This window comes from Dreissena polymorpha, unplaced genomic scaffold (genome assembly GCF_020536995.1).
Source record: "Dreissena polymorpha isolate Duluth1 unplaced genomic scaffold, UMN_Dpol_1.0 chrUn001, whole genome shotgun sequence".
NCBI classification, from domain to species: domain Eukaryota; kingdom Metazoa; phylum Mollusca; class Bivalvia; order Myida; family Dreissenidae; genus Dreissena; species Dreissena polymorpha.
This window is the reverse complement of record NW_026273315.1, coordinates 727,621-871,799: the sequence shown is the minus strand read 5'-3', so window position 1 is coordinate 871,799 and position 144,179 is coordinate 727,621. Positions and strand designations below refer to the sequence as shown.

Below are 144,179 nucleotides of genomic sequence, written 5' to 3'. Positions count from 1 at the left end.
AACAATATATACGAGCCTAGTTAAGATTCGTTAACCTAGGCCTTTTAGTAAATTAAGCATTTGGATTAAGGGCCACAGATCAACGTTTCAAGAAGAAGTATTATCTTACATTTATTTCGTTAACTATCATACTGTATACACATATTGCTGTCGAGGATTAATTTTGATAATGTTGAACATTAAGATATTAGTTTTATTGAGTATTACACAATTTTGGTATATATCGTACAATATGTTTTATTCATGTTGGTAACTTCTTAATTGAGATGATCACTTATATATTAAAAAAACTACATCTTATTTATTATATATTGTGTTTATGTTCTCTAAAGATGTGTTCTTTCGTATGCACGTTAAAAATAAATAAAATTTATCAAATAACATTATTTATCAAATGTATGTGATAATGTAATTGCGATATGACTGTTAATTGATGCACCCTGCATTGGCGCCACCTCCTATCATTAGCGCCATCTCCTAAGCATTGGCTCCATCTCTTTGGGAAAATGCAAAATTATCTACTCCGTCTTCAAGAAGCCAATATTTGTGTGCATGCAGCATCTAATGTATGTTGTACGCAATCGTTTGATGCCGTTAGCGATTTAATTGGGTGGAAATGTTCTCGTCACACAACTCATCGAAATGCTTTTTAAAACTCCAACATGCCACAACTTATAAAGGTTCTCACGTTTTTAAATTGGTTGAGAATGTATTTTTGTGTACAAATCTTCGCTGAATCGCACTACATTTGCCAATTTTAAAAATAATGTAAATATGTTGAAGAAAACATATAAAACCTAATCACCCTGTAAAATTATCAATGAAATTCCAAAACATCCGGCCCTGAGCGCCACCTCGGAAGTTGAATTGGCTCATTTATGTATGAGCTCAAAATAGACGCAGAGATGAAATGATCCGTCGTGCCGTCATACACACATATTTGAGGCGTTATTGTGCTGGATACTCGCAGGGGATGCATGTGGCTTGATTAGCAAACGATTTTAGTTGCTCACTTTCCTGTTCCGAATTGAATACCCGAACTAAGCGCGTTTGACCTTTTCCCATTACAGGTACATTAGTTGTGAAAGAAGCTGCACTGTATTCGGAGTTTGCGAGTTGATCCGATACACTCAAATCACCCTTCATATATCCTGATCTGAGGAAGTAACTTCGCACGGAATTGCTCCCCATCATAAAACCAACGACCAGACCAACGCATATGCATCCCAAGGCGATGAAAATGACCGGCATGCGTTGACGTTGCGCCATTTCATTTATCTGCAATTAAACGAATTCTGTTTTTTAGATAAAATTTATTTTTTTGCTTCCGGTATTTTCGTTGATTTGTCCCTTGTTGACTAGGTCTATGCTTTAATTTTATACCACAGGAGCCGGTTAGGACTGGTGTATGTTCAATTCTCCTACATATTGGATGCCGCTGAAATACATTTGTGTTACTACCATTACCATTTAGTTTTAAATTTATTATCGCAAGAGAAAAAAAAGCGTCGGCAACCGTAAAATGAAGTTTTGAGTCGAGTTATGCGAAATTATTTTACTGAAAAAGGGAAAACGCTTTTATAAATTTGGAAAATCATACCTAAGCCAAAAATGTTGCTCGTTGTATTTAAGGTATCATATCTGTATCATTATCAATAACATTAAAGATTAAAAATGCCTCGTTAATCCCGAGGTTACTCCAGTACTAATTCGCTCGGTCGTGGTTAAAGAGAGTACGTGGACCATACTTAATTAGCTACGAAAGTAAATAAAAAACAATGCTCGGTATTATGCAATAGGTTAGAACGCGCCCATATTAATTTCCGTTGAAATTGTTTGATAATCGTAGCCGATTTTTAATTGTTTAAGATACAACCGTGCACTGTCAGCTGCAACAGCAGAGAGAGAATCCTTCTTATTCAATGCGTTTTATTGCAAGGAAACAAGTGCATAACAATAATGCGCAAAACAAACGAAGTAGCCGAGGCACACACGAACACAACACACACACACACACACGCGCGCGAACAAAACTTGGGTCATCGTCTTGGAACGATCAATAAAAGCATTTGGTGAATACGCGGGTTTTAAGGAGCTCCAAGCTTCACGATTGGAACATAATTATTTGTAAGACAATTAAGTGTTGATAACAATTAACCTTATAGCATACTTTTTAGAGAATACATTTCTATTATCATTTAACTACTTAATGGTTATTTACAGATCAGAGCACCAAAACCGAAGCTGAGACACGATGAAATGAAACCAAAACGAATGATTATCAACAAAGTCTCGTCTAAGTAAAAAGCTTTAGTGACATAGCATTACACAGTTAAACATTCAGATCATCGTCGTGCAATTCAGGAATAAGCCACAATAAGACTTATTGACATCATGTCAATTTTGGACCTGTCCGAAAAAGGGCATTTTATGTTTTGCGAGGCTGAAGTTTAACTTTGCTCATATTTGATTTTAACAACAGTCTTATTGGCCTGTGTGGATGTAGTAATTCGTAGCCCCGTACATACATCAATATCTTCATAACTCTTTCTTAAGAGGAAGGTGACCAAAGAGTCACTTCTTTTTATGTTATGTGTACATGCTTACCATATTTCATGTACTCAGATTTCTATTCATTTTCTATATATTTGAAGTTATCATGTTTGTCCTTCAATTGTGAGATTTGCAAGATATGCTGAATATTTAGTGACTTTAAAAATAAACTGAATGTAATGTATTTTTATATAGCTACAATATTTGTTGTGTTATCTTCATTTTTAGATCGCGTCCTACACTGTTTGCAGTTGGTCTCGTGCCATAAAGGACAACGGTTTATTAAAAAAATACTAATGCAACTATAGTTTCGTAAGAGTTCTTTAGATCTCCCCCAAAGACATCAAGAACTGGCTTTAAGTCCAGGAAAGCATGAGGCATTCGATTCAATCAAGCTAAATTAAGTTTAAACATATGTAGTTTCATATTTGTTAATATTTATACTATTTTTAGCGGCGGAAAGTGCATGGTTAAGTTTTCGAACAATACAATTATTAGGTTGATTCATGTATCACTGTTTAAATTCATAAAAAGTTTACTTTTCCGGAGTTGTAGAACTTTTGGCTGCTGTATAATTCAATGGAAATCATTTACCTCACAGTTTTTGGACGTCGGCGATTTCATGATTCACCACTGTTGTTTTTGTTTTTTTCGTTTTATTTCAAGTAATATCTGACAATAATGCAATGAAATTGTCTGAGTAGCCTTTTAACCTTGAGATGGTAAGAACTGAACAAGCGCGGAACGTTTCAATACTTTTTGTCCGAGTAATGTTTTCTTCGATATATATTTTTTTAATTATGAAATGATTATGTCTGTACTTAACGCCGCTTAACGCCGAGATAACTCATAAATGAATATAATTAACATACTCGTATTAGTTACATCCCCTTGCCGCGTGTCGCAATTGCATCGAATATTGAGTTTTAAAAGAGACAATTAATTGATTCGTGCTCAATCAAAGGCACGAATTACATCACATAAAGGCATTTTTCTTTGTAACACCATATTCGATTTCTAGAAGTATAACATATATGTGCATACAACACGATCAGATCGCGAATGGCAGGATTTGCAACAAATAATATTATGTTAATGGATTGGAAACATGATAACATGTAAAGAATTACATATCTGTTACCTCGTCTTTTCTGAACGTGTGTGAAGCCTTATTTAATTGTTTCCCAATGCCGTAATGGTTGTATCACACATAAAGTTTTATATTCTAATCTTAAGTGGTTATATTGCTTCTAGTTAAAATCCTAAAACAGTCAGACATGTGCAATATCTCGACTTAAGCGGAAACACTTAAATAATGCAGAATATCAATAAGCATATTGATGTGTCCATAACGATGTTACTTGTTCTGTTGATTTCCCCGCCCTCTCGAAAAGGCGGTATGGTTGAAATTATGATATTCGTTAATAACATTATTGAGCATTTGTAAACAATTATTACATTTTAATTAGACAATCATTTAATTTATATGTACATTGAAACATAAACCCTAATATATTTGATGAAAAGTGCATTGGTGTTATTTCGTTTTTACGATAAAGCTCCGTCAAACGATACAGGTGTTAATTGTTCCGATTTTAAAAACAATATAATTAGCATAATATAGTGATTGTATTGTTCTATGTTCAAAATTAATAATACTTTTTTAAAAAATGAAGGACCCACTGGTTTCTTAGTGGATTTTTAAATCCAGTATATATTGAAGAATTGATTGTTTCAATTGCATACATAGGTCTTTGGTAAATGTTTTTAATTGATTTATTGCTGTTTTCCACGTCAATATCAGTTGAAGAATACAGTTTTCTATAGTTCGGTTTTCATCAAAAAGACCTTTTAATGCAGTTGTATGCAAAGTGCGTATTCAACTGAAAACTCAATTTTCGCTCCGGATGTTTCAAATTAATGCCGTGGTTTATTTTTCTGAAGAATCTGATGATTATAATTGATAATATTGCTGATGTTGATGCAGCTAAAGATGATGCTGATGCTGCTGATGCTGCTGATGATGATTATTAAAATGATGCTTGCAATGATGATGATGATTATAATGATGATAATGATGATGATGATTATTATTATGATGATTATGATGATGATAATGATGATGATGATGATGATGATGATGATGATGATGATGATGATGATGATGATGATGATGATGATGATGATGATGATGATGATGATGATGATGAAGATGATGATGATGATGATGATGATGATGATCGGAAAGTGTCGTCCCAGATTAGCCTGTGCAGTCCGCTAAGGATAATCAGGGACGACACTTTCCGCCTACACTTGATTTTTGCTAAAAAGAGAAATTCTCTAAACGAAAATAATCATAAAAGCGGAAAGTGTCGTCCCTTATTAGTCTGCACGGACTGCACAGGATAATGAGGGATGACACTTTACGCACATGCATTAAACCCCCTTTTCACAGAGCGCGGCCCATATGTATTTCCATTACTATTTTTTTCGCACAAACTATTTGATAGATAGTTCGCATGTGGATCAGCAAACTTCATTTACATTAATAATTGATTAACAACTGTGCTGATGTATTTCTCTAACACTCGAGTAACAAGTTTTCAAGTTACCATGAAGTAATCAACCAAGATTTAAAAACATTTGAAAATGACATAAAGGTCTAGATTGAACACGAAAAAAAGTAATGCTATTGCTCATTTCATCATTAAGTCAGATATACGATGACGTATAATGCTTGATTTATTATATATATATATAAATATACATATAATTATTATTATATATTTTTCACTTACAGTAAATACATACTCGACGCGATCGGGCTGTTTGTTTACGTGAATAAATACGAAGGCTTGTAAATTCATCAAGTCATCTAGCGATAACATGCGTAGGAGGAGACTGCCACAACAAATAATGGAGTCCATAACTTCTCACTAAAGATGACTATAATAATTCTTAAAGGCGAATGATGATGATGATGATGATGATGATGATGATGATGATGATGATGATGATGATGATGATGATGATGATGATGATGATGATGATGATGATGATGATGATGATGATGATGATGATGATGATGATGATGATTATGATGATGATGATGATGATGATGATGATGATGATGATTATGATGATGATAATGATGATGATGGTGACGACGATGATGATGATGATGATGATGATGATGATGATGATGATTTTACAACTGTAAAATACATGGACAATTTGTTATTTATACTATGGATTTAAGGTCCATGAATCAATGCAAATTATACCCTAGTTCGCTATCATTGTCCAGTTTAATGTATTATTTACATCAACACTAAGTCAATTATTTTTATTCAAATTAATATACAGTATTATATGAAGGAATATTATTTTTTTCAGAAATAAACAAGACAAAATCTTTTTATTTTATGAAAAAAGTAATTTGATGAAATTACCAACACTGTTATAATTTATTGAATAGTTTAACTAATTATAGCGATAAAAACAACGATAAAGTAAAAAAAATTGCCCAAGGGTACGAAGCCTGAACATCTAGAGACCTCCCCTAACGCAATACCACCATATTATGCAGATTTAATGTTAATTTTTAAATCAACTTAATTCTTAAAAAAAACATTCTTCGTTGAAAGGCCAGGGTTTCTTTTGCACAACATGCCAGTAAAGAAATAAAATATTTGGAATAACTCATTTTTTAATTACAATAATACTTTTTATTTATTTATTTTCCATTTTATGACTTAGGTAAATAGATAATTTTAAATTGTTGAAGATAGACTAATAACATTGTCAAAAGCACACCGGTTGAATGGAAAAATAAACTAAAGGAAAATTATTAAAATGTTCCATACAAAAAACATGCTTAACAAAATAAAAGACCATATCTCACCTCCTACGAAAATGATTTAATCCGATTGGCTTTGAGCAGTCACGTGCCCATGGTGTTTTTTTCAGACATTCTGAGTATTTCCATACAATCGGATTTATTGAGTAGTCGGTTGAGATATTATTGGTACACGGTTAGTAACTGATTGAGTGTGGGATATACACCCTCAGTACTTTCCTACCATACTCGAGCTTCGCCCTCGTATGATTTGAAATTACTGAGGGTGTATATCCCATACACCATCAGTTACTAACAGTGTAACTAATAATACACACGTTTGCAAACTTGTGTTTAAATCACTATAACACATGCCTGAATATATTATTAAAACATAATTAGAAAAACATGCTAAATAATCCAGCCACATAGTCAACTTTAAAAAATTGATTTTAAAGTTACAAATTTCCATTAAAATACCTCATCCAGATTTTACTTAACATTGCTTTCCTCCATTAATGCAAAAACGTTTCTTCAGTTTCATGCAATTGTTATAATATGCATTGAGAAAAAAATATTAATGTATTCTGGGAATGTACATACATTTACAAGTATAAGAATGACAATACAAACTTGATTTTCTATAAGTTAGAAAGGCAAAAAATGTGAACGAAATTTACAATTATATATTTCTGTAATTTCACCATTACGTATTCATATAATGAACGCGTTATCAACTCCGCAGTGCTATTGGCAAACTATTTTATCTTTAAATGTAATCAGGAAAAATCAACACCACAACTAGATGCTTTGTATTATTTTTATAACAGAATTAAACTTCAGGGAATAATCGTGATCACTTAAATAAATGTCATATATTTCAAACACGTCGGAAGCATGTTATTAATAAGAACATCCGCCTTAAGGCAGCACACATTCCATTTTTATTCTGTTTATTGGTGTATTCGAATCTTTATCAGAACCTACAGTTCTTTTCTGTCATGCTATTCCTTTGTTGTTTGCTGTTCATCTTTAAATCATTAATGGAATAGACACTGATTAAAATAGTTTTCTTATACCAATAATATTCTTCAAATAAAAATGTACAATATTTAATATCGAAACAATTCGAGGAACACACATACTCATTTTGTGTATTTTTATGTTTAATGCAAAATATATTATGTTTGAGATGAAACAAACATAAATAACAAAAAAATGTACTTTGAGGTGAAATACCCAAATGGGCGTACACGATACGCTAAAAGATCAAAATTCACACATCATCTTATCTCAGATGGTAAGGTCTCAATTGGTAAGGTTACATGTCATATTAGAACATAATATAGCTCGTCCGGACGGTAATTTCCTATTTACTTATAATGTTTTTCGTGTAATATCTTTGTCTGTCGCTTAAAGGTAACTGTCGTACATAAGGTCTCTTCTAAAATTATGCGCAATATCCACTTTAAAGAGATCTTTTCACGTTTTGGTAAATTGACAAAATTGAAAAAAGTTGTTACAGATTCGCAAATTTTCGTTTTAATTATGATATTTGTGAGGAAATGGTAATACTGAACATTTACCATGGTCTAATATAGCCATTATATGCATCTTTTGACGATTTTAAAACCTGAAAATTATAAAGCGTTGTAACGCGAAACGATTTAATAATTTGGAGAGTTCTGTTGTTGTCGTTTAATTTTGTGAAACTACGAAGATTGCTTATATAAAGTATAAAGTCGCCTGTATATAATTGGCAGAATTGCCGAGCGGTCTAATTGTTTTTTACTCCAGGATTCCGGGGGTCACTGGTTCGAGCCCTGCTGCGGGCTACTTTTTTTCCCTTTTTTTAAGTTAATTCTTGATTGTTTACTGGAGCTTTTAAGATCCAATGTTTAAATTTATCAATATAAAGCATTTAATGACAAACTTCAAAACATGCCAAAATCTGTGAAAAGGCCAATTTAAAGCGAATGTAACATCATTCAAATGACATTTTACATATAAGATGTCCTTCCTATGAGCATGTTTGATAGAAACAATGTAAACTTTTAAATTTTCTTCATCCAGACAATGTCGCCTGGCCATGACGCATTTTACGTGTAATGTAACCTAGAATCGGGATTGTCTGACCTGTGCGGCAGCATGTTATGTCTGTTCATGAACGATATTATATTGTTCGCACTTTCAACATTTTTTCTGTGAGCATTTCATTCCAGCAGGACATATCTCACATCTATTTAGTTGAAAAACTCTTCGCCACATTTCAGCGCGTTCCATTGGTATGTCTCTATATCCAGCTTCATAAAGATGGGCCGTTTGCTTGAGAACGGAATTAGGTGGTCTAACGTCACTGCTAGCGATCGATGCAGTTCGTCGACGTTTTCTTTACCTTCGTCAGGTTTCACATACGTTCCACCGACGTTGCCGACGTACTCATGCAACATTATATTAACCACTTTATCACCTACGGCGTTCCAAAGTAACCTCGTGTTTTCTGTTAAGAAACCGGTACGTAACGACCTCGACAAAAGCATGAGATTTTTCTTCAAAGGATCCACCGCTACGACCCTATGACCCACTTTTGCAGCAAGGACCGTGAATACACCGATGTTGCAACCTATGTCAAACAATTCCATGCCTTTGTTTGCACCTAAGATTCAATGCAGCATCCTCGTATGGTCGCCTTCCCATGTGCCGGAGCTCAAAATAGACGCAGAGATGAAATGATCCGTCTGGCGGTCATACACGCATATTGGAGACGTTATTGTGTTGGATATTCGCAGGGGAGTAAACGTGGCTTGATTAGCAAACGATTTTAGCTGCTCACTTTCCTGTTCCGAATTGAATACCCGAACTAAGCGCGTTTGTATTTTTACTATTACAGATACATTAGTTGTAACTGCACTGTATTCGGAGATTGCGAGTTGTTGATCCGGTACACTCAAATCACCCTTCATATATCCTGATCTGAGGAAGTAACTTTGCACGGGATTGCTCCCCATCATGAAACCACCACCAAACAAACGCATATGCATCCCACGGCGATGACAATGACGGACATTTGTTGAACTTGCGCCATATCAGTTATCTGCAATGAAACAAATTGTGTTTTTTAGATAAAACAACTTTTTTTCTTCCGGTATTTTAGTTGATTTGTCCCTTGTTGACTATGCCTATGCTTTATTTAAATACCACAGGAGCCGGTTGGGACTGGTGTATGTTCCATTCCCTTACATATTGGATCCGGCTGTAATGTCTTTGGTACTTCCATTACCATTTAGATATTTTATTATTATTGTCACAATATTTGTATTTTTAACTTTGTTCAACAACTCAAACAGATCAACGTTAAAGAGTGTTATTGATCTTTGAATTCTAAATTTAGATATACAAACTAAACACTTAAATACTTCATTGAAAGAGATGTGACTACTTTATGTTAACTAGTAACATTTATATATATATATTTTAATTATAAATACTGTGTAATTCTACATCGCCAATTGATCAAGTAACAAAAGTATTGTATTATTAACTATTTCACTTACACCATGTTATACATATCTGCATGTTGTATACTTATGGTACAACTATAAATTTAGCTTTTGATCTGAATTTCTGTTTCAAAACTCATGTCTGATAAATTATTTGCGCTAACTTTGGACCAGAGAAAAAACCCGCGTCGGCAACCGTAAAATGAAGTTTGGCCGAAAATATTGCACGTTGTATTTAAGGTATTACATCTGTAACATTATCAATATCATTAACGATCAAAAATGCCTCGTTAATCCCGACGTTACCTTAATACTAATTCGCTCGGTCGCGGTTTACGATAGTACGTGGACCATGCCGAATTAGCTACGAAATAAAAAAAAATACCGTTGCTCTGTATTAGTTTAAACTTATTTTATTTCAAGAAGAATCATATTATATACAAAGTATGCATACATCGTTACAACTGATTTACGTGTTCCGAAAATGGATAAGAACGAAAGACCAAGTATTGTATAGTTCTTCTCCGTACACTGTTTTTGCAGGATTGTAGCTTTATGATTTATTTTTTAGTAAACAAACTATAAGGCATTTAAACAAAAGACGGAAATTTGTAATATAGAAGGAAAAAATTTAAATAAAAAAAAAATCGGTAATACAATAAGAAGTAACGAAAAAAGACAGTGAGACAAGAATCGGACGAAGGAAGCTAATGAAACGTTCCGATATAGTGTGGAACACAGATGTTTGTAAGGTTGCTTTGTGTTATTTTGTATTGTTTGTTAATTTGTAGATTTTATGTTTTGATGTGACAGAAAAGTAGGTATCAAAGCGTGTACTATGCTTAATATACGCTTGGACTGCATCAAAGTTACGAGTGTTTTTCTCAAAGTCAATACTTTTATCTCCATACAATAATGTGTTTAGATATGTAGGTGCCAAAGGGTAATTGAATCGATTAGAACTTCTCGTTGATGCCTGAAACGGTCGCATTCTAGAAAATAATGATATACGTTTTCGATAGCTCCACACCTACATAAGGGTTACTGAATTATATTGCACATTTAAAGGTCTTGATTTAATGAATTACAATGGGTTCTGGTTCTAGAATGGAGCATTTGTTGTCGTCTTTCGCCATAGTAGTATAGTAAATTAGGTTTACTAGTATCGCTAGAAAGAAGCATTTTAAACGATTGAAAAGAATCAGAATTACGTGTTTCTAATAGGAGATTGTTCCATTCTTTTATTGCGGAGGGTACGAACGAGTTTGAATATGAGCTAGTGCGAGGTGTCACATGTCTAATGTTTGATCCATTACGTAATGGATACGAGCTTTTGTTTTGGACTGTGACAGGAACTTAAGATATAAGGTACGCCGGTGAAAGGTTTTTAGTAATTTTGTACATGAGAATAAGTTTATGATTTCGGCGCCTTCCATTTAGTTTCTCCCACCTAACTTCTTTGTATAGCTAGTTTATAGAGACAAGTTTGGTACAGCCCGATGCAATTCGCGCAGCTTCAGTTTTAATTTATTCTAAATCATCGCTTCTCAAATTGGCAGCAATTGTCAAATACAACATCAAACTATTCAAGTGTGGGTCTTATAATGAGCAGTATATGACTTCCAACGCTTTCCTGGCAAGAGTATGTTTAAGTCGACGCACAATATTTAGCCGTTTCTTTGCTTCGTCCTTTATATGTGCAATATGTTCGTGTCATGAGCAGTCATTAGTCAAGTGGAGTCCTAAGTGTTTATGAACACACACTTCAGGAATAGTTACGTTTTGCACTGTCAGAGGATGATGAATCGGCTTGTTTAGTTTTCGAGATATGATGAGAGATTCTGATTTATATGGATTAAATGTTACCAGCCATTGTTGAGCCAACGTATTTATACGGTCAATATCAGCTTGCATTAAGGTTGCTGTCTGATCAGGAAAATTGACAAGCATATACAGGCTTGTATCGTCTGCAAAAGGATATACACATGAGTGGATATTCTGTACAATGTCATGTATGAATATTAAAAAAACATTAGCGGTCCAATAATAGATCCCAATGGAACACCGGCAGATATCTTTGCAAAACTTGATTCAACCCCTGGAAGAACCACCTTCTGTTTTCTGTCAGACTGATAGTTAGATATCCATTTTAACAAGTGCCCACGTATGCCAGCGCAGTGAAGTTTGTATAGAAGTCCCTTACGCCAAACTTTATCGAAAGCCTTACTTATATCAAAGAAGACAATTCTTACTTCGAGGCCATGTTCCAGGGCTTTACAGAATTTGTCATACATGTAAGTTAATTGATTAACGGCAGAGTACCCTGGGATGAAATCAAACTGAGATTGGGTGAAGAAAGAGTTTCCATGTAAGTAGTTGAAAATGAGGTTATAGAGTATCCTCTCAAAAAACCTTTTCAAGGGTATTTAACAGAGATATAGGTCGATAGTTAGATAGCAAAGATGGATCGCCTTTTTTAAAAACTGCACATGCATTTGCTTTTTTCTGGCATTTCACATTTGGACAGACTAGCATTTAGAAGATTACAAATCGGGATGTTTAACTGTTCCATACATTCGAGTAAAATTCGATTGTCTATTAATTCAGGACCAGAGGCTTTCCCCAATTGCAAATTAATAGAGGCGTTTAATGCTTCATTAGGCATTATAGTAATTTAGTTTATTGTATGTAAAGACGTATTATTGCTTGATGGAAGTACGTGATTATTATCGTTAATATGAGATTGAGATACAAAGTATTCATTTGGCATATTGGCCTTATCTGTTTCATCAGTGATAAGATCGTTCGTTCTATCGTCACGGAGTGATAATATTATTTTAAGATCTTGGGGAAAAATAAAATTTCTCAGAATTCAACCAATCTTTTGTTTTGGCATCTCGGACAAGAGAAACAACTTGATTACGAACAATTCGAAAGGTTCCCAATGAGTACCAGAGTTAAAAATTTTGGCTTTGTGATACAAACGTTTTCGTTTACGTATTGCGGACTTAATCACATGAATCATCCACGGGGTATCACCTGTTCTAATACAAACATTTTTATTCGGAATAGACTTTAAAACAGCATCATATATAGCGTGCGTAACATTTTGTTTGGATATTTAAATATCCTCATCTACTAGCTGTTCCAATTGTACGCCTGCGATTATTGTTCGCAATTGGTCATAGTTACCTTGGTCATAACGTCATATATGTCTACTAAATGTTTTGCGAACAGGGTTATTGTGTATAACTATACCAAAAACTGGACGATGAAAGCGTATGTTTTACTTAAGAAACGGTTTGCCAGTACAAAGATGAAATGATTGAATCGGGATTACTAGCAAATATGAGGTCAATCACTGTTTTCGAATATTCTGTGAAATGCGTTGGGTCATTTATGATCTGTGTTAGATTGTTTTGTGCACATAATCCGTCATTTCTACGTCTTGAACGTAACGCGTCTGTGTTTAAAGCCTCTATCTATAACGCTAAAAATCAACGAAAATTTCGTAAAGTATTTCGTAAAATAAAGTTAACACCTAAACAATCAGTGCCCCTTATAGTAATACGCACAATTTCAACGCTAGATGTGGTATGATTACATAGATTTTTGTAGATACAAAATGCTCGTTTTTATTATCCCCGCCGAAATTTTTTTGGAGGGGATATAGTAATTGGTCCCGTCCGTCTGTCCGTCCGTCTGTCCGTCCGTCCGAAACTTTGTCCGGAGCATAACTCCAAATCTATTAAATCGATTTACTTTAAACTTAGAATATAAACAGATGGCAACTAGGAGAAGTGCAGTGACCAAGAACCATAACTCTATCTACCTTTGTTTTTGAATTATCTCCCCTTTTATATAACTTTAAAGTAAATTTTTGTCCGGAGCATAACTCTAAATCTACTAAAGGGATTTATTTGAAACTTGAAACATAAACAGATGGCAACTAGGAGAAGTGCAGTGACCAAGAACCATAACTCTATCTACCTTAGTTTTTGAATTATCACCACTTTTATATAATTTAAAAGTAAATTTTTGTCCGGAGCATAACTCTAAATCTACTGAATGGATTTACTTGAAACTTTAAATATAAACAGATGGCAAGTAGGAGAAGTGCATTGACTAAGAACCATAACTATATCTACCTTAGTTGTTTAATTATCTCCCCTTTTATATAATTTCAAAGTAAATTTTTGTCCGGGGCATAACTCAAAATCTACTGAAGGGATTTACTTGAAACTTGAAATATAAACAGATGACAAGTAGGAAAAGTGCAGTGACTAAGAACCATAACTTTATCTACCTTAGTGTTTGAATTATCTCCCTTTTTTAATTTCAAAGTAATTTTTTGTCCGGAACATAACTCTAAATCTACTGAAGGGATTTACTTGAAACTTTAAATATAAACAGATGGCAAGTAGGAAAAGTGCAGTGACTAAGAACCATAACACTATCTACCTTAGTTTTTGAATTATCTCCCTTTTTTTAATTACAAAGTAAATATTTGTCCGGAGCATCACTCTAAATCTACTGAAGGGATTTACTTGAAACTAGAAATATAAACAGATGGCAACTAGGAGAATTGCAGTGAACATGAACCATAACTCTTTCAGCCATAGTTTTTGAATTATCTCCCTTTATTTGTATAACAAATATTATTCTACTCTCTAAAACAAATGTTGTCATACAGGCAAACACATTTCGGCGGGGATTTGGCACTACTGTGACAAGCTCTTGTTTATTTGCGACAAAATTAATTCCATTTTAATTTCCCGCGAATATATCTATTCATACGACAAACGAACACTAAAATAGTACCATGTAAGTGTTCGTGTGTCGAATGAAAAGATATCGTTGCGGGAAATTAAAATGGAATTAAATATGCAAAACAATAAAAGAAACGAGCATTTTTTATCTACAAACATCTACTTTACCAGACCACATCTGGCGTTGAAATTTCGGCAATTGCCATAAGGAACACTGATTTTTAATTGTTTAACTTTAGTTTACGAACTATTGTACGAAATTGTAGTTGATTTTGAGTAGTAATGAGTCTTTAAATTTAAATCACCAGTAATAATATTATCGTGTATACCAGTGTCAGTCGCTAATCAAAAAGAGGTTTCTATTTATTTAAAGTAAAAGGTATCGGAGTTTGATGGACGTTAGACTACTCCAAATAATACTGAGTTTTTTATTGCATATTTTTTTTCAATCCATACACATTCTAATGCGTATGGTTCAAGATCATGTCTAGGTGTGTATGTTAGTGTTTCATGTAAATATATTGCTACCCCACCGTGCGGATCAAGCGGTCTATCCTTTCGGATTGGTGACTGATAACCATGGAAACAGATATCATTCGAAGGCGTCTCTCTACTAAGCCACGTTTCAGAAAACGCTGACATCAAATGAATTCAAACTTGAGTTAAGAAGATCAGTTTTGTTGGAAATACTTTGTACGTTTTAGTGGACAAATGATAACATGTTTTGCGCGGAATTTACTAGACTCTCTCCGAATAGCTCGAACTTGAGTAAGAATTATTGCAAGTTTAGGCAAATGAAGGGTCAGGGTTTGGATGTACGTCACCGGCTCGTGATACGATTATATGTAAACAGAGACCACAAGATATCACGCACAAATATGCGTATCAATTGAGACGACAACCTCGTATTGGTTTGCAAGTTAGTGCTTTTCACATACGTATAGGAATGATGTTCGATAAATGTAGCTTTGTCATTAATTATTGTAATATGGTACTTCACCGATATTAACGATAAGTCATTCACAAAAATACAACGGACGAAACACATGTGTTTGAGCAAAGGGAATGTAGTTCGTATTTTATGACATGACAACGTTTATTGGGTGAGAGTTATGTTTGTTCATTATGAAATTGTGCTGAAGAGGATAAGAAAGGGCTGAACAGTTGTCAATTTGCGTTTTTAGTGTACGAGTATATTTTTACATGATATCTGTGGTCACCTAGGTATTTGTCGCATGTGAAAGTTTAAGTAGGGTTAAGGATGAAACAGTAGAAAAAAGAAAGAGCTAAAAAGATACATATTATAGTGTGTATATGGAAGCTAGGCATCGCCGAGCTACGGATATGGTTTTAGAAAGCAATCGTGCAAGAATATGCAGCTAAAGGATGTAGAACTCTATATGTTAAGATAAAGATCTCAACAAAAATGCAGTATTAATTGCAAAATATAAGTAAACATACATCGTTTTTCAATGATGAGCAGCAAATATTTTCAAGAAAGGGAATATACATAGTTTTACACCCACGCCGAATTAAGATTTCAATTAACAGTATCCAGATTAAGTTTGCAAATCCAGATTATTTTCAAACTTATTTTTTTTATTTATTGAACAATTGTAATGAACGTTTGCATATGTGTAGGGGGCATTGAGTACATACATATAATTGAAAAAAAAAAGGTTTAAATGTTTTTGGAAAGTAGAGTTATTTGATGATTAAGTTGCCAATTCCCGTGGGATCCCAACGGGGTTTTTGCTCTCCGTTAAGAATTTCAATTCACCCAAGGGAGTTTTTTCCAGACGGGAGAATTTTTCCTATATTTTACAAAAAAAGGAATTTAAATATTATGCTTTGTTTACTGTTTCAATGTTTACAATTACACATGCTTAAGTCATAATTGTAAGAAACAGGTACTTAAATAAGAAAATGAAGTATTTGTAGATTTTCTTTACCCGTGGGATTTTGACGGGGGCCCCCGCCAAACTCCCATTTCCATTAAACTCCCGAGGGTGGTTTGACAGGTTCCCCGTGAGAGGTTTGACGGGGACCCCATCAAACCCCTATTTTCAATGAACTCCAGTGGGAGTTTAACGGGCCCCCCCCCCCCGCCCATTTACAAAGTAATCCCGTGGGTGTTTGATGGGGCCTCCCATATAACTTAAATACAAATAAAACACCTTTTTGAGTAATCATATATGTATGTTAAATTCAAAATACAGTAAACATCAGTGTAATCAATAAAATACAATATCAATTTTAGACATTTTCCAGCTTCCTATATTCAATATTTTGCTGTCTAGCGCTACTGTGTTTAAGTTATTTAGTTCGCCTATTATCTTTTTTCAAATAATTGATTTTCAATAATAATCTTCTATATAATATACAATATTATGTATATTGTTTCATTTCATGGCCGTAAAACCAGAAATAAAACAAAAATTTGTCCATATAGAATTACATTGTTGTTCAACAATATTTTTGAGCTAATGCTATATGGTAGCCATATGCCTTATGTAATTAACATTGACAAGTTTATGTTAAAATCTGTTTATCTAGTCAAATCATTGGCTTGCAATATATTGACTATTTTAAGGTCACGAAAATATGTGACAACCAGATTGATTTTTAACAAGATCGTTGCACCAGCCCCATGCGAGTACCAGTACTTGCTGCTCTGACAAACGTTTGTCCAAGATTCATGTTAAAATTCATCATGTCTGTGGACGAACATGTTGTCATAGTTCATAAATATCCACACATAACACTGACAATTACACTGTAAATTACAGGAAACAGTTTGGATTGAATGGCAATAATCCACTTGTATAATCGAATATTTTTTTTTGTATTTTACGTATTTACTAAAATAAACATTTTGTTGGTCAAATTAAAAAAAAATCCATTAATTGAACAATCATGAAATTATTCACAAACTTAAGTGCAATTCAGTGTCGTTACAGTATTGTAGATCTAGTCAAGATCTAGTCACAGGATCTAGTCCCCCCCCCCGGACCCTACCCCCCCCCCGAGCTTTCCCCAGGGGTTCCAGATTGTTAAATGTACACGTATTGTGTCTGGTTTGACTTTTCAACAACGAACATTGACAAAAAACACAGTTAGAAAAAATACCTCTCGTATTTGTATTATATATACACTATATAATACTTATACGAGGGGTATTTTTGTCAGTATTTGTTGTTGTAAAGTCAAACCAGACACAATACGTGTACTTTTAACAATCTGGAACCCCTGGTGTAAGTTCGGGGGGGGGCAAATTTATGATACTGCTGCCTGTGAATCTATTCTGGGGGCAATCGCACTTTACCGGTAAGTAAAAAAGAACGGAAAAGCGAACCCTAACCCGCAAAACCTAACTAATAATCCTAAAACCTAATAATCTTTTTTACCCTATATATTTCCTTAATATCGGGGGCTACCGCCCCGAAACCCCCGCTTTGTCGATAGTGGAAAATAACTGCGTACCGGTAAAGTGCAATCTAGCCCTACTCTGTGTGGTTAATCAAGTGTACTGTAGATTATTTTTAATTTCTTGAACATCAACTTTTCACACCAGGTTTACCTCTGCTGCATTTTTTATGGTTGAAAAGCCACAGGTTGTGAACAATTGTGTACATGTATTATATTTCTTAGTTTCTTCCTCACCTGAATAATTACATGACAGTGTGTGATGTTGAATATGCATTATCTAGTCCATACGAAGCTAGTCAACTCGTACCTAAGTCAACACGTACCTTCGGTCAACTCGTACCCGATTTGGTTAACTCGTACCCGATTTTTGGTCAACACGTACCCCCACTAGTCATCTCGTACCCGATTTCGTCAACACGTACCCTCCTAAATATTATTTATATATATCAAAGACGTGAAATATGTTTTTTTTTATGTTTTAATATGAATATAGGTTATAATTTTTTCTTGATTTTTTTGTGATTTTTTAAAAAAAGTAGACAAGTTCATTATTTTCACACGTGTATAATTACAAACGACGTGTTTGTCTTGCCTACAACTGATACGTGATGTAATTGTCGGCGTTTTGTTTGGTAAATTGTTGACTAATAACACCTTTATAACAACAGGACCGTCGGCGATTTGTTAAACAAATTGTTTGTCGTGCATCTAAAATGACACGCACAGTAGTTGTCGGCATTTTCTTTGATGATATGTTTGATTGAAAACACCGCTTGAAGCCATAACCAAATAAAGGTATGATCCACTTTGAAGTTAAATAGTAAAATAATTAACGGTTCTCTAATTAAACGTAACGACAATTAAGTTTTATATATGTACATGTATATAATTGTGGGGTCGTTTTGTGTATTTGTAATATATGTGTCCAATAAAATCTTATTAAAACATCTAAATACTCATTAAACCCGTTTGCTTTTACTCAATAATCTTAAGTATTCTCGAGTAATGGAACAATTTGTTTGTTGAACTGTGTGAACAAATTTATGTTATTATATAAAAATGTATAATATATGTGTCCAATAAAATCTTATTGAAACATCTAAATACTCGATAAACCCGTTTGTTTTTACTCAAAGGTGTTCTTTAATTTTTACAAAGGTGCAGATTAAATCAATTTAGATATCAGCGACCCGTATCGAGTAATGTGTTATTCAATATTTTACACAGGTGAAGATTAGGTAAATTACGATATTAACGAGCAGTGTTACGTAGGTGTGAATAAGTATTTTAGGTGTTGATTAATTGATTTAATCATTGACTACTCGAGTTTCTGAAGAACCATAATTCGATGCAAAATTTGTTAATATCTAAGTATTTTGTATGTATGTATGTTGTGTTTTATGCTTTACTTTAATTTCATAAAAAAATAATATTGTTACTGTCGTTTTTTTCCATTTTAGTAAATGTTATCTTAATCCTTAAGACAACCTGTTATGTTATTCTATGCCAAAATATAACTTTATTTTGGTCAACTTGTACCTGCAACAAACATAAAAACATCTAACGTATGCAAACACCCATCGCATTTTTTTTATAAAGAACACAAAATTAAAAAGGTACGAGTTGACCAACCGGAAAAATGACTAATGTACGAGTTAACCAAATCGGGTACGAGTTGACTAAGGTACGTGTTGACTTAGGTACGAGTTAACTGGAAACCAGTCCATATAAACGGACTCCCAGAGCCTTTGATAATTTTTGCTATGGCGGCTCTAAGCAGCCCATTGGGCTATAAAGCTTAGAGTTGAATCATTGCAACTTATGCATTATCGTGCTTATGACAATGTGTGGACCTGGAGTTCCTGCAGTTTAGACTCAAAAGGTGGGAAGAATTTTAAATATTAAGAGCTTAATTCTATGCATTAATCTCTGACTCACTGAAAAACATATTTTAAAGTTGACATGGTATTGTGTCATGTGGGTCAACCAGAGTACCTTTTAAGCCCCACCTATATTGTATTGTCACCACAAAAAACAATTAGATTTATCGTTGAAGTGCCAATCCCGAACCTCACCTTTTTTTCGAACCCTTCATTTGTTTACATTTCATACTCATGCATGCACACGCACTTCGTCACCTTTTTTTATGTACAGTCAAGTTACCATTACCGGATCATTACCCATAGCGGATCACTTTGATGTTCAAGTCTGCGTAAAGAGATAAATAGTTGACATTTTTAGATGATTTGTTGCACACAGCATCTTCAAGGCCTTCTTCAAAACGCATTGATTGAATCGTTATGTGAGCTACTCTTTGTCAAACAATTCGGTATGTTTTGCTGACATGTATATACGACTTTGTTGACTTCCGTCTCATTTCCAAATCGAGGTTGAACATTATTTGCGTCCAACATGCTATAACTCTGTTGGAAAGTAAGAAGTTTACGCATTAATTTAAAGGCCATTTAATAGTCTTTCTGCCTGCAAAAGTCCATTTCAGTTTTGATTCGTGTTTAAGATTTTGCAACACCTTAAATGAAATGAAGAATTAGGGCAATAACAGATCAAGCGTGATAATATGCGTATTGATAATATATTATATTAAAATATATGCAAATCCTGTTGATTCTTTCAATAAATGATCTCAATCTTAATGTTTTATTTATGCTCCATGTTCAATATCGATGATTAGATATTATTATGCACCCCTTATAAAATATAATTTATTAATAATTTGATGTGGGAAAACGAAATAATTTAATTAGCTAATTTAATATTGTCACAACCAATTTTACATTGTTATAAAAGTTAAAATATTATTAATAAGAAAATAATACAATTTATTTGCATATTTTACATTTATAGTAATTTAATATTGTTACTATTAATTATACATTGTTATAAAAGTTAAAATATTATTAAATATACAATAATACCATTTATTTGCATATTTTACATTATTTGGTAATTTAGGATTGTTACAACTAAAATTTGCATTGTTACATGATTATTGTTATTTCCAGACAAATAAGGTTTAGTAATTTTGCATTGTTACTCCCAAGACAAATAATTGTAATTTACAAACAAAGGCCATTATTTAAAATTGTTCATTGTACCTTAAGCATTCACCTTAGGCTAGTTGAAATCTTTGAATTGTCATTTTTATTACCACAATATGTTTTTCCACAATAGTAAATAAAAATTATGTTCTGCAAAATTTCCCTTTTGGCAAATATTTATGTTTATTTTTATGTTCTTAAAAAGGCACAAATTGTCACCTCATGTCATAGTGTCATTTTGACACCTGGGAGGAAAGTACTATTTAAGGACACGTAAAGTCACATAGCAGCAAAACAAATGTAGCTGCAAAAGAATAAAGTGTGACTTTAAACTGTTGTCCTCTTTTCTCTACAGGTAAGACATATAATTGTATATTTGTTTGTTTTAGATAAAATAACATGTTAACTTATATTCTGGGTTAAATGATTACTTTTCTATTTGGCAATTTTAGATTTATGCAAAGCAATTTCTGTGCATTGCCTTAAATATTTATGTGTAAGTTAACAAAATTAACTATGGGAAATATTACATTTTCACTGCTCATTAATGTAACTCTTTTTATGAAAACTGTTATTAAAAGTTCATTCTTAGATTTAATTTAACTATTTGTATTGAAAATAAGCTATACAGTAATTTTACTATTTGCATATCAAACATTTACTGATATAAAATATATTAATGTAATTGTTATATGTTAGCAAACAATGCAGTGTCTGTTATTATTGAAGCTGTTATGATTAATATTTAGTATAAGATATTGTTTTGACAAAGTTACTTTTCACAGCAAAGTGAGTTTTCTCCATAAAAGCTAATTTTCCCCAATTATAGATTAATTATGAGAAAATGTTTAATTATTGGAATTTTAATATGTTTTGATAATTCTGTTGTATTTGTTATATGAAAAAAAAAGAAATGTAGCTGCAAAATAATAAAGTGTGACTTTAAACTGTTGTCCTCTTTTCTCTACAGCGTACCACTCGCACCGCACGTCTCCTAATATAGAGTATGCAAATGCGAAAACAAAGCAGCATAACCTATGCTTCGCGATTATAAAGCGGCATAACAATATGATTCAAACAATTTACATGGTTTATAACATGCCCATATCTTTACGATCTATTTAGGATTTTCAACTGATAATTCACACAAGAACGTCATGTCTAAAGTGTAGATACAAGATAGCATATAGAAAACAATTAATAACAAAAACAATGAATATAATTTATAACTGGCAATGTTACTTGGTCATTGTAAAGGACACAGTTCATGTTTCAACAGTTCAAATACCGTGTTAGGTGCCCTCCTGAATGGTTTCGATCACGTGATCTGTTATGGCTACATCTGATCCGTTAATGCATGAATTCTGACGTGAAAAAAGGTATCACAAATACATTTTGCCTGCGCTTAAAAATAAGACTATGTGCTAAAACAGTAAGCAAAGGTAATATTTAATCTAACGAGTGTAAAAGAAGTCTCAAAACATGTATTGCTTTTCACCAGAACAACTGTATTACACTACTGATCCGGTAATGGTAACAAGACTGTATATGTAATTTGTTTATGCCGACTTGCACGTAGCGGCAAATCAATGAAAATGCATAAAAAATATGTCAAATAAATAGATTAATCATAAAACACGTAAAAATCGTAGTACATGTATTCCTTAATGCTTTTTACATATGTAATGATTTTCATTATAACAACTTATAAAAACATGGTCTTATTCTCGTTCTCAGCTTTCATTGACAATTTACACAAATCGGCTGCTGTAAAAAGTAACGTGACCATGGTCAAATCATGGGGTGAATTAATTTTTAATGATGTACACTGAAGGGTTCGAAAGCAGGTACTCGTTGTTTGGGCGGCATTGACAGTTTTACTTGATATGGTGGTGCTGTAAACTTGCAAAAAATCTGTTTTCAAAAGAGGATTAACATAACAATTAAAGTTGACAGCCATGTAGAAAAAAGTTCTATGTCAAAAAGAGTTCCTATTAATATGTTTCACTATTTTCAATCTTAATCGTCACTATATTTGACGTGTCGAAAATTAAGAGGTTTCCTCCCCAGACGTTTTCACCCTGGACGTTTCACCCCCAGCGATTTTTTTTGTCCAATTGGGAAAAGTACCCGTACCGGTCCAATTGGGAAAAATTGAGTCATGAAAACCTGAAAATTGGGAAAAACGAGTCGTGAAAACTCGTAAAATTGGGAAATTGGTGTATTTGATCTTATGCTCCCAAATACTTTAAAATTGATAACTAAGTGTTTTCAAGCTGTCAATATCATATTTACCTAGGTTTAAGCCATAGATCTGCATAGGGAAACAAACTAAATGTTGCATTAAAAAAAATATATATATTTTTTTTTTACCTTAAATTGGGAATTTTTTAGACAGCAATTGGGAAATTTGTATTTTTTTTCGTAATCCGGCACTTTATAAAGAAGGAAAAAAATCGCTGCCCCCATGACCATTTTCCAATTAAATAGATCTAATTATAATTGTTGTTATAAGTGCCTGAAATTTTTCTTTTATTAATTGAGATCATTGAAAAATTGAGTAAAAGCACAGCTTTGATGTTCTTTGATGGTCATTTTAAGTGCAACAGTATGTAACAAATTAAACTATTATTGTATTAATGAATTGAGTAAAAGCACACCTTTGATGTTCTTTGATGATCATTTTAAGTGGAATAATATGTTACAAAGTAAACAATTATAATTATTGAATTAATGAATTCATTTTGGTACAAACTAATTCAATTATACCTATATATACTAAAAACATTTTACACTGATTCATTCTGTTATTAGAATTTACTGCAATAATATAATATTATACATACATATCATAGTGATAGAAATTTTCGGAGTTTGTGAATTGGATATAATATTCATATTCCATTTTGATGTCTATAGGTATATATCCCTTCAAACATTATTATTTTCCATTGAATTTTTTACATATTGATTCAGTCTGTCATCAAGATTATCATACAGTATAATAAAAAACTGGACACTAATATGTTTAGTTATGCAGAATATTTACTATTGACTATTACTATTTACCATCCTATTTAAAAAAAATAAAAATTGATTTAATCTGTTGCCATAAAAATGTGACAGCATTTTAATGTTTTTGCTAATATTAAAGTAACAACACACACCTAACATTATACAATATATCAGGCACTTATGGTGCAATATACAATTGTTGATTAGATTAGCAAGTATATTATACAAGATAACAGCTATCATATAACGGGTACTTATGGTGCAATAAACAGGCCCTTTAATTAATCACTATTAGTTTAAACCCATTTATTTTAGCTCGATTGCATCGAAAGCCTAAGGCTTATATAAACGCTCTCGAGTCCGTTTCCTGGGCCTAGAACCAGTACTTGGTGTCTTTGGGGAAGATCTAAAGAACGCTCCCACGGTGGGGATCGAACCCGTGACCTCCCGGTCGCTAGGCGGACACCATATCCATTACAACACAGCGACCCCAAATCACCATTGATGAGATTAGGTGACATCTTTAAAGAGGGATAGTCATTCATAAGATGAGATTAGCACCAGACATTCACAAAAGTGTCTGACCGTCGGACCTGACCGACGTTTTAAAGACAGGTCCGATTGAAAATGCCATGTTGCCGGTCCGAATGTCCGGGAAATAATTCAAGAAGAAAAGTTGATTTATTTTATAGAATTCGTTTCAGTGTGCGATCATTTGAGAACGAATATTCCTGGGCATTCCGGAAATTTGCGCTTGGTACCAATTTCGTCCGGTCTTTTATTTATCGATTTCTAATTGGTTAGCGGCTGGCAAAGAATGAACGGTAACTGACGAAACCTCTTCGCTACTTTCCGAAAAATCTTACGATTCTGCGAAATGCTGCTAATGTCCGCCATCTTGAAATTTTAAGTGATCGATTTATAGCAATGCTAAGCACTGCAGTAGAATATTGTAAAGCAATATGTTAACCGAATTATATATTGATTACATATTTGCTAGGTTACTGGTTACTCGTTTACATTTTCTACATTCAAACGATATGTATAAAGCACATTTTATTATATGTGCAAAACATGTACATGTTTTCGGACTGTTGTATTCGGATACAGTATGATTCGTCCATTTTAATTTATTTTCGACGTTCTTTATAACATTTTTATAGAATGACGATACACATGCGGTAATACGGATGTTATGGTTTATAATATTTCGCATTGTAGTCACCAGAAATTGCAACTAGAAATACTACAAAAAAAGTACAATAAGCTAGGTCACGGGGGTGTCCCCCATAGGGACCCGTTGGGGTCCTGCGGTCCCAGACCCCTAGCTTAATTTTCCGGATTTCAAATTTGGGTCAATTGACACCCCTGGAATTAAGAAAACAAATATGTAACCATACAACTTATCGACTTAGGAAAACAACCAACCCTTAGTATTAATGGAGCATCTGAGTTGTTGCCGAACGACATAACACTTAACTTCGCAAATATATATAAATACGATATATATGTTTGTGCATTGATGTTTCGGTCCTATGAATCCCAGTCCGGTCCTGCAAGTTATCTAAGACTACCGGACCGGATGTCCTGTGGACTTAAAATACTTTTGGGAATGTCTGATTAGAACATTATCATACAAAAACATTTTTAAATAGTTTATCACTCACTGTATTAAATATTATAAATGAATTGATTTGAATTTACTTAATTAATAGTATTATATATGGTAGTCATAGATGCATCTGTTGTATTTAACAGGGGTGGTTTCAAAAGATATGTTACACTTTCGACATCTTTTTCATTTGTTAATACAAATGAATCTTTCATATATCTTCATGACAAGAATGAAAGCTGTTGTCAAGTCAAAAGTCAAAATCCTCTTTTTTCACTCTCATATCATAAAATTTATAAAAGTTTGTCATTTTGCTTCATTTTAAGTTTGGTATGTTCATTTTGAGATTAAATGTCATCTTGTGTATGCTAATTTCGAATAAAATAGTTCACAAAAATCTAGGTTTATTGATATTGTGTTCTGTAAAACTGATATATTACACATTTTTGCATTTAAAACAATTTTTGTTAATTCGTAAAGTTATTAATTTGTCCTTAAATTACACACATTCATTGAAAAATTTTTTTTACATTTTTTTTGCTTATAAATAGTATTAATATCATTCAGTTAAATTAGTAAAATATGATAAAGTTTTGATTTCATTTGCTAAATATACTATTAATAATGAAATATTGTGCAAGGAAAGTGCAATTTAAGTTTAAATTAAGTTTTAATTAGTCTAAATTAGTTATTATAACATATTAAAATATCAGTGACATCCAATAATTTGATTATATACATATGAATGCATGAACAAAATAAAATTGTTGACAGTAACATAGTTTATTTATTTATCATATTTAACTGTAACAAGAAAAACAGTTGTAAAATCAATATAAATGTTATGTTACCATTTTTCAATTCACCAATTTACGCTATTTAATTGGATTAAGAACAACAAACAAGTTCCACAACCCTGCACAGAGACCTATACAGACATGTTTGTATAGGTCCCTGCATTAGTGTACCGACATCTTATATGTCGATGTACATAAATATCGTATTTGTAGGAGTAGTACACCATGTACATGGCAAGCAAAATTATTACAAACATTTTGTTTAGTATTAATCGGGTTATAAACTAATTTAATTTGGTTTAATATGGCCTAATTTGTTGACAGTTTACACCATGATTTGCTAATCTTAAATTTGAATGATTAATTTGAGCAGATTGACATTGAATATTTATGTTACCGGACAACACCAATGTAAATATCAACAATCAGCTCCTCTATACCGTATATATACATTTATTCCTCCATATACAAGATACGAAGATCGAAACACAATATAACAATAAATAATCAAGGGTTCAGGTAAATACAAACAAACGATATGCATGAATGTTAACAACATCAGCAAAAAAAAAAAAAAAAAAAAAAAGAATGCCTGAAATTGTAATCTAATGAACTTAAATGGCATTTATCATAAAACCGTTTTCTTATTAATTACTACAACATAGGGCTAGTTGTTCTATATTGATTGGTACAATTTCAGTGGATTAAACATCAACACCCTGCCCCACTCTGTATATTAAATTATTTGTCATGTTTCGCACAAACTAGCATTTTACATTTATCTTTGTGACAAATTTAAGGTGCTCTGCCTGTTTATTAATTTTTTTCAGTATTAAGTTAAACCCTTTTGTGTATATTGATGTTGCAGATACACCAGGGTATGCTCTGATCATTTGTGGATGTAATTTGTCCAAACTCCATGAACAGGAACAAGGTGCCAACAAAATACCTTGCACAGAAGATCCTTTCTACCAAGAAAGTATAGACATGTAAATCTCTAATAAAAGTGATTAATAGCTGTTTCAGCCTTTCAACCTATTTTAAATAATTTATGCATCTCATGCTTTTCACAGTATGTGAAGATTATAAAATGCATGCATAACACATATGCATTCCAAATTAATTATAGACCACACAGTCTTTTCTAAAACTTTGCATAAGAAAATAATGCAAAACAACAACAGTTAAATGTATGTTATATGAAGACACTCAGATCATACATATGTATGCATGTATGTAGCAATATTATTCAATAACATGTCAAAACATCAAACCCTTATTTCTAGCTCATCACCTAGGCTTAATATACAGTTGGTTATTTGGACTTTAGTATGAAGTACCTTCTGTGTATTTTAACTGTATTTTTATCTGCATTTAATTAGTATATTTGTTTGTTGTTGTATTTACATGAAATGTACAGAAACATGAATTTATATATCTTACTATTACATTTTTAAAGGTGTTTGAAAGTGCTGATCAGTCCACAGAGTTAGAGTCATTCCAGGGATCAGATTCAATTTCATGGGTAATGATATCAATATTTATTGTCTCCAAAAATGTCAGGCTATTTATTCTTTAGGCCAGTTTAGGGTTTGGCATTTTTGTATCTATTAATGATAAATATAATTTTAACTTAACATGCCTTAAGTTAAAAGATTTTTAAGATTGACCATCACTTTTTTAAGTTGGAAGTATATTGTCAAAACAAAACATAACATACTTTCTGTGGAAGGACTAGGCAATTAACATTAACTTTAATTGAAAACATTCAAATAAACATTAAGATCTATGTATTGATAATAATAAACTTATTTATTTTAGCTAGATTACATCCAAAGCCTTAGGCTTATTGAGATACTCTCAAGTCTGTTTCCTGGGAAGAACCAGTACATGGTGTATTTGGAAAGATCATGAGAACGCTGCCCAAGTAGGGATCAAACCTGCGGCCTCCCAATGGCTAGGCAGGCACCATATCTACAATGCCACAGCAAGATTGTTAAAAGATACAATACATATATAATATACATACAATTTTTGTATTTCAGCTATGCCAAGTCACATGCTGATGACACCAGTGTCGGTGATGAAAGCTCTGGAAGTGTCGGTGTTCAAGCATCTCCTGACAAGCATGAAATCTCCACATATACCGAAAGACCAGAAATAACCATCAAAGACATTAATGCCTCAGACAATAAAATCATGTTTTATACTGGCTAGGCAACTTTCTTTTTTTAAATTCTTTGTTTTTGACATTAATTGAATTTGGTGCCGACAAGTAGTGTTGAAAAACTGAACACTGTTAAGATTGAGACAGGGCGTAAAAGAAAGTTAAGACCTGTTGATGAGTTTCAATGGCATAGTAAACACATTATTTGATGCAACATAATAACTGTATTGATAAATAAAACATTTTTTTTAATTTTGAATGAGTTGTATCTTTTCATTGTGTTTTTGTTACTTGAATGCACAGTCACATGTTACAGTAAGATATACTTTCAAATCATATATATCACAGACCATATAAGTATATATTGATATATGTATCACAACAGTCCATCTTCATTCCCATTTTATCAAAACTAAACAATAGCAATGTTTACAAATAATGAACCAACAAAGACTTAGAATAATATGAAAATATTTTTCATTTTTATTGTGTCCAGATGAATTTATAAGTGTTTTTTTTTTTCAAAATGAAACAGTTTTCAGGTAACTGTAAAAAACTGACCATTATAATTGTACATATGTCTTATTACATAATTTTGCAGACAATTCTAAAAATTATGGGATAAAGAGATATTGCTCATTTTGAGAATTTTCTTTTTTTACCATAATTATTCCTACCATATGTATTATAAATCTATTTCTCCTTGATATTGTTTAGTAAATAGTTTAAGAACATTATATAGACATCTTTTAACTCTGTTGTGCAGACATGATTTGAACCATATTGCTGAATGAAAAAATTAATCATATAAAGCAATTACTTCTTTTGTTACAATGTTTACAATACTCACAAAAGCTCATATAGAATTGAAATAAATAAAACTTCCCCCAGATTTGCAATGTAAATGTAAAGTGTAACAAATTCTTAGATGAAAAAGACAATATAATAGCAATTCACATGCAGAGAATATTTGTTTCAGCCTTTTTTCAGCAGTGGAGCGATACAGGGCCATCATGGCCCTATTGTTGTTGCCATAGTTTCAATTAGTCAAATACTTAAATATAGGCCCTATTTAAGCACATGTACACTTTTGTGACCCCCTGGGCTTGGGCAAATTTAACCCCAGGGGCATAATTTGAGCAAACTTTGTAGAGGCCTACTATATTTCACTACATGTACATACAAAATATTGTAGCCTTAGGTCCTAGAGTTAAGGACAAGAATATTTTTAAAGTTTTCACAAAATAAGCAAGATATAAGCGTATATAATGTTCAATTTTGTGACCCGCGGGTCAGGGTCAAATTTGACCCAAAGGGCATAATTTGAACAAACTTGGTAGAGGACTATAAGATGTTACTGCATACCAAATTTGGTAGCCATAGTCTGAATGGTTTTCGACAAGAAGATTTTTAAAGATTTCACAAAATAGGCGCTTTATAAGCGTTTATTCAATTTTGTGACCCCCCAGGGCAGGGTCAAGTTGACCCCAGAGGCATTATTTGAACACATTTGGTAGAGGTTTATTAGATGTCACTACATACCAAATTTGGTAGCCCTAGGCCCAATTGTTATGGACAAAAAGATTTGTAAAGTTTTCACAAAATAGGCCCCATATAAGCGTATGTTCAGTTTTGTGACCCCCGGGCAGGGTCAAATTTGACCCAAGGGACATAATTTGAACAAACTTGGTAGAGAACTATTAACTATTAGATGCCACTACATACCAAATTTGGTAGCCCTATGCCTTATGGTTAAGGACAAAAAGATTTTTAAAGTTTTCACAAAATAGGTACTATATAAGCATATAATCGATTTTGTGGCCCCCAGGGCAGGGTCAAATTTAACTCCTGGGGCATAATTTGAACAAACTAAGTGGAGGACTATACAATGTCACTACATACCAAATTGTGTAGCCTTAGGCCTAATGGTTATGGACAAGATTTTTTTTAAAGTTTTCACAAAATAGGCATTATATAAGCATATGTCCAATTTTGTGACCCCCGGGGCAGGTTCAAATTTAACCCCAGGGATAAAATTTGAACACATTTGGTAGAGGACTATAAGATGTCACTACATAGCAAATTTGATAGCCCTAGGCCGGATGGTTATGGACAGAAAGATTTTTGAAGTTTTCACAAAATAGGCCTTATAAGCATATGTTCATTTTTGTGATCCCCTGGGGCAGGGTCAAATTTGACCCCAGGGGCATAATTTGAACAAACTTGGTAGAGAACTATAAGATTTCACTAAATACCAAATTTGGTAGCCCTAGGCCCAATGTTTATGGACAAGAATTTTTTTTAAGTTTTCACAAAAAAGACTCCATATAAGCGTATGTTCAATTTTGTGACCCCCAGGGCAGGGTCAACTTTGACCCCAGGGGCATAATTTGAACAAACTTGAAAGAGGACTATAAGATGTCACTACATACAAAATTTGGTAGCCCTAGACCCAATGGTTATGGACAAGGAATTGTTTAAAGTTTTCACAAAATAAGCCCTTTATAAGCATATATTCAATTTTGTGACCCCCGGGGAAGTTACAAATTTGACCCCAGGGGCATAATTTGAACAAACTAAGAAGAGAACTATTACATGTCACTACATACCAAATTTGGTAGCCCTATGCCATACGGTTATGGACAAGAAGATTTTAAAGTTTTCACAAAATAGGCCTTATATAAGCATATGTTCAATTTTGTAACCCTCGGGGCCGGGTCAAACTTGACCCCAGGGGCATAATTTGAACAAACTTGGTAGAGGACTATAAGATGTCACTACATACCAAATCTGGTAGCCCTAGGCTCAATGGTTATGGACAACAAGATTTGTAAAGTTTTCACAAAATAGACCCTATATAAGCATATGTTCTATTTTGTGACCCCCGGGGCAGGGTCAAATTTGACCCCAGGGGCATAATTTGAAGACATTTGGTAGAGGACTATTAGATGTCTCTACATACCAAATTTGAAAGCCCTAGGCCCAATGGCTATGGACGAGTAGATTTTGAAAGTTTTCACAAAATAGGCCTTATATAAGCAAATTTTCATTTTTGTGTCCCCCGGGGCAGGGTCAAATTTGATCCCAGGGACATAATTTGAACAAATTTGAAAGAGGTTCACCCCAGGAACATTCCTGAGAAATTTCATCAGAATTGGACCAGTAGTTTAGGAGAGGATGTTTTAAGAAAAGGTTAACGAACGCACGCACGGATGCACGCACGCCGGACACAGGACCATGACATAAGCCCCGCTGGCCTCTGGCCAGTGGAGCTAAAAATGACTTTTTTTATTGAAAATATCTCATAAATAGTAAATGTGATGTTATTTTATCATTATTCAATAAATTACATAAAATATACAAGACACAATGAGAAATGGGCAAAAAAGGAACATGTAACTGTGTCCTAACTAATGGCTGGAAGGTCATTATGGATATAACATGATTTTAAGTGTCTTAATTACCATGACATTGAACATTCACATAATTTTGAAGTCAGCTGTAACAACAAGAACAAAATTAAATAAAGATAAGGACTTAAAAAACAAAACTCAATTTACAAAATGAATTTCTCAAAATACCTTCCCCAGAAAATATACTCCATCTAAACATTAATAATGTTATTATTTAATAAACAGTGATTTTAGATTTTTAAGTCTGTACCTTTAAACCATAGTCCCTCTAAGTTTCTTAACTGTTTAAGAAAATAAATAAAATATTGTGGAACACATCACCCGAAGTGTTTTTTTGCAAAAATATTGAGAGATATTCAGCCCCATTCCCCATCTTTTAGAGTATATATCTTTCCCCAAAGCAAGACAAACATTTCCCACTGTGGTGTTTAAATAGGTTTTTGTTGTCATTAATGTACACTCTTACTCGTTATTATATGCTATTTAACTCTTAGACATAGCTAAATCTTTCAGTTAATACAATTTATTAAAGGCAATAGTTAATTGTTCTTATCTTTGGCAAGTTGCAGTGTTTTATACTAAACATAACTAATGCTTTTATATTGCCTATTTTCAAAACAAAAAAAAACTCTTTTTATGGGTACACACTAATTTTTATAAACAGGCTATATAATTTTGTCAATTAAATCCAATAAATTATTGCAAACAAAACTGAATATACGTGTGTGTCTGGTTGCTTTTTATTCCCCAAAACAGTACAGTAGACATTTGGTTTTAACACATTTCAATTGGTAGTACGTGAGCAAGTCCCCTTTTATTTGAAAATTACTCACCACTGTGAATCGTTTTTCACAGGTATTGTACAACGATCCAATAATATATGGTACTGATCTTCATCTGATAAGAAGATTTTTTAAGTGCTGAAATATAAATACATATAATGTTTTAGTTGTAATTCATTATGATCAGGCCCATAGCCAGGGTTTTGAAGAGGGGGGTGCGAATTTTCCCATTAACGATAGTTAATTGAGCAACAAAGTGGCGAAGGGGATATGTGCGGGAGAGGCTGCCACATCTTGCAATCAAGGGGGGGGGGGAGGGGGGTGGTTTGGAGGTCCACTTCCTACACAATTTTTAAAATGATACTTAAAATCCTGCATTCTGGTGACTTTTTATCTGTCTTTAGAGACTGAAGTTATAGAGCATTTTTCTATGAACTTTCACTTTCATTGACCATACTCAGTGACTGATCAAAAATTTTTGGGTGTGAATGCACCCAATGCACCCCCCGGCTATGGGTATGATGATCAGCACACAATCAAACAATACAACATAGTTAAAATAATTAATATTAATTATAATTAAAATGCGAAAAAGTTTCCACTGTAGATTTTCACAATCGTGATACATCGGCTATCTCGGATTCCTCCGTAAGATAGGCCTCGTGGCTAACGGTCGCCATATTGCCTTGTATTTCTACTTTACTACCCAAAAGGTTGTCAGTCTATTGTTATGAGGCTGTATACGATGCGCGTTGAACTAGCGCCAAACTTTTTACCGAAACTTTGATATTAAGAGCACTATTAACGTTAATTTGTGTTGCATTTTGACCTATTATCCAAGTGATTTACTTTTCCATTATTATTTAATCACCCTATCATCCAATTTTTAAGATGAAATTACGGTGTTTACAAAACCAACCAAACCGAAAGTGAAACTAGATGCATTACGTTTCGCGATGTAAACATTAAATATTTGTTCAGTTTGAGGAAGCGAATCGATAATAGACGGTGGAATATGTATGCAATACAGACTATCATTGCCGATTGTAGTACTGGCTAAAAAATACCTTTTATGACAGGTCATGTATAGAACGTTAATCAAATTAGTGACCATAAATCACTACAAATGTCTGGGTTGATCATTACTATAATTAATGCACGTTTCTGATCTGATTGCCTGTATCTAGTTGTAATTACCATGATATTGATAAAATTCAAACGTTTTTTTCATAAATTAACATTACATGTTTTATTTTTATCATTTATGTAATATATAATTTTATCATTATCATCATTAAATATTCTGAAAATAATCTAAATTATCATGATTACTTTAAAGTAGAATTTTTAAATATTTCTCATCATTTTTAATGAATTTCCACATTTGCTTGATTCAAAATAAAATGTATTAATAAGGGTTTCAGTTTTTAATTTTTATCCAATTTTTATTTCGACTAAATTTAAAGTACTAACTACATATATGTATGTGAAATGCTCTTGAGTTCGTTTCCTGGGCCTAGAACCAGTACTTGGGTGTCTCTTGGAGATTTCTTAAGAATGCTCCCACACTGGGGATCAAATCTAAATGCATACAATTTTAATTGTGTATATTGTGTGATTATTAGTTACAAATTCACTTTTTACAGGTATACTGGATTATGAAAGACTGATAAACATAAAATTGACAACTCATCTCCCCAACGATACTTTGTGTGGCTCATTCTCAGAACAAACCCATAGTCAGTGAGAAAACTACAGTGTAAAAAAACCACTTGATTGTGACAATTATGGCTGACCAAGCAAATGTTATCATTTAAAATAAAGAAAACTTCCAGTTCAATATACATTTTATACCAATTATGACATTGACCAACACAGAAAATAATTATAAGGTTGATTTTCCCAAAATTGACTGTTACAATTGGATACTGTTTTAAGCTTCACTCTACTTTGTCTGAAAATAAAAGTCCTAAATGATGTAATAGAAACATACATATTTAATTTTTAGTTTTACAAGTATATATATATATATATATATATATATATATATATATATATATATATATATATATATATATATATATATACATATATTATTATCTTTTTATCGATGGTCAATCAATTTAAGTTTAACTAATATATATATATATATATATATAAATATATATATATATATATATATATATATATATATATATATATATATATATATATATATATATACATACACATTATATACATGTGTATGCTTTGATTTTTTTCTATTGAAGCCAAATTAATATCCCATTAGATAGATAGATAATATCACAGCAGTATTCCTAGTTTGTCTGCAAGTACTGCAGAAATCATGGATTATTATTTTACTGAGTCAGCCTTAATCTTTATGTTATAATTGTTAAAACAGATTAAGATGTGCATAATACAAATGAGGATGCATCAAGATTAAAAAATGGTACATGTATAAATTAATAAAGAATCAATAACAATCAGAAAATGTGCATTTTTTTCAGAATTGTGTGAAAGGATTTGAAGTAACTATGTGTTTTTGAAATATGATTTATGTGAATTTGAATAAATATATATAATTTAGTGATTTTCTCAGACAAAACTGTAATTACATACCAAAGTATTCAGAATGTATTATTGTTATATTCATTCGAATTTTTTAGTACAAAAAGCACTTTTCCCTGGCATTAGTATTTATAGTAATTGCATATTTTATTATTCTGACAGCATTTATAAACTGTGTTCATGCAAGCATGAACACGGTTTCATTTTTTGAGTATTTAAACAAGAGTATCGCTCCACTGCTGAAAAAAGGCTGAAACAAATTTCTCTGCATGTGCAAATACTTAAATATAGGCCCTATTTAAGCACATGTACACTTTTGTGACCTTCTGGGCTGAGTCAAATTTAACCCCAGGGGCATAATTTGAGCAAACTTTGTAGAGGACTACTATATCTCACTTCATACAAAATGTGGCAGCCCTAGGTCCTAGAGTTAAGGACAAGAATATTTTTAAAGTTTTCACAAAATAAGCAAGATATAAGCGTATATAATGTTCAATTTTGTGACCCGCGGGTCAGGATCAAATTTGACCCAAAGGGCATAATTTGAACAAACTTGGTAGAGGACTATACAATGTTATTGCATACCAAATTTGGTAGCCATAGTCCGAATGGTTTTCGACAAGAAGATTTTTTAAAGATTTCACAAAAAAGGCGCTTTATAAGCGTTTATTCAGTTTTGTGACCTCTTGGGGCAGGGTCAAAGTTGACCCCAGAGGCATTATTTGAACAAATTTGGTAGAGGTTTATTGGATGTCACTACATACCAAATTTGGTAGCCCTAGGCCCAATGGTTATAGCCAACAAGATTTTTTAAAGTTTTCACAAAATAGGCCCCATATAAGCGTATGTTCAGTTTTGTAACCCCGGGCAGGGTCAAATTTGACCCAAGGGGCAAAATTTGAACAAACTTGGTAGAGAACTATTACATGTCACTACATACCAAATTTGTTAGCCCTATGCCTTATGGTTAAGGACAAGAAGAGTTTTAAAATTTTCACAAAATAGGCACTTTAAAAGCATATAATTGATTTTGTGGCCCCCGGGGCAGGGTCAAATTTGACCCCTGGGGCATAATTTGAACAAACTAAGTAGAGGACTATACAATGTCACTACATACCAAATTGTACAGCCCTAGGCTTAATGGTTATGGACAAGAATTTTTTAAGTTTTCACAAAATAGGAATTATATAAGAATATGTTCAATTTTGTGACCCCCGGGGCAGGGTCAAATTTGACCCTAGGGATTAAATTTGAACAAATTTGGTAGAGGACTATTAGATGTCACTATATACTAAATTTGATAGCCCTAGGCCGGATGGTTATGGACAAGAAGATTTTTGAAGTTTTCACAAAATAGGCCTTATATAAGCATATGTTCAATTTTGTGACCCTCGGGGCAGGGTCAAACTTGATCCCAGGGGCATTATTTGAAAAAACTTGGTAGAGGACTATAAGATGCCACTACATACCAAATTTGGTAGCCCTAGGCCGAATGGTTATGGACGAGAAGATTTGTAAAGTTTTCATAAAATATACCCTATATAAGCATATGTTCAATTTTGTGACCCCCCGGGGCAGGGTCAAATTTGACCACAGGGGCATAATTTGAACAAATTTGGTAGAGGACTATTAGATGTCTCTACATACCAAATTTGATAGCCCTAGGCACAATGGTTATGGACGGGAGATTTTGAAAGTTTTCACAAAATAGGCCTTATATAAGCAAATTTTCAATTTTGTGACCCCCGGGGCAGAGTCAAATTTGACCCCAGGGGCATAATTTGAACAAATTTGAAAGAGGTTCACCCCAGGAACATTCCTAAGAAAGTTCATCAGAATTGGACCAGTAGTTTAGGAGAAGATGTTTAAAGGAAAAGTTAATGCACGGACGCACGATGGACACAGGACCTTTGGCCAGTGGAGCTAAAAATCAAATTAAACATTTAGTTTTGATGTAAAATCAGATTTTATATTCAAGTGTCTATTTCACTTATAAATTAAAACAGCATATTATACATTATTGAAAAGATTATTCCAAGCTTGATGTCATATTTCAACTTTACATAGTTAAGTTAATTGAACATTGTATTGAACTGTATGGGCAGCTATATTTTTTAATTTATGTATGTTGTATTATACAAAATGCATTATTTCTACCACAAGTAGGCCATATAAGGCCTACTGCTGCTAAATACGCACTGGTATGAATTTGACACGGTATTTGATGCTCATACAAAACTTTAATTATTACTTCACTTTAGTATATTAATTATTTTCAAGTTTTTGTTCAACATTGCTTGCAAAAGAGTGTCTTAATGCATTTGAAAATATACTTAAAACAAACTAAAAATGCATTTTAACATACCTTTTTCCTGGTAAAGTGTATTTGGGATGATAAAAAATACACTTGAAGAGTATTAATGCTGGAAAAATGCAGAAAAAAAATACATTTGTTTCTGTAAGAAGTGTGTCTGGTCTGCATTTTTAAGTGTATTAAATGCACATCAAATGCAGATAAATACAATGCCAATACTGTTACATGTATTGTAATGGACATAAAATGCACTTGTTCTTGTAATTAAATGCTTTAGTGAATTGAAATAACCTTTTATAACGTTTTAACAATTAATAATACCTTTTTATATAAATTTTCTTTTGAAATGTGACATTAAATTGATTTTTGCACCACTAGTAGGAGATATTATTTGTGCTCATAATGCTTTATCATTACACTATATAATATCATTTGTTGTATGAAAATTACCCGTAAAATTCATGTGAAAGCTCAAGAGATCAATAGCAGCGTGCTATACCCTGCTCCTTTTTACATGACTTGATGGTATTTAGTCCCCAATTCTACATGGCCAAGGGCAAATTAATGTGCAGATTTGACAAATAAGTCATAACTGGGATCCAATAGGCAGACTTTCATATTACTTGTATTTAATTTAAATCATGATCTGAATTGCTCTTTGGCAAATCTTCGTTGGTCACAGTATTCAACTGAATTTTGTTCACGTTGTAGTGATTATATTTTCAATATTTATCAGACAACATCTTTCTTCAAAAGTTTAACATGATTGCTTGGTTAATTTAGAAACAAGATCAATGCATCATAACTGAAACTAAAATGAAAAAATGTGTAATAGTAAAAATGGCAGCAAAAAAGCACTAGATTATCTGCCTTAAATCTGAGACGTTATGTTGATGTATTGGAATTTCTCATAAATAATGTGTTCCATAGCTGTATAATTGTATAGTCGCATGCATGAGTGTTGTCAATGTCACAATACCAATTAAAGCCTATAATTTACTAAAACAATTTGAAGTTTGATGTGTGTTTTTTTCAAGATCTGTTATATATAATTATATATATATATATATATATATATATATATATATATATATATATATATATTGTTGAAAAGTTAACATGCAATAAGTTTACTGTAATTAAGTGACAAATAGTTTTACTGATTTGGTTGGATGCATATATGCAGATATATCATGGTTTGTGCAGAGGACAGTAGCAAAAACAAGAGCTGTCTCCGTAGGATGACATACGCCCCCGATAAACGCTTTGATAGAAGTTATGAGCATTTTTCAAAACCTTAACGCCGACCCTAAGTACAAGGTCAAAGCGGTCAAAATTTGTGTGTGTATGGGAAGGCCTTGTCCATATACACATGCATACCAAATATGAATGTTACATCTGAAGCGACATAGAAGTTATGAGCATTTTTTCGAAACCTAAATGCAAAGTGTGACGGATAGACAGACGGACAGTGCGATCACTATATGCCCTCCTTTGGGAGTATAAAAATGTGTTTTACATTGTTTTGGTAAATTAGTAATGTAGTTAAAAGAACAGAATCGTCAATTATAAAGTTATTGATTATAAAGTGGTGCTGGCATATTTCATGCATTCATCTAGCTATAAGAAGGTCCCTGTTTTATCCCCACTGGCACTGAGCGAGGGTTCTCAAAATCTTTAAACAATATGAATAAGTACATATAGGGTCGAGAAAGCCTTGTTGATATGGGTGCTAAACACCTGAAATCAAAGCGACCCAGGTTAAAGGCCGAGGCCAAATAAATAAACCAGAGGCCGCATGAGCCTGCTATACTCTGAACAAGTATTGTTTCTTCTCAGAAAACTGGCTTAAGGTTCATGGGGGGGGGATAAAATTCATTAAAACTTCGCTTTGGATTTTCTTCATTAAATGTGGTACAATATGGTCGAACTATATATCATTTTAAAGCTTAAGACGGATAGAATAACATAAACACATTTTTGACATTCAATATTTGTGTGCTTTATTCATATTTTGGTTTAAAACCAATACATTTTTACACTTATTTACAAAATCTCAATCTAAAGTTAGGAAGGATATGCACTACCTTAAGTTGAATAAATACAAAGCTATATACATATACAAGGTCAAGTTAGCAACATTTCACAGAAAATTATTGTCATAAAACAACAAATGAGTTTTTATTCAACTGCCTTTTTTGGATAAATTTCCTAAACAAAGTTCTAAAAATAACTAAAACGTAACTACTTTTTAAAAATCCAGGTATGGTGGATAATAAGAGTCACAATTCTATTTCAAAGGCTTAACAATTTTGTTATTTACCTCTCAACCAAATTGCAAATTTTAAACCATCTCAAATTGAAATAGATTGCAGACGACATATAAAATTGTAAAGGAATATAAAGAAATTGGCAAACCGATTGATTTTATATTTCGATTCCTTCTACCCATTTTGAAAGCGTGGCAATCGCTGTGCTCCGTAGAAAAACGTGCAAAACAAATCGGTCGAAACCACGTGCAGTGGTGAGAAAACCGGGTATGTGTATACACATACCTGAGAAAACACATAACTTATTTTGACAGTTGGGTGGCAACTAGTAAAACAACTATTAACATTAATCAGCAAGAGATCGCACTAAATAACAGAAATGACCACGTAGAGATATCATCACTTACCCTATTTCAAATATTTTCCAGCTGAAAATCGTCCCCCACACGTCTTTTTTAGTTTATTTGTATTGTTTTTCTGGAGCCGAAGTGCATCTCACAGAATATCCATCCAACTTCCGTTGTTTTCACTTTCGTTATTAAAAACTCCGTTTAAAAGAATTATTTCTACTTTTAGATTGTTAAAGCGATGTATTATTATATATTATCATTATAATAGTATACCGTGATGAATTGAACGGAGTTACGTATCGATCTTTCTGTCAGTCTGTAAGCGTACTATTTTTTGCGCAATAATATAAGTAATGTGATTCGACAACGATTGTAAAAATTGGTGAAATGCTTCTTACATAGTTATTCTTTTTAGTGTTTATGAGGTCTGATCGTGCAGTTTGCAAACATCAACGGAAAGATTTCAATCCAATGCATTTGTCATCGTCAACCGTTTGGAATGTCAATTAGGCGATGAGTGAGTTTTTAGCATGTTTCTTTCTATTTTATTAATTTAAAAATGGCTGCCCCCATGGTGATGAAATGACATGTGTTCGAGTTTTGATATTTCTAGATATGTAAACTTTTTTTACTATTTAAGCGTAACTTGCCCTCGTCAATGTCGATATTATTCACTTGTTATATAATTTTCCGCCGAAATATGTGGAATAAACACGATTCAGATTTTTGAAAATAATGTATATTTAAGTGTTAAAATCGCTTTGTATTTTGATTGATTTTGTGGATGTTATGATACGTTGATGTACAAAATTGGTAGCAGTTTGAAGGAAAAACATCCTTTAAAGCATATATGTATACATTTTTAATGTGGCACTCTTCCTTTAGTCAAATTTGAGTTCAATGCTAGGGGTCCCACATTTTTCAAATTGAAGCCTCTACATGAACCTTAAGTGTATTACTAAGCTTTAGACTTTGAGTTTCAGTGCAATCTATCTAAAATAAATTGGTTACATTAAATAATAATTTGTAAAAAATAAACATTCTGCACAAATTCAATTACTTTATTTACTTTACCTGTGTGCATGAATCATTTCAGTCTTGATGGTTAGTGAACTATGTCAAAAGCACCATAACTATGAAACACTTGTATTTTGAATATTGCAATGTTCCACAGAAATGATGCTGATGATAATTCTACACGATCATGACATGAAAAATGATGAATTATTAGATATATTTCTAAATTCCATTTCCACCAACAATTCGGTTATTCCACTACCAGTTCACATGCATCGTACACAATTGAAAATAGCACTATTCCACTCAATAACCGTGACACATGTACTCAATTATTCAACTTTTCGCAATTAAAATTGTCTTCTACTGTTATTGTTGTTGTTGTACTTTTGAAAGTAGTTCGAAAGATGGCGACTATTAACCCAGAGATTGATTTATGAAATAAATCGTCTGCTGATCCAGAGTGAGATTTTCATTTACAAGTAATTGATCGCCTGATAATAAAGTCACACCAGCAACCAGTATTCGATTCCCATTCTGGGACGGTTTCCAGACGTTTCCCCCAAGACGTTTCCTCCCCCCCATTTAAGTTTAAGTGCAGCCGTTTCCCCCCCCCCTCCCCCCCAATAAATTTATACTTGTTTGTTTGAAGTATAGTCTTGATTTATTATCAAATGATTATTTTGTTTATGGAGTCTTTAACTAACATTATCTATGAAGCAGCCTGTTTTGTTTTTTTGGTTTTAGAATTCATATTTCATTTGTTAAACTGTGTAAGGAATGTATGTAAATCATTAGTAAGTGCATGTTAGTGTACTAGTGGCATGAATTTAATATTCTCAAAATCTTACTCAGTATCTTATACATGTTGCTCATTTGGGAGCACAAATGCAAACAAGATTAGCATAATGTGTAATGCAGACCCATTTTAAATACACAATTAACACCTTATTTCAGTTTGAGTAAACCTGTGCAGGGCAGGGACCTATACAAACAGGGATGCGCAACCTCGCGATATCCCGATACAGCACGCGAAATAAACCGGTGCGCGAGATTTGATAATCTCGATTGATTGGTCCCTTTGTAGCGATAATGCGGCTACACGATATCGATTGCGAGGGATTTCGCTTATTGAGCGGGTTACGTTTTTTCGGATTCAAATTATATTATGTTAAATAAACAAGTACCTATTCGTTCAATTATTGCGTTGTTGATCTCAAAATCAATCATTAATTAGTCTAATTATTACGCAGTATGTCGAACGAGGACCCAATTATCGGACCCTTTGATGAATATTAATTGCCGGTTGTTTCGCCAGAGTTAAATTGCCGTTGTTTATCGCACGTATGTACATGTACAAAAGACCGGTCTTTAAATAGAATTTAAATGTTACCATGTTTTTTTTAAATAGCAACATAATCAAGACATGTTAATTGCAAACAACTAAAAATGTATAACTGTTCTTTTAACCTCCGACGCAGCAAAGTTTCGCATGCCATTTTAATATTCACCAACAGAGTCGCTCAGAACCTGTGCAGCCAGACTGACCTTCATGTAGTTGAAGGAAAGCAGATCGATTCATTCGATTGCGAGCGATTTTGCTCATTTATGGTGATAGTTGTTTCACAATAATCGACTTTCGTTGTTTAATAAACAAATACATATTCGTTCAATTTTGCCTTGTTTGTCTTGTAAATAAATAAATAGTAATATTAACACGCAGTATGCGACACGGAACCCAATTACCGGATGCGTTGACGAGTAACAATACCATTTGTTTCTCAGAGTTTCTATTGCCATTGTATATCGCACTTATGTGCATGTAGCAAGGACCGGTTTTTTAATAAATTAAAAATGTTACTCTGCTGTGTGAAAAATATCAACATTATCAACGCCTGTCAATTGCTTACAATTTAAAATGGATAATTGTTCTTTATCATCCGAGGCAATGAAGGTTCGCATGCCATTAAATTATTCTGTTGGACTCCATTTGAACATGATATCCATAGTAGTACTGAAAGTCTTTTCGTGATTTCGTGTTCAAGTATTGAACAAAAATCAGCAGAATTTGAAGGCAAGGCAATTCATTAAAGTCTTTTATGTTTTATTTCTCAGTATAAATCAGTAAATCACTGAAACATACACATTAGTTCATGCATGATAGGTAATCTTGGTATTTTATAATTTTAAAAGTATGTGTAACAAGACATTCATGTAACTAAGTGTAATGAGCATTCAGTTTAAGAAAATATTTTAAAAACTCAATAGCATGTAAAAAAAATCACATGTTTGTAAAAGATTTTGCACAAGTAACCATTTGCAATGTGAAATAGAACAACATAAATTTGATAATAATACTAACAATTTTCTATTTATTATTTCAACAACAAAAGATTGAGATTCCTCCTGACATGGTGATGCAGAAGATTTATTCGAAGCCTACAGCAATACAAAAAGCTTACTAAAATTAAATACCAAATTATCTTGTTTAAACAAGTTTGAAAATTTTATATTTATAATGTGTTTTGGGAACACATTTTTGATTAACATGATAAAAGATCTAACAGTCACTTTTGAGTTAAGCAGAGATATTCACTGCTGGAATGTGTTCATTTATGAAAAAATGCAACAGTTTAATTTAATCAATTGAATATTTAAAACTAATTCATACTGAATTTTCTTTTGTCTTCGGCAAGTCTGAAGGTTTGTGAAGTTTGTTGTCGCCACTGCTTTATCTAGTAGACATGAATATAGTAACATCATCTTAGTGCTGGGATGGTCAAGGTACGTCTCAGGAAAAGAAAGGAATCCAATTTCCGTGTTGAATCAGACAGTATCAGTATCCTTGGCATAGCTCTGAACACCCATGTATGTCAGCACTTTTTAAAGTCCACAATGTTTTTCAACCATTAAAAGTTCTTAATGTGGAAATGACCTGGGTTTGTACGCCCAAGTTTCGCTGGCGTCATGACATTTTCCTTTGCGGGGTCAAACTTTCCGTCTAAAGAGCAAGAGACCCTCTTTTGCTTCTTTTCAGCGCACTGAAAATATAAAACAATATGAATTGAAACCAACATGATTTATAAAGGGCTAGTATTGACTGAGCCTTTCCAAAAATGCTGCGACATATGTTGATCAAATTAATAGTGGTTATAAAATAAAAAAATGACTAAAATTGTATTGTTTTTGAGCTTATACAAAATTATGATTTTGCAAATAATGCAAATGAAATTTGCACCACACAATAGATTGAAATGCAACGTTTGTAAAGATAATATCATGATTATTATAGGGCTAGTATTGACTGAGCCTTTCGAAAAATACTGCGACATATTTGATTAAATTGATAGTGATTAGAAAATAAAAAAATGACTAAATTTGAATAATCTTTGAGCTAATAAAAAATTATGATTTTGCAAATAATGCAAATTAAATTTGCACCACACAATGCATTGAAATGTAACGTTTGTAACGATACAAACATGATAACTATAGGGCTAGTATTGACTGAGCCTTTCGAAAAGAGCCACGACATATGTTGATCAAACTGATAGTGGTAAAAAATAAAAAAATAAACTAAAATTGTATTGTCTTTGTGCTCATTCAAAATCAGGAATTTGCTAATAATACAAATAAAAATTGCAACACACAATGCATTGAAATGTAACGTTTGTAAAGATACCTACAATATTAATATAGAGATAGTATTGACTGAGCCTTTCGAAAAAATCTGCGACATATGTTGATAACACTGATAGTGATTACAAAATAAAAAAATGACTAAAATTCTATAATCTTTGAGCTATTATAAAATAATAAATTTGCAAATAATGTAAATTAAGTTTTCACCACACAATGCATTGAAATGTAACGTTTGTAAGAATACCAACATGAATAGTATAGAGTTTTATTTGACCAAGCCTTTTGAAAAAAGCCACAACATATGTTTATCGGATTATGGAAGTGTAAACAATGATACGCATGTTTTGGTGAAACTACCCACCGTTGTTTTTATTAGTAAATACAAAGCATAGTCGAAAACAAATAAAACAATAAGATGTCTCAATTTCAACAAACCTTTGCAATGAATACTTCTTTGTTGGCAACACTTGGTTAATTTGTAATCTTAATCTGACTAGATCGCTTTGTCACGGTCTCTCTGTCAAAATGGCGGCTGTGAAAATTTGCATCGTCGCGCGAAGTCTCGTCGGGTCGCAAGTCTCGTTTCCGTTTTGCGTAACAACGCGTTAGCTTCTTCTTCGGTTCATTAAGTAGCGAATCCCTTTGTTTGTATAGGTTCCTGACTAATGATACCTACCCGGTTGGCTTCCAATCTTGCCTGCTTTTAGCTCTAATCCATGCAGTTTTCGTAGAATGATTACTTGGCAATTTTTGCAGCGTTACAGGGTTGCCATATCTGCCAACTTTTCCCTAACAATTTTGACATTCAGGCATACAACTATAGAATTTTCCCATTGTTTACAATTTGCGCCGTGTACTTCTAACAGACTGGAAGTGAGCGATACATACCCGAATGGGAGTCTACTGTAATGCTACTTAGTTTCGAAAATCCGGAATAGCTCGGGTTTTCTCCGAAAACAGCCTCGCTTAAAACAACGATAAAGAAAAAAAACTTGCCCAGGGGTACGAAGCCTGAACATCTAGAGGCCTCCCCTAACGCAATACCGCCATATTATGCAGATTGAATGTTAGATTGAATGTTAATTAATAAATCAACTTAATTCTTAAAAAAACCATTCTTCGTTGAAAGGGCAGGGTTTCTTTTGCACAACATGCCAGAAAAGAAATAAACTATTTGGAATAACTCATTTTTTAATTACAATTATACTTTTTAAATATTTATTTCTTTAATTTATGATTTAAGTAAATAGATAATTTTATATTGTTGAAGATTGACTAATTCTTATTGTAAAAACGCAGAATTAAATAAAAAAATAACATTGTCAAAAGCACACCGGTTGAATGGAAAAATAAACTAAAGGAAAATGATTAAAATTTTCAATACAAAAACATGCTTAACAAAATAAAAGAACATATCTCACCTCCTACAAAAATGATCTTATCCGATTGGCTTAGAGCGGTCACGCGCCCATGATGTTGTTTCCATACATTCCGAGTAATTTTCATAAAACCCGAGTAATCGAGTAGTCGGTTGAGATATAATCCTTACACGGTTAGTAACTGATTGAGTATGGGATATACACCTTCAGTACTTTCATACCATACTCGAGCTTCGCCCTCGTATGGTATGAAATTACTGAGGGTGTATATCCCATACACCATCAGTTACTAGTAGTGTAATATATAATACACACGTTTGCAAACATGTGTTTAAATCACTATAAAACATGCCTGAATATATTATATAAAACATAATTACAAAAAGATGCTAAATAATCCAGCCACATAGTCAACTTTAAAAAATCGATCTTAAAATTAGAAATTTCCATTAAAATACCACATCCATATTGTACTAAACATTACTTTCCTCCATGAATGCAAAAATGTTTCTTCAGCTTCATGTTATTTTTATAATATGCATTGAGAAAAGAATATTAATGTATTCTGGGAATGTACATACATTTACAAGTATAAGAATGACAATACAAACTTGATTTTCTATAAGTTAGAAAGGGAAAAAAGTGAACTAAATTTACAATTATATATTTCTGTAATTTCACCTTAACTGATGCATATAATGCATGCGTTATCAACTCCGCAGAGCTATTGGAAAAACTATTTTATCTTTAAATGTAAACAGGAAAAAGAATCGCCACAACTAGATCATTTGCATTATTTTGTATAACATAATTAAACTTGAGGGAATAATCTTGACAACACAAATAAATTTCATATATTGCAAACACGCCGGGCGCATTTTATTATCAATAAGTACATCCGCCTTAAGGCAGCACACACTCCATTTTATTATATTTTCTTGGTGTATTCGAATCTTTATCCGAGCCTACAGTTACGTATGTCATGCTATCCCATTGTTGCTGTTCATCTTTAAATTATTAATGGAATAGACACTGATTCAAAATATTTTTCTCACACCAATAACAGTCTTGAAATAATAAAATCTACCATATTTAATATCGAAACACTTCGAGGAACATATGTGTATCATTTTGTGTATTTTTATCCCCACGCTTTTAAAATATATTGCATTGATCTCCGTCGTCTGTCCGTCCTGATTACTATCTTCTCCTACACAATTAGCACTAAAACCTTGAAACTTAAATACGTGGCAGCTATGAGCATATGTGCGACAGTGCACTATTTGGAATTTTGAACTGATCCCTGGGTCAAAAGTAATGGGGGATGGGATGGGGCCGGGTCAGAGATTTTCTCTCATTATTTAGGTTATTTTACATTAAATACTTCATTTCTACACCGATTCACGTAATGACAATACGGTCAATCTCAACTATGCATTACCAACCATTGGGCGCCCCGCCCACATAGACCATGGCCACCCACAATTTTGTTTTCACATAACTTCTTCATTTATTCACCAATTAAATTCAAATTAATACTGAACATCTCTTATGACAACTTGTTCTATCTCGACCATCAATGTCCATATTACCCAACCCGGGGCCCCACAAACATAGGCCTAGCCCACCCAAAATTGCCGTTTAGTATAACATCTATGCGGCGTGGGGATACGTGTCGGCCTCTGCCATTTCTAGTTTAAAGATATGTTAAATGCAAAAAATCTTATGTTTGAGTTGGAAAAAAATGAATAACAAAAATGTACTTTGAGGTGAAATATCTAATGGGCGTACATCCACATTATTGATTATGAAGTTTAAAATTTACAACAATGTTCGCCATATGTGAAAAATGTGTCGCGAACTAGACCTGTCAATTGCTAAATGGTCACGATTCCACTAAAAGATCAAAATGCACACATCATCTAAGCTCATATGGTAAAGTCTTAATTGGGAAGGTAACATGTCATATTAGAACATAATATAGCTCGTCCGGACGGTAATTTCTTATTTACTAACGATGTTTTTCGTGTAATATCTGTGTCGCTTTACTCGCTTAAAGGTTACTGTCGAACATAAAGGTCTCTTCTAAAAATATGAGCATTATCCACTTTTAAGCGAATGTAACATCGTTCAAATGACAATTTTCATATAAGATGCCCTTTCTATGAGCATGTTTCATGGGAACAATGTAAACTTTTACATTTTCTTTATCCAGAAAATGTCGCCTGGCCATGACGCATTTTCGGTGTATTGTAACCTAGAATCGGGATTGTCTGACCTGTGTGGTAGCATGTTATGTCTGCTCATGAACGATATTATATTGTTCTGACTTTCAACATTTTTTCTGTGAGCATTCCATTCTAGCAGGACATATCTCACATCCATTTGGTTGAAAAACTCTTCGCCACTTTTCAGCGCGTTCCATTCGTATGTCTCTATATCCATCTTCATAAAAATGGGCCGTTTGCTTGAGAACGGAATGAGATGGTCTAACGTCACTGCTAGCGCTCGATGCAGTTCGTCGACGTTTGCTTTACCGTCGTCAGGTTTCACATACGTTCCACCGACGTTGCCGACGTACTCATGCAGCGTTATATTTACCACTTTATCACCTACTGCGTTCCAAAGTAACGTCGTGTTTTCTGTTAAGCCGCCGGTACGTAACGACCTCGACAAAAGCATGAGATTTTTCTTCAAAGGATCCACCGCTACGACCCTATGACCCACTTTTGCAGCAAGGACTGTGAACACGCCGATGTTGCTACCTATGTCAAACAATTCCATTCCTTTGTTTGCTCCTAAGATTCTATGCAGCATGCTCATATGTTCGCCTTCCCATGTGCCGGAGCTCAAAATAGACGCAGAGATGAAATGATCCGTCTTGCCGTCATACACACATATTTGAGGCGTTATTGTGCTGGATACTCGCAGGGGAGTGCATGTGGCTTGATTAGCAAACGATTTGAGTTGCTCACTTTCCTGTTCCGAATTGAATACCCGAACTAAGCGCGTTTGGCTGTTTACTATTACGGGTACATTAGTTATAACTGAAGCTGCACTGTATTTGGAGCTTGCGAGTTGTTGATCCGGTACACTCAAATCACCCTTTATATATCCTGATCTGAGGAAGAAACTTTGCACGGAATTGCTCCCCATCATAAAACCAACGACCAGACCTACGCATATGCATCCCAAGGCGATGAAAATGACGGACATGCGTTGACGTTGCGCCATTTCATTTATCTGCAATTAAACAAATTGTTGTATTTCAAGATGCAATTACATTTTTGCTACCGGTATTTTAATTTATTTGTCACTTGTTGACTAGGTCTATGCTTTAATCAAATACCACAGGAGCCAATTTGGACTGTATGTTCCATTCCCCTACATATTAAATCCGGCTGTAATACATCTTTGTTACTTCCATTACCATTTATTTATTTATGTATTTATCACAATATCACAGTATCTGTATTTTCAACTTTGTTCAACAGCTGAAACATAACAACGTTAAATTGTGTTGTTAATCTTTAAATTGTTTATTTTAATATTACAAATTAAACACTTAAATACTTCATTGAAAGAGATGCGACAACTTAATGTTATCTATTCTGATAGTGTGTCCGTTTGGCGAGGCTGAAGTTTAACTTTACTTATATTTGATTTTAACAACAGTCTTATTGGCCTGTGTGGATGTAGTAATTCGTAGCCCCGTAAATACATCACTATCTTCATAACTCTTTCTTAAGGGGAAGTTGAGTCATGTGGACATGCTTACGATCTTACATGTACTCAATTTCTAGTCATTTTCTATATATTCAATTGATGTTATTGTATATGTCCTTCCATTTTGAGTTTCCAAGATATGCTGAATATTGAGTGACTTAAAATAAACTGAATGTATATTTATATAACTAAAAGATTGGTTGTTTTATCTTCATGTTTTAGATAGTATCCTAGACTGTTTGCAGTTTGCAGTTGGTCTTGTGTCATAAATAAACGACAACGGTTTGTTTATAAACATTCTTTAGATCTCACCCAAAGACACCAGGTGCTGGCTGTAAGTCCAGGAAACCGATTACTTTGCGGTTAAATAAGCATGAGGCTTTCGATTCAATCGAGCTAAATTAAATAGGTTTAAACTAACTGTAGGTTCGCTATGTTTGTATTTACATTTTTTTTAACGGCGAAAGTGCTTAGATCAGTTATGTTTACGTACAATACTATTATAAAGTTATACCATTACCTTATACATTAAAAGTTTACTTTTCTGGAGTACCGGTAGATCACTTCAAAATTTTGGTTGTTGTAGAATTCAAAAGAAATTATTTTCTTCAAAGTGATTGGACGTCTCGATTTCTGAAATGAATGGTTAATAATTGGGGGTTTTCCGTTTTATTTCAAGCAATATCTGACAATAATACAATGAAATTGTCTGAGTTGCCTTTTAAACTTGAGATGGTGTGAATTGAACAAGCGCGGAACGTTTCAATACTTTTTTGTCCGAGTAATGTTTGTTTCAATATTGTTTTTATTTATCAAGTGATTATATCTGTCCGCTTAACGCCGAGTTAACTCAGTAATACAAATGATCAACACACTCGTATTAGTTACATCCCGTTGCCGCGTGTCGCAATTGCAACGAATTTTGAGTGATAAATGAGACAGTTAAACGCTTCGTGCTAATTCAAATGCATGAATTACATCACACAAGTACGGAATCCGGATAGAGTCATCTATTTTCTTGCCCTTCTTGCATCAAGGGCGACACACGGCACACGATGTATGTATGTATGTATGTATGTGTATATGTATATATGTGCTATACTTGCTTTAATTGTCATCTTTAATCTTTAAGTTTTTACAGGTCTGCTATGCTTGTTTTAAGTGTTTAAATATATATATATATAATATATGTTTTAATACTGAACCATGCAAGATAACTTTAATGTAGCTTAAAGTATCTTAGCATCTGTCTTATATGTATGTGTTTTTTACATGCAAAATATTATGCTCTTAATGAACACTTGTACTTAATTTGTGTTTTATGTGCTTTAACTATGTCTTTGTACTTTATATGCTGATATAATATGCTTAATCTTTCTTTTAGCTCATTTATACTTGTTATACTATATACATTTGTTTGTCGGGAAATAGCTCATGGGCTAATGTTTACTGTTATTCATATCCGACGTCAAATAAAGATTCTTGTATCTTGTATCTTGTAAATATCGCGTGTCGCTTCGTGTATCGCGCAAAATATCGTGTGTCGCTTCGTGTATCGCGCAAAATGTCGTCTGTCGCTTTGAGTATTGCTCAAAATCTCGTGTCTCACGTTCAAAGGGCGACTCACGAAACACGAAGCGACACACGATATTTTGCGCGAAACACGAAGCGATACACGATATGTTATTATTCAAATATCGCCCATATTATCCGAATCTCGTGTATCGCGGTCTAAATTTCTGAGGATGTTAAAGAAACATATCTGTTAACTCTTTGTTCACTTCCACCATTACCTAATGTTTATACATGTAATTATTATCATCCACGCCATTACACTTGTGTATTTTGTATTCCTAAAAAAGGAATAGCATTCTTAAGAGCTAATAAATGTTGTTGATTGTGTATATATGCTTAACATCAGTATCAATTAACAATATCCAACTATGTCACCATGCTTAAAAGCTATTCCATTCGCCGTTATTGGATATCGCTTAACAATAAATACTTCTGACACACGGTATCTTCTTCTTCTTCTTTTATAATAATGGCTATGTTCAATACTGATACATTATGGCCATGCGTGGGGGGTTAAAAAGAAAAAGATTGATAGGTTTCCCGAGTTACTCAATCCACTTAGGAAAATCCTATCAGCAGTGATAAAAAAAGGTGCAAAACCTAACACCTTAAGCCCTTAAGACTTAAATATATACATATACAACTGTGCATGTGGTGAGAATATTAGTAGAGTTAAAAACAGGATAAAAGCAGAATCATGTGATCTAAGGAAGGAAAACTGATGTAGACAGCACTGATTTAAATCCAGGGATCGTATCAGCGCTGACTACATAAGATGGAAGTGTGTTCCATTGTACAACTGTTCTTGGCGTGAGTGTCTAATGTATGGAGTGAGATAGTTAAGGGGATTGACATCAACATGATTATATACTATTTTATAGAACAAAATGAGTCTAGCTTGTTGTCTTCTTGATTGCAAGGTATTCCGATTCAAATCCTTAATTATATTTGTGACCGTACCCGGTGTCTTGCTGTAATTATTTGTAACAAATCTGGCAGCTTGACGCTGAACATTTTCAATTTTATCAATATCTTTCTGATGGTAAGGGTCCCACACACTAGAGCAATATTCCAAGGATGGTCTAACAATGCTGTTATATGCCGCTGCCTTAGTTTCCATTTTAGAGGAATGAATGTTTCGTTTTAAGAAACCTAAGCTCTGGCTTGCTTTACTACTAATTTTATTTACGTGAGGTGACCAGTTTAAAGTTGAGCTTACTTCAACGCCAAGATAGGTGGTTTGGTTTACAACAGACAGAGGTTGATTGTGAAGAGTGTAGGCTGTTTTTAATGGTTTACGGTTTCTCGTAACATGCATGATATGACATTTTTCTATGTTAAAAGACATCTTCCATTTCAGCTCCCACAATGATAGACTATCTAGATCTCTCTGAAACTGAATAGTGTTAGCCAAAGTTTTAATGGATCTGTACATGACACAGTCATCCGCAAATAGACGGACGTTTGACTTCACAGACGAAGGTAGATCATTAATGTAGAGCAGAAACAGAAGAGGCCCAAGAACTGATCCCTGGGGTACGCCAGAAATTACAGGGGCCATGGTGGAAGTTGCCCCATCTTGTTGAGTATGGTTACCAAGAAAAGCTTTAATCCAAGAGTGTGTAGTGCCCGTGATGCCATAATGGGCTAGTTTCAGCAACAATCTACCGTGGTGTACAACATCGAAGGCTTTGCTAAAAATCCATGATGGCAACATCCATCTGGTCTCTCTGCATGGTAGAAGCTAAGTCATGGATAAAGCCCACAAGTTGGGTTTCGCAAGACCGCCGGACTCGAAAGCCATGTTGGTTGTCCACCAGGATATTAAAGTTGTCAAGATGGTCTAAGATGTTACTAACAACGATATGCTCCAGCAATTTACAAGCAATACATGTTAATGAGACTGGTCTATAATTACTAGCTTGGTACTTTTCACCTTTTTTAAAAATAGGAGCTACAAAAGCCATGGACCAGTCAGTAGGGACAGAACCAGAAATAAGTGATTTGTTAAAAAGAATTGTAAAAATAGGTGCAATTTTATTTGCACATTCCCGTAAGATTCTGGGTTTGATTTGGTCTGGCCCTGCGGCCTTGTAAGGATTCAGTTTGAGTAGGAGATTCTTAACACCATTTACCGTAATATTAATTGATGACATGTTTTTATACGGGCTATTACCAAGATCTGGATATAAGCTGTTTGTGTCATTAGTAAAAACAGAAGAAAATTGTTTATTTAAGACTTCAGCTTTTTCCTTGGGGTTAGATTTTAAGACCCCATCATCCCTCAAAGGTGCTACACCACAGGTGTCATTTTTTAAGCTTTTTATGAAACCCCAAAAACGTTTAGTTGTCCCATGTAAAAGTCTGAACTAACTGGACCTGGATTTGATTCTGTATTATTTCCTAATAGGATGAGTAGTACACATAAGTAGAATAAAGTGAGACGGTTCCTGCCAAAAAGTTGCCTCTTTTTTCTAGTGAGCAGACCTGAACACAGCCCGAAATACAACTTAAGATTTGGATTTGGTTTATGATGGTTAATTAACTGGAAAAATTGGTTAAATAAAGCAACTGCCTGCTTTGTCGGTATCTGTTTAGCAAAGTTTTACCAAAGACTGTGACTGTGAGATGGGTCTGTCACTTCATGAATATTTTTCATGTAACTAGATGCAGGGTCTTCACTTGTAATATGAAGAGGGATAAGCGATAGCCCCAACACACACAGAGTATATGCAGACATAATTGTCTTCAGGTATCGTACAAGTAAGAAAATTTTGAAGGTTTGAAGGTCGCGAAAATACGTGACAAAAGAACAAAGTGTGGGCCAAGATCTGTTATGGCAGTAAGAATGGAAAATACTGGCACACTCTGTGTAAGTTGCCTCAATACCTGATCTTACAAAGAGGTTTAGGGTTTCTCTGCTGCAAAAAATAGTTTTTTAACAATAAGTGAATTTTTTGTTTCTTAAAGGGATCTTTTCACGGTTTGATATTGACAAAATTGAAAAAAGTTGTTTCAGATTCGCAAATTTTCGTTTTAGTTATGATATTTGTGAGGAAACAGTATTATTGAACATTTACCATAGTTCAATATAGCCATTATATGTATCTTTTGACGATTTGAAAACCAAAAAAGTATAAAGCGTTGCAACGCGAAACGATTGAATAATTTGGAGAGTTCTGTTGTTGTCGTTTAAATTTACGAAACTACGAAGATTGCTTATATGAGGTATAAAATACTTAACCTGCGAATACCCGGCGGAATAGCCGAGAGGGCTAATGCGTTTTTACTTCAGACTAACTCCAGGACTCTGGGGGTCACTGGTTCGAGCCCTGGTACCGGCTACTTTTTTTTTCTTTTTTAATTTTATTATTGATTTTTTACTGGAGCTTTTAAGATCCAATGTTTACATTTATCAATATAAAGCATTTAATGACAAACTTCAAAATATACCAAAATCTGTGAAAAGGCCCCTTTAAAAGAAAGGTGAACCCCACGCAGGTTACACTCCACAACGAATCTTCACGAGTATCAAACGTTGACCTACGAATCGTTAAATCATTGTATCTAATAATGCGGGATCGATTGAGCTTAAAATGGGATTGATACCATTGCTTAAAGTGTGTGCACATGCTTATCTGGCACGACACTTTTAAATTACGCACATGCATGAAGCCCAGATTTCCAAGGACGCGATTCTTATATAAGTATTGTCCATGAACTCAGGACATAAACGAACATGTTCATTAAACCGTTCAACATTTCTGAGAAGAACATGTGCTCAACCCGACAAAGAGAGGCGACATAGCAATACACTATGTGAAAGATATTTTCGTAGACCTCTGTATCAATTCATTTATGGAGTGACTTAATGTTTCACTAACCTAGTCTAAAAAGTTACTGAACACTTATTTTATTATACGCAGACATCATGTGACATGGATAAGTAAATAATAAGTGTCAAATTTAAATTTACATTCTGTATCAATAAAAAAAGCAAAATAATCCGCATTGTTTTACCCTGCCATTATAGTCAATATCAATGTTAGATGTTTTGATAGTGATTGTAATCGTATATTCCACGAATGAAAGTTAGACAATACGAATTCATAACTAAGAGTAAACAACTTGCGTAAAACTTACCTCTAGTTCCAATGCTAATACAATTTTGTGACTTCTTCGGATAGCTACCTAAGCTTAAGCGTTGATTTAATAATAAAACGAACAAAGGATATCCAGATAAAATCCACAATGTTGACCAAATCTTTAAATCAAAACGTCAAATATAATCTGCAATTTTTTTTTTACTTTTTTGTCGAAAGAATACCAATTACAATTTCATAAACTTCATCTATATGTTCGAAAGTTGAATGCGCTGAAATACATATTGAGGTGAAAGGATTGTAATACATATTGAGGTAGATCGGTTTAAGTAGATACTCGAATGTGCACAGTTTCGTCGATCGAAATTATCACTTAAGATTTCACGAAAACGCAAAAGATGCAATACAGAAATAGCTTAGTGTCCGTAGAAATAAACATCATTCCTGACATTGGTTGCTTATGAAAACCGCTTTAAGATATCCATAATTGAGGTGGAAAATTAAAACAAGTAAACATGTTATTAAACTTACACATCTAGATAAATGACGTTTTGATTAAACGTTTAAATAGATAAACATGTTTTCTCAAAATAAAAATTTAAGGACAAATATTCACAAGGCATCTTGTCTAAGAGTATATCAAAATTCATGACTAATATTTTACAAGTTCAGAGTATTTATTTCATTCTCATGAAGTTCCAGTACCTAGAGATACAGAACCACCTCGCGTTGCCTCCCCACTTTGACTTAACACGTGGAGGGCTGTTTTTAGGGGCGCCATTAACATCTCACACTTAACCCATTTATGCATAGCGTCTAGAAAAAGGCCTTGGCAAACAGCGTAGACCCAGATGAGACGCCGCATGATGCGGCGTCTCCTCATGGTCTGCGCTGTTTGCTGAAATGAATTTCTGTAAGAAATATTCTAAATATAGAAATAAATATACTAGACATCCTTAATTTTGGAAATAAATTGATACAATTTAAAAGGATGTGAGAGTCCACTAGGCATAAATGGGTTAAACGTATATTACGGAGATTGAGAAGTTCAAATATATTATCAATTCTGACGTGCGCATAACGTCAAAATCCCGAGTCATTTTTTCATTGTGTTTTGTTGCTACAAATTGTCCACATTTTCCAGCTTTAAAAAGAAGCCGTTAGCTGGTACGTAGCTGGTAAAAGAACATGTCGAAGGTGTAATTATTTTATATATTTTAAATGTATTTAAAGTGCAAAATTTGTACCAAAAGTTACAATTCCTCACTACCTTTTTAATCTTGTTAAATTATGTGCGTTAAAATGCACTTGTTTGTTGTTTATTAGCGAAATATTTCTAATGATATTACTGTGCAAAGACGTTATAAGACGTAATCAGGTCGTATCTCATTTAAAACTTAGCGATATATTTATCTCTTATATTTTTATTTGCATTTAATGTAGCATTAACATAGAATATTGTTGATGACTTTTGACTGGTCCTAATTCAAATTTAGTTGCAAGTCAAATGCAAATTAGTATTTGACCTGAATGGGTGAACACTTGTGAGGGCATTATGTTAAGTTATGTTAAGATGTATGTATAATATTTGTTTTATTGATATTGAAAAAACACACACAGAGAAACTCAAAACTCAGATTAAAACTCGGCATAGATATTATAAAAAGAAACACATTCTGACCAAGTTCTAAAAATAAAAAAAATAAATAAAATGTGGCCTATTGAGTGTTATCGAGCTTAATGTTGACAGTACACGATGCAATGTTGACAGTACACGATGCAATGTTGACAGTACACGATGCAATGTTGACAGTACATGATGCAATGTTGACAGTACACGATGCAATGTTGACAGTACACGATGCAATGTTGACAGTACACGATGCAATGTTGACAGTACACGATGCAATGTTGTGCAATGTTGACAGTACACGATGCAAGGTTGACAGTACAAGATGCAATGTTGACAGTACACGATGCACGACACCCGACGCATGGCTAATGACGACTGACGCTGGACACGGGGTTACTACAATTGCTCAGCCTAAGCACTACGTGCTTAGATTGGCTATAATTTGCGAACACAAAAAATGATTACTATAATTGCGGCAAGCATAATAAGTAGTGATGGCAAAATTATTCGAATATTCGAATATTCGATTGAATGGCCAGTATTCGAATATCAAAATTGATATTTGCATATTCACATTTTTTTTCCAAGCGTAATTGCCCCTATATTAAATGACCTACGAGCCGCTTACTAATTGTCACCCGAAATCATTTGGGATAAACGTGTTTGATGTGACGTTCTTCGTGTCAAACTGCGGCCCGTATCAGCGTTGGTGTACGGAAGAAACACCCTCAGAAAGAAACATCCTTCCCTAAAAACAGCATAGCGGAAGAAACCCCCTTTCACATTTTGCATACGCGGAAGAAACCCCCTCGATAGTTTTGTATAATGCGGAATAAACCCCCTTTTATATCGGAACAAACCGCCTTTCCATATTGTACTAACAGTTAAAATCACAGGTAATAAGCGTCTACGCTTGTATTTGTGGTTCGTTTATTCGATAGCGTTGGTTTTAATTAGTGTTTGTTTTTTAGAAAAGGTGTCACACTCAACCCCAGATATTTTATTCATTTGATCTAATGTTAATATAAAAGGCTATAAAAAAGGTTTAGCAACCATTCAGAATTTCCTGACCAATTACGTGCCACTTCGCCATGTCCTAAATCCTAACACGATTTACGCCCGGTTTATAATTCAGAAACACAATATTTCTGACTGGATATTCAAAATTATGAAATGAGCACAACTGCTTATTTTCAATCACAAAAACCATAACAAACTATGATATGAAACGATGCGTGACGTAACTGTTGTAAAACTCCATCCGTCAGCTATAAAATAGAAGTTTATGGGAATCTTACACACATCCTTTAAGCTTAATGGTGTACAACAATTTCGTAAACGTGATTTTCTGCGATACGATCTCAAAACGTTCCCAAGCAGAACTCAATACATGTGAATATGGAAAACATATTAACGCTGATCAACACTTCATATCTAGAGGCGAACTACAGCATACTGTAAAATGAACTGAATGGTTGAATGGTTTCGTTTAATGAATACATGCAGTCACCACACGCAAACACTTCTTTATGACCCAGAGGACTGACTGGCTGGCTGGCTGGATGGCTGGCTGGCTAACTGACTGACTGACTGGCTGACTGACTGACTGACTGACTGTCTGACTGACTGTCTGACTGACTGTCTGACTGACTGTCTGACTGACTGACTGCCTGCCTGCCTGCCTGCCTGCCTGCCTGCCTGCCTGACTGACTGACTGACTGACTGACTGACTGACTGACTGACTGACTGACTGACTGACTGACTGACTGACTGACTGACTGACTGACTGACTGACTGACTGACTGACTGACTGACTGACTGACTGACTGACTGACTGACTGACTGACTGACTGACTGACTATAATAATAATAATAATAATAATAAATAATAATTTCTTATTTTGTCTTGTTAAAATTATATCCCAAAATGAACATTTATTAACAAACAAATACTTTTTTTCAATTAGGTGCCAATTAAGGGCTTCAATTGACTGGCAAATTATAATTTAGTTTCTGTGATCCCATTTTTAAGACATTAAAATGTTGTTTTTTTATAAACGTACATGATATCGTTGTTTTATTATAAATTTCGTAAACGTGATTTTCTGCGATACGATCTCAAAATGTCCCCAAGCAGAACGCAATACATGTGAATATGGAAAACATATTAACGCTGATCAACACTTCATATCTAGAGGCGAAATACAACATACTGTAAAATGAACTGAATGGTTGAATGGTTTCGTTTAATGAATACATGCAGTCAACACACGCAAACACTTCTTTATGACCCAGAGGACTGACTGGCTGGCTGGCTGGCTGGCTGGCTGGCTGGCTGGCTGGCTGGCTGACTGACTGACTGACTGACTGACTGACTGGCTGGCTGACTGACTGACTGACTGACTGACTGACTGACTGACTGACTTACTGACTGTCTGACTGTCTGACTTACTGACTTACTGACTTACTGACTGACTGACAGACTGACTGACTGACTGACTGACTGACTGACTGACTGACTGACTGACTGACTGACTGACTGACTGACTGACTGACTGACTGACTGACTGACTGACTGACTGACTGACTGACTGACTGACTGACTGACTGACTGACTATAATAATAATAATAATAATAATAATAATAATAATAATAATAATAATAATAATAATAATAAATAACATTTTCTTATTTGGTTTTGTTAAAATAATATCCCAAAATGAACATTTATTAACAAACAAATACTCTTTTTTTCAATTAGGTGACAATAAAGGGCTTCAATTGACTGGCGAATAATAATTTAGTTTCTGTGATCACAGTTTGAAAAGACATTAAAATGTTTCTTTTTATAAACGTCCATGATATCGTTATTTTCAAATTTCAAATAAAAATAAAATTCTATGACATTATGTTTTTCCTTATATTTGTTCTTGAATAGTTGGTGTACTGTGCATGCCTTATTAATATGTTTCTTTAGATACACGTCCATGCTATCGTTACTTTAAATTTTAAAAATAAAATAACATTCTATGACATAATGTGTTCCTTCTATTTGTGCCCGATTACAGTATCGGTCATAGTATTAGCCGACAGCGATACACTTATTCGATAGCAACGTTAATAAACAGCCTCGTATTCAGCAAACGGATATAACTTACAAAACAATGGAAGTTAACACAGAACAAGTTTCACTCTTTTCTGATATATTTCGTCTAAATAGGCTTTTTTAAAGTTTGTTTTTACAATTAAGCTACATTTTCTTTCTATTTCTAAACACTACAATTGTATATTCAATTTTCTGTGTCAATAAATAGTTATTATCCCTACCGGATACGAAACTGAGAAATAGAAGTTAAATAAATCCAGCCGTTTTATGCGAATATTCGAATATTCGATTGAATGGATTTGCGAATATTCGAATACCGAATGATTCATAAGATATGCTAAAATTGTAAAACAATGTAACAAAATCTTTAAACGTGTCTAAACTAGAAAAATAAAATGATAAAATGATTATCATACTTACTTCTGCCTTGTATATTTAGTCCGTCATTTACTCAATACATTATTTCCAATTTGATCATATGCACTTGAATGTAGTTTAAGAAAAATATCTCCCACACCAATTGCTTCAAATATGAAATGTGATCAATGCTTCTTTCTTATTTAAAGTCTTCGATGTATACCTTCTGACTTAATGTCACAGCAAAAGAAGATCTTTTAAACCGATTGCACTTTATCAAGTTTCATGTGTAAAGGAACCTTTTCACATATTTTGGCATCTTTTGAAGATTGTCATTTTATGCTTAAAATTGATAAATGTAGACATTGGAACAAAAAAGCTCCAGTAAAAAACAACAATAAAAAACATAATGAAAGGAACAAGATATCCTCAACTGGGCTCGAACCAATGACCCTCGGAGTAAAAGACAGGCACAGAAAGCACTCGGCCATCGGTGCTCTAATGCTTAACCCATTAAAGCCTAGCGCCCATCCTTCTAAATTGGATCAATTTATTTCCAAAATAAGGGATGTCTAGTATATTTATTTCTATATTTAGAATAATTCTTATAGAAATTTCTTTAAGCAAACAGCGCAGACCCTGATGAGACGCCGCATCATGCGGCGTCTCATCAGGGTCTACGATGTTTGCCACGGCCTTTTTCTAGACGCTAGGCATAAATGGGTTAAAGAGTATATTATACTGTATATGAGCAACCCTCGTAATGTCTAATATATAAGGATCACAACAGAACTTTTCAAATTATACTATCATTTCACGTTTGTAACGATGTATAATATTAAGCTTTTTTTAATCGTCAAAAGATACATATAATGGATATTTTATATTTCAGTATTTCTTTTTCCTCGCAAAGATCATAACTAAAGCGAAAATGTGCAAATCTGAAACATTTTTTTTAATTTTGTCTATTTAATATACGTGAAACGGTTTCTTACAGTCGTCTTATGAAATATCAATGATTAATGGGACAATTCACATAATAAGAGTGTTTGAGACTGACATGAACATATTGCAATTACATTATATTAACCCTTTGCATGCTGGGAAATGTGTCGTCTGCTAAAATGTCGTCTGCTGAATTTCTAAAATTAGCATTTTCTTAGATTTTTTTTAAAGAATACTATCAGAATAGCAAACAGTTTGGATTCGGATGAGACGCCACGTTCTGTAGCGTCTCATCTGGATTCAAACTGTTTGCAAAGGCCTTTAAAATTCGGTTCCAGCACTGAAAAGGTTAATGATGCCATCTAAATTCAGCCCTTTTCCCCAAGTAACTACATATCAAATACCATACTCTCATATAATACACGAATCTCGAATGTTGTTCTACAGACCAGTACGTTATTTTGCATATTATTTCCGTAATAGAAGTAACCAAGTTTCACACACTAACACTAGAAGATAGAAAATGTTCGTTCGTGTAAATGTAACCAATCACCCTTCAAACTGGTCATGCCATTTCAATTTTCGTCCGTATTTGTCATCATGATTTATATTTATTATAATAAGTATATCATAATGAAACAATCATACATCTGGTACTATTGGAATTACAACACAGTTAATGTTTATCATTTATTGTAAAATCACTTAAAGCTAGTAAAGATTTAATTTCTGAGCGACAAAATATCGATTGAAAAGCAACATTATATTTTTGCGGTTACCCGACCCTTGCAAATATCATATGAGTTGCGTCATGCGAAAATGGGTGTTATGTCATATTTGGACAGGGTAGCTCCTGATCGGACTGCGAATCCGCACAGTCTGGTCAGGTGCTACGCTGGCTCTTATAAAGTAACGCAAGGCTTTGTCGCCTCATAAGCGGACAGGTAGTTCCCGACCAGACTGCGCAACTATATAGTGCCCTTAATAATTTTAATGGAATATTTATTTATATACATACAATATTGGTGGTTTAATCTTCATGCTTAAGATAGAGTCGTGGACAGTTTGCAGTCTGCCTCATGTAATTAACCCTTTAAGCGATGGGACCGAATTTTAAAGGCCTTTGCAAACAGTTTGAATCCAGATGAGACTTCACACAACGTGGCGTCTCATCAGGATCCAAACTGTTTGCTATTCTGATAGTATTCTTTGAAAAAATCTAAGACAATGCTAATTTTAGAAATTCAGCAGACAACATGTTAGCAGACGACATATTTTCAAGCATGCAAAGAATTAATAAAGGACCGCGTGTTAAAGAAATATTCCCCCCTGTTGGTGCATTTCTTTATTCGGCAAACAGTTAATACGCACAGTACTATTACTAAAGTTTTCATGTATCACTTTTTAAATACAGACCAGTTTTCTTTTCCGAAGAAGGTCTCAGCAACTTCTGGCTATTGTAGAATTCACTAGAAATTCGTAGACTTTCCCTCACAGTTACCGGACGTCAGATATTTCTGAAATAAAGAATATTCTACGAGTCTTGTCCATTTTATTTCAAGTAATGTTTTACAAAAATTCAATAAAATGTCATGATATAGACAGATATGCCCTGTTCCTTTGAGAAATTGTAAACTAAACCAGTACGTTCCGTTTCGATGCGTTGTTCCGATCACGTTATGTTCGCGTCAATACTGATTTTGAATTATGAATGGATTCATTTTTATACTTTGTCGCTTGAAACCGAGTTAAATCAATAATGAAAATGCTGAACAGTATCGTACTTGTTACCTCCCGTTGGTCGGGTCGCAATTGAATCTAATAGTTAATGGTACATTATGTTATACAATATAAATGCTTAGCATAAGTACCAATGTTCAATTCAGCGTTTATCGAAATGTTTCAACGTTGTTTCCAACCACCGTTATTGAATTAAGCTTGACACTAAAATCTCTCGGAAATATAATAGACAACAAATGTAGCAGTCTCTATAAATGATCAATCTAACAATACGGGATCGATTAAGTTGGCGTTCTGGAAAACTGGGCTCTTTATGCATGTGCGCAAACATGGCAAAGTGGCATCCTATATTAGTCTGTGCAGTCCGCACTAGCTAATCAGGATCGACACTGTCCGCGTCTTTGGTATTTTTCGTTTAAAAGTATGTCTCAAAACGAAAATCCAGTGTATACGGAAAGTGTCGTCCCCGCTAAGACTGCCAAAGGCTATTCTGAGACGACACATTACGCATTTTGATTAAGCTTATGAATTAGGTTGAACCCATTTATGCCTAGCGTCTAGAAAAAAGGCCGTGGCAAACAGCGTAGACCCTGACGAGACGCCGCATAATGCGAGAGATGGGAGAGTCCACTAGGCTTAAATGGGTTAAGATTAGCAATGACTAATCGGAATCGTTGTCCTGATATCAAACATTTTATTTCGCTATTGACATAGCATCTTGATATTGAACAAGAAATAACCGTACACAACGAAACTCTTGATTGCTTTCGTCATAAATCTCGTTTTGTAATCGGCAGAAAGGCACAGCCGCACTTATTGTTATTTTTCCGGTTTTTGTCAACTTATTATTCTCTCCTGCTTAACCCATTTAAGCCTAGTGGACTCTCCCATCCTTCTAAATTGGATAAATTTATTTCCAAAATTATGGATGTCTATTATATTTATTTCTATATTTAGAATAATTCTTACAGAAATTCCTTTAAGCAAACAGCGCAGACCCTGATGACACGCCGCATCATGCGGCGTCTCTTCAGGGTCTGCGCTGTTTGTCACGGCCTTTTTTCTAGATGCTAGGCATAAATGGGTTAAAGCACATCTCTGTTCGAGAACAAATAACCACTCACACGATATCTTTATTTTTGTCACGTTTCATGATGATAGCAGAAATGGCTGAAGCATAAACATCGCTATTGGTCAAAAGACTGTTTGATATTCGATCTTTAAATGGAAATCATATCTACAATATCAGAGATAGACGTATCTTTGTTAATGTAATGTTCATTTTATCATAATGTGTTTTATAACGTCTGTAAATGATTGTGGAGATGCAAACTTACTCAACATTTGCAGCATGTTACAATATTTGGTAAAACAGATATAAAATTTTGTTGCAATTACTATAGCATAAGAATAGCCGATTTACAAGTTGCTGACCATTAGAAATAAATACAATATATGAGTCGCGTTCTGAAAAAACTGGGCATAATGCATGTGCGTAAAGTGTCGTCCCAGATTAGCCTTTGTAGTCCGCACAGGCTAATCAGGGACGACACTTTCCGCATTAACTTGATTTTCGGTAAGGAGGGACTTCCTTGAAACTAAAAATACCATACAAGCGGAAAGTGTCGTTCCTGATTAGCCTGAGGGGACTGCACTAGCTAATCTGGAACGACACGTTTCGCACATGCATTAAGCCCAGTTTTCACAGAACGCGGATCAGAGTACGGGTAAAGGCTACACCTGCTATAAGTGTGGCAAATTAGACACGTATTAAAAAATACATTGCATAAACAATGTTTGTATTTATATTCAAGTGTATACATGTATAATCTTTGAAAATCATTAAGTGAATATTGCGGAAGTATAAAGCATATTACCATTAATGAATGGTTTCGATTAAAATCACATAGAGATCAAAACGTGTAATGATGTTTACTAAGCTTGCAATTTAATCATTCGACCATAAATTGTCGAGTCGAAAATGTGTATACAAAGTTTGCTGACTATATCATTTAACAGCATTTCACGCATAACACACATGAACTGTTTAAAAAGGCAATGACGGGAGATATTTTAACGTTATAATGTATTTCGTGCTCTAATGCTATCCGTAATTGTGCTGAAAAACAACAGCACTGATCCCGTTGTAAACTTTAATTCAAAAGTAGCGATTGTTAATACAGTCTCAATATACTTACGTTAATATGTGGTCCTGTTTTCCCCCTTTTCAGCGTAGTCTCGTTAACGTTTTATCCCGTAATTTTTCCTGATCCAAGGCCATAACTGTGTATGGCCGGTTCGATTAAATCCATATATAGCAAACGTTGTTCAGTCTAGAGTTGCTGTCACGGAACGGAAAATTGATTAATAATTTATGGGTTTTATTTGAAACAGAAGCATTCACAGAAATAAAATTAATACTTAAAGGGATTGTTAATAGAGTTTTGCAATTTTGAAAAAAAGGTTTTCGTTAACAGTTTCGATACTTCCTAAGAATATTTGAAGAGGCATTATTACGATTGTTAATGTAATCAAAATACGATAATTGATATGAATTGTTTACAGATTGTTTTTGTATTGTTGACGACCGCTATCCAACAACTTGCTTCATTCAAGCAACAGAGCTAAAACAACTAAAATATAATGAAGTGAAAAGAAGATTTGGAAAACAATACTAGAAACTTTTGCTCCCCCCAAAAAAGTGTAGTTTTATATAGTTTGCAGTTTAATTCATTTAATAAAAATATGACAAATCAAATATTTAGCATTGTTTTAATATATGCCCGTTCTCTTTGTTCAGCCATGATGTTTCCAATCACTAAAGTGATCATATTTTACAAATCTCACCTTGAACCAATGTGACAAATGAACATTTCAAACTCTACTTAAAATCCTACTCCCCAATCATGCATACAATAACACTGTTTATTTCTGGAAATAAGAAGGCAATCACTCAGGATTAGAAAGTATCCACACTGCTCCAAAAAAAAAAAAAAATTACAAACTTGCTATTCTTATTCATAAAATTACATGTAAATTGTTAGCGTAAAACAAACAATACTGTATGTAGTGTAGGTCCTGACGCAACTTGCGCACTCTTGTAAGGAGCAACCATGTCCGCTCTAACCGGTAAGTCACGCAATGTTTATGATTACTGTGTTACCTTGATGGTGACAGTGTAGCTCCTGGCCAGACTGTGCGATTTTGAAGCATGGCCTGGAGCTACGCTTCACACATAATGTGTAGATGAAATCGAAAAGAAGATCCCCATCGGTTCATTAATGGGCACAATTTTAAAACAATCGATTTTTTAAGTAATCTTTAATAACAAGAGGGCCATGATGGCCCTGTATCGCTCCACTGCTGAAAAAAGGCTGAAACAAATATTCTCTGCATGTGCAAATACTTAAATATAGGCCCTATTTAAGCACATGTACACTTTTGTGACCCCCTGCGCTTGGTCAAATTTAACCCCAGGGGCATAATTTGAGCAACATTTGGAGAGGACTACTATATCTCACTACAAGTACATACAAAATATGGTAGCCCTAGGTCCTAGAGTTAAGGACAAGAATATTTTTTAAAGTTTTCACAAAATAAGCAAGATATAAGCGTATATAATGTTCAATTTTGTGACCCGCGGGTCAGGGTCAAATTTTACCCAAAGGGCATAATTTGAACAAACTTGGTAGAGGACTATAAGATGTTACTGCATACCAAATTTGGTAGCCATAGTCTGAATGGTTTTCAACAAAAAGATTTTTAAAGATTTCACAAAATAGGCACTTTATAGCGTTTATTCAATTTTGTGACCCCCCCAGGGCAGGGTCAAAGTTGACCCCAGAGGCATTATTTGAACAAATTTGGTAGAGATTTATTAGATGACACTACATACCAAATATGGTAGCCCTAGGCCAAATGTTTATGGACAAGAAGATTTTTAAAGTTTTCACAAAATATGCCCCATATAAGCGTATGTTCAGTTTTGTAACCCCCGGGCAGAGTCAAATTTGACCCCAGGGGCATAATTTGAACAAACTTGGTAGAGAACTGTTAGATGTCACTACAAACCAAATTTGGTAGCCCTATGCCTTATGATTAATGACAAGAGAATTTCTAAAAATTTTACAAAATAGGCATTATATAAGCATATAATCGATTTTGTGGCCCCCAGGGCAGGGTCAAATTTGACTCCTGGGGCATAATTTGAACAAACTAAGTGGAGGACTATACAATGTCACCACATACCAAATTGTGTAGCCCTAGGCCTAATGGTTATGGACAAGAAGTTTTTAAAGTTTTCACAAAATAGGCAATATATAAGCATATATTCAATTTTGTGACACCCGGGGCTGGTTCAAATTTGACCCCAGGGATAAAATTTGAACAAATTTGGTAGAGGACTATAAGATGTCACTACATACCAAATTTGATAGCCCTAGGCTGGATGGTTATGGACAGAAAGATTTTTGAAGTTTTCACAAAATAGGCCTTATATAAGCATATGTTCCATTTTTTGATCCCCTGGGGCAGGGTCAAATTTGACCCCAGGGGCATAATTTGAACAAACTTGGTAGAGAACTATAAGATTTCACTACATACGAAATTTGGTAGCCCAAGGCCCAAAGTTTATGGACAAGAAGATTTTTGAAAGTTTTCACAATATAGGCCTTATATAAGCGTATGTTCAATTTTGTGACCCTCGGGGCAGGGTCAAATTTGACCACATGGGCATAATTTGAACAAACTTGGTAGAGAACTTTAAGATGTCACTACATACCAATTTGTTTAGCCCTAGACCCAATGGTTATGGAATAGTAGTTTTTAAAGTTTTCACAAAATAGGCCCTTTATAAGCATATATTCAATTTTGTGACCCCGGGACAGTTTCAAATTTGACCCCAGGGGCATAATTTGAACAAACTAAGAAGAGAACTAGTACATGTCACTACAAACCAAATTTGGTAGCCCTATGCCATACGATTATGGACAAAAAGATTTTTGAAAGTTTTCCCACAATAGGCCTTATATAAGCATATGTTCAATTTTGTGACCCTCGGGGCAGTGTAAAACTTGACCGAAGGGGCATAATTTGAACAAACTTGGAAGAGGACTATAAGATGTCACTACATACCAAATTTGGTAGCCCTACCCCCAATTTTTATGAACAAGAAGATTTTGCAAGTTTTCAAAAAATAAGACCTTTATAAGCATCTTTTCAATTTTGTGACCCCCGGGGCAGTTTCGAATTTGACCCCAGTTTGAACAAACTAAGAAGAGAACTATTACATGTCACTACATACCAAATTTGGTAGCCCTATGACATACAGTTATGGACAAGAATATTTTTTAAAGTTTTCACAAAATAGGCCGTATATAAGCATATGTTCAATTTTGTGACCCTCGGGGCAGGGTCAAACTTGACCCCAGGGACATACTTTGAAAAAAATTGGTAGAGGACTATAAGATGTTACTACATACCAAATTTGGTAGCCCTAGGCCCAATGGTAATGGACAGAAAGATTTGAAAAGTTTTAACAAAATAGACCCTATATAAGCATATGATCAATTTTGTGACCCCGGGGCAGGGTCAAATTTGACCCCAGGGGCATAATTTGAAGAAATTTGGTAGAGGACTATATGATGTCTCTACATTCTAAATTTATTAGCCCTAGGCCCAATGGTTATGGACGAGAAGATTTTGAAAGTTTTCACAAAATAGGCCTTATATAAGCATATGTTCAATTTTGTGACCCCCGGGGCAGGGTCAAATTTGACCCAAGGGGCATAATTTGAAAAAAATTGGTAGAGGACTATTAGATGTCTCTACATACCAAATTTGATAGCCCTAGGCCCAATGGTTATGGACGAGAGATTTTGAAAGTTTTCACAAAATAGGCCTTATAAGCATATGTTCAATTTTGTGACCCCCGGGGAGGGTCAAATTTGACCCCAGGGGCATAATTTGAAGAAATTTGGTAGAGGACTATTAGACGTCTCTACATACCAAATTTGATAGACCTTGGCCCAATGGTTATGGACAAGAAGATTTTGAAAATTTTCACAAAATAGGCCTTATTAAAGCATATGTTAAATTTTGTGACCCCGGGGCAGGGTCGAATTTGACCCCAGCGGCATAATTGGAAGAACTTTGGTAGAGGACTATTAGATGTCTCTACATACCAAATTTGATAGTCCTAGGCTCAATGGTTATGGACGAGAAGATTTTGAAAGTTTTCACAAAATAGGCCTTATAAAAGCATATGTTTAATTTTGTGACCCCCGGGGCAGGGTCAAATTTGACCCACGGGGCATAATTTGAAGAAATATGGAAGAGGACTATTAGATGTCTCTACATACCAAATTTGATAGCCCTTGGCCAAATGGTCATGGACGAGAAGTTTTTGAAAGTTTTCACAAAATAGGCCTTATATAAGCATATGTTCAATTTTGTGACCCCCGGGGCAGGGTCAAATTTGACCCCAGGGGCATAATTTGGAGAACTTTGGTAGAGGACTATTAGATGTCTCTACATACCAAATTTGAAAGCCCTAGGCTGGATGGTTATGGATGAGGAGATTTTGAAAGTTTTCACAAAATAGGCCTTATATAAGCATATGTTCAATTTTGTGACCCACGGGGCAGGGTCAAATTTGACCCAGCGGCATAATTTGAAGAAATTTAGTAGAGGACTATTAAATGTCTCTACATACCAAATTTGATAGCCCTATGCCCAATGGTTATGGACGAGAAGATTTTGAAAGTTTTCACAAAATAGGCCTTATATAAGCATATGTTCAATTTTGTGACCCACGGAGCAGGGTAAAATTTTACCCCAGCGGCATAATTTGAAGAAATTTGGTAGAGGACTATTAGATGTCTCTACATACCAAATTTGATAGCCCTATGCCCAATGGTTATGGACGAGAAGATTTTGAAAGTGTTCACAAAATAAGCCTTACATAAGTATATGTTCAATTTTGTGACCCCCGGGATAGGGTCAAATTTGACCCAAGGGGCATAATTTGAAGAAATTTGGTAGAGGACTATTAGATGTCTCTACATAGCAAATTTGATAGACCTAGGCCCAATGGTTATGGACGAGATTTTGAAAGTTTTCACAAAATAGGCCTTATATAAGAATATGTTCAATTTTGTGACCCCCGGGGCAGGGTCAAATTTGACCCCAGGAGCATAATTTGAAGAAATTTGGTAGAGAACTATTAGATGTCTCTACATACCAAATTAGATAGCCCTAGGCCCAATGATTACGGACAAGAAGATTTTGAAAGTTTTCACAAAATAGGACTTATATAAGCATATGTTCAATTTTTTGACCTCCAGGGCAGGGTCAAATTTGACCCCAGGGGCATAATTTAAAGAAATTTGGTAAAGGACTATTAGATGTCTCTCTACATACCAAATTTGATAGCCCTAGGCCCAATGATTATGGACGAGAAGATTTTGAAAGTTTTCACAAAATAGGCCTTATATAAGTATATGTTCATTTTTGTGACCCCCGGGGCAGGGTCAAATTTGACCCCAGGGGCATAATTTGAACAAATTTGAAAGAGGTTCACCCCAGGTACATTCCTTTGAAATTTCATCAGAATTGGACCAGTAGTTTAGGAGATGTTTTAAGGAAAAGTTAACGCACGCACGGACGCACGCATGATGGACAAAGGACCATGACATAAGCCCCGCTGGCCTCTGGCCAGTGGAGCTAAAAATCGCTTTAAAAATCATAATTGATCTTCTGTCAGTTCAACCTGAATTTGAGTATTCATGTGCAAAATTTCAAACATTATAATGGATTTGTGTTTGGAAATGCAAACTCCAATGTCGATTTGCTAATAGTTATTGGGAACACTCGTTTAAATCAATAAACAGTATTTAAGTAAGAAGAGTTGTAAAAACGTTTGGTACCTGACTGAGTTTCAAATAAAATACACGCGCATGCGTGTAAACGTTTTCTGTCGTTTACTGTAAACTTTGATAATGAAAATACAAATTGATCGCAAAGTGAAATTGTATAACATGTATTAATATTTTAGCGAAAAGTACATTGTCACAACGTTTGTGACATTTTCTTGTGCACACGAATCATGATGGAAACAATAGCTTTAACTTTTCAACTATTGATCGTGTTTTTCGTAGACTTTTTCTTTTGGAGTTATATTTCTGACCATTAATTCTCATCTAACGAAAGTGTTTTGCTTATACCAAGTTTTCACTATGTAAGCTCATCTAGATCACTGTAAACATACCGTGACGTTACTGCTCTCACACCGTAACTGTCTTCTCTATACATATGAGTAAGCACACTGCTCCCAATATGCATATACTTAGATATAGTCCACGGAATAAGAATAAAAGTACAAAGATCTATTTTGCTGCCATTATTGAAGCACGTATTACTCAAATTTTGGAGTCATACACCAGAATGTTCTTGCCGTTTATTGGCTTCGTTTTTTATATATTGTAAAAATTACTTTGCGTAAACAATCGACGTAATCGTTTATATCAATTACTTTCAGATGCACTAGGTAGCTTATCTTTAACTTTACCTTTTGCAACATCGATTTTAACCCATTTATGCCTTGTGTCTAAAAAAAGGCCTTGGCAAACAGCGTAGACCCAGATGGGACGCCGCATCATGCGGCGTCTCATCAGGGTCTGCACTGTTTGCTTAAAGGAATTTCTGTTAGAAATATTCTAAATATAGAAATACATATACTTGAAATCCCCAATTTTGGAAATAAATTGATCCACTTTAGGAGGATGGAAGAGTCCACTAGGTCTAAATCGGTTAAAAACTTAGTATTTTCCAATACAAGTAAACTCCCGTTTAAGTGCAATCTCTTCGAGAACAACGTTCTTGGTCTTTGTAATACCAAAATTGATTTTCGATTAAACTTTTATAACCGTAAGTTAGTCTAGGAGCTTGCTAATTAATCCAGGTGTCTAAAGGTTAAATTCAATTGACTGATTCACCATTGTCGAGTTAATAAGTGACATTTCACATCGATTCCAAGACTTAGTTTCACACTATATAATCAATACCTAGTTATTTGAACAGGAGCCATCACTGAATGCCTTTGGTAAATAAGCCTCGTCCTGTGAAACTTTGTTTAATCAGTGAAAAGTGTCGTTCCAGATAAACCTCTGCAGTCCGCACAGGCTACTCACGGACGACACTCTCCGCTCAAACTGTTTTTTGTTTATAAGAAAATTCCGTTGAACGGAAAATTTCCATAACAGCGGGGAGTGTAGTCTCTGACAAGCCTGTGCAAACTGAATTAAGGCCGGTTTTTCCATAACTATGCTCTAAAAACAGCCTTGCTGTAGTGGAGCAAAATAGTTTCAAAGTTTTTCAATGTATGTTGAAATGGAGGCGAGTAAAAGAACAAACTTTATGAAGGACAGCTCCTACGAGGTAATTAAATACCTTATCGAAAAATGTTATATTCCTTTTGTAGAAGATTTTTGCATACATGATATTTTTTAAACTAGCCAGGGACGACTCTTCGCTTTATCGTCATTTTCGTTTCAATCAAGTATTTTAGAAAGTTTCGTCGCATAATAGTATGTTCGGACTATATGACACTTTTTTACAGACACGCATTTCACCCAGTTTTCGCAGAACGAAGCAAAATTTGAAGCAACTAAAGAACCTAAACAGGTTTCCTGAGAGACGGACAAAGAGAGATTACGTACATCATAATTTACCTTGCAGTCTTTGCTTTGATTAGGCCCAGTGATGTAACAGAATTACATCCGACTGTATCCGAAACTTGGTAATTGGTCATTAGAGGTCTGCTTACAGGAAAAATATGTCCGAATTCATAAACAACAAACCACAATGTGATGCGGAACATTTTCTATTTCGCTGAACGAACATGAAAACAATGAAAAACATTCATCAAAGGAACGGGGTAAGAATTTACAGCGACTCAATATGTACATAATAATAATGTTCTACAATCATTGCACGTGGCTTCCGTCTCCGGTTTATTGGTCCAACATGATCTGAGCACAATGTCCTGCGTGAAGCAATCATGACGGTGCCGAGGGTCTACGAAGAAAACATTTCCAGGAAACTGGCAGAACAACTCACTTCAGGACCTCGTCTCCATGTCCTCCTCTCGTTTCTGGAGAGAAACATCACAAGTATAAGAGTCATTACTGCTATGTTAATCAATAAAAAGAAAAATGAAAACGATTATTGATTAATTAACGCTCAATTGGTCATTGTCTGCTCGGGTACTACTTACATGTACCCCAGGTACTCTTAAGTATACTTACATGTACCCCGGGTACGGTAAATGTACTAAAACGTACCCGGGAAATTTAACGCTAAATCGGTCAATGTCGGCTACTTTTTTTGAAATTAATTATATTCATATTTATGTCAATTTTCTGTTAAATGGCCTCTATATAATCGAAACTCATACTCAACAAGAGATGTGCTTGTCAAAAACACCATGCCCCCTTCTGTGACGCTTTGAAGCTATAAATTTAACCTTTGACCTTGAAGGATGACCTTAACCTTTCACCACTCAAAATGTGCAGCTCCACGAGCTTCACATGCATGCCAAATATCAAGTTGCTATCTTCAATATTGCAAACGTTATGGCAAAATGTAAAAGTTGGAGCAAACAAACCCACAAACCAAACAACCAACAGACAGGGCAAAAACAATATGTCCCCCACTATAGTGAATATAGTCATTCACGACATCAGATTTTGGGTGGGAATACAACTCTGGTACAGTCTAACATCGACCGGGTACGATTAAGTCTATTTACCGTACCCTAGTTACATGTAAGTATACTTAAGTGTACCCTGGGTACATTTAAGTAGTACCTGAGCCGACAACGACCAATCTAGCTTAACTAACCACTTCCTTTCAACATGAGAGGTACAGTTTGTTCATCATGTGTGACCCCACACCCTTAAATTGAAGCAAAGTCATCAAAGTGTCCTTGTCTTTGAGCTATTGATTTGAAAATCATACACACTTCAAGATCTATTCAAGATGGCTGCTAGTTTTTTTTATTTATTAAAGGAAAAATATCATGCACTATTACTGCAAATAGATCAGAACCTTCAAACTTCAAAAACCTGTATTTTATGCCAAGTAGATTGTCTGTTTATTTCACTAAAAAAAAATATCCCATTATACAAAAACACGGTTACTTCATTGTTTCAACCCTTAAAATTGAGCAGCGCTTTGAAAAAACAGGGCTTAATGCATGTGCCTAAATTGTCGTCCCCGATTAGCCCGTGCCATCCAAACAGGCAAATCTGGAACAACACTTTGTTTTTTAGGAATTTCTTGTTTTAAGAAAATCCTGTTATAATAAAAATCCAATTTAGGTGGAAAGTGTCGTATTTGATAAGCCTATGCGGACTTCACAGGTTAATCTATGACGACACTTAAACGCATATGCATTCAGCTCCGTTTTTCCAAAGCTAGACCCAATTAGTAGCAACCATTAGTCAATCCCACCTCTTCCTGTTCCCTACGTCCGTTCTCTTTGGGGGTGTCTCCAGCGCCGTCCTCATCTGACTTGGCTTTCTTGGCAGTGTCGTCATCAACGTCCTCTGACTTCCGCTGAGATTAGTAAACAACACATCAGAGTTAAGTTTATTTGGTTAAGTTAACTGGCAACTGCATTACTTGAATCATAGATGAAATGGATTTAACAAACAGTTTTTAATAACCCATCCCAACAAGTTATGTGGCCGGACTGGGAATAGACCCATCGTCAAGGTTGTCATTATGATTGTAAACAAAGGATTATTTTGGAATAGTAACCGATTGGGCTGGGGGTCAAGGGGCCGCCTAGGCCACCTTGTAGGTCCAGGGCAAGGCCCTGTTAGGGGGGTCAGGGGGGCGAAGCTCCCCGACCGAAAACGAATTCTAGACATTTTAGGGACAAAATATTGCTATTCTCAGAGCATAAAAAAGTTAAAATGAGGTCTAAAAAGAACAGAAAATTTTAAGATTATCACATTTTTAGTATACTGTACAATATAAAAACCTATTATATTGATAGATCTTTGCATGTTCCAATTCTATCCATTACCCAATAATCCAGTATTATTACGATTTCTTTTTTTTCAAAACCAAATTACGGCCAATATTGACGATGAATGTCGTCCGCCATTTAACGCAAGTGCATATACAAATTGAATTGTGGGATTGGGGATTTCCAATTGAACATGAGTGAATAAGGTGACGCGATTTGAGAGCATTGAGAACCGTTTATATATAGTAATTACGACAAATCAACGACTCAATCTAAACTGTTACATGTACCTCCTTTCAGAAAAGCTTGCGAAAGTGAAAGTTAATTTCTGAAAATAAAAACGCGTCTTTCTTAAAATTTTACCGAGTTCTTTTCATTCCGGATCGTGATATAACTTGTCAGGTCATTCATGCATGTAGACCTATATGTATGCATAGTTTGGCAATCTCAAAACACGTTATTTACCTACTTATTATATTATGTGTAATGACCATTTGTATAACAAAATGCATTATTTAAGTATTTTCAAATGCGTATAATTAAATGTGTTATCTGAAATCAGATTCCATTATTCACGGAAAATTAAGAAAATTCTAGTAACAGACACATTTCTCGTGTTTTTCATATACAGATGAAAATCATGCCAAAATAAGACTTCATGTATAACATCACGTCATTCTTCCTCGGTTTTATCTTGGTAGAAAATCGAAGAGCATTGTTTAATATGTAGTTAATTACGCTCTACAAAGCTACATTCGTTGAAATACGGTCAGTAATAATCTGTGAAATGTACAGCTATTTGATACAGTTTCACGTGGGGTCGGCGTGTATTTGGCTGCCTGAGCGCTGATTGGTTGACGTGCTTACTAAGAAGAATTTGATTAACAGCTAGAAAAATCAATATTGGCCACTCGCTGAGAAATTCACTGAAAACAGTAGTTCTTAGGCCGAGTTAACGGACTGACTGAATGACCGGGTGTTGTTCTACTGAACTACTTTTATTCCTCGTCAATTATTTCTGTTTGCGTGATCAAAACTTCCGATCGCAATTTTAAAGATTCGGGAAAAACAACCGATTTTCTGGCGATTTAAACCGATGAATTCGATCGGCAATCGGTTAATAATGACAACCCTGCATTGTTCCTTGTAATTGTTGACTTTGTGGTCATGCATGTACCGACTGAACAAGCTGGACAATAATACGTTAATAAAGCTTACAAGAAGTGGCATGTAAGCAAGACATGAAAAATGGCTAGATAAAAGAACAGATCTTTCAGTATAGGGTAACATAGCTTACAAGATGTGAAAGGGACCAGTGGCCCTAGAAAGTAGAGATACCAAAGACAAGGTACCATATAAAGTACACATACATGTAGTTAAAATAAAATACCTTAAATTAAATAGGTCAACATTTCACGATTATAATTGATAAGTGTCCCAACAATATACAGGGATGTGATTTAAGAACCACCTCACGCGAGGAAAAATGCCACGATTCTTAAACAGGATTCAATTAAACACTAAATGTATACAGATCCTGGAAAGACAAAAACTATTTCTAAAATAAGTTTGACCATAAAATTGAGATTATCTAAAGGGTGGAGAAATCACACCCATGTATACACTAAAAACATCCACCTAGTTCACATGCTAGCCTGCGTACCGGTACCTTTCTCTTGATGAGATGGCTGATGTCACTGGCTGCCTTCACCTCCCTGTCCTCTTCTCTTGGCTTCTCCTCCTTGTGTTCCCTGTCTTCAGAACTGGAGCTTAGTCCACCCTACAACAACACAGAGGTTACAAGAGATTGTCAGTAATGACATAATAAGAGCCATGTGTCTCTCAAACACAATCATAAGGGCTCGATAGACAAAATATACCCCCTGATTCTCAAACGACAGATGTCTCAAAGGGTTGTCATGGTAGAGACAATATGAGCCTGGTCATGAGAAAATGGGACGTTTGCAGTATACGGCCAGCATAACTTTAACTTAATTATAACAAGAGCACCGACCTTGCTGATGGTTGGACGGCATTTCAAAAATAAAATAATAAAAATAAATATTTGTGTTTTTAACCATGTTTGAAAAAAACAAGAGATGTGTTTGTCAGAAACACAATGCCCATATTGCGCCGCTTTGAATTTTTTTTTTTTACCTTTGACCTTGAAGGATGACCTTAACCTTGACCTTCCACCACTCAAAATGTGCAGCTTCATGATAACGCCGCTTTGAAATTATTATTTTTTTAACCTTTGACCTTGAAGGATGACCTTGACGTTGAAGAATGACCTTGACCTTCCACCACTCAAAATGTGCAGCGTAATGAGAACGCCGCTTTGAATTTATTTTTTATTTTTTGACCTTTGACCTTGAAGGATGACCTTGACCTTCCGCCACTCAAAAAGTGCAGCTTCATGAGAACGCCGCTTTGAATTTAAAATTTTTTTTTTACCTTGAAGGATGACCTTGACCTTGAACTTCCGCTTCTCAAAATGTGCAGCTTCATAACGCCGCTTTGATTTTTTTTATATTTTGTTTGACCTTTGCCCTTGAAGGATGACCTTGACCTTGAAGGATGACCTTGACCTTGAACCTACACCACTCAAAATGTGCAGCTTCATGATAATGCCGCTTTGAAATTTTTTGTTTTTTGACCTTTGACTGTGAAGGATGACCTTGACCTTGGAACGATGACCTTGAACTTCCACCACTCAAAATGTGCAGCTTCATGAGAACGCCGCTTTGAATTTTATTTTATTTTTTTGACCTTGAAGGATGACCTTGACCTTGAACTTCCACCACTCAAAATGTGCAGCTTCATGAGATACACATGCATGCCAAATATCAAGTTGCTATCTCCAATATTAACAAGAGCACCACCGCCTTGCGGGTGCAGACCGCTCATCTATTTTCTTTTTAAAGGTGAAGGGACTCTCATTTTCAATCACAAAGGGGGGAGGGGTGGAGTGAAGAGGGGTGTATAGTGTGGGGTTGTGGACATTTATTACATTATCTTCCAAAAAAGCGAAAAATAAAAAATAAAAAATCGGGGGCGTGGGGGGGGGGGCAGGGCGATGGGGGGGGGGGGGGATTTTTTGGGTGCGATGGTTGGACGATATTTCAAACATAACCGTTTAAAAAAAAATGGGGGGGTGGGGGGTGGGTGGGGTATAGTGTGAGGGTGTGGTGGTAATTTGTGAGATGATCTTTAAAAAAAAAAATTAAAAAAAAATAAAAAATAAAAAAAAAAAATATTGGGGGGGGGGGGTGGGGTGGGGTGGGGGTATAGTGCGAGGGTGTGGTGGTCATTTGTGAGATGATCTTAAAAAAAAAAAAAAAAAAAAATAGGGAGGGGGGAGGTGAGGGGGAGGGGGGGGGCACGGGGGACGGTTTGGGTGGAGTCTATTGTGGTATGTCAGGTAAGAGTAGTTTCGTCAAAGTATCAATCAAATCTAATCATAAATAAAGAAGTTATGGCAATTTTAGCAAAATTTAATAATTTGACCTTGAGAGTCAAGGTAATTCAAAGGTCAAGGTAAAATTCAACTTGCCAGGTACAGTAACCTCATGATAGCATGAAAGTATTTGAAGTTTGAAAGCAATAGCCTTGATACTTAAGAAGTAAAGTGGATCGAAACACAAAATTTAACCATATATTAAAAGTTACTAAGTCAAAAAGGGGCCATAATTCCGTAACAATGACAACCAGAGTTATGCAACTTGTCCTTTTACTGTACCCTTATGATAGTTTTTGAGTGTTCCAAGTATGAAAGCAATATCTATGATACTTTAGGGGTAAAGTGGACCAAAACATAAATCTTAACCAAATTTTCAATTTTCTAAGTATTAAGGGCCCATAATTCCATCCAAATGCCAGTCAGAGTTACATAACTTTGCCTGCACGGTCCCCTTATGATAGTTAATAAGTGTTGCAAGTATGAAAGCAATAGCTTTGATACTGTAGGAATAAAGTGGACCTAAACACAAAACTTAATCAAATTTTCAATTTTCTAAGTATAAAAAGGGCACATAATTCTGTCAAAATGCCAGTCAGAGTTACATTACTTTGCCTGCACAGTCCCCTTATGATAGTTAGTATGTGTTGCAAGTATGAAAGCAATAGCTTTGATGCTTAAGGAATAAAATGGACCTAAACACAAAACTTAACCAAAATTTTCAATTTTCTAAGTATAAAAAGGGCACATAATTCTGTCAAAATGCATGCCAGAGTTATCTAACTTTGCCTGCCCAGTCCCCTCATGATAGTAAGTAAGTGTAACAAGTTTGAATTCAATAGCATTGATACTCACTGAGAAAAGTGGACCTAAACGCAAAACTTAACCAAAATTTTCAATTTTCTAAGTATAAAAAGGGCACATAATTCTGTCAAAATGCACGCCAGAGTTATCTCACTTTGCCTGCCCAGTCCCCTCATGATAGTAAGTGTACCAAGTTTGAATGCAATAGCATTGATACTTTCTGAGAAAAGTGGACCTAAACGCAAAACTTAACCGGACGCCAGGGCCGACGCCAAGGTGATGACAATAGCTCATATTTTTATTTTTTTAAATAGATGAGCTAAAAAGTGGACCTAAACACAAAACTTAACCAAATTTTCAATTTTCTAAGTAAAAAAGGGCACATAATTCTGTCAAAATGCCAGTCAGAGTAACATAACTTTGCCTGCACAGTCCCCTTATGATAGTAAGTGTTGCAAGTATGAAAGCAATAGCTTTGATAATTTAGGAATAAAATGGACCTAAACACAAAACTTAACCAAAATTTTCAATTTTCTAAGTATAAAAAGGGCACATAATTCTGTCAAAATGCAAGCCAGAATTATCTAACTTTGCCTGCCCAGTCCATTCATGATAGTAAGTGTACTAAGTTTGAATGCAATAGCATTGATATTTTATGAGAAAAGTGTACCTAAACGCAAAACTTAACCGGACGCCTACGCTTACGCCAAGGTGATGACAATAGCTCATAATTTTCTTTCAGAACATAGATGAGCTAATAAAATGGCATGCCAATTAGTACATAATATGGAAAAGCATAGGTCATGCAAGTTTGAATGGTGTCCATTTCAAATTAAACTAGAAAAGCATCCGTAAATTTTAAGTTACAGGACTGACAAATGGCCATGATGAGTCCAAAAAATCTAGGAAGGTCCTTTACTTTGTTGCTAGGAATGAAAACTTAAGTTTGTCTATATTCTTTATTATGGTGGTTATAACAAAAAAAACAAAAACAACATGGAATAGATTTGTTAAAAACAAACTTAAATTACATACAAGATCTGTAGATGGTGCCCTTCATTACAAAACGTTTTGCAATGAGGAATCTCAACTAGTTTGAAACATGTATTTTATTAGGAAACACTAACCACACAAGATGTGAAAATCTGCTATATTTCAAAATATGTCCTGAATTATTAAGCAGTATTAGTTGAGATTTTTGTATAAATTGTTTTTATATGGTAACTGGTAACGCTAACATTGAGGCGTCATTATAATTCATTCTACACAAATTAAGATTCGTTCTGAAACTGGTCTTAATGCATGTGCATAAAGTGTTGTCCCAGGCTAATTAGCAGCAACTCTGCCTTTATAGTATTTTATGCAAGTTTCTTAGCAAAAATCCAGTTCAGGTGGAAAGTGTTGTCCCAGATTAGCTTGTGGGGACTGCACAGGCTTGTGGGGACTGCACAGGCTTGTGGAGACTGCACAGGCTTGTGGAGACTGCACAGGCTTGTGGGGACTGCACAGGCTTGTGGAGACTGCACAGGCTTGTGGAGACTGCACAGGCTTGTGGAGACTGCACAGGCTTATCTGGGATGACACTTTTTACACATGCAATAAGAACAATTTTCTCATGCACGGGCTCAATTCTCACCAGGGCCTCCTTGGCGAGATTCTTCAGGTCTCCAAGGTTCTTCCTCTCATCCTCCACGTCCTCAATCTTGGCGGTGATGTCCGGCAGGATCTCCCTCAACTCTCCTATCTCCTTCTTTGCCTTGTACACCGGGTGGTCAAAGTCCGAGGTCTCCCTCTCCTCCTCCGTGGCTGCCTCCAGGACCTGATGGGTGAGTTTTCAACACATTATATTTTTAGATTGCAAACAAATACGTACATGTATAATATGAAAAATAGCACAATGATGTAATGCAATCAGAGATGAAACAACATGTGCAACACATCTAAGGTTATCTTTACCTGATGGATTGTATTGAATAGTATTATATCATCCTTGCTCTACAAAAATGTGGCTTTATGCATATGGGAAAATCACAGGCTAACCAGGGAAATCTTTTTACATTAACTGGATTTACCATTAGAAGAGACTTCCTTTAAACTTTCAATTTCCATGAAAGGCAAAAGTGTTGTCCCTGATTAGCTTTAGCAGACTGCACAGGCTTATCTAGACTGACACTTAGCACAAGCATAAGGCCCAGTTTTCCCGCATGAAGGCTCATGTTATTTATTGTATAAGACTGTTTCTGTGGGCATAATGTCATTCTGCTGTTCACTTGACCGACCTCTTAAAATAAAAAGCTGAGGGACATGCGATTTAGTGGATCCTAAGAAATCAATTACCGGTAGCAAATAAGTTTGACACTGCAGAGAGTTGTCGCATCACTGTAAATTCCATAGATTTTTGTGATTGACTGGGAAAAACTGCACCTCTAAGGACACCTACTGACACTTTCCAAGCCAAAGATCCCGATATATTATGCCAATTATGAAAAGGCCTCCTAAATTAATGACACCTGTTTTCAAAATATTGACTAATAGACCAAAGCTCAGTGCAAAACTGCATGTAACATGTATGTTGTACCAGCTATGTTTGTATGCATAATAATAAACTAACAGAATTAAACTTTGGATTCAAAGTTTCTGCCGGTTAATTGACTTTTTACAGATCATCGTATCTTGATGACTAGTGCCCCTTTACCGTATATCTGGGCTATATCTGGGTCACAAAGCTCACTCACCTTGTTGAGATTGGCCACTCTGTCCTCTATGACTTTGATGGCTGCACGGTAACTCTCTGTGGACTCAGTGAAGTTCTTGTTGAAGCAGTAGGCCAGACCCAGCTGGTAATACGTCTCAGCAAGCAGCCGATTGTCGGCCTCCAGGAGCTCCTTCTGGATCTCCAGGCACCTGTTCAGATCCTTAATGGCCTCTTCATATTGCTCTGAAACACAGCCACACATAGATCAAATTTGTTGTGAATCTTATAAGAGCTTTGCTCTCGGAAAATGGGGCTTAATGAATGTGTGTAGTGTCAACCAAAACTAGCCTGAGCAAGTCACACAAGCTAATAAGGGACATTTCCCACATAAAATATATATTCAATAAAAAGACAAAAAAAACATAAGACAAGTGGAAAGAGTCATTCCTGATAAGCCTGTGGAGTGTTTTACAAGATTTAATCTGAACATAGATGTATGAAAATACATATTTCAAGCCTATTTCAGTTCATTTACAATTAGGGCTGTCACGATACGCCGTGAGCGTACCGCGGTATATCGTGGTACGGCAACACTGTATCGCGGTACGTACCGCGATATTTTACAGAATATGTATCTGTGAAGAAAACAGCAGAATAACAAGTTTTACAAACTTTATTAAACTCAATAATCAGAAAACACTGGTATCATAGTATGACTAGAAACTGTAAAAGAAACTGTAATAAACTTGATAGAAGTAGTCATTGTTATTGTTCGCGTCTTTTTCTAAAATGTCCGCCATGTTGTTAACAATAGCTGTGACTACGATCTGTGTAAATCGAACGCTTCAAGGGCATGTTCAAAATGCGGAGTCAGCGGGCCCAGTATTGAAAATCCGTAGCGTTCTGACTCTTCCTCGACTTATTCAGAATCTTAAGATAACATGATTCGGAAGTGCCATGCTTTGAACGATCGTATACTAAAGAAAGAAAATAAGAAATAGAATAAACATCTTTTTGATAATTATGAACTTATTTGCAAATGAAATCTGTCCCTAATTCCAAAAAAGGTACGGACCCATACATCGCCGTATTTTAAAACGTGAAAGTTAAACATCTACAAGTGGAAGCGCTTGCTTGACCTGGATATTAACGGATTATTTATTTAGCCCTTTTGAATCGATTCTACATGTTTCAAAACGATATCTATATCAAAATAATTATGTAATGTATTTATATCTGTGCTAATATAATAATATTAAAAAAACCGGTGCGGCAACGCCGTACCGCGGTGCGATTTTTTTCACGACATGCACCGCGATATACCGGTATACCGGTGAATCGTGACAGCCCTATTTACAATTAATAGAATTATTATAAAATTGAGATTTGAATAAATCACAGTATATCATTTTGTACTCCAGTATGCCCCTTTGATTGGCTAAGCTTACCAGGTGAAGCCGACATTGACGAAATAATTGAAATGAGACTGGGTTTTATGGTTCTGCGTTAAATGGCTAGTGCACAGGCTAATCTGGGACATCATTTAACGCCATACTCAGTGATTTATTCAAATCTCAATTTTATAATACTTTTAAATGAACAGAAATGGGCTTGAAATATGTCTTTTTATACATTTACGTTGATATTAACTCTTGTGAAACAATTCATTAAGAAAGAGCTGTCTATTTTTAAAGGAAACAATTTGTACAGTCAGTTGATTTAAAAAAAGATTACAACTGCAGTTAACATACCTGTTTCCAGACTGACTTCGCCAAGTTTCAGATGTGATTCTGCTGCTCTCAACTTGGCCTCCCTGCTTTCATCCCTGAAAATCAGATACCAGGACCCTGTTTTATTAAACATTGTAAACGACACAATTTTGGGAAAGACAATCCCTAAGTACCAACCTTAGTTTCAGTTCTGATTCAAGTCTCTCACATGTCCTTTATTTGAAGAACACTTCGGTCACAAATGTTCATTTGATGTGAGCTTAAAAAAATGAGTTTTAACTTAAATCTGTCTTCGGATCTTTGACAACACATGGTTCTGATTGCGCACTTTGGTCAGGAGCTACAATTCCACTAATGAGACCACAAAAACTTGCATGATGCATGATCTTATAGCGGACAGCTAGTTCCTGACCAGACTGCACTCAAGCATAAGCTAGTCTGAAGCAATGCTTGCCGCACATGCCGTTTTCGCAGGACACTGCTAAGTTGTGTTTTAAGAAAACTGAGCATAATGCATGTCAGTAAAGTTTCGTCCAAGATTAGCCTGTGCGGACAGTCTGCACAGGTTAATCAGGGACGACACTTTCCGCTTTTATGACATTTTTTGTTTAAATGAAGTCTCTTAGCAAAAATCCAATTAAGGCGGAAAGTGTCGTCCCTGATTAGCCTGTGCGGACGGCACAAGCTAATCTGGAACGACACTTTACTCACATGCATTATGCCCAGTTTTCACAGAACAGGACACTGCTAATCTAGGTCCATATCGGTGACTCACTTGCTGTAGATCAGCTTGGCCAGTTCCAGCATCTCCCAGGCCAGCTGCAGGTTGGACACATCGTCAGGGTTCTCCTGAAACAAGCCGTCAAAGTCTGTAAACTATTATATATATATTATATATAATTTTCACTGTTTACTTGAAATGACTGTCATTTTTTTTACGAAATAATGTCATTATCCCAGCGAAATCCTTTAGTTAAACTCTTTAACAATGTATACAACTGAAAAAAGCATAAAATAAAACGAAAATTTATTGGATTCGGAGCAATATCGATTTTAAATCACTCGTGATCATAGAAAATATATATTTTCACTCGTGGCGTCGTGATAATATTTTCTATGATCACTCGTAAATTGAAATGGATAATCCACCGAATCCAACAAATATCCTCTATGTAATCCCTTTAAAAATCGATTGATTATAAAGACCTTTCTTACAAGATTCAAGTTTTAAAGGCTTCATTTCAAACCCAAATATACTGATGACCAGCAAGTAGCATAAAACGTCAACAGACGAGTTATTGGAAGGCTCTGGTTTTACTGACCCTCAAAAAGTTGTCGCCACTTTTCGCAACATAAAAACCGTAACATGTCAGTAAATCAGACCTTATTAATATAGTCAACAACATTGATGAAATTCCATTGATGGAATGATAGTTATCAATAATTTATCAATTACAAATCTTTGTAAACAAGGGCTGTTTGTAAAACATGCATGCCCCCCATATGGGCTGTCCGTTGTAGTGGCAGCCATTGTGTGAATAAGTTTTTTGTCACTGTGACCTTGACCTTTGACCTAGTGACCTGAAAATCAATAGGGGTCATCTGCGAGTCACGATCAATTTACCTATGAAGTGTCATGATCCTAGGCAAAAGCGTTCTTGAGTTATCATCCGAAAATCATTTTACTATTTCGGGTCACCGTGACCTTGACCTTTGACCTTGTGACCTCAAAATCAATAGGGGTCATCTGCGAGTCATGATCAATCTACCTGTGAAGTTTCATGATCCTAGGCATATGAGTTCTTGAGTTATCATCCGAAAACCATTTTACTATTTCAGGTCACCGTGACCTTGACCTTTGACCTAGTGACCTCAAAATCAATAGGGGTCATCTACTAGTCATGATCAATCTACCCATGAAGTTTCATGGTCCTAGGCGTATGCATTCTTGAGTTATCATTCGGAAACCATTTTACTACTTCGGGTCACCGTGACCTTGACCTTTGACCTAGTGACCTCAAATTCAATAGGGGTCAACTGCGAGTCATGATCAATCTACCCATGAAGTTTCATGATCCTAGGCGTATGCGTTCTTGAGTTATAATTCAAAAACCATTTTACTATTTCGGGTCACCGTGACCTTGACCTTTGACCTAGTGACCTCAAAATCAATAGGGGTCATCTGCCAGTCATGATCAATGTACCTATGAAGTTTCATGATCCTAGGACCAAGCGTTCTTGAGTTATCGTCTGACAACCACCTGGTGGACGGACCGACAGACTGACCGACAGACCGACATGAGCAAAGCAATATACCCCCTCTTCTTCGAAGGGGGGCATAATAAGATTATTAATCCTAATGTAACATTTCAGTAAATTAACATCATTCTCACAATCAATTAGCATGAACTCCATTCTGGTGATTAAAATGTTATATAGCAATTGATAATAATACGAGATATCTATTTTAAAGCACTTTCAAATCCTGAACTTAGTCAGCATTGTTGACCGTTATATTGTGTCGCAAAAATACATAAAAAAAAAAAAACACTATTGAAATAGTCAAATCCATAAAAAAGATACATTTTCTCATACTGTAGTGTAGATCAGCATTGTTTTGAAAAAAAGGAAATAGCATTTCTGAATTAAAAAAATATGCTCACTTTTATTTTCATTTTTATTTTGAACAAAAAATCACTATGAAGATTGAAAATGTATAGTGCTGATCTGAAAATATGGCTGTTCAACCAATTATTGCCAGACTTGCACCAATCATATGGGATGGGGTGTGTAGTAACGTTAAGTGTATTTACTACAGGGCTTTTTCCCAGGGCTAGCGCAGTTGCATCCGTGCTCAGATTGCCAAATCAGGGGAAGTCCTGATTCATCAATAATAATAAAAAATTTAACAAAACAAACGCAGAAAATCTTGCTTTAAAGACACCTATAACTGAGCATGCTAGCCAGCCACTTACGCCATCTTGTGATCCGTCCTGTGAGGTGGTCTCCCCTGCCTCACCCTCTGTGGCCACAGCTTCCTCCTCAGTTGCCTCCCCTTCCTCCTCTGTGCCCTCCTCCCCCTCAGCATCCTCACCCTCTCTTTCATCACCTGACTCCTCTGTACGCTCACCCTCCTCTTCTGTTCGCTCTCCCTCTTCTAAATCAAAATTTGAGTTTTAAGTTTTAACGTTGCGAGACTATAGGCATATTGCAATATTGGAAATATAGCTCACATTTTACAAGTATCAGATATTTGAAACCAATCGCAATGCAAGTTATGTGGCAAATACAAGGGTTATCCACAAACAGTACATTAATCTTCTTATTTTGAGAAATGTCAATGTATATGCATCTTTGACTCTTGCTTTATAACAACAAATCCTGATTTTAAAAATTTACTACAATTTCATGTGCTGATGAGGTTTTAGCAATTATATACTTAAGCTGACACTTTCATAGCGTAAGATAATCCAATGTTAAAATTTGAAGCAAATGATAAGTATGACAATGTGATTGCATTTTAAAGTTTTAGTTCAAATGAGACTGAGAACATGAGCTGCAAAATCACACAATTTACAGGTTACTGCAGTGCTGCAAGTGAAAACCAATGTTAACTGGCTGAAATGGGAAAAGCTAAGAAAATACGTCTGCTAAAACAACAATAACAATCGCTGATAAGACTGCAAGCTCAATAAGCTGGTAACAGAAGACCTGGCTTTTTACTTGCAAACAATGGCTTTAAAAGTAAACAGAACAAATTTAAACTGTGCATGCATAAACTTCTGTTATAATAATGAGGCGATGATCAACTGGTTAGTCATTGATCAACTGGTTAGTTGCTTCAACATTCAAGGACACCTTTCTTATCAGCATCCTCTTTGACTTCAGTTTTCCTATCTGATTTGCGTTCATCTCTTCTCTCCAAGCTTCCATCTCTCCTCTCCCTTTCTTTATGTTCATCTCTTTTCTCCCTGCTGTCATCTCTTTTCTCCCTGCTGTCATCTCTTCTTTTCTCCCTGCTGTCATCTCTTTTCTCCCTGCTGTCATCTCTTTTTTCCCTGCTGTCATCTCTTTTTTCCCTGCTGTCATCTCTTTTTTCCCTGCTGTCATCTCTTCTCTCCCTGCTGTCATCTCTTTTCTCCGTGCTGCCATCTCTTTTCTCCCTATCTTTGCGTCCATCTTTCCTTGATTTTCTCTCTAGGCTTTCATCTCTTCTCTCCTTGCTGGCATCTCTTCTCTCCCTGCTGGCATCTCTCTTCTCCCTATCTTTATCTTTTCCATCTTCTTTCTCATCTCTCCTTTCTTTTTCGACATCCTTATCCTTAGAGCTGGATCTGGCTCTATCCTTAGATCTGGATCTTGCTCTATCCTTAGATCTGGATCTGGCTCTATCTTTATCATCTACCCTATCTTCCCCATCCATTGCTACCTCCATTGTTTCACCAGTCTCTTTCTTGTCATGTTCCTTTTTTTCCCGATCCTTTTTTTCTTCTTCCTTCTCTCCCATGGCGTCATAAACTTCCTTCCTCAGCTTTTCTCTTTCCTCGTCTTCAAAACCAGAGAAAAAATTCTCAAAAATGAACAGTTACTGTTAATTTTGCCAGATTGTTGCAACTAAAAACAAACAATATTCCAAAGCAAACAGCAATTTTAAATATTTCACTTTCAAGCATTCAATTGAACTTTTGCACTTTGAAGAAATGAGTAAAATCAAACTTAATGTTAATAACCAATTATTGTAATTAATACCCCCACATATTTCTGTGACACAAATATAGAGGTTTTGACCTTTGGATGTCAAAAGAATGAGCTACATTGACTTTAAATTGAAGGTAGCAATGTGGAAGAGTAAAAAAGGATGAATTTCCAATGAAAAGAAACGCTAACAGACCAACCAACAGGGTGACTCTAGGATAATCCATTCAAACTTGGCAGTGGTGTTTTATGCAACTTATTCTTCTTAAATACAATCTTTCAAATGACATTCTGGCATTTAATTTCTAAACATCCATGTGCTTTTATCAATATATAACAAAGAATGTAAGTGATAGTCCTCATCAATCATGTGACCAAAATGTGTGCAGAGTGCAAATCATTCAAGTACCCTTTAAATCAGCTTTCTCAAACTGTTCATCTTTCTGTTCAGCACTTTCATCATCTGTGTCCGGCACTGGCAACAAAACAACGCACTATCCCATGAGACAGGGTTGATGTGGAAAATTGGGAACTGGTACAATGCTCATACAGACATGAAAGTTTCTCAATAAGACAACATTATTAATAATGAAATTGAGGCAAAGGTTTTACAGGAAAACCTAATATATTTTAATATAATGGCACCAAAGAGAGGCTTGGCCGTGCTTTGCCAGGTGGAGAAATGTTTGTAATCAAGACTATCCAAGCTGGTTCGATTGGTTCACAAGTAAAGCTACCATTATCAGAACTCTTCCACTGGGTTCTATGGGGAACCTCTGAAATAAAAAGTTATAATTCGGAAAAATCTAATTCTGACACAATCTGCTTCTGATTGGTCTCGTATAATGCTTATATTCTGCTAAACAGCCTTAAAATAAAGGAAGAGAACAAACGCATATGCTGAAAATACTGCAGATATTGATCAATTAACAAGCCATACTATCTCTTCCAGCAGATCAGATTCTCTTCTAGGTAAATCCCAATCAAACCAACCCTTTCGGTTTCCAAAATTTTATGAAAACTTATTTAAAAGCCATTTTCGGTTTTAGAACTCTCAATTGGCATTTCAGAAGAATAATATGCCCAATGTCAATCTAACGATGTTCATGTTTACCACGGACAAAGTGTAAGACAGTTAAACCAATTTTTATTTGTGAGCAAAGCTCACAAATAATGCAGACGCAATTTTGCAAATCAGTATGGGCTTAGCTACGGTAGGAACCGTAACCCGTGAATGCCTGTGTGGATAACTCCAGTAAACTTAAGCAGATGATGAATGCTAAAAGCGTCTGCTTTAACCGCCGCATCTACCTTTTCTCACTGGTACAGTACATAGTGTATTTAAAAACTTGTAAGACAACGTTGGCCAGTCTAGTGTTTATCATTAAAATCTGTACATATTGGCTGCTTTCAAGGAAAATGGGGCTTAATGCATGTCTAATAAGATTAGCCTGTGCACACTGATTAGCTGTATCAATGATTTGAAAAAAAAAACAAGAAATGTGTTTGTTAGAAACACAATGTCCCCTTCTGGGCCGCTTTGACTTTTTTTTTTGACCTTTGACCTGGAAGGATGACCTTCCACCTTTCAAAATGTGCAGCTCCATGAGATACACATGCATGCCAAATATTAAGTTGCTATCTTCAATATTGCAAAAGTTATGGCAAATGTTAAAGTTTGACCAAACCAACAGACCAACAGACAGGGCAAAAACAATCTGTCCCCCACTATAGTGGTGGGAGACATAAAAACCCACACATCTAGACCTATGTTGAAGACACTCTTTTATAAAGTTAAATGGGTTGTGATAATTTCAACTTGCCATATAAAAAGCTATAACATAATTTTGAAAACTGAGTTGCGTCTCAGATTATACAACAGCAAACCAATTCAGTGCCTTCAGCGCTTTGATTATCATAACTGATTAATAACAAGGGCTGTTTGTAAAACATGCATGCCTCCCTATATTATGGGCTATAAGTTGTAGTAGTAGCCATTGTGTGAATACGTTTCTTGTCACTGTGAACAACGGTGGTGGTGGTGGTGGTTTCTTGTCACTGTGAACAACCGTGGTGGTGGTGGTGGTGGTGGTGGTGGTGGGGGTGGTGGTGGTGGTTTCTTTACATTTAAGGTTCTTAAAAATTAATTAGTTAATGTTGAATCGTGGATGGTCAAAAAAAGTGGGTAATTTCCAGAATCAATAAACACAATCATGAATGTTACAAAAGAAATACACCCATCGAATTTTAAATAAAACATATTAAAATAAAAATACCTTATTCAGATTTCCAAATGCTTCCAACAGCAACTTCTATCTTTGAAAAGATCACACTTTGCTTTCCCTACCTACACTAAATGTCCATTACTGCTGAGTACAATGGATTTACATAATATTAACTCTTTCAGTGCGGGAACCGAATTTTGAAGGCCTTTGCAAACAGTTTGGATCCAGATGAGACGCCACAGAACGTGGCGTCTCATCTGGATCCAAACTGTTTGCTATTCTGATAGTATTCTTTGAAAAAAAATCGAAGAAAATGCTTATTTTAGAAATTCAGCAGACGACATTTTTGCAGACGACAAATTTCCCAGCATGCAAAGGGTAAATAACAATTGTTCCTTAACGGCACATACCACAATATCAAACAAGGCAGCAGTACAAAGATACGTTATTGACTTATGGCAGCCAAATTATAACTAGACATATCTCGTTCCACATTTGTTTTAAAAGTCTGCTTTTGAGTAATCAACCTAAAGCTGATCAAGGTCACATGCAGAAATCTATGTTCATAAAGTTGCATCACTCTAGCAGCAATACTTTTATTTAAAGATTTACCTGAAAGAAGTCTATTTTTGCTCTGCACAAGCACATAAATTATACATAAAAATATGAACACAATTGCAAGCTGCACATTTACATGCTTACACAGTTCCATCACCACAGATATGTACCATTTGGAGTTAAAGGGACCATTTACATTTTGGCAAATTGACGAAATTGAAAAACAAGAGCACCGCCTTGCGGGTGCAGACCGCTCATCTATTTTCTTTTTAAAGGTGAAGGGACTCTCATTTTCAATCACAAAGGAGGGAGGAGTGGAGTGAAGAGGGGTGTATAGTGTGGGGTTGTGGACATTTATTACATTATCTTCCAAAAAAGCGAAAAAAAAAAAAGAAAAAAAAAAAAAATCGGGGGGGGGGGTATAGTGTGAGGGTGTGGTGATAATTTGTGAGATGATCTTAAAAAAAAAAAAAAAAAAAAAAAAAAAAAAAAAAAAAAAAAAATTTGGGGGGGGGGGTGGGGGGGGTGGGGTGGGGGTATAGTGTGAGGGTGTGGTGGTCATTTGTGAGATGATCTTATAAAAAAAAAAAAAAAAAAAAAAAAAAATAGGGGGGGGGGGAGGGGGGGGAGGGGGGGGAGGGCACGGGGGATGGTTTGGGTGAAGTCTATTGTGGTATGTCAGGTAAGAGTAGTTTCATCAAAGTATCAATCAAATCTAATCATAAATAAAGAAGTTATGGCAATTTTAGCAAAATTTAATAATTTGACCTTGAGAGTCAAGGTCATTCAAAGGTCAAAGTAAAATTCAAGTTGCCAGGTACAGTAACCTCATGATAGCATGTAAGTATTTGAAGTTTGAAAGCAATAGCCTTGATACTTCGAGTGGATCGAAACACAAAATTTAACCATATATTAAAAGTTACTAAGTCAAAAAAGGGCCATAATTCCGTAACAATGACAACCAGAGTTATGCAACTTGTCCTTTTACTGTACCCTTATGATAGTTTGTGAGTGTTCCAAGTATGAAAGCAATATCTATGATACTTTAGGGGTAAAGTGACCAAAACATAAATCTTAACCAAATTTTCAATTTTCTAAGTATAAAGGGCCCATAATTCCGTCCAAATGCCAGTCAGAGTTACATAACTTTTCCCCTTATGATAGTTCATAAATCTTGCAAGTATGAAAGCAATAGCTTTGATACTGTAGGAATAAAGTGGACCTAAACACAAAACTTAATCAAATTTTCAATTTTCTAAGTATAAAAAGGGCACATAATTCTGTCAAAATGCCAGTCAGAGTTACATTACTTTGCCTGCACAGTCCCCTTATGATAGTTAGTAAGTGTTGCAAGTATGAAAGCAATAGCTTTGATGCTTAAGGAATAAAATGGACCTAAACACAAAACTTAACCAAAATTGTCAATTTTCTAAGTATAAAAAGGGCACATAATTCTGTCAAAATGCATGCCAGAGTTATCTAACTTTGCCTGCCCAGTCCCCTCATGATAGTAAGTAAGTGTACCAAGTTTGAATGCAATAGCATTGATACTTCCTGAGAAAAGTGGAACTAAACGCAAAACTTAACCAAAATTTGCAATTTTTTAAGTATAAAAAGGGCACATAATTCTGTCAAAATGCACGCCAGAGTTATCTAACTTTGCCTGCCTAGTCCCCTCATGATAGTAAGTAAGTGTACCAAGTTTGAATGCAATAGCATTGATACTTTCTGAGAAAAGTGGACCTAAACGCAAAACTTAACCGGACGCCGACGCCAACGCCAACGCCAACGCCAACGCCGACGCCGACGCCAAGGTGATGACAATAGCTCATAATTTTTTTTCAAAAAATAGATGAGCTAAAAAATGTTTTAGATTTGAAAATTTTCATTTTATTTATGACATTTGCGAGGAAACAGTACTTCTAAGCATTTAGCATGCTCTAAAATATCCACAATATGCATCCTTTTCCCATTTAAACAAGAAATGTGTTTGTCAGAAACACTATGTCCCCTTCTGCGCCGCTTTGAATTTTTTTTTTGACCTTTGACCTTAAAAATGACCTTGACCTTTCACCACTCAAAATGTGCGGCTCCACGAGATACAACTGCATGCCAAATAACAAGTTGGTATCTTCAATATTGCAAAAGTATTCATAAAATGAGCGATTTTGGCCACAAATATTTGACCTCTGACCTTGAAGGATGACCTTGACCTTTCACCACTCAAAATGTGCGGCTCCATGAGATACCCATGCATGCCAAATATCAAGTTGCTATCTCCAATATTGCAAAAGTATTCATAAAATGAGCGATTTTGGCCACATATATTTGACCTCTGACCTTGAAGGATGACCTTGACCTTTCACCACTCAAAATGGGCAGCTTCATGAGATACACATGCATGCTAAATATCAAGTTGCTATCTTGAATATTGAAAAAGTTATTGCAAATGTTAAAGTTAGAGCAAACAGACCAACGTACAGACCAACAGACAGGGCAAAAACAACATGTCCCCCACTAAATCGGGTGGGGGACATAAAAACTGAAAATTATAAAGTGGTACAATATGCAAAATGATTGAATAATTTGGAGAGTTCTGTTGTTATTGTTATATTTTGTGACATAACGAGGATTGCTAGCATTGCCAAACTGAAGTATAAATTACAAGACTCTCTGTGAGCATGGATGGCCGAATGGTGTTTACTCCTAGGGTTCGAGCCCAGTTGAGGATTTCCTTTTTTTATTGTGTTCTTGTTTTATACTTGAGCTATTTATTTCCAGTGTTTACATTTATCAATTTTAAGCATTTAATAGCAAACTTCAATACAAGCCAAAATCTGCGAAAGATCCATTTAAGCCTGACATACAAGATCAAATTTTTAGCTCACCATCCCTCTCAACAGAGACTAAAGAGAAGAATACAAATCTATATGGCCCACATGTTTTCAACCTAAAGCACACACAGGGAATTGTTACGCAAAACATGCTTTTCATTCCATTGTCACAATACCACCAAATCTTACCAGATGATTCTGTGAATACAAAACAAACACAGCCGTTTTAAATAATAAAAACATAATTTCTTTATTAACATGGTTTTTAATTTGACTGTTACTCACAAAATCTGAAATATGGATAATATTGCTAGACCCATAGATAGAAGAGGTAGTAAAATAAAATATATTAAGAATTTAAATATTTTATTTTATGACGCAGGGACGTCAATCGTCCCAAATTTGAAGTCCGGAAAATAAAGCCAGGAGTCTGAGGCTGTAGGTCCCTAACAGGGATAAAGAGCAGAGCCTTTCCTTCTTTATAAAGTACCACTTTTATCAATTCCTAATCATTACTATATCAAAGTAAGGTACAATATTGCGAAACAGTCATAAACAGTGAAAATCAAGAGATGTGTTTGTCAGAAACACAATGCCCCCTATTGCGCCGCTTTGAAGCCGTATATTTGACCTTTGACCTTAAAGGATGACCTTGACCTTTCACCACTCAAAATGTGCAGCTCCATGAGATACACATGCATGCCAAATATTAAGTTGCTAAGTTCAATATTGCAAAAGTTATGAAGAAGGTTAAAGTTTTCGGACACATATATTTGACCTTTGACCTTGAAGGATGACCTTGACTTTTCATTACTCAAAATGTGCAGCTATTTGAGTTGCACATGCATTCCAAATTTCAAGTTGCTATGTTAAAAATTGCAAAAGTTATGACGAAGGTTAAAGTTTTGGGACACACACACACATACAATGACAGACAGGCAAAAAACAATATACCCCGATCTTTCGATCCGGGGGCATAAAAACAATTCCTTTGTATATGTAAATGCAAGCAGTGATATTTTTTACAAGTTTTCTCATCTGAGTCCTGGAACTCGATACCTTGTGAATCTACGAGTCCCCAAATTGGAAGAATGAGTCAAAATATTAAACGATATTATTTTTTGAGAAATTTCAATGCATTTTTGGGACTCTGATTATTCGAAACTTTGCATCCCCAGAGTTTTTTTGTGAGTCCAGGACACAGGACTCCCAGGTAAAAAAATCACTGATGCAAGACAACAGTGTATTATTTTGTCTAATAGCCAACCTTTACCTTATTTATTCGAGGCACAGAGTTTTTTCATTCTTCTTGCTTAACACACAATTGTTAGTGCACATAACATTTATTATATCTTATGGTTATTGCAATACACATATGGCCTCTCTGGTAATACAGGTTTAAATGCATAACAATTTGATAGTGTTGTTCCAGATAAACCTGAGCGGTCTAAACAGACTAATGAGGGAGGAGACTTTCGGCTCTTATGGAATGTTCATAAAAAGTAACTCTTCTAAACAAAATTCCAGTTAAGACAGAAATTGATGTGCCTGATAAGCCTATGCGGCTTGCACAAGCTACTCTGGGACAACATTTTATGCACATGCATAACATGACAGTTCCTACCTCCTTGCAATGCGTTCCCCAGCACGCCATTCTCCATACGGGCCAGGTCCAACAGTGCCTGTCCATAGCAGAAGTAAGCGTCTGCACATTCCTTGGCAGTCTCACCGTAGGCCTTGGAACTGTAACAAACGTAGTAGATTAGTGCCGTTTTATCTATATTATAATGATTTACAGTGAGTGATTGAAATTGATTGTAGAAGGCTTCTTAGCGACAATTTAAAATAACTATTAAATCACTATAACAAAATGCTACAATCATTGATTTGAGTTTTGTTTAGATATTAATATTGAGGATAAAATACTAAACTTCAATTCTTGCTAGGGGCACACACATTTTATATCACAAGTTGTCAACATGTTTTTAGCCTTAAGTCTGGAGACTAAGACTGGTGCTTTTCAAATAAAAAATACAAAACAAACATATAGGGGTATTCCAATCGCATGTGATTTTTTAAAATTATGTCGCATGTTTACAGTATTCTGCAGGCCTCTTGAAACTGGTTGACTGCTGTTGGGATTTCCCCACACACCATATTCCTCTTGCCCTGGGCAAGGATATTGACTGCAGATTCAGTGGCTGCCATTCTGCAAGTGGAAGAACAAATCACCTTGTAATAGATAAATAGCAATAAATACATTTCATGGAAAGAACTGGTATTATACAAGAGCACCGCCTTGCGGGTGCAGATCGCTCATCTATTTTTCTTTTAAAGTTTAAGGGACCTATCTCAATACTTCAATCACAAAGGAGGGAGGGGTGGGGTGGAGAGGGGTGTATAATGTGGGTGTGTGGTCATTTATTACATTATCTTCCAAAAATAAGAAAAAAAATACCAAAAAAAAGGGGGGGGTATTCTTGGGTGGGATGGTTGGACAGTATTTCGAAAAATAAAAAAATATTTTAGTTTTATAACCATGTTTCAATTTATTTATTTTTTTTGGGGGGGGGGGGGGGGCGGGGGGGGTATAGTGTGATGGTGTAGTCATTTATTACACTGTAGATGATCTTTAAAAAAAAAAATTGGGGGGGGGGATTCTGGGGTGGGGGGGCGTAGGGGATGGTTTGGGTGGAGTCTATTATGGTATGTCAGGTAAGAGTTCTTATGTCAAAGTATCAATCAATAATCATAAAGAAGTTATGGAAATTTTAGCAACATTTAATAATTTGACCTTGATAGTCAAGGTAATGTAAAGGCCAAAGTAAAATTAAACTTGCCAGGTACAGTACCCTCATGATAGCATGAAAGTATTTGAAGTTTGAAAGCAATAGCCTTGATACTTTAGAAGTAAAGTGGATCTAAACACAAAATTTAATTATATATTCAAAGTTACTAAGTAAAAAAAGGGCCATAATTCCGTTAAAATGACAACCAGAGTTGTGCAACTTGTCCTGTACTGTCGCTTTATGATAGGTGCGTATCGATTTGTATTGAGTTGTTTTCGCGTATTCAAGATCTTTTCGGTGCTTATATAGAATGGTTATTGGGTTTGTTTAACAAAGCGCATTTTTTCCAATAAAAGCGGCGTGTACAGTCTGTCAAAAAACAATGTCGGTGCCCAGAGAGCGTCCTAAAAAACTGCAAAGCGTGCAAAAACACGCTTTTAACATATTGTACGCAAAGTGAGCCGAAGTTGAATGTTAAGAAAGACATTATCAGTGTCCGACAAATTTCTTATTTTTCAGGTAGCCCACTGGGCTACCAATAAAAATATTTGGTAGCCCATAAAATTTTCCTACAAAATGATAAGAGGCAGGTTTTCATCTTTATTTTATTTCTTCATTTACATATCCATAATATGTATACATACATATACATTAAACAGCAAGTAGTCTGATGTACACAGTCAATATCGTAAATTTATGTTACAGTACAGGCACCGTGTACTTAAATGTAAATGTACCAAAGAAAATCATATACTACATGTAGATATTACATGTATGTGCACATGTATGTGTACTTAAATTCGGACAGCACGTTAAGTCGTAAACGTAAATAAAGCGTTTAGATGATCAATACGATTGACTCGTATGGTGTTAATCAATGCAATTGCCCTTTTTAACAACAGATACCGAGTTTCAAGAAATCAAGAGTATTAAATCATTTATTTACTTGTGTCCAACTTTAAGTACTGTCCGAATTTACGTATTGCATCCGTATGTTACGACACTTGTGTGCAGTCAGTATACAATAAATAATTGTTTCAATATTGAAGGAACTGATACAGCGTAACGGTAACGATACAGCGTGTTTACATGATATTTTATTAAGAGAAAATGTCAATGCCAAATAACTCGCGAGATACCCCGGTACTTTAGTTGAAATTCGAAACTTTTAATGGAAATTAAATGATCTCAATGTTGTACCCGCTACGAAATTTTTATTTACAAATAAATACACCCACGCCAATTTTCGCGCGCTTTTTATCAGGACAAAGAAATTCATTTCTTAAATGTAGAATTTTGTAACCTAAAATAGCTGTACATAACGCGTGTAAACCGTGGCAGGTTATTTACGCATGTTGCAATACAACGGTCCTGATTGGGAGCTTATTTCATCATATCTTTAAATAGAACCATATGCCGAAATTCATTTGACACTTTAGAAAATTTCAAACGTTTGTGTTTATGACTCTTATCGTCTATATTACCCATCCATAATTTGGTTTTAAAAATATAAATAGGGCATATATGCCTATGGGATTATTGATTTACAGTCGATTAATCCAATTGACAATGCAAACTAATTAGCAGGTGTTAACCGCGTTCACAAAGTTGTCATTAATATTCATTTTCGGTTTCGTTACCGTTTTGAAGAATCCGCTATTGTTTTGATTTATTTAATGTTTGGCGTCCTTGGATATTTAACGACATCAAAAACGTTGTCGCCATTACTCATTGTTGCGGTGAACAAAGAATATCAAACTGCGAAATGATGTTGCATCATGTGCGCCAACTATCCAACTGGCTCTCATTATATTATTAGCAGACGACAAATGTTGATTCTGATTGGATGATTAAAATGCACTGTTACTGGTTACTGTTTAAGACATTACCGCAAGAGATCGGTGACTGATTAGATAATTGATTGCACTTTGTTATCGGATTATAAGCAATACACAGTGTACAAACACATGGTCAGCGTGTTTATTCTACGTATGTCTGTCAATAAACCGGGCTACCGCTCTTATAGATTTATAGTAGCCCGGCGGGCGTCAGCTGGAAAATTTCAGTAGCCCGATGAAAAATTTCGGTAGCCCCCGGGCTCTGGGCAATGGATTTGTCGGACACTGCATTATAGAAATGATGTTATACCATGTTGTATGTTCAGTTTCCGACACAGTCGGAAAAGCTAAAAAGTGACACGACTGGTCCAAACTTAAACAAAAAAACATTGAACGAGTGGAAGGGACAATTCTCGTGGCTAATCATTGAAAAGATATAAGGGGATACCCGTTTTAATTGTGAAATATGTAAAAATTCATCGAAGGCATGCAATCTAAGCCCAGTTTGGGCATATGAAGGTATTTGAAAAATAAAATTGTATAATACTGAATAGATACTGTTAGCTCGTATAAATAAAGTTGCTAGTATGTTTATTTTGATTTTTTGCATGAAAATAACCATCATTATTGATTTTTAGGCAATTAAGAAAAGTCAAGAATTATTTTCCAAAACTTAGTAGTAACGTTAAGAATAAAATTCAGAGTAAAGTATTATTTTTTTAAATCTGATAGTAACCTTAAGAATTTCACAAAACCTTATCTGGAGCTCTGGATTACTGGATGTTATTTAAGTATAAATAAATTTTGCAAAAATGTTAGATTTACAATAAAATCAACAATCAAAGTTATTAGGTGCCCTTTGTCATATATTTAAATTGTAAACAATTTGCATGACCAAACTAAAATTCTAGGCACATGCTGAATATTTACAAATTAATTAAACAGAATGGAAAATCTGCTTCATTGTACAAGTTGTGTTTTCCGTAAAAAAAAGTAAATAGATGGTTGATCTGTCAAAAACATATTTCAAATTATGCTAAACATTTTGGTGTATTCTGAATGAAAAAGCACTGATTGGGATTTTTATGGGGAAAGTCATTGAACTGTCTGATTCTGGCATTTTTTTCCTAGTCTGACCTAGATCCTGTTTTTAACATTAAAAAGAATAAAAACTACATTTTAGTTATGGAAGCTCGACAGGGGTGTCCAATGGCCAACATCTATAATCCTGAAAATAAGCCTAGCATGTGGGGGCCAGTGCCAAAAGAGGGTTAATAATTCATTAAATAATGTTAACTGTTAACAATATGCCAAATTAAAATAATTTGTGTTTAAAATGACATTTTGTGACAAAAATCTTTATATACCAGAACAAAACTCCTCTAATTTATTTCAATATCAAAAGCAGTTTTTAAGGGCCTAAATCCTGAATTCAGGAATAATCCTGAACTTTGACACCTCTGCTTGAACAAGCTATTAATGTGTTGCAACAATGAACGACACTTCGAAAAAAGTTGTCAATTATCACGTAAACAAAAATATAAAAAGCACACCGTATTGGCAATTAACAATCTAAAATAAAAACTACACCTTTTTTAACTAAACTGTCTAAAGAAGCTGAAATGAAAGCATACATGATACAAACTCACACACGTTGAAATGTTATCACTTTCCAAAAAAAAATCCATAAATCAGGTGTATTTCCCGATTTACCAGCCTACCTGTCCTTCTCCGTCGACGTGCTGGTACCTTCTGTGTCCATTTCGTGCTAAAATTCACAAAATATTCAGGATTTCCTCGAGGATTTGTAATATTTTTCGCGCGATACTTTTTGTCAACACAATGTACTTAAAATGCTGTACCATACTGTTTTTCTGTGTAGGTTACAATGCAACCGGTATGACTGAAAGGGCTTTCGGTGTTCGAAAAGGACCTAAATTTATTTATTTTCAATGTTTTGAAAACATGTATTAATATTTTCATTAACAGCACCTTACATTATGTTTTTATTTTAAAATTCATTAAAATCTATCCAGAAATTATTTAACTTTACAATATTTTTAATGCCTTACGATACGAGTAACGGAAAGCGGCGAGCACCACGGAAAGGGCTCGTAGCGGAAAGGGGACTCGGCCTTCGGAAAGGGGCTAAAATTATTTATTTTTTAAAGTTTTAAAGACATTTATTGGTATTTTCATAAACGAGACCTTACTTTATGTTTACATTTTTAATTTCATTCAAATCCGTCAAAAAATGATTTAATTTTACAATATTTTATAAATCGAATAGCGAGAAATAAACTTTACATAAATTCATTGAAATATATTTTTATTGAAGTTGACATCGTTAACCTGGTAAAAATCGGTTTTGAATCCATAAAATAATATATAAATGATCATAAATACATGCAATAGGCGAAAATCATTGCTGCGTCGCGAGTTATTTAAGTTATTATGCCATTTTTAGCATTATTAGCATATAGTAGATGAATACATAGATTTCTCAAAAACGTAGCGTTGCAACTCAGTTTCCGTCTGTAACAGATGTATTTGCATATTTACACCATAGGCACAAGTATAACAGACAAACATTTACATAGGTAAAAGATGTATTCATGGTTTTTACTTTTTATTTCAATATTAAAAACATGTATTTTCATGCACATGGATTTTATTTTTATTTCAATATTTACACACATTATTAATTTTTTATAATATGTACACACGATTACATGTATTTTAACATTTTTTAAATTTATTAGGGCTGTTGCTGAGACTTCGTGCCGCCTATAAAAGGACCACAACCCGGCAATCCGGCCTTGCATTGTTGTATGCTTGCTTCGCTGAAAGCGAGTCAGTTGAAGCTCAGTAACCTTTAATTGAATCATGCGCTGTATACAACACTTTTCATACCATTTTCCGTGTTGTAACAAACATTAAAGTACAACTGATTGATTATCATACCAATTAACTTAAATTGTTTATGTTGGGCCATTTCAATTATTGTTCGTTGTATATAACACCTTTCACACATATTACACACAGACATATAACCCTGAAAAATACCGACCACGAGTGTAAAAGAGACATTACTTGTGACAACCGTATTTTCAGATAATTAAACGATGACATCATATCTATGATTTATACTTATACACTGCTTATAAACTACTGATCATATTATATCCTACATCTATATCTAAATATTGTTTTGGGAGGTGCGAGTTGACATCAAAAAGTGCGAGTTGACCAAAAAAGACGTGCGAGTAGACCAAAGAACGTGTGTGTTGACTACCGTGCGAGTTGACTTAGGTACGATTCGACCGTCACCCTTTACAGTCAACTCGTACCTAAGTCAACTCGCACGGAGGTCAACTCGTACCTAAATCAACTCGTACCTTATTCAAACAATTGATGTGTTAATGTGTTCTAGATGAGTAATTTATGCATAAACACAAATGGGAAAAACTTTCAGAGTTTAGTTCAATACTTTTTATTGCAATATTATCACAAAATAACACTATTTTTTTCAAAAAATATTTTTACACTATATTTACACCATATAGGCACAAGTATAAGAGACAAACATTTAAAAAGATGTATTCATGGTTTTAACTTTTTATTTAATATTCAAAAACATGTATTTTAACAAATATTTTCATGCACATTGCGTTTATTTTTATTTCAATATTTACACACATTATATTTTTTTATAATATGTGCACACGGATACATGTATTTTAACCTTTAAAAAAACATCTTTATTTTAATTGTTGTTACAATATTACACACATTATCAAAGCTTTACAATATGTAAACAAGGAGTCATACATCCATGTATTTTATTTATTTTTTACTTTTTTATTTTAGTTTTTATTCCAATATTTACATGATATTCTCATTGTATTTTAATACATGTTTTCAAGCACAGGGCTTTATTTTGTGCTCATCTGTTTAAGCAGGGCTGTTTCTGAGACTTCGCCCCGCCTGTACAAGGACCACAACCTAGCTGGCAATCTGGCCTTGCATTATTGTCTGCTGGCGTCGCTGATAGCGAGTCAGTTGAAGCTCAACAACCAGCTGAACGTTCCTTGACGCAATGTTTGGTTCGTCAGACAGTAGACGCATGAGAACGTACATGGGAGGGGCAGTTCCCGCTCTCCTATTGAGACGTCTGTACCAACCTAAAGTTAACCATTCTGTATCGAAGTTGAGCAGGGCTTGCAAACAAACGTTATTTTCTTTTCACCGCGATTGGCGACAAAGTACTGGTTTCTGGTAATGCCTACAATGAAAAAACATTTTTCCCCGTAACTGTTAACTGTTTACATTCAAACCATCGCAGGAATAGCAACACTGTGCGTTCATTAACTAATAGTTAAACATATATCATTATGTCAACGCGAGTTCAAATACGTATAGCTGAGTAACATATAAACAGCGTATATATGATGTATATACATGTACATACATTATTTAAATATTAAATTGTACAAAACAATTATTAATTTTACAATAATTAAATGTGCATGTTAGTCAAAACTTTTATAAAATTGTCCAACGTTATAAAAATTAGAACATGCGTTAAGGTTCTACATTAATTAATTAAATATTAAATTGTATAGCATGAATAATTAAAACATTTTTTAAGTATTTTGTTAAAGACGCTATTTCTTATGTTATCATATATGAAATATTAAAGTGACAATTCATAGCTATATATATGGGCAGAATCGTAAGAAAACGTGTTTTATTGAGGATATCACTGAAAATCCGGTTGAAATCGGTTGCAAACAAACAATATAGCGATTTTTATTTTGGGGTAGAGTCTTTTGACATTATTGTTCACAAGAAATAAACCTCCCCTGCAACATGTGTGTAATTTAGAGTGTATTTACAGGTCGTCTTCTAGTATTATTGCGAGCCTGCCCCTGTGACCTTGCAGGGAAAAACTATTGGAGCCAAATAAGGTCAAATTTATGCCGGCTGCTCGGCTTTATCGCCGAAGAATATAAAACAAACACAATTAAACCATTGCACGGTGTTCGATGAGAACTGAAAGTTCACCGGAAATAAAAAAAATACTAAAATAAAGAGGTTCATAGGTATTTTTATAATGATTCAATATTATATATTTAAAGAGTATTTTTGATGTTACATCTTTTATGAAAATTACCTACGACTCAAGAGGAATATAGCATATGTATTATTTTGTCTTAAATGAACCTTTTTGCTCATCGGTAATTACTATTTTTTAACGATCAATAAAATACTATCAGAATATAAAGAGGATTTACCGGTACACATAACTGATCACAATTAAGTTGCAATAATCCAACTCCCAGCTATTGACCCTTCCTGATTGGTCTCTCGAGTCGAAATTGATAAAGCTTTTTTTCGTGTAAACTCGCCGCCTGGAATGCAGGCGGCACTTTAATCGGTAATAGGAGCCCCATCAACTATTTGTTGGAATAAATAAACACAAGCAAAACATAAGTTTATCCATAATGCGCAAATTAAAACAACAAACATGATAAAGTGTTCTCGCAGAATAATGATTTTAATCCTAGTTTCATACACATAAACAGTTCACGAATATGAGTGCGCCGGGTATTCCGAATTTGAAAATATGCGGAAATTATACATAGACTCTCTCCGGAATCCTCCGCAATATAGATCGCGTATTAAATCAACTACCGGTAATCATGAAACAGCGACTACATCCGGAACCTCGGTGAGATAGATTGAATCGTCAATTCAAAAATTCGACTTTCGGGTTTTATCAAGTTTTAGTTTTGAGCATTCCTCCAAAAAGACACGCGAATTGATTTCGATGGTAACAGCTATCGTGTTTTTTTACAATCTGTTAGGTTGCTGGAAGTCAATTGAATAGACATACGTGGGAATTATTGTTTTACATGAACTTTGGTTTTATCAGAAAGAACGTTGACCTGTACGCATGTGTCCATTAAAGCCCAAAGCATTCAGGAAAAACTTATCACAATTTTGTTGTAATACAGAAATTATTAAGATATAACCGTGATTATATTTTAAGTGTAAAAATATTGCTTCAACTATTCACACCACGAAATTATAGAATACTATAGTTTTTGCTCGTAACACTTTTTTGACGTCGCATATCTATGTGCCCTGTCTGGTTTTCCGTTATGAACATGTGACGGACGAACATAATGGGGACGCTTTACTTTTGAAGAACACTTTAAATACAGGATTATGTGTCATTGAATTCTGACCAATAGTTAATGAGAACATTGCAAGACTTTCGGTTAATTCTGAATAAGTCTTTAGAAAGGATCAAGATCAAATGCAAATAAGTTATGTACCCCAGCTAGAGCTTTTTGTTGTTGAGCATTTTGACATTTGCTTTATTTGCACATGCACATGAGCAAAGTAACCACGATTTTTTCTAAGTTTTAAAGTTCTACAGCTGATTTCGCACATTCATGAAATCCGTCTCAAAATAAAGGGATATTTCATCCGGAGGGTGAAGGAGGTTTCGTCACAATGCAGTTTCGTCACACTGCTATTATGAAGGAGGGCAGTGGAGGTTTCGTCACACTGATATATTGTATATTTTCGTCCGGACAATATACTGGTCAACTACTGTAGTAGGGGTATGGATGTATGTAGAAATAGGAATTTTTCAGATACGGGTTTCAATAGCATAATATATCTAAAGGCACTCTAACAAACGAAACTTCATACCAAATTTTATTTTCCCAAAAGTGGTTTCACTATTGCTATATTAAGTGGTTTCTACCCTAAAATTTCTCCGTTTTTTAACGGGGTTTAGTCATATTCTTTGTGCTCATAATTTAATGACGTATTCGTCCTTTTTACGGCGGCCATCATACCTCGTGGTTCTGCGAGTGAGTTCTCTATTTTTATTAAAGATTAATGTATTTAATCAACGTATTTACTCATATATATCGACTACGCCCAGCAATCTTCGCTTTCTGGCTTCGATCATACTTAAAATTGCCTCAACTATTCAAATTATCAACGATTTCGTATTGTATATTGTGTCCAACAAACTGTCCATATCAGCATCGACCATTGTTCATGATATCATTGTACAAATTAAATGAAAAAAACAACAAAACATTGTCAAGTCCTACCTGTGGTCGCGACCACATGCGTCAAGTGACCATAAGTAATTCCCTCTAATGCAATTTTTATTTATAAATGTATGCTTGTAATTGCCGTTTGGTCGTCTTGGACACCATTTATTTGGGCAACACTGATACTTTTTGAGGTTTGGAATGGGGCTCAATTTTGGCACCAATAAAAAACAAGAAAAAACTCTGCATGTGACTATATGCCGCTGATCATTACTATTCAAACTAAACGAAGTCAACGCAATCTATACAGCTGTACTGCACACGCGTTTTACAGCAATGTTTCATGTCAGTTAAGCACACAGTGTAATCTACATCCCTTTGTGTAAAAACCGGGATTTATCTTGATTACGAAACAGACGAAGTATGTATGCGTGGATTACGTTGGATTTTAATGCCTCATGCCTTCGGCAATTCCAGGGGTCTAGCTAGGTTCAAAATTTAGGGAGAAGTCACTTCTCCCAAAGACCAAAATAGGGAGAAGTGGCAACTTTTCAGGGAGAAATGGTAGTACTTTTGCATCCAGGGGTCAAGCTTAGCTCAAAATTTCGGGAGATGTCACTTCTGTACAGTTGCGTCATAGGTCTTCATTTTACATGTTTTTTATATTGTGCTACAATTTTTTAAAATAAAAATTCATTTAAAATCTCATTTTACAGCACAGATTCCAAATTTTACCTGTGAATGAGCCCTATATTTATTGCCAGTGCTAGTTAACTCTTCCCATTTGATCATTCCTTTGTATTGTTTTAATGGGCCATTTAACTTTGCTGAAGTATAGTTACTGGTAGCCAGCACAAGGCAATTAATCAAGGCTTCACCTATGAACAATTTTAAGAACTCTAATAGCTCCCGCCTGTGCATTTGAATGTTCAACTTTGCATGACCTGTAAATGGGGCAACTTCTGGCTGAGAATTCTCCTGTGTCCAATTCTCCACATCAAGTTGATTTTAATGGTCAATGTGTGGCACAAACAAATAATTAAAAGGTGAAGAAGTTATGTCGCCTTCATGAAATTAATAAGCGACATAAATATTCCCTTGGCGAGCAAATCGCTCACTTCGCCCACTAGCGAGACCCCTGCAATTCAGACTTAAGTTTGTTCAAATATGGGACATAATTTTTCGTTAGGATCTTGAATTCGTCAATCTTTCGACTGAAGAAATACACGAAAGTTAATGCCCGACGATTAATAATGGTTTCACAGTAACTTGCATCTGCATGAACAATAGCATGACTACCAACAGTTACTGTGCGGACTAGATAGCCATTTTCATCTATTTGCTTCAATGGCTTGATATTGCATAGTATGTCCCTTCTGTTAATCTCTTGAACAGATTCCAGGCTCCAAAGCCATTGACTGCCACCATAAAAGTAAATCAAAGAGTGCCTGGTGTGGGACTCGAATCCTGTCCTTTAAATCCGTCATTTCAATCCTTCCAACAGAGCTAACTGGGCTGATGATTTTTAAACTAAGCACATTTCATTTTCATTTTTTTAGCACAAATAATGTTTTTAGGTATTATTGGGTATAATTTAGGTAGTATAAAGTTACCAAAGTTGATAAAAAAAGAAAAGCATGCCACAAATTTGATTTATCATTATGACATTGTGTACTTTGTAGTGCTGCAACAATATACCGGTATATCGGTATATAACGCAATACGCAATCCGCATATTGTATTGCAGTCTTCGAAATTAGCACACGCCCGATCGCCCGTGGCGAGTAAAATTACTGCCGGGCACATACAAAAATTCACGTTTGTGGCCCGCCGGGCATGTAAATTATTGAAGCCAATTGACAGTTTATAAAAAATAATCGTAAGCGGTTCTTGATATTTGCAGATCTATTTTTCAATTTTGCGAACAAACACCTTGCCGTAAGTTGTAAAACAATGAAATTCGATTGGTTTAACAACACGCACCTGCTTGCACACGTCATCGTTGTTGTTTTTGACCGATGCAGTTCGGTCACATTCGGTTCTTATCGACGGTTTCTCTAGACATTAATCGAAAAGATGCTTTTTGAATCGATCATTTCAATCAAGTAATACGCTTCCGTTTTTGTCAATGTAAACAAATGTCATTGTCGACATAGAGGCAGTATCTTAGGTATGTTGATGGGGCTGAGCCCGATAAAGCACTTCCAAAATAGAAAATTGACAATGATTTAGAGAAAAAGGAAGCCAAGAAATGGTACGAAGACACCAGAGAACGCTGTTTTCAAGAGCACTAGTGTAACGATCGACAGTCTTAATTCTAGTGATTGATTAGATGTAATTGTATTCACTACGGGTTATTGAGGTTTCGGTAAATGACAAGTTCGGTAAATTGATTTATATAGTAAATGCCGTGGAGGTTTCGGTAAATTGGTATAAATAGGGATTCTCGCACCTTTTGTCGATAAGCGTGTACATTAATTGAGTTGTTTGGCACTAATTAAATTATCTTTTTAAATGTCGGAGTTGATTTTATCAATTTAGAGATGTTTGCCTGTTTATATAATGAGAAATTTTCGGTGGTTTAAAATACTAAGATCAAATATGTTTCTTTCTTATATAAATAAATTTCTCGCTTCTTTTTCCTACAATCAGATCAGCACATAAGGTATTATTCTTAAAATAATCTAGATATGTATGTTTAGATCGTGAACATGCTTTAACACTGAAATGAAATTAAATTAAATCAGCATGCGGAAAATCTGTAATATTGTACTGTGTCATAAATGTATATATATATATTGTATCCATGTTTTACTTGTTGCTTATTTATAATATACTGTAAATAAAACGGATTACAAAGTCAATCAGTTCAGGGTTTTTTTTTACTAAGAAAGTGACGCCGATATTCGGCGTCTTCCCCTACCAGAATTTTTCCCCTCAAAATACAATTTCCCCACCAAAAATATCATTTTTCACCAAAATATAATATTTTCTCTCAAAGAAATGTTTATTTTTCCTTTGGGCATTCGACAATTATCCAATTTGCACCATGTACAACGATCTTTCTCTCTCTCTCCAGACGAACACAAAAAATCTGGGAATCCCAGTTATTCTAAATATAGCTCTTAAATAACGTTATGTAAACTGGGCAACTAATCGTAATAATCATGTGACCAGAGCTCCAGATAAAAATTTGGTCAAATTCTTATTTACTCCCTAGTTTCAAAAATAATTCTTATTTTACCCCCTATATAAAATAAATTCTTAACAATATATTACCAAATAATTTTTATTCATTGTTTTTGACACATCAACAATTGAACATTTTGGTTTATAGTCTTGGAAAAGCCTGGCTTTTCTTCTCCGGCCATTTTGATTTTTTATGTAAAACGGTCACTGACACTTCGGCTTAGGTCATAATGGCCTTTTGGACGCCGTTAAAGTCATACAATGTATCAAAAACTATATTTAACATTTCATTTTAATGACATTTTGAATAGGTATACAGTATATTATTTGAATATAAAAATTACGGTAAGTGTAATCAAAAAGGTACAATAAACATTAATGACTCGCCTGCAATACTAAGAGAACGAAATCGAGACCGTTTGGCCTTTCGACCGTTCTTAGGTGTGGCTCTTCCTCACAGCAAACGCTTGAGTGACGTTGACTTAAAGGTGTAGTGGTTACGCATGCGCAATTAATTTCCTTCTATATTACATATAAAATAGTTAAAGTTCGATATCAATTTTTTACCATGATCAAGCAATGACCCACTATATCATCATACATCATTAGTAAGATAAATGCATAATCTTTTGACAAAAATGGATGTCATTAAATTCTATACGTTGTAACTGAAAATATTCAACTTAGAACAGGCAAACCGGTTTTGACAGCAGTGCAGGCGACCATTTTGGGCCCAAATAGTATGACCTACTTTCAAAGCCGGGAACCATCAACAGAAAAAGTAGAGCACAAAAATGGCTTTTTTCTTATTGCGTACAAATATACCTTCAAATTAATACCCAAAACAACCATTTTCAATGTATTTTACAAATCCTATGCAGCATGCACTGAACAATGTGTGCTAAGTATCAAACTGACTGCAATGTAACCCTAAAAACAGGAGTTCCGGTTTGGGGTTATGTGACCTAGTTTTAATTGAGCGCCTAAACGAGTCAGAACCGGGATGAAATGTTTACCGTACATAATTTGCTACTGGAAGTTTTACGCACGTTCGAAAATTTCGAATTCGTTTTTATTTTTTCAATTCCTAACTTTACGCAAAGATTTTAAATCTAAATCGTTATTTAAGAAATTTAATTCGTTTTTACGCCTTTACGCATGTTATCTGGAGCACTGCATGTGACTATTTAACTGGATACCGGTCTTGCGCGAGAAGGGTGTTTCGTCAATAAATTACCAGAAACCAGTCGAATTTTCATCCGGGCTATGTGCAAGCCAAGATATAAATGTGAAAACAGAAAAAAATGTCTCACAATTGGCGTTCTTACACAAACAAAATAAAACATTCGGAATTGGAAGATACTGAACGCATCGAGGCATTTTTTAAGAAAGAATCATCGAAAACCGTTATAACCCATCAGGATTCTGAGGTAATCAACATCGAACATTGTGAAAGTGAAAGTAGACAATCGGCAGCTGCTGCTCCTTTCCCTTCCAATACTGTAGCAGATCAAGATCGTCAACCCATTCATCATGAAATTGAAATCACAAAATTGACATTGTCCCCCGGCCCCAGTACAGAAATATAGTTAAAAACATTTCCCATAATTAGATCTACACCTGCAACTTAATTAAGGACTTTGACTTAAATACGTGTTAAATGTGTTTAAGAACAAAAAGGACGGAGACAAGCCTCTTTTGATGAGTTATAGACATTGAAATGAACAGTTTTTATTTTTTCCCCTAATATGTCTCTTTCGCACTCTTTTTTCCCCTTTCACCCAGCGTCCAGCGTCTTCCCCTTTCTCTAAAAAAACCCCTGCAGTTATTATTTTTTTATTCAACGGATTTGTTCAGGCTAAAAATGATACCAGTTATTTTGGCCGTAAAACCCATTGTTCCAGTACAGTAGCCAGGTGCCTGTGTATTAAGTTGATAAGATAGTGATCATCACAGCAGCTTGCCATTACACAGTGTATTCATTCTGCTGGCGTTGTGTTAGATGTCATTTTTATCAGTTTTCAATTATGTGTATCTCTTCGCTTAACGCAACGTTCAATGGCACGCGCACTTAACATAATTATAAAACATAACGCGTATCATTATATTTCTTTTTATTAATTACGTACACGTATTAGATTTTATATATTGTTTTTTTTCTTGTGTTTTTCTCAACTAGAAAGAAATAATAAAACATGTAATATAAAATTCAACATTTGGCTCTTACAAGAGGTGGCCTCCACGTGGCAAGAGCTTTGGTTTCATATTCATTATGTTGGCAAATTACCCCATGTTTATAAGTTGAGAAATTGAGTGTTTATCGGTGGTCTAAAATACTATTGCGCTTTATATTTAAACTGAAATCATTTTCATTAAATCATATTTTACAAGAAACTTTTTTAAATAGCATTAAACTTATTGAAGATCTTACATTGATTCCGCCATAAATCATTATTATGCCCCCCTTCGAAGAAGAGGGTGTATATTGCTTTGCTCATGTCGGTCGGTAGGTCGGTCGGTCGGTCCGTCCACAGGTGGTTGTCGTATGATAACTCGAGAACGCATACGCCTAGGATCATGAAACTTCATAGGTAGATTGATCATGACTCGCAGATGACCCCTATTGATTTTGAGGTCACTAGGTCAAAGGTAAAGGTCACTGTGACCCGAAATAGTAAAATAGTTTTGGGATGATAACTCAAGAACGCATACGCTTAGGATCATGAAACTTCATGGGTAGATTGATCATGACTCACAGATGACCCCTATTGATTTTGAGGTCACTAGTAGGTCAAAGGTCAAGGTCACGGTGACCCGAAATAGTAAAATGGTTTCCGGATGATAACTCAAGAACGCATACGCCTAGGATCATGAAACTTCATGGGTAGATTGATCATGACTCGCAGATGACCCCTATCAATTTTGAGGTCACTAGGTCAAAGGTCAAGGTCACGGTGACCCGAAATAGTAAAATGGTTTCCAGATTATAACTCAAGAACGCATACGCCTAGGATCATGAAACTTCATAGGTAGATTGATCATGACTTGCAGATGACCCCTATTGTTTTTGAGGTCACTAGGTCAAAGGTCAAGGTCACGGTGACCTGAAATAGTAAAATGGTTTTCGGATGATAACTCAAGAACGCTTTTGCCTAGGATCATGAAACTTCATAGGTAGATTGATCATGACTGGCAGATGACCCCTATTGATTTTGAGGTCACAAGGTCAAAGGTCAAGGTCACGGTGACCCGAAATAGTAAAATGATTTTCGGATGATAACTCAAGAACGCTTTTGCCTAGGATCATGACACTTCATAGGTACATTGATCGTGACTCGCAGATGACCCCTATTGATTTTCAGGTCACTAGGTCAAAGGTCAAGGTCACAGTGACAAAAATCGTGCTCACACAGTGGCTGCCACTACAATGGACAGCCCATATGGGGGGCATGCATGTTTTGCAAACAGCCCTTGTTTATTATTACTATTATGTTATTTAAATAAAAGCACCAATTATAAAAAAACAACAGTATTGCATTATTTAAATCGTAAATTTACCTACAATTTCCTAACAGAATGCGTTTTTCAGAGGTAGCTCATTCATTTCCCTTAATTCTTTACTGTAGGCATATCATTAATTACTCAACTCAAAATTAATCCACAGTTTGCAAATAAATGCCCCTAATGTTATTGTAAGCCAATAATAGGTGTCATTAACACCTCGTTGTAGGTATACCACCTCTATATAAATCAATTTACCGAACCCTCCACGGCATTTACTATATAAATCAATTTACCGAACTGGTCATTTACCGAAAACTCCAGCACCCTTCACTACTATTGAAACAAATGTTCTGCTTTACTGTGTGTAGCATGTAAGTGTTAAAATGTTGTGATTTGTTATAATTTTGGTTAAAAAAGTTTGGGCATGTAAAAAATATGTTGGGCATGTAAAAATTCTTAAGTAACTGGCCCGACTGGCATGTAACTTTTCAAAGCTAATTTCCAAGACTGGTATTGCTATACGATTTTCATCATACCGGTTCGAAAATTTTACAAAAAATCACCCATATTTCGTCCAGAAAAGCCATCCAAAATATTGATATCAAGGTTAACAAAACAAAGTGGTGTTTAGTAAAAATACATTGTTACGTAAAAATAGCATTTTAAAAAGTCTATTATACAGAGTAGCGTTGTTACATGGGAGCATTCGTTTGATGCTTTTGAACAAGTTATTGTTGAATTAATTACGCACAGCTCAGCTGTAACTGTTTCGTTCGATTCTGAAATGAGCATTATTAAATTTGTAATCCGAATTTCGGAAACACGCTTCCGGATTGTAACTCAAACGCGACAATAAAAAATTCTAGCGTCAAATAAAAAGAGCTTTATATTTTATCTCAATAAAAAGCGCGCGAAAATTATGCAGACGTGTAGAACGTCGCATGGAAAGTGTGGGTGTATTTTGTGTTGTATAAAAACGGAACATCACGTCAGCGATTTAAGTGTGTTCAGTGGAAAAAAACACCCCGATTGGACGTTATTTCATCACATCTTTAAATAGTAACAAATGCCAAAATCTATTTGATACTTAAGAAAATTGGCGAATGTTTGTGTTTCTTGTTGTTCTTGAGCACTTTTATAGTAAATATTTACCAGACTTTGCTTTAAAACTGGAATATACGGGATTATCGGGTAATTGGCGAGTTATACTTCTGGTACAATTAGCAATATATTGCGATATATTGCAATACGGGTTTTTGAACTGACAATATATTGCAATACGCTTTTTGGCGTATTGTTGCAGCACTAGTACTTTGTAAGATCAAAGGAACTGTTATTGTTGCAGGTATGATCATGAACCCGGAGAAATTGAAGCAGCTCCAAGAGCAAGTCCGCATTGGAGGAAAGGTAATTATTGATAAGAAAATTCATAAATGTCAAAGTGTTTGTACTTCACATATTTCACTTGAAATCTCAAAGTATGTTTAAAAAAAATACACTAAAAAAACTGACTGCAAAATTAACATTTTTCTAAACTTAGAAGTTAGATTGATGGACAAGAAGGAATCTTTCTACATGAATGCAGTGAAGAGTAGGGATCAGAACGAATACTGAAAATGATATTCAAATATCCATTTTTCATTATGCAAATATATTCGAATACCGGTATTCGATTTTTGAACCAATGTCCGACTTACAAACAAATGAAGTAGTGTTACTATTTGGCTCACATACCAATTAAACCTTTAATGCAGCTTTAATAAAAGCAGGGCCCTTGCTACACTTAGGGTGATTGGGGCTGGGGCCCTTAGAGGGGGGGAACACAGCATCAGTCAGGTAATTTCTAGATCATTTCTATATCTTACAAATGCTTTTACAAACCACAAACATTCAGGCAATCTTGAATTATGTTTTACAAAAAATGTGCTTATTTTATACTTGTTATCAATATAAAGCAATGGTACAAGTTCAATTATTTGACATAAGTTATACCCACTGTTCATGTGATTTTCAATATTGACAGGGTTCAGCTCGGAGGAAGAAGAAGGTCGTACATAGGACAGCCACAACCAGTGACAAAAACTTACAAAACTCACTGAAAAAACTATCTGTTAACAATATTCCTGGAATTGAGGAAGTAAGTAGTGAATATATGCTCTGATGTCATTCTAGCAGATTGTGTGGTCATGCTTAAAGTTGTCATATTGAAAAAAGTGTACAAGTTAATTGATAAATTTGATTACATTGAATTCAAGTAGCCGCAAGACTTAAATGTTGGATTATGTCATGCTGTTTTTGGATTAACTGGTAGTCAGCACTTTTGGTTCATGTGATATGTCTTAAGGTTAAACTTAATATAACCAGGGGCTTTTTTTAGAGAAAGGGGAAGACGCTGGACGCTGGGTGAAAGGGGGAAAAAAGAGTGCGAAAGAGAGATATTAGGGGAAAAAATAAAAACTGTTCATTTCAATGTCTATAACTCATCAAAAGAGACTTGTCTCTGTCCTTTTTGTTCTTAAACACATTTAACAGGTATTAAAGTCAAAGTCCTTAATAAAGTTGCAGGTGTAGATCTAATAATGGGAAATGTTTTCAACTATATTTTTGTACTGGGGCCGGGGGACGATGTCAATTTTGTGATTTCAATTTCATGATGAATGGGTTGACGATCTTGATTTGCTACAGTATTGGAAGGGAAAGGAGCGGCAGCTGCCGATTGTCTACTTTCACTTTCACAATGTTCGATGTTGATAACCTCGGAATCCTGCTGGGTGATAACGGTTTTCGATGATTCTTTCTTAAAAAATGCCTCGATGCGTTCAGTATCTTCCGAGTTCGAATGTTTTATTTTGTTTGTGTAAGAACGCTAATTGTGAGACATTTTTTTCTGTTTTCACGTTTATACCCCTGGCTTGCACATAGCCCGGATGAAAATTCGACTGGTTTCCGGTAATTAATTGACGAAACACCCTTCTCGCGCAAGACCGGTATCCAGTAAAATAGTCACATGATTATTACGATTAGTTGCCCAGTTTACATGATGTTATTTAAGAGCTATATTTAGAATAACTGGGATTCCCAGATGTTGTGTGTTCGTCTGGAGAGAGAGAGCGCGAATTCGTTGTACATGGTGCAAATTGGATAATTGTCGAATGCCCCAAGGAAAAATAAACATTTCTTTGAGAGAAAATATTATATATTGGTGAAAAATGATATTTTTGGTGGGGAAATTGTATTTTAAGGGGAAAAATTCTGGTAGGGGAAGACGCCGAATATCGGCGTCACTTTCTTAGTAAAAAAAAAACCCTGATATAACAAACATAAAGAAATGTAATTGTTTTGAGGTGGACACTTTTGCTGTTTGTTTTTACACATGGCCTGATATACACATGCCAACATTTATATACACATTGCCTGATATACACAATTACACATGGCCACATAGTCATACAGGGGTTTTTCTGCCTATTTTGGGAAAAGGAGTCTGCGAAATTGGGAATTTTTTATCGACAAATTGGCCATTTTGGGAATTTTTGCTTTGATGAAACGGCTCATTTGGGAAAAACTGTGAATATATCATTCTTAAATAATTCAGTAGTTTAACAAATAAATTTGTTTTTATTTGTTATTTTGTCTTCTTTATATAAACAAATGCAATATTGGGCATGTTCAACGTTTATTCAAGTACTGCAGTTTTGTTTTTCGGTTACAGTTACACTCTGAGATAAGAACTGAACAGTCAAAACCTTATAGCAGATATTTTTTACCAAAACAAACACTGGTTAGTCACACAAGTTATTAGAAACTTCATTCTTAAAAAAAAAAAAATTTTTTTTTTTTTTTGTTTTTGGAGGAAATTGGGATTTTTTTTATAATTTCGGTTTGGGATCGGGTCCGTTTGCTTTGGGAGTGCCTGTTTTCCGGAGGCGCAGACAGTGCTGAAAAACCCCTGCATATATTTTTATTTTTTTGATATCATAAACATATTGTAGTTGTTGATCTCAGTTTCATTATGTAATTCAATTATGTTGGTGTCATGAATAGATTATGTTTTTCTGCTCTCATGCTTAAGGGTCCAGCTTTCTTTTTGAACAGTCATATTATGAAGTAGTTTTAGTAGTAAAACATAGCACAAATTTGATATCACTGTGTTGGTACATTTCCAGGTAAATATGATAAAGGATGATGGACAGGTGATACACTTTAACAACCCAAAGGTCCAGGCTTCATTAGCGGCCAATACTTTTGCTATCAGCGGACACGCTGAAAATAAACGTAAGTCTGTGTTCTGCCTGCAAATATTACTTCACAATATTTCATGTACTTGGTGGGTTTTTGTGCTTTATATTTTACAGCCTGTTGGATTGGGGAAAATAGCGTGTTAAACCATGAAGTTGGTTATAATGAAACATTATTTATATGAATATAAATACAATTATTGTCCCCTACCGGTTTCACCGGAGGGGACCTATGGTTTGCGCTCTGTGAGTCTGTCACACTTTTCTGGATCCTTCAATAACTTTATCAGTTCTTAATATTTTTTCATGAAACTTGAAACATGGATATATTGCAATATGGACATTATGCACGTCATTTTATTTTGTTCCTAAGTCAAAAATTCTGGTTGCTATGGCAACAAATGGACTAGAAATACTGCTGAAATGGTGGTTTTCTGGATCCTGCGATAACTTCAAAAGTTCTTAATATTTGTTCATGAAACTTGGAACATGAATAGATGGCAATATGGACATTATGCACGTCATTTCATTTTGTTCCTACGTCAAAAATTGTGGTTGCTATGGCAACCAAAAATAAAGAATTTATGAAAATGGTGGAATTTCTGACATTGTTGGAGCCGGTAGGGGACCATATTGCTTGACAATAGCCTTGTTCAAATAATTTTTTATGTGCATGTTAAACTGAATCTTAAAATTTTTATTATTATTTTCTACGGAGTTAAATTGATGTATAATAAACTCAATCAACCAGTAAGTAACTGATTTTAGCAATAAAAAAAATCTTTTTGTGGTAATGGTCAGAGTTTTGGGGTAAAAAAATTGACTTTGCAGTGATTTTTTTTGCTCAAATTTACAGTCGATTTTCGGCTGCTTCCCAATCGCAAACATACACGTTTTTTCCCAAAAATCTGACCAAAATTTCCCAAAAAAAGCCCCATTTCCCCCAAAAAAAAAAAAAAAAATTATATTTTTTTTTTCTCTTTTTTTTTTTAGAAAGAAGTCTCATATAACTTAATTATGATTTCTTAAATCTAAGTCTCAACTTTATATTTTAAACATCTTACAAAATATATAACTTGAATTTAGTCATTTTTGTGCATAAATCATTCCCAAACTTGCAACCTTTATTGATTAAAAAAAATCCCAATTTGACCAGACTCCTTTTCTAGGAAACTCCCTGAACATGCACTTAAAAACAATATAACTTCTGTTACTTATAATCCTATTTATAATGCTTAATTTTTCCCAATATCATGGTTTATCGCGCTATTTTTCCCAATTTCACGGTTTATCATGCTAATTTTCCCAATTCAAATGGCACAGGCTGTAACAAATTAAAGCAAAAAAAATCACTGCTTTGCCATAAGAGGCTGTAATATAGGGCAAAACAATCACTGCTAATCATAAATGTATATGTATTGGTTCAACTTTTAATTTTTAAGAATCAGTAATTTTTGTAAGAGTAATAGGACTTAAAGTCTGCTGAAAACTGTGGTCACAGTAGGATATTATATCACCTCACAAATGAGTTGTCCACTATGATGAAAATTTTGGAATTACCATTTGATACTTTGTGAAACATTCCTTGCGGCTTATATTTCTGAGTGGATTTTTTTTTTCATTTGTAAATGTAACCATGAAGTACCTGAACCATTTTATGTTCTGTTTTGTGTTTGTTCACAGAAATTTCTGAGATGCTCCCGGGCATTCTTAATCAACTTGGTGCAGAAAGCCTGAGTAGTCTGAAGAAGCTGGCATCATCAGTATCAGGTGAGATGTTTGAAGTGTTAATTGTTTTTAACTTGCTTTTTTGAGTGTCTTTTATAGGTTCAATTTAAAAATACAAAAAGAATACTAGTACTTGTTATGATAGGACTATTTGACAGACTGGTTGTATCAGGATGGGCAAATCAAGCTTTGAAGGAAGCGTAACTTTGTCAAGCATAGGTGGATTTTCAAATAACTCGAGACAGAAGTGAGAAGCATGATGGAATGGAGTGTTGCATGCAAGGTCCCTATTTAAAAGTTGAAGATCTTAATACAAGGGCAAATGTCAATATACCAAATTTAACGTAACACTATCCAAAGCGTAATTTTGTCCAGTTCATGTTTACATGTATATCAAATCATTTAGTAGATTTAATGGGACAAATTGTCAGATGCAAGAAAAAGGTCAAAGGTCAGATATATGATAGGAATACTTAGAGCTTTGTCTTTACCTTGATTATTTCCAGTCCTGCAAAGATAGATTTTCAAAGTTAAGGAGTTAAGGAATTGTTTGACAGGTGTCTGGCACATTAATCAAGTCAAATTTCTGGTTAAGATTAATGGTAAAAAGTCAACACTTAGTGACTTTCCGTCCTAAGACAGAGTAGGCTGTAGCTCAAACTGGACCCATAGTTGAAGGTCAAGGCTGCAATTCGAAGTCAAATGCAAATATCATTTGAGACCTTTTCCAATCTTTATTTCTTAGCCCTTTACAACTTTGATGCATTTGAAGTCCTTTAGAAAATCATATTAAATTGAAGTCCTTTATGAATACATTAAAGTTTAAAAGGCTTTATTTGCAAGCCTAAGATAATAATTAGTAGCAAACAGCATAAAACCTGATCAGACTGCAAGTAACTCACAGGCTGTTCTGGTTTTATGCTGTTTGCACATAACCATTATGCTTTTCACTTTGCCTCTTAGTGGGAATGGGTTAAATAGACTTTAGAAAGATGTTTTTGCTCCCCTGAGCATGAATGCTTATGGTGAGCTATTGTGGTCATCCTATGTCCAACGTCTGTTGTCCTGCTTAATGTGTTTTGCATCATGCTTCCTAAATTGTTAGCCAGTTACCACTGTTATGGCCACAATTTCCCCCAATCTTAATTAAACCTGGCTTTAGAATGTTCATCTTGACAATCGGCCGAGTTCAAATCTGGGTCAGATGCATCATAAAGCTCATTCACAGGGTCAAATTTTTGAAAAACATATGACCACTCTAGGAACCACTCTTATATTTCAATTTTGATGACACGTTTGGCAAATAAGGCCTGAACAGAAAAGATTTGTTTCTGGTTCCACTACCAACCCTATATTATAACTGCCAGCTAAAAAGTTTGTATATCCCAAATTGGGATCTGTATATTTTTGTCATTTTTACAAATTAATATTTTTGCGCAACAGACATTAATTAATTATTATTTTAAAATTGCCTTTACAAGAGATTGTGACCCACGTTTAAATGTGCATATGCTGTACTAATTCCAACTACAAATTACATGTAACAGTTCTCGCATACTTTTTGTAAATCAAGTTCGAAACAATATCTGGGTTGAAAACAAAAACTGTGTAGATTTAAGAACATTGAGATCTTTTACTTAAATGTTAAAAGTTTTGTAGCGTAATTTAACTAAATTATATTGCAAATTATTTATAATTACATTCTCTCTCAGTAAAAAACGCTTAAGATAGGCGGAATCCTTAGCACTACATGTATGTTTGTTTGATATATCGGTATTGATCAGTGGCAAGAGAAACTGTATACACCTTAACGTGGACATGGTGTAATTTATAATTTGGTTTCATGTTTGAATAAAGATTTGATTTACAGGCAGCTTCATCATAATTGTAGGTAGAATAGATTGAGGGGACGTTTTCAAAGCTGTCATGTGCGATGTAAGCCAATGATGTTGAGCGAGTGGGGGTTATTATTTGTTGGTGTACACAAATGTTGTGATTTTGGATTTAAAAAAATTTAAAGTGTGTGAAATATGCATGCCCCAAAGATTTGGTGTATATTTTACATTCATAATTTTCTAAATAATGGATCACAATAAATTGGGCCTGTAGTGTAGTTATATTAGATTTCAAATTTATGTTACTAAAAAAATTGGGACAGACGCATATACAAACTCTTTCATAACGATGTTACATTTAATTCTTGTCTTTATAAAATTTTTTATACCAACTGTACCGTTGAAATAATATGTTTGTTACCATGTAACCAGAAACAAACCCTTTTTTGTTTAGGCCTATCTAGACCAGGTCAAGTCTTCAACAATTCAGGTGAGTGCTTTAGGGCAGTCATGGCTATTTTATAATATTGGCACTCTTGAAGGTGTCTTATACATGCAGCAGTGTTTTTTTTTCATTCAAAATCGGGTACGGTAATCGGCCCAATTCCCAATGGAAAAAAGTATATATTTTTCCCAAATGGGAGCTTAAAATTCCCAATGGAATATTTAAAAAAAAAATAAATATATTTTTAGATCTCGATATATTGTTCATCTCCCATCCATTATTATAAGTTCAACTTTAGTAAATATAAAATACTGAAAACACTTGTATTCTCAATTTTGAAGCATTTTTTAGCGAAACAACAACAACACTAATTTCCAAATTTTAGACAAAACGCCGCAAATTTTCCCAATCCAAAGTGACCCTGCCCCATTCCTAAAATGGTGAAAAAAAACACTGCTTATAGCAGTCATTGTATGATGATTGATATTTAAAATGATGAAAAGTTTGAAATTTTCCAAGCGGCGAATATTTCTAAATTTAAACGTTTAAATCCCTTTTAAATTGTTATTATGTTCTACATGGTTGAACATCAAAGTGATCAAATGTTGGGTTTTCTACAAGTGGCAAATATTTCTGAAAACTATCAAAACCTACTTTGGATTGTTATTTATATATGCTCATTGTCAACTCCTGTGGTCAACAATTTTAATTAGGAAAAGTTTTGAAACTAATGTCAAAATTTTCATGGAGCAAAATTTCAAAGTTAATTTTTCCAGACAGTAAACTAAATTTGGATTTTAAAAGCTATTGATGAAGTTATTTATACAGAATGATGTCCATTATTTCTTGATACTTAAATAAATTGAATGTTCTTAAATGATGAAAAGTTTGGAATTACCATTTGAAAGAAATGTGAAAATTTCCAAGCGGCAAATTATTCTGAATTATAAGCTATGAAGTTCAATTTTGTACTCTTAGTTCAATATACATTCACAATGTCACATTGATATGTTTTAAAATTATAATGATGAAAAGTTTGGAATTACCATTTGAAAGAAATGTGAAAATTTCCAAGCGGCAACTATTTCTGAATGGAAAATACAAAAAAAACTAATTTTTAGCACGGCTGTTTTCTGAGAAAACCTGAGGTATTGTCATACAGTGCCCCAGATAATTATTTGGGAAAAAGGGTTTTCACCCATTGATTTTGAAAAATAGGGTGATTTCATTCTTTAAATAGGATGAATGAGTTATAAAAATGCATATTTTAAAATCATTGTTGCTTTACTTCTGTTGAAGCTGCACACTTGGATTGCTTCAATAGGACTGTAAACTATCATATTAATTAACTTTAACAAACTGATGTTTTATAACATTTTAAATCCTTAAAACTGCCCATAATATAAACTTCAAACTTAAAAAAAAATCGATAACACGAATGATTCGGCACTTATTGGCTCTTGCTTTCTTTGTTCGAAAAAGTTAGCGACCGAGTGATATTTTGGCGCAACAATTGCGGACGTCTTTCGACCTCTCTTAGACATTTTTATTTCGCATCGTACTAGAAACTGAAAGTACAGACGTTTTGCAAATACATGCACAACGAGCGACGAATTAAGTCAGATTGAATACGCATGCATGTCGTCGTAAATAATTTGGTCAGACGCTTTATTTAACTATGAAATCTAGTCCGCTCAGCGTTTGAATAACTTTGATTGTTTTCCTGCTCCGTCATCCAGTCGCTTCCTAAAGAAAAGCGTCGCCGCATTACGCTAATAATTCCAAAGAGAAAAGGCATTTTCAATCGAAGCTATTGTATCGTACGCATGGAATTTGACGAATTTGCGTTAAAGTCAAATTGGTTGTGTTTTCAATACGCATTATATTGTATTTCTTTGCGTTTTTAAACATTTTTATAGGGTGAAAGACGCAGATATGCAGCTTATCTGGGGCACTGGTCATAGCCAGCTCGTCCTGTCGTCCGCGTCGTGCTAAAACCTTAACATTTTGTCAAGGTTTTGAACATTGGCTCTAAAATCAAAATGTTCAACCTACAACTTTTAAACTTTATATGTAGCTGCACCTTGATGAGTTCTACATGACACACCCATTTTTGGGTCACTAGGTCAAAGGTCAAGGTCACTGTGACCTCTAAAAAAAATAAAAAAAATCTGAAATCTTTCATTTATTCAAACTGCACCCACAGACGAGTGTGGCACCCGTTATGCGATGCTCTTGTTATTGTTTTTTTTAGCTCATCTATTTTTTGAAAAAAAATTATGAGCTATTGTCATCACCTTGGCGTCGGCGTTGGCGTTGGCGTTGGCGTTGGCGTTGGCGTTGGCGTCGGCGTCCGGTTAAGTTTTGCGTTTAGGTCCACTTTTCTCAGAAAGTATCAATGCTATTGCATTCAAACTTGGTACACTTACTTACTATCATGAGGGGACTAGGCAGGCAAAGTTAGATAACTCTGGCGTGCATTTTGACAGAATTATGTGCCCTTTTTGTACTTAAAAAATTGCAAATTTTGGTTAAGTTTTGCGTTTAGTTCCACTTTTCTCAGTAAGTATCAATGCTATTGCATTCAAACTTGGTACACTTACTTACTATCATGAGGGGACTGGGCAGGCAAAGTTAGATAACTCTGGCATGCATTTTGACAGAATTATGTGCCCTTTTTATACTTAGAAAATTGACAATTTTGGTTAAGTTTTGTGTTTAGGTCCATTTTATTCCTTAAGCATCAAAGCTATTGCTTTCATACTTGCAACACTTACTAACTATCATAAGGGGACTGTGCAGGCAAAGTAATGTAACTCTGACTGGCATTTTGACAGAATTATGTGCCCTTTTTATACTTAGAAAATTGAAAATTTGATTAAGTTTTGTGTTTAGGTCCACTTTATTCCTACAGTATCAAAGCTATTGCTTTCATACTTGCAAGATTTATGAACTATCATAAGGGGACGGTGCAGGCAAAGTTATGTAACTCTGACTGGCATTTGGACGGAATTATGGGCCCTTTATACTTAGAAAATTGAAAATTTGGTTAAGATTTATGTTTTGGTCACTTTACCCCTAAAGTATCATAGATATTGCTTTCATACTTGGAACACTCACAAACTATCATAAGGGTACAGTAAAAGGACAAGTTGCATAACTCTGGTTGTCATTGTTACGGAATTATGGCCCTTTTTTGACTTAGTAACTTTTAATATATGGTTAAATTTTGTGTTTCGATCCACTCGAAGTATCAAGGCTATTGCTTTCAAACTTCAAATACTTACATGCTATCATGAGGTTACTGTACCTGGCAACTTGAATTTTACTTTGACCTTTGAATGACCTTGACTCTCAAGGTCAAATTATTAAATTTTGCTAAAATTGCCATAACTTCTTTATTTATGATTAGATTTGATTGATACTTTGATGAAACTACTCTTACCTGACATACCACAATAGACTTCACCCAAACCATCCCCCGTGCCCTCCCCCCCCCTCCCCCCCCTCCCCCCCCCCCCTAATTTTTTTTTTTTTTTTTTTTTTTATAAGATCATCTCACAAATGACCACCACACCCTCACACTATACCCCCACCCCACCCCCCCCCACCCCCCCCCCCAAATTTTTTTTTTGATTTTTTTTTTTTTTTTTTTTTTTTTTTTTTAAGATCATCTCACAAATTATCACCACACCCTCACACTATACCCCCCCCCCCCCCCGATTTTTTTTTTTTTTTTTTTTTTTTTTTCGCTTTTTTGGAAGATAATGTAATAAATGTCCACAACCCCACACTATACACCCCTCTTCACTCCACTCCTCCCTCCTTTGTGATTGAAAATGAGAGTCCCTTCACCTTTAAAAAGAAAATAGATGAGCGGTCTGCACCCGCAAGGCGGTGCTCTTGTTTTTATAGCAGTGTCCACTATTATGGTTAAAAAATGATAATGATGAAAAGTTTGGAATTACCATTTGGAACAATTGTGAAAATTTCCTAGCGACAAACTTTCTGACTGAGACTTTCAAACAGAATAATAAATGTCATTTTATATTTCTGGCGAGTTTGATAAACAGATGTACATCATTTTAAAATGCTTAAATCAACTCCATATTCTCAAATCATGAAAAGTTTGAGATTTCCATTGGAAAAAAAAGAGAAAGTTTCCAAGCAGCAAATATACTGGCTTGGAAACTATCAAAACGATATTTTGATTGTTTGTCGTTATAAGTGACCATTTTCAACTTTTATGGTTAACAAATCTGATGATGAATAGCTTGGAATTACCATTTGAAACAAATGAAAAAATTTACGAATCGGCAAATATTTATGAAAGGAAAATATCAAAACAAACTATATGTTATATATGCACACTGTCGACTATTATGACTAAAAAATTATAATGATGAAAAGTTTGGAATTACCATTTGAAACAAATGTGAAAATTTCCAAGCGGCAACATTTTCTGAATAAAAATTACAAAAAAATAAAATAAGTGGATTTCAATTACTATAAAGTTAGTTAAACAGATGTCAAATATACAATAATGCTTAAATAAATGGTATGTTTTCAAATGATGAAAAGTTTGGAATTACCATTTGAAACAAATGTGAAAATTTCCAAGCGGCAAAATTTTCTGAGTGAATAATTACAAAGAGTAAAATAATTGGATTTAAATTACTGGGAAGTAAGTTAAACAGATGTCCAATATATAATTATACAGTGATTTTTTTAGCCCAATTGGGAAAAGTACCGGTACCAGTCCAGTTCAATTGGGAAAATTGTGCATGATAAACCTTTTAATTGGGAAAATTAACGTCATGAAGTTTTCATATTGAGAAATCGGTGTATTCTATTTTTTGCTCCCAAATACTTTAAAATTGATAATTTAATGTTGTCAAGTTGTCAATATTATAATAACTTATGTTCAAGCCATAGAGCTGCATAGGGAACTAACTGAATGTTTCATTTTATTTATTTATAAAAGATATTTTAATTATTTTAGAAACCTTCCATTGGGATTTTTTTTACAGCAATTGGGAAATTTATAGTTTTTCTAATTGTGAAAGTGCCATTTTCCGGTACTTTATAAAAAAGGAAAAGAATCGCTGTAATACTTAAATAAATGGTATATTTTCAAATGATGAAAAGTTTGGAATTACCATTTGAAAAAAATGTGAAAATTTCCAAGCGGCAAAATTTTCTGAGTGAATAATTACAAAGAGTAAAATAATTGGATTTTAATTACTGGGAAGTAAGTTTAATAGATGGCCAATATACAATAATACCGGTACTCAAATAAATGGAATGCTTTCAAATGATGAAAAGTTTGGAATTACCATTTGAAAAAAATGTGAAAATTTCCAAGCGGCAAAACTTTCTGAGTGAATAATTACAATGAGTAAAATAACTGGATTTAAATTACTGGGAAGTAAGTTTAATAGATGGCCAATATACAATAACACTTAAATAAATGGTATGTTTTCAAATGATGAAAATTTTGGAATTACCATTTGAAACAAATGTGAAAAATTCCAAGCGGCAAAATTTTCTGAGTGAATAATTACAAAGAGTAAAATAACTGGATTTTAATTACTGTGAAGTTTGTTAAACAGATGGCTAATAGACAATAATACTCAAATAAATGGTATGTCTTCAAATGATGAAAAGTTTGGAATTACCATTTGAAACAAATGTGAACATTTCCAAGCTGCAAAATTTTTTTAGTGAATAATTACAAAGAGTAAAATACTGGATTTAAATTACTGGGAAGTAAGTTAAACAGATGGCCAATATACAATAATACTCAAATAAATGGTATGTTTTCAAATGATGAAAAGTTTGGAATAAGCATTTGAAACAAATGTGAAAATTTCCAAGCAGCTTACAATTCTGGCCAACATAATCTTTCTATTCATATGCATGTGTTTACATGTAGCTGTATTGATTTAAAGATTACTTGTTGTACGTTCTATAGTGTTAATATATTTAATATCAATCTATGTAATAACAGCTACTTGTATTTTATTATATGAAGACAAATATAAAAATATTGAATACAATCTGCTTGTTGAATTTTTGCTTTATTGACATAACTAAAATATTAATATATAGATTTAAGACCATGGGTTATGTGTTATTATGTTGAGACTAATATAGACATATTGAATAAAGACTACTTGTTGTATTTTATTATAATAAGACGAATGTGAACATATTGAGTTATGACAACTTATTGTTTTATATTATTTTAAAATAATATAAACATATTTATTTAAGAAAACTTTTTTTATTTTATTTTAGTAAGTCTAATATTAATTTATACAATAAAGACTACTTTTGCTCCATGTATATTTGAGCCTTGTTCTGAGAAAACTGGGCTTAATGCATGTGCGTAAAGTGTCATCCCAGATTAGCCTGTGCAGTCCGCACAGGCTAATCAGGTATATTTGAGCCTTGTTCTGAGAAAACTGGGCTTAATGCATGTGTGTAAAGTGTCATCCCAGATTAGCCTGTGCAGTCCGCACAGGCTCATCAGGGAAGACACTTTCCGCCTAAATTGGATTTTTGCTAAGAAGAGACTTCATTTAAACGAAAAATGTCAAAAGCAATTAGCCTGTGCGGACTGCACAGGCTAATCTGGGACGACACTTTACGCACATGCATTATGCCTAGTTTTCTCAGAACGCGACTCATCTAGACTATGTGGATGTTCTGAACTTTCAGCCGGTGGTGATGCAACCAAGCCCAGCACAGACGATGTAGATGACGATGATGTTCCAGGTTTGATAAATAGGCTGTATTGAACATGCCTTGCATTGATTTAGTAGTTTTAACCAATTAAGTAGACCATAATAACTAACTTTAAACTTAAATTTGTGGAACCATGAGCATCAAACACTGGATATTGATGTTCTGGCAGACTGAAAGCAGATTTGATGTATAACAAGTTCCATTACTGTAATCTGTTTTGCATCCACTAAATACTTAAGTCTTTATCAGGCATCCATTAAGTTTACTTGATTTACAATGAATGTAAAAAGAAAAAAAATAGTAAATACAATTGAGAAACTTACTGATAATCTTAACAAGAATGTATTAAAATGCATTATTATGCCCCCCTTTGAAGAAGAGGGGGTATATTGTTTTGCACCTGTTGGTCTGTCTGTATGTATGTATGTCTGTCCGTCCACCAGATGGTTTCCGGATGATAACTCAAGAACGGCCTAGGATCATGAAACTTCATAGGTAGATAGATCATGACTCGCAGATGACCCCTTTTAATTTTGAGGTCACTAGGTCAAGGTCACGGTGACCCGAAATAGTATAACGGTTTCCGGATGATAACTCAAGAACGCATACGCCTAGCTAGGATCATGAAACTTCATAGGTAGATAGATCATGACTCGCAGATGACCCCTATTGATTTTGAGGTCACTAGGTCAAAGGTCAAGGTCAAGGTGACCCGAAATAGTAAAATGGTTTTTGGATGATAACTCAAGAACGCATACGCCTAGGATCATGAAACTTCATAGGTAGATTGATCATGACTTGCAGATGACCTCTATTGATTTTGAGGTCAAAGGTCAAGGTCACGGTGACCCGAAATAGTAAAATGGTTTTCGGATGATAACTCAAGAACGCATACTCCTAGGATCATGAAACTTCATAGATAGATTGATCATGACTAGCAGATGACCCCTATTGATTTTCAGGTCACTAGGTCAAAGGTCAAGGTCACGGTGACCCGAAACAGTTAAATTGTTTCTGGATGATAACTCAAGAACGCTTTTGCCTAGGATCATGACACTTCATAGGTACATTGATCATGACTCGCAGATGACCCCTATTGATTTCCAGGTCACTAGGTCAAAGGTCAAGGTCACAGTGACAAAAAACGTTTTCACACAATTGCTGCCACTACAACGGACAGCCCATTTGGGGGGCATGCATGTTTTACAAACAGCCCTTGTTATAGGATTTATGTTGGATGTTAAATATTTGTCTGGTAATTTGGAATAATTATCAGTGTAAATTGCCTACAAGGCAGAGAGAACAAACGGGATTAATAGGGGATTAGCTTCAGTGGTCTGGACATAAAGGGATACAATTTTGTTATTTGATTGTTTATGATGAGGTATACATGTACACATGTGTGATAAAACATTTGGAGTTACCATTTGAAAAAAATGTGAAAATTTAAGGGGTTAATATTTCTGACAAATTGGAACAGATTATAATTTCAACCATTTGATCATAAAATATTCATTATATTCTGTATTTACATCAACTTAATACTTGAATTGCTTAATCAGGGTGGTCACAATCAAAATAGGAAAAAGTGCAAATTGATGGCACGAATCTATTAACTCCCCCTGAATTGAAAATTAGAATCTTGTAAATAAATTATCATAACAAGCAAGCAATAAAATACAAAAATGCATTATTTATATTTTATGCAACAAAAAGTGAAAAGTGGAGATTTAAATCCATTAAGTGACAACTACATGTACATGTAGTAACTCATGCTGTTTATGGGAACAAATTATCAGTGTTAATCTGGTACAAGACAGAGAAAACAAATGCAATTAATATGGACATTTCTTCCGTTGATACAAAGTGAAACAAAATTGCTGTTATTTTAAGAGAGGCTGTTTTCGGAGAAAACCCGAGCTATTGTCATTACCAGCTCGTCGTCCGCCGTAGGTGTTGTGCTAAAACCTTAAAATTGGCCATAACTTTTGAAATATTGAACATAGCAACTTGATATTTGGCATGCATATGTATCTCATGGAGCTGCACATTTTTAGTGGCAAAATTTCAATGTGAACATCATCCATCATGGTCTAGGGTCGAAAAAACAAAGTCAAGGGAAGTAATAAGTTTTAAATGGACATAGTTATCTGACCTGCCCACGTATATATTTTTGTTAAATAAATCAAAGCGGCACTAGGCGGCATTGTGTTTCTGAAAACACATTGTGGTAAAAGGTCAAGGTCATCCTTTACGGTCTATGGTAAAAAATACAGATTTAAGGGAAGTAATAAGCTTTAAAAAGGGAGAAAATTATTCAATATTGAACATAGCCACTTATATATATTTGGCATGCATGTGTATCTCATGGAGCTGCACATTATGAGTGGTGAATCTACAGTCACAGTATAGTGGCTTTTAATGATCTGCTACTTAAAATAGAGATTTGTTACAGACAATTATTTTCAAGGGAAGTAATTTATATAATTATAAATCTCATATTATATATTTCCTTACCAAGAATTGAAGCTCTTTTCACAGTAACTGTACAGATTTATTATTTTGATTATTTATAACCCAAATGATTGATTTTTCAATTTTTTTTTTTTTAAATGATATATTTATAATTTCTTTGATGTTCATTATATACCTGTGGACTTATGTCCATAGATACACGATCAACTCTGGTAATGATCTCTTTTAAACCACAGGCCTTGGTTGTCAGTGATGTCTGACATGGTCATAATGACTGTGAGACCCCCCCCCCCCCCCCCCTCCTTCCCAAATGCCAAATGATAAATAGAAATTTTATTTCAATGCGGCGCAGTAGGGGGCATTGTGTTTCTGACAAACACATCTCTTGTTGGGTCACTAGGTCAAAGGTCAAGGTCACTGTGACCTTAAAAAAGAAGAAAACAATCTGACAAGCTTTCGCAGCCGAGCGTGGCACCCGTTATGCGGTGCTCTTGTTCATGTTTATGATGTTAACACACATGTGTGATGAAAAGTTTGGAATTACCATTTGAAAAAAATGTGAAAATTTCCAAGCGGCAAATATTTCTGACATAAAATGAAATGGCAACTTATAATACAATTATTTGATAATAGAACTTGTTTGGTACCATTTCTTAATATCTTTTGTATCTCTCTTTGCAGATCTGGTTGAAAACTTTGATGAGGCTTCCAAGGGAGAGGGCGATTAAACAGCGTCAGAACATGTCATCCTATATTTTCATCCTCGAACTTAAACAAACATTTCGCAGAAGTGGTGAAAGAACGAGTTGTGTTTGAACATGTTTGATCCGCTTTTTTGTACACAAATACTCCCTTGATATAATTTTTTATTTAACGCGAAGTTAAGATCAAAACTTGGTGACTTAATGTTGCATTAAATGTGCTGTAGTGTTAAACAATTATTTTTGTATCATGCTGTACCTGAAATTACAAGATTATGTATTTAAATCAGTTATGGTTAATTGCATTTTAATCTATCACATGAGATCCTGTGTTATTTTGTTCAAAACATCACAATATTGTATTTACTTTCGGATATTTGAATATTAGGAGTTAATTTATAATACACCTATAATGTTCATTTATCAAAATAAAGTCTTTTTTGGTACTTTTCTGTTCTTTATTACAATGAGTATTTGGTTTATTTATAATACAACAGACTACTGCTTGTTTAAAAATAAATGAATGTTTGAATGCCATGAATGTTAATTATACATTGGGTTTATAATAGATGCATTATATGTGCGACTGCCTGTAAATCATTGAATTAAGGAAATCATCTTATTGGTGAAAAACATTTAACAGATTTGACAAAAGGTCAGCTTTTAGTGTGAGGTGTCCTTGCACTATGCATGATGATAAAGCAAATCAAAAACCTCTTGAAAACTAATCTGATCACATGACAAGCAAATAATTTTGACACTAATCTGAAATAGGTTACAGCATACTAAACAATTTAGATATGAAATTGTGCACTCTAAAAATCAAGTTGAAAACATATTTTTGTTGTAAAAAAACACTTTTTTTAGCTTACATGAGAACGCTTTTGTGATCGCCTTCAGTCTGCAAAATTAACCCATCGCCTGATCGCCAATGCGATGAAATCCAAGCTCTGGCGATATAAAAATTGAATATCGATCGCCTGATTTGAGATGAAAAAAATCCAAAAAGACAGTTTGGAAATAAACCGATAAATAATCAATTTACGAAAATTCGTTCGTGTGCGTCGGCATTCCAGAAATTTGCCCTCGGTACAGATTTTGCTCGGTATTTTATTTATTTATTTCTGATTGGTTAGCGGATGGCACGGACATGAACTGCAACTGACGAAAAATCTTCACTACTAATTTGTCTACTTTCAGAAGAAAATCTACGAAGCATGCAAAGTTTTAAGTGATCGATTAGCGAAGTAAAGCAGTGCAATATCATTTTGTTAGGCAATATGTTAAACAAATTCTACAATGATAATGTATTTGCTAGGTAACTGGTTTTTAATTTTCTTCAGTTAAACGATATTGCACATTTTATTTCCTGGGCAAAACACGTCCTTTTCGGACTGTCGTTTTCGGATACAGTACTTGTCGTCGGTTACCGCTTGTCGTCGATTATAAGTTACCGCTTGTCGTCGATTATAATTTATCTTCCACATTCTTAATTAACAATAATAGAATGACTAATACACATGCGGTGATACGGTCAGACGGTTTATAATATTTCGCATTGTATTCATCAGCAATTTGTTAGGGCCCCAGTCCCCCGGCCTAATTTTCCGAATTTCAAATTTGGGACAATTGAAACCCCTGCCAAACCTCATAGGGCTATTTTGGGCCCTGGTAAAAAGGAAATTTCCAAATCAACAGATGCATCTATGTTGGCATAATGCATGTGACCAGGCAGTTGATGTTACAATGGATGTGGCCGTGCATCATGATGTAGTTCTTCAGACTGACTATATATCAGATGCTGAAATTATTATCATATGCTGACTCAGATGAGAATAACAAAATACTGTGTAGAGTTCTTTTGTGAATAAGCCAGATATCAAGAATTGGATAAAAGTCTGAACACCACTGATTTGTTCACAACTCAAACCCTTAATTGCATTACATGTTTAATAAGGACTGTTGACGTCTTTTCATAATAATATCAATGGACAAAAGTTTGGCTTTGAAAAATTGCCTCTGGCTATGAAATGTTGAAAGTTTCATAGCCACATTGTCTATGAAGATGCAAGTAATAGTTTTGCAGACTGATCGCCTTTAGTCCATCTCCATCTTGCGGCGTCAACATTTGCCTTGTTAAAATTCTAGAGGCCACATTAATTGTCCGATCTTCATGAAATTTGGTCAGAAAATTTGTCCCAATGATATCTTGGACGAGTTTAAAAATGGTTCCAGGTGCTTGAAAAACATGGTTGCCAGGGGGTGGGGCATTTTTACTTATATGGCTATGTAACACCTTGTTAACACTCTAGAGGCCACATTTATTGTCCGATCATTATGAATCTTGGTCAGAAGATTTGTGCCAATGATATCTTAGATGAGTTAAGAAAAGGTTCCAGGTGCTTGAAAAACATGGTCGCCAGGGGGCGGGGCATTTTTATGTCCCCCACAAATAGTAGTGGGGGACATATTGTTTTTGCCCTCTCTGTTGGTCTGTTGGTTGGTTGGTCTGTTGGTTGGTTGGTTGGTTTGCGCCAACTTTAACATTTGCAATAACTTTTGCAATATTAAAGATAGCAACTTGATATTGGCATGCATATGTATCTCATGGAGCTGCACATTTTGAGTGGTGAAAGGTCAAGGTCATCCTTCAAGGTCAAAGGTCAAATATATGGGTCAAAATCGCTCATTTAATGTACACTTTTGCAGTATTTCAATATTCAAGATAGCAACTTGATATTTGGCATGTATTTGTATCTCATGGAGCTGCACATTTTGAGTGGTGAAAGGTCAAAGTCAAGGTCATCCTTCAAGGTCAGATGTCAAATATATGTGGCCAAAATCGCGCATTTTATGAGTACATCCTCGAACTTAAACAAACATTTCGCAGAAGTGGTGAAAGAACGAGTTGTGTTTGAACATGTTTGATCCGCTTTTTTGTACACAAATACTCCCTTGATATAATTTTTTATTTAACGCGAAGTTAAGATCAAAACTTGGTGACTTAATGTTGCATTAAATGTGCTGTAGTGTTAAACAATTATTTTTGTATCATGCCAATGTCAGATGTCAAATATATGTGGCCAAAATCGCGCATTTTATGAGTACTTTTGCAATATTGAAGATAGCAACTTGATATTTGGCATGCATGTGTATCTCATGGAGCTGCACATTTTGAGTGGTGGAAGGTCAAGGTCATCCTTCAAGGTCAGAGGTCAAATATATGTGGCCCAAATCGCTAATTTTATGAATACTTTTGCAATATTGAAGATAGCAACTTGATATTTGGCATGCATGTGTATCTCATGGAGCTGCACATTTTTAGTGGTGAAAGGTCAAGGTCATCCTTCAAGGTCAAATATATGGGTCAAAATTGCTCATGTAATGTCACTTCTGCAATATTGAAGCTAGCAATTTTATATTTGAAATGCATGTGTATCTCATGGAGCTGCACATTTTGAGTGGTGAAGGGTCAAGGTCATCCTACAAGGTCAAACGTCATATAGGGGGACATTGTGTTTCACAAACACATCTTGTTCTTTATATGACTATAGTAAAACCTTGTTAACACTCTAGAGGCCACATTTATTGTCCGATCATAATGAAACTTGGTTAGAAGTATAGTCCCAATGATATCTTGGACAAGTTGGAAAATGTTTCCAGTTGGTTTAAAAACATGGACACTCCGGGCGGGCCCTTTTTTATATGGCTGTAGTCAAAACTTGTTTATACTCTAAAAGCAACATTTATAGTCCAATTTTCATGAAACTTGGCCGGAACATTTTCTCTAATATCTTGGATGAGTCCGAAAATGGTTCTTGTCTGTTGAAAAACATGGCTGCCAGGGGGTTGGGGCATTTTTATGTCCCCCACCACTATAGTGGGGGACATATTGTTTTTGCCCTGTCTGTTGGTTTGTTGCTTTGTTTGTTGTGCAAACTTTTAACTTTTGCAATATTGAAGATAGCAACTTCATATTTGGCATGCATGTGTATCTCATGGAGCTGCACATTTTGAGTGGTGAAAGGTCATCTTTCAAGGTCAAAGGTAATGTAACATAACGCACACAAAACGCACATTTGGGGCATTGTTGGATTTATATAATGATCGAAATTTGTACCACATTTCATACAATCTTAAATAGGCAGCCATCTGGATCAAAAATCATTAGCCTCGGGTTATAATTACCGGACACGAATATTTGCTTACCGTATGTGCCAATCTTCGGTCATTTCCGTATGTATTCGTTAGGTGTCCGTTGCATACGTATATTTAGGTTGCAGACACGTGACAAACGGCCAATCGGAATTGTACATGTAGACACGTGACGTTACACAGCCAATCAGAATTGTACACATAACAATTATCAAAGCTTTCGTTGTTTATATCTATATTTATGAGGAGTCTTACTTGAACGGTCGAATATACAAGTCGCATTATTGCTGGCTTTCGCGGGATGGGCCCATTGCGGGCTTCGCATGTATCTTGTATTTGACAAACATTTTGGAAACGTTGTGTTGTGTTAATAAGCAGAAATAAAACGCAAAGAAATCAGAAATGAACTTTGTTGGTTATTACTGTGTGATATCAACGAACAATACGTAACTGTAATTACGTGACACAGTACATTTTATGGAGCCGTGTACCATGGATACGACCGAAGTACGATCACAAGTGCGATCACGTGCCGAAAAAATGAAAACATCACAACCACAACGCGACATGAATTCAGGTCAGTTGTTTAAAACAATTATGGCAAACTTGGAGAGGGAATTTCAAAATTTATAAAGTAGAAAATTAAAGTAAAAGGCGTCATGACAACGAAATTTTTAAGAATTGTTTAAAGAATTTTACGTAGTCAGATGTTAAAAATAATAATGATGATAATCAATTATGTACGAACAAATTTTGCAAATATCAAAATCATGCCAATTTTGCATTTATCGGTACATTTTTATAAATAGCGGTGAATTGAGAATAAAAAGAGATATTTGAGTTTTACATTATTTTTTTGAGTTATGGAAATCATTAAATTAAAGGTGTACACACAGAGAGTATTTAAAGATTATTTTTTTTATATATTTTTGGTATTGTTAGAATATAAGATTATGTACGGACTTATGGTGTTTTTTTTGCGCACAAATCCATTTTAAATTGTTGGTATTTTTTGTAAAGTTCCATTTAATTAAAACGTACAAGGAAATAATAATATCTTATATAGTTTTGTTTATTATTTTAATAAAGAAACTTTGGCGGTGGTTTTATTTATTAATATAGTAAAAAAAAACTCGGAGATGATACAAATATTCAAAGAATTTACCTAGTATTTTACATTGGCAGAATTAAGAATTTAGGAATTTATATTATTAAAGACAGTTTTGTTTATTATTTTAATAAAGAAAATAAGGCGGGTTTTGTTTCTTAGAATGATAAAGAAAATTAAAGAGGACGAATAAATAAAATTATTGGAAAATTTTAAAATAGTTTCAGAATTGTAAAAGAAAGAAATAGGAAATAAGAACAGTAATGGTAATTGCGAAGATGAATAGGGCAGACACTTAAAAAAATATTATGTAAATATGTATATACGTCATTGTGTTGATTGCAAATATATGTAGGATATCGGTAATATTGAAGGTCTTGAGTAATTTTAAGTAAGAATTTAATGCGATCTGACGCGTATAGCGCAGTTAAAATATAACGATATGTACGCATTAAATTTCTAATATAATTGTTTAAGGGTTACAATTATATTTTATGAGCACGGCTGACTGATCAGCGTTCGGACATACCGAGCCCGAGGTTCTGATAACCTTAGCGTCCTCATGAGTTAGAGAATTTATCCCTGTGCCATCGAAGCAAATTACGCTATGGACAGAAGATGCGGTGTCGCATAAGAATTATTTGAGTAGTTCGATTAGGAGCAAAGACCTGAATTTTGAAGTATACCGATACGTGTTCTTATATTATGAATGCATATATATAAAAGTCTGCCTTGTCATATTTGCGAATTTTAACAAGTGCACAGGTCAAGCATGTCAATAAATCTATGCCCAACGGCAAAACTATAGTGATAAAGATGAGGTTTTTGAAACCATGATATGAATAGGTACGTCTATCATTACCCATTACTCTAGGTCAATAAAGTGGCGCGCGCCTGTCAAAAATTTACTGGCTGCACGTGTGTAAAATGATTATGCCTAAGGCGGTACACAAGTCATATTAAATAAATGGCTTGTCAGATGTAAAACTGTCATGTACTTATCCGAAGTATGTTTTGAGGAATTGACTAATATTTTTTCGTTGTAAAGAATTTATTTTTTTGAATAAGATATCACAGTAAGTTGTCATGACGATATTTAACAATAACTCAGGGGATATTTATAAATGTTTGCCATGATTTTGGACAACTGATACTTGTATCACCACGACGCAGATAAAAATATCGAGATTTGAAGACAACGCCGAAGAAGAGCGACTTCGCGAGACAACGCCTTCCACAACGAATAGAAGAAACAAACAACATAATTAGAATGGAACATCACGGCGTTTACTCTCAAAGTGAATACCTGGTAACATCGCTAAAAGAAGACCAACGCCAGAAGATTTCGAAGGACAACAAGTGACGCAACACTGGACACAATACTTGTGACGTTAAACACTATAGGTTACATTACACTAAATCATTGTGTATCCCTCCGTGGTCCATTCGAAAGTAGTGCCTATTTCTAAAGAGTTCCTTTTCTCTTCTTGAATATAAGCCATTTAACAATGTGAGACATGACTTTTGTGGTTATTTGTAATATCCTGTATGTGTCTGGAGTACTTTGATGCCTTGGATTGGAAGCTAACTTAAAAGATGAACTTTTGAGGGTGTGTTTTCTATTGTGTGGGGCTTTTGTCGAAATTAGGATTCCGAAACACGTTTTTCTACGGTGGGTTCATTCGACAGCGATTTACTTTCTTAGAAGTTGCGAGACGGTATGTTTTTGATTGCAATTATTGGAAGATGACAGATCCATCTTTAAAATGATCCCAGGTTCGGAAAAATTGATACGTCGGAAAGGCAAGAAAAATGCTGTGAAAGTTGTCAGTTTTATAATGGGACCCTATGGGAATCGGAGTTAGTGTAATATAACCTATAGAGTAGATGCAGCCGTTCAACTGTTTGACGTGCGTAGATAACGCATTTGGAATGATACTTCCGAGGCCTAAGACATCAAGGAGAACACTGCTATAGTTAATACCTCGTGAGCATTATGGCCATTAGAAGATCTTAATGTCCCGAGAGAAATGAAGACGCTGGGGTCATCAACAAAAGTACAAACGACAACGAAAACAACAACAACGATGAATACAACGGAAACGACAATCGACGACGCAAGTTAAACATCGGAAAGCAGAGCTGAATCAACAAACGCATTCCAATTGCCACGGACGAATCCACAATCGGCTTATCTTCATGACGGCGGCAATGACTTCAATGAAACATCGTATTCGCCGCGAGCTACAACTTCAAGACAACATGGACGACACCAGATGTACAGATGGCCAACGATGAACATATGATGTTCTACACAACATTTCGATTGACATTTAAATTGTATATCAATTACTAATGTTATTTATTTCAGCAGAGATGCTTGTCAAGGAAATTATATTGTTATCCGCATATTTTCCATCATTTGAGTGTGTTTATATGAATGTAGTTTTTTTTTATTTAATTAGTAATTCAATAGTAAAATTTTAAAAGATTTTTTTAAATCATAAAATATAAAAAAATCAAATTAAGGGGGAAAGTTGTGTAACATAACGCACACAAAACGCACATTTGGGGCATTGTTGGATTTATATAATGATCGAAATTTGTACCACATTTCATACAATCTTAAATAGGCAGCCATCTGGATCAAAAATCATTAGCCTCGGGTTATAATTACCGGACACGAATATTTGCTTACCGTATGTGCCAATCTTCGGTCATTTCCGTATGTATTCGTTAGGTGTCCGTTGCATACGTATATTTAGGTTGCAGACACGTGACAAACGGCCAATCGGAATTGTACATGTAGACACGTGACGTTACACAGCCAATCAGAATTGTACACATAACAATTATCAAAGCTTTCGTTGTTTATATCTATATTTATGAGGAGTCTTACTTAAACGGCCGAACATACAAGTCGCATTATTGCTGGCTTTCGCGGGATGGGCCCATTGCGGGCTTCGCATGTATCTTGTATTTGACAAACATTTTGGAAACGTTGTGTTGTATTAATAAGCAGAAATAAAACGCAAAGAAATCAGAAATGAACTTGTTGGTTACTGTGTCTTTTCCACGAACGATACGCAATTGTAATTACGTGACAGTAAAAAATATGGGTCAAAATCGCTACTTTATTGTACACTTCTGCAATATTGAAGATAGCAACTTAATATTTGGCATGCATGTGTATCTCCTGGAACTGCACATTTTGAGTGGTGAAAGGTCAAGGTCATCCTTCAAGGTAGAAGGTGAAATATATGGGGACATAGTGTTTCACAAACACATCGCTTGTTTTTTTATATGGCTATAGAAATACCTTTTAAACAACCTAGAGGCCACATTTATTGTCCAATCATCATGAAACTTGGTCAGAAGATTTGTCCTAATGATATCTTGGACAAGTTCAAAAATGGTTCCAGTTGCTTGAAAATTATGGTCACCCAGGGGTGGGACATTTTTCCTTATATGACTAATGTAAACCTTGTTTACACTCTAGAGGCCACATTTATTGTCCTATCTTAATGAAACTTGGTCAGAAGATTCGTCCCAATTCTATCTTGGACGAGATGAAAATGGTTCCGTTTTATTTAAAAAACTGGTCGCCAGGGAGCGGGGCATTTTTTCCTATATGGCTATATTAAAAACTTGTTAACACTTAAAATCACATTTATTGTCCAATCTTCATGAAACTTGGTCACAGCATGTTTTAATGCTATCTTGGGGTGGGTTCGAAAAGTGTTCTGGTCTGTTGAAGAACATGGCCTCCAGGGGGCGGGGAATTTATCCTTGTATTGCTATAGTAAAACCTTTTTAGCACTAAGTTACATTTATAGTTCACTCTCCATAAAACTTGGTCAGAACATTTGTTCTGATGAAATCTTTTGCTGCACTGAACAGGTCAGGTCCTTTGTATCTCGGGTGAGCGACTTCAGGCCTTTCAGACGCTCTTGTATCTGTCTTGACCTGTGCGCATGGAAAGCAGTGATGTTCACTTAGAAATCACCATAAGTTTTATGATTGGAGACTTCAAGGGAAAACATAGTCGAAAGCGGCTAAAAATCAAGTAACTAGTAGCCATAAAAAAACTCATGCTATTTTTAGCTCATCTATTTTTTGAAAAAAAATTATGAGCTATTGTCATCACCTTGGCGTCGGCGTTGGCGTTGGCGTTGGCGTTGGCGTTGGCGTCGGCGTCCGGTTAAGTTTTGCGTTTAGGTCCACTTTTCTCAGAAAGTATCAATGCTATTGCATTCAAACTTGGTACACTTACTTACTATCATGAGGGGACTAGGCAGGCAAAGTTAGATAACTCTGGCGTGCATTTTGACAGAATTATGTGCCCTTTTTGTACTTAAAAAATTGCAAATTTTGGTTAAGTTTTGCGTTTAGTTCCACTTTTCTCAGTAAGTATCAATGCTATTGCATTCAAACTTGGTACACTTACTTACTATCATGAGGGGACTGGGCAGGCAAAGTTAGATAACTCTGGCATGCATTTTGACAGAATTATGTGCCCTTTTTATACTTAGAAAATTGACAATTTTGGTTAAGTTTTGTGTTTAGGTCCATTTTATTCCTTAAGCATCAAAGCTATTGCTTTCATACTTGCAACACTTACTAACTATCATAAGGGGACTGTGCAGGCAAAGTAATGTAACTCTGACTGGCATTTTGACAGAATTATGTGCCCTTTTTATACTTAGAAAATTGAAAATTTGATTAAGTTTTGTGTTTAGGTCCACTTTATTCCTACAGTATCAAAGCTATTGCTTTCATACTTGCAAGATTTATGAACTATCATAAGGGGACGGTGCAGGCAAAGTTATGTAACTCTGACTGGCATTTGGACGGAATTATGGGCCCTTTATACTTAGAAAATTGAAAATTTGGTTAAGATTTATGTTTTGGTCACTTTACCCCTAAAGTATCATAGATATTGCTTTCATACTTGGAACACTCACAAACTATCATAAGGGTACAGTAAAAGGACAAGTTGCATAACTCTGGTTGTCATTGTTACGGAATTATGGCCCTTTTTTGACTTAGTAACTTTTAATATATGGTTAAATTTTGTGTTTCGATCCACTCGAAGTATCAAGGCTATTGCTTTCAAACTTCAAATACTTACATGCTATCATGAGGTTACTGTACCTGGCAACTTGAATTTTACTTTGACCTTTGAATGACCTTGACTCTCAAGGTCAAATTATTAAATTTTGCTAAAATTGCCATAACTTCTTTATTTATGATTAGATTTGATTGATACTTTGATGAAACTACTCTTACCTGACATACCACAATAGACTTCACCCAAACCATCCCCCGTGCCCTCCCCCCCCTCCCCCCCCTCCCCCCCCCCCCTAATTTTTTTTTTTTTTTTTTTTTTATAAGATCATCTCACAAATGACCACCACACCCTCACACTATACCCCCACCCCACCCCCCCACCCCCCCCCAAATTTTTTTTTTGATTTTTTTTTTTTTTTTTTTTTTTTTTTTAAGATCATCTCACAAATTATCACCACACCCTCACACTATACCCCCCCCCCCCCCCCCCCGATTTTTTTTTTTTTTTTTTTTTTTTTCGCTTTTTTGGAAGATAATGTAATAAATGTCCACAACCCCACACTATACACCCCTCTTCACTCCACTCCTCCCTCCTTTGTGATTGAAAATGAGAGTCCCTTCACCTTTAAAAAGAAAATAGATGAGCGGTCTGCACCCGCAAGGCGGTGCTCTTGTTTAACTTCATTCAGCTTATAATTATTTAAATGAACATGTATGGTTCCTGCGTGCTAAATGTTGACTTTATTTTGATTTAAAGGGATCTTTTCACGGTTTGGTAAATTGACAAAATTGAAAAAAGTTGTTTCAGATTCGCAAATTTTCGTTTTAGTTATGATATTTGTGAGGAAACAGTATTACTGAACATTTACCATAGTCCAATATAGCCATTATATGTATCTTTTGACGATATGAAAACCTAAAAATTATAAAGCGTTGCAACGCGAAACGATTGAATAATTTGGAGAGTTCTGTTGTTTAAATTTACGAAACTACGAAGATTGCTTATATAAGGTATAAAATACTTGCACTGTGTATACCCGGCAGAATAGCCGAGAGGGCTAATGCGTTTTTACTTCAGACTAACTGCAGGACTCCTGGGGTCACTGGTTGAGCCCTGGTACCGGCTACATTTTTTTCCTTATTTTAATTTTATTCTTGATTTTTTACTGGAGCTTTTAAGATCCAATGTTTACATTTACCAATATAAAGCATTTAATGACAAACTTCAAAATCTGTGAAAAGGCCACTTTAAGTGGAAGGTTTAAGATTAAATTACATTAAGATTTAATAAACTTACATTGTGACCAAGACTTGTATACCAATTGAATGAGATCAGCCCTAGCGATGGCTTCATATCTGATCTACACATCTGATGTGTGACGTTTATCCTCATATGCACATGGAAGTCGTGAAAAACACTATGTATCGTACCTGGTTATTTACGTTACGAATGAACACGGATCAGTTTAATATGTTTAGATTTGTTATGTCCCCGGATCGATAGATCGGGGGTATATTGATTTTGGCCTGTCTTTCTGTCTGTCATTCTGTCCCAAAACATTACTGTACAGTAAAGTTTTGCAATAACTTTTGAAATATTGAACATAGCAACTTGATATTTGGCATGCATGTGTATCTCATGGAGCTGCACATTTTGAGTGGTGAAAGGTCAAGGTCATCCTTCAAGGTCAAAGGTAAAAAAAGCAAAAGCGGCGCATTAGGGGGCAATGTGTTTCTGACAAACACATCTCTTGTTTTGCATTAAAATGATAAGGGGGATTTTCTTTTCAGACTGTGCCACATATTTGTGTGGGGTTGATCAATATTTCTCCTAATATCTGATTCAACGAGGAAGTTGTCGCTTACCTGCCCAAGTAATATAGCTAATCCGGGTGTGATGTTTTTACATTACAATTTACCGCCGTGATGTTGAGAACGGCGATATCAGGAATACGTTGTGATTGATGCAATATTGACTGCCAACTTCATTATATTTCATTTGACATTCCTATCATCAATATGAACCGGCTCCTGATCCAGCTACTCATTGTTATGAGAATACTAACCACGTGTAAACCCTAGTCGTTATTTCTTTGCTTTAAGTGTACCCTGTCACAGTTTATTGCGCAGTAATCTGTGAGACCAAACATTGCGTTTATATGTTGGATAAAATGTTAGAGTACAATACATTTAAATTGCTTTCTTGTGTATTTAAATGTCAGACAACGCACATGTATGGTTTTTACCCCTGTTCTGCAACTGAAAGGATACACATCAATGAGTAAACGAAACAAATGCAGACTAAATTTAACATTCAACATCAGCTCATTGTTCTTGGTCTTTATTACAACGAGCTTTTCGAATGCAAGGTCCATCGTATCGTTCTAAGTAACACACCGTAACACAGGACTTGATGTCTTAGGAGCGACAGGTCGCGTTCGAATCGTTCTGGACGCGATGTGATCATCGTGAGAACGCACAAAGGCCAAGTGCAAACACACGGTGACGACATAACGGCGGCATTTTCAAAGTTAACGCCGATGTATGTTTTTTTTCTAGAACGTTTTAGGATTGCTC

General features: G+C 34.8%; 3 protein-coding genes and 1 long non-coding RNA gene across 14 annotated transcripts; 2 read left to right on the top strand and 2 right to left on the bottom strand.

Annotated features, from left to right (window-relative positions):
• Nucleotides 1-18,172: 18,172 nt before the first annotated feature.
• LOC127863174 (uncharacterized) lies at nt 18,173-28,973 on the top strand. 2 transcript variants are annotated; one of them, XR_008040948.1, is made up of 4 exons: nt 18,173-18,274; nt 27,441-27,551; nt 28,032-28,097; nt 28,618-28,973. It is a non-coding gene; the product is annotated as an uncharacterized LOC127863174 (long non-coding RNA). The 2 variants fall into 2 exon arrangements; XR_008040949.1 differs by having other exon boundaries at nt 27,441-27,561.
• Nucleotides 28,974-46,435: 17,462 nt separating this feature from the next.
• On the bottom strand, nt 46,436-63,445 carry LOC127863172 (uncharacterized). 4 transcript variants are annotated; one of them, XM_052402565.1, is made up of 3 exons: nt 55,922-56,134; nt 50,724-50,836; nt 46,436-49,720 (listed from the first exon to the last, which is right to left on the bottom strand). In XM_052402565.1, the coding sequence occupies exons 2-3, from the start codon at nt 50,730-50,732 to the stop codon at nt 48,674-48,676; spliced, it is 1,056 nt and encodes a 351-aa protein (XP_052258525.1). In that variant the 5' UTR covers nt 50,733-50,836; nt 55,922-56,134; the 3' UTR covers nt 46,436-48,673. The 4 variants fall into 4 exon arrangements, with proteins under 4 accessions (XP_052258525.1, XP_052258526.1, XP_052258528.1 ...); XM_052402566.1 differs by lacking the exons at nt 50,724-50,836; nt 55,922-56,134 and adding an exon at nt 63,340-63,445; XM_052402568.1 differs by lacking the exons at nt 50,724-50,836; nt 55,922-56,134 and adding an exon at nt 61,042-61,177.
• Nucleotides 63,446-73,527: 10,082 nt separating this feature from the next.
• LOC127863170 (protein HGV2-like) lies at nt 73,528-101,199 on the bottom strand. 5 transcript variants are annotated; one of them, XM_052402561.1, is made up of 14 exons: nt 101,044-101,198; nt 96,794-96,904; nt 96,320-96,438; nt 89,488-89,553; nt 88,436-88,931; nt 88,242-88,390; nt 87,359-87,540; nt 85,159-85,232; nt 84,405-84,478; nt 82,694-82,896; nt 81,595-81,777; nt 77,361-77,477; nt 75,175-75,279; nt 73,528-73,813 (listed from the first exon to the last, which is right to left on the bottom strand). In XM_052402561.1, the coding sequence occupies exons 1-14, from the start codon at nt 101,082-101,084 to the stop codon at nt 73,781-73,783; spliced, it is 1,953 nt and encodes a 650-aa protein (XP_052258521.1). In that variant the 5' UTR covers nt 101,085-101,198; the 3' UTR covers nt 73,528-73,780. The 5 variants fall into 5 exon arrangements, with proteins under 5 accessions (XP_052258521.1, XP_052258518.1, XP_052258520.1 ...); XM_052402558.1 differs by having other exon boundaries at nt 88,242-88,931; XM_052402560.1 differs by having other exon boundaries at nt 77,367-77,477; nt 88,242-88,931.
• A 4,908-nt stretch (nt 101,200-106,107) lies between these two features.
• Nucleotides 106,108-134,344, top strand: LOC127863173 (transcription factor BTF3 homolog 4-like). Of its 3 annotated transcripts, XM_052402570.1 has the most exons (9): nt 106,108-106,212; nt 114,443-114,504; nt 115,121-115,234; nt 117,264-117,372; nt 119,019-119,105; nt 121,353-121,388; nt 128,067-128,123; nt 131,250-131,344; nt 134,152-134,344. In XM_052402570.1, the coding sequence occupies exons 2-8, from the start codon at nt 114,445-114,447 to the stop codon at nt 131,294-131,296; spliced, it is 510 nt and encodes a 169-aa protein (XP_052258530.1). In that variant the 5' UTR covers nt 106,108-106,212; nt 114,443-114,444; the 3' UTR covers nt 131,297-131,344; nt 134,152-134,344. The 3 variants fall into 3 exon arrangements, with proteins under 3 accessions (XP_052258530.1, XP_052258529.1, XP_052258531.1); XM_052402569.1 differs by lacking the exon at nt 134,152-134,344 and having other exon boundaries at nt 131,250-131,715; XM_052402571.1 differs by lacking the exons at nt 121,353-121,388; nt 134,152-134,344 and having other exon boundaries at nt 131,250-131,715.
• The last annotated feature ends 9,835 nt before the right edge of the window (nt 134,345-144,179 follow it).

Coding starts and splice junctions, on each gene's coding strand:
- LOC127863170 (XM_052402558.1), bottom strand. CDS start 101,084: ATGGACACAGAAGGTACCAGCACGTCGACGGAGAAGGACAG. Junction 87,541..88,241: donor AGAGGATGCTGATAAGAAAG/GTGTCCTTGAAT, acceptor ATTTTGATTTAG/AAGAGGGAGAGCGAACAGAA. Junction 82,897..84,404: donor CGAAGTCAGTCTGGAAACAG/GTATGTTAACTG, acceptor GCTGTGTTTCAG/AGCAATATGAAGAGGCCATT.
- LOC127863173 (XM_052402570.1), top strand. CDS start 114,445: ATGATCATGAACCCGGAGAAATTGAAGCAGCTCCAAGAGCAAGTCCGC. Junction 117,373..119,018: donor CGGACACGCTGAAAATAAAC/GTAAGTCTGTGT, acceptor GTTTGTTCACAG/AAATTTCTGAGATGCTCCCG. Junction 121,389..128,066: donor TCAAGTCTTCAACAATTCAG/GTGAGTGCTTTA, acceptor CTGAACTTTCAG/CCGGTGGTGATGCAACCAAG.